Below are 144,179 nucleotides of genomic sequence, written 5' to 3'. Positions count from 1 at the left end.
AAATTTGTCCAGTGAAGCCTTTCAACATGGGCAATGAACTCACTCAGCAGACTTTCAATCTCACTTTTCAACTGGCTCCCTTGATGAGTTACACCGTTATTTAACTGTTCTGAACTTTGATTTCTCCAGTTACCGAATGAGAATATTAACACTAACATGCCTCGGTAAGATTTTATGAGGATTAACTAAATGTGATTGTAAACCATTTGGGCAACATAAAGAATTGGATAAAATAATTAATATTCATAATTTTGAGACTGAATAGGATTTCAGAGGGTAATGGTGTGTGAGAAGCTGCAATTGTATTGCATTTTTAAAGGGAATGTTTCAAACTCATGTTCAGTTTCTAATATCTTTTCCTTATAGTTGGTTAAAACATGAGAAAGTTGATCAACTAAAGTTTGATAACTAATTGGAGCTTCTTTCTTTCTTTATTTTTGGTGGTACTGGGGTTCCTGGAAACCCTTCTGCCTCCGGGTTACACTCCCAGACTTATTTTATATATTTTAAAAATTTGGAAACAGGGTCTCTTAAGCCAGCAAGGCTGGCTTCGAACCAGTGTGATCCTCCTGTCTCTGCCTCCCAAGCGTGGGGATTACAAGCGTGCGCCACCGCGCCTGGCGCAATTGGAGCTTTCTAAGAACACAATTATGAAGAGTAATGGTGGTCTAGTGCAAGCCTATAATCTTAGTACTGGGAGGCTGAGACAGGAAGATTTCAGGCTCAAGGCCACCCTCAGCAATTTAGTGAAATTTCGATAAACTGTTTTAAAAAAAAAATAGGGATAGTGGTGTAGCTCAGAGGTGGAATATGCCTGGGTTCAATGGTTAAATCCAGAGAGAGAGAGAGAGAGAGAGAGAAACAGACAGACAGACATAGATTATAAATATGGTGGTCTGTAGGCATAGGGTAGAATAACTAGAGTAACCCTGCTTGGCTTGTTGCTGGAGCCAGTTTGAATGTTACTGTGTAGAACCCAGGAAAGGCTTAGGAAGACAAACACCTTGGGCTCTTGTCATCCCAGTTACTCCTGTAGTGAAAGATGACATGCAGCGGGTTCTCTGAATGTTTATCAAATGTTTCAGCTTTTGTTGCTATAATTTCAAGTCTTCGAAGAATCTACTCTTTTGGAGAGCAGTGAGAACAACTATAGGATGCAGAATTTGGAGTTCAATCTGTTGAAAGGCCAGAAACACCTCCTTTAAGGATTACACCACAGAATCATAACTATGGTTTATCACTTCTAGGAAGTAGACGTGGTAAACAGAATGTGAACCTACTAAGTATGATTCTGTTTACATTAATAGGTAATATGCACAAAATCAGTAATATGAATATAGTGCTATCTTTTGATATAAGATTTTTGCCCTGAGGTGGGGGAACCCAAGTTTGAGGTTAACTTCAGAAATTTAGCAGGACCCTTAGTAACTTAACGAAACCCAATTAAAAAGTGGTGGGGGAGAGCTGGGTATGGTGGCGCATGCTTGTAATCCCTGCACTTGGGAGGCAGAAACAGGAGGAGCGCGCTGGTTCGGAGCCAGCCTCGCTGGCTTAAGAGACCCTGTTTCCAAATAAAAATATAAAATAGGTCTGGGAGTGTAGCCCGGAGGTAGAAGGGCTTCCAGTAACTCCTGTACCACAAAAAAGGGGGTGGGGATAGGGTTGGGAGTGAAGGTATAGGGTATAGAGGTAAAATGCTCCTAGGCTCAATCCCCAGTACTATAAAATAAAATAAGATAAAAATGTCAGATTTTTCAAACTTGTTTGTCTTGTGTGAAGGGGGATTTTTTTTTTTAAGTGGGGACTATAATACATTGTTGGTGGGATTGCAAATTAATGCAACCATTTTGGAAATTAGTATGAAGGTTCCTCAGAAGAATGGGAACAAATCTATCATATTATTCAGCAATACCACTTATGGGTATCTACCCCCAAAGAATGGAAACCAAGCTACCAAACTAATACATATGTATTTAGGCTCATAGCTGCACAATTCACAACTGCCAAACTGTTGAACCAGCCAGGACGTCCATCCACAGATGAATGGATTACAAAACTATGGGGTATATACACAATGGAATTTTACTCAGTCATAAAGAAGAACAAAATTATGTCATTTACAGGGAAATGGATGGAACTGGAAAACATTATACTGAGATTAGTCAGTCACAAAAAGTAAGAAATTGGATGCTCTTCCTAATATGTGGAAGCTAGGGAGAAAAAGGGTCACGGGAGGAACTCCAGATGAAGGTGGAGAAACTATAGATGAGCATATAGGGAGGCCTAACGGGGGTGATGAGAGGGGGAAGAGGGAAATTCTCTAATATACATGATGTACATTCACAAACATATCAATGTTAATCACTAAGCCAAACATGAGAAGGAGGGAGGGGGAGGCAAAAGGGTGGGAATTGGGGAAGGGCTACATATGTGCATGTGCCTCTATCATCTTGTACTCCATTAAGATGTATGCCTACAATGCACAAAGAAAAATTTAGAAAATGAGTTCAACTGTAGGGAAAATTTCCCCACCACGTTCAAGAATTATTGATTTTTCTTTCATACTATTTCTCAGATTCTTTCTCTCTTTTCCATTCCTACTGTCAACCCTGAAGGGCAAATCTCATTACTTAACTTACTAAAGCAATAGTTCTCAATCTTGAAGGTGCAATAAAATCTCTCTGGAAGCTTTAAAGAAATAATGACACCTGGATTGGAATTCCAGAGACTCTGCTGTGATTGTCCTGGGATGTGCCCTGGGTGTGGAGATACTGAAAGTGCCCTGGGTGACTCTCAAATGTGGTCAAGGAGTAGACACAGTGACCACGGGGCTTCTCTACCCAGAGCGTCCTACAAACCCCTCCCTTAGGTTTAATTTGAAAACCACTGGAGTCACTGAATCCTCCTCATCTTTGAAGCTCATCTCACCTCCATTTTTCTGTTCTTATTTCCTAATCTTAGAACAGAAATTTATCCTATGTAGTTTAGAACCAGGAGTTGAATAGATAATAAATATATAAAATCCCAGTGCAACTGGGATTAATAATGATTCTTAATAATTCTTCTCATTCAAAATTAAAAGTAACTCTCTATTGCTAAGTTCCCAAATTCTTTAACTTAGCATTTAATAGTTAAAAAAAAAATTATAGATGGCGTCTCACTATGCTGCCTGGGCTGACCTCAAACTCCTGGGTTCAAGCAATCCTCCTGCTTTAACCCAGCCAAGTAGCTGGATCTCCAGGAGCATACTACTGCACACAGCCTAGTATTGTTTAAGAATTTTAAGCCTTGACCTCTCCAGACTTAGCGGTCACTGCTTCCTCTTTCTACATCCTGCACCTTGCCAACTGCTTGCTCCACCCCATGCCCCCACCAGTAGGTCTCAGGCTAAGCCAACTCTTCTCCTCTGGCATTCCTGCTACTGAGAGTGCCTCAAATAAGCTTCACTTCCTTAAACACAAGCCATCCTTAATGTGCCAATCAATATGCCACTTTCTTTAATAAGATTTTTTGGTTTTAATGAAAGCAGGTGTAATTTCTCTTTATTTCAACTTTTTAACTCTTCTACATTCTCTGTTTTTCTCTGTTCATATATTTTTATTCTACTCTCCTCCTTTTTACCCTCTATTAAAGTCACCTTCAGGACAAAAATAAATACTGAAGAAAGCTGATTGTGAGTTAGACATTCTTGGATCCAGGCAAGGTTCTACCTCTATTACATGTGTAACTTCTTACAAATTGTTTTTTTTTCCCCTGGGATTTGTTTTCTTGTCTTTTATTTTGAGGAGATTGCACCCAGAGACATTCTACCTCCAAGTTATACTCTCAGCCCTTTTAAAAGTTTTTGTTTTGAAGCAGGGTCTCACTAGGTTGCTGACAGTCTCACTAAACTGCTGAAACTGTCTTGGATCTTGCAATTTTCCTGTCTCAGTCTCCCAAGTACTAGGATTCCAGGCATGTGCCACCATGCCTGGCTCAGAGATTTGTTTTTCTTATCTAAATGGGAAAATAATACCACCTTACTCATAGAGTTGTGGGACAAATTGAATGAGTTATTACATGAAATGTACCCAGAATTGTTCTCTGCACAAAGTGAGTTCCCTGTACATTGTTACCTGTTGTTATTAGCTTGCTTTATCTTCAAAGAGAGTAGGGTAATATCTTGTACATTTTATGCACTTAAAATATTTGTCAAATGTACTAAATTCTTTGGAGCTTGGAAAGATCCCAAATACTCAAACAGTAAATATTTGATAGCTTATAATCTTCAAGTCAGTTTTACTTGAAGGACCATGTGGGTCAAAGTGACCTGGTATTTTGTTTGAAAAAAAAAATGGAAAACATAACTTCTGACAGGTTTGGTATCTTGTGTTGAAAATCTTTAATCCCATGGTTAGTGCTACAAAGCCACCTCAGTGAAATGCCAGAACTGTCAATCATCATAATTGATTGCATGTTCAATTCCACAGACATTAAAACGTAGTTAAATATCCAAAAGCCATTGAAATTCTTTTGTCAAAACAAGCATGTGCAAAGAAACTAAACAGGGAAATTATGTATTCTGAGAGTAAAACATCTCAATATATATCCCATTTAATAAGATACACTTTATAGGTCTTTGGAGATAAGACTATAAATATGGTTGTCATATTTAACTGATAAATATTTTAGCACTAGCACATCTTAAGCTCATATGCATTTATATCTCAGATGTCATAAAACTGAAATGATCTTTTGTTTTTGAAGGCAAAAAATAAGAATGAACAGATGACCAAGGCACTAACATTAAGTGTACAAGCAGTTGCTGGGCTCCACCCCCTCTTACCTGGACTTTTGAAGTGTTTGAAGTGACTCTTTTGAAATTAATAATTAATCTTTTCAAGGCAATCTTTCTGCAGGTGGTGAGGGCAGTCAATGTTAGGGGGAAAAAGATAAGCATAGAGGACAAGTCCTGCCTGACCGAGGCCGAGTGTTTACAAGGGAATAACACACTCCAAAGATTGGCCTGCTCTGTACTTGCACCCTCAGTGTAAATGGGTCTTTGTCTTTAGCCATTTCCCAGAAAACCTTGTCAAGTATTAACTCTGGCAATGATGTTTTTATAAATGAAGCAGAACAGCGAAGGTTTGAAGTAAGAGCTGAGAGAGAGAGAGAGAGAGAGAGAGAGAGAGAGAGAGAGAGAGAGAGAATATGAATATGAACGAATTAGAAGCAAGCATGACTTTACAGAGCAATACAGAAGAGAGTTATCTTCTAAGAGTCACAGTGAAAATGCAACTTGGGAGTTTATGTCTTTTAGGTTTTTAAATTGTCCCTGTGGTTCTGACTATTCACATTCTGTCTGTTCAAGGAAGCTACAGATGATCTTACACTGAAATCAATAGGAAGTCCAGTTTCTGTCTCCTGAATGGTGTGCATTTCTTTGACACCGTGTGCCAGACACTGTGCTCTAAGATTTGCATGTAATTTTTAATGTGATTTCTATGAAGCAGATACCATTGTTATCTCCACTGTATGGGTGAAATCATTAAAACCTAGGAAGGTTGAACGCTTTGCTCAAGACCATAAAATGGAGTTAGGAATCCAGCTGCAGCTTTCTTTTTTCTTTTTCTTTTTCTTTTTTTGCGGGTTTGGGGATGAAACCCAGAGGCATTTGACCTCCGAGCTACACCCCCTGCCCAATTTTTTATACTTTATTTTGAAACAGGGTTCCACTGAGTTGCAGAGGCCTCACTAAGTCGCTGAGGCTGTCCGCGAACCCGATCCTCCCGTCTCAGCCTCCCAAATGCTGGGAATACAAAGTGCGCGCCACCACGCCCAGCTCAGCTGCAGCTTTCTTAACAGAGTCCAGTTTCATAACCACTAAGTTATGTTGCTTCAGAAGGAAAGACACAGCCATTGCTGTGGCAATCAGAATGTGCTCTCCCTGCAACTTTGGCATTTGGATTTTATCATATGATTCTAAGTGATATCCCCCTTAGAGGACAATAGAAGATAATGGTGCTAACCTAGCACAGGAGGGAAGGCACCAATTAAAAAATGCTGCAAAGAAACACCAGGAGTTTGAATTGACTGTAGAGTTAGTAGCAAAAGCCTCGATGCGTTCTGGCCCTGGGCCTGCATTGACCAACTGGCTGCATGAGGAGCTGGTGGCTCAGGACAGGCATGCAGTGTGTACAGGAGCAGTCTTACAAGAGTGGCAAAGGTACAGCATGTAGAGAACAGAGCACTGAAGGCCAATGTGTTATAACAGGGAATGGCTTCCCAGATGCAAATCCCATTATGCTGCTCTAACTTTTTCTAAAGTAGTGACAAATATGCTAAGGATATTGTGCAGAAGCTGGCTTTCATAGATCCCTGATTTAGATCCCAATTATACAACCACCTGACTTTATGACTTTGGTCCAGGTGTTACATTTCTTTTAATCACTGTTTTCCCATTGGTAAGACAAGGTTAGTAATAGGAACTACTACAGAATTATTGTGAGAATTGCATATGATAGTCTATATGAAGTATTTGATATAGTTCCTAGCATAGTGAGCCCTCAATAGTATTTTTTTTTAATCTTTTTCTCTCCTCCATATATATTGTGGTACTGGGGATTGAACCCAGGGGTATTCTACTTCCAAGTTATACCTCTAGCCGTATTTTATTTTTTATTTCCATACAGGGTCTCACTAACTGGCTGAGGATCTTGCTAAGTTTCTGGGGTTGTCCTTGAACTTGTGATCCTCTTGTCTCAGCCTCCCAAGTACTGGGATTACAAGCTTGCACCACTATGACCAGCTGACATTTGATAGATCACAATTTTATATTTTCGTATTTTACAATATTTATTCAGCTAATGCATGTTGGTAGGATTGCAATTAGTGCAACCACTTTGGAAAACAGTATGGAGGATCTTCAGAAGAATTGGAACAAACCATATTATCCAGCAATACTACTTGGGGTATCTACCCAAAAGAAAGGAAAACCAAATGACCAAACTAATGTATGTGCATCTATGTTCATAGCTGCACAATTCACAACTGCCAAACTATGGAACCAGCCAAGATGTCCATCAACAGATGAATGGATTACAAAATTATGGGATATGTACACAATGAAATTTTACGCAGGCATAAGAACAAAATTATGTCATTTACAGGGAAATGGATGGAACTGGAGGACATTATGCTAAATGAGTTTAGTAACAAAAAGCAAGAAATCAGGTGCTCTTGCTAATATGTGGAAGCTAGGAAGAAAAAGGGTCATAGGAGAAACTCTAGACGAAGAAGGAGAAACTAGAGATGAGTAAATAGGGAGGCCTAGCTGGAGGTGATGGGAGGCAGAAGAGAGAAATTCCCTAGTATACTTGATGTACATTCACAAACATATCAATGTTAATCACTAAGCCAAACATGAGAAGGACAGAGAGGAGAGGAAATGGGGTGGGAATTAAAGAAGGGCTAAATGAGTGATGTGTGCATGTATGCTTCTACCATCTTGTATTCCATTACAATGTATGACTACAATGTACCAATAATATATACATATATGTATAATTGCACTACAGTGCATCAGTAATATATGTGTGTGCATGCGTGCGTGCGTGCGTGCGTGCGTGTGTGTGTGTGTGTGTGTGTGTGTGTGTGTTCAGCTTCCACTGGCTGGATTCTGGGATTTTGCCCAAATGGTAACGAGCATTCAACATGAGCTGGAGGTCTGATGGAGAGAAGGTCTTTCAGTTTCCTTAGAGTAACAAGACAGTTCTTAATGTTTCTGAGGACTAAATTGCAATTTCTGAGATAACATACTGCAAAGTTTCTTTTTTGTATGTATTACTGGGAATTGAACCCAGGGACATTCTACCTCTGAGCTATACCACCAGCCTGATTTTTTATTCTTTATTTTGAAACAGGCTCTCACTAAGTTGTGGAGGGCCTCACCAAGTAGCTTAAGTTGCTCACAAACTTGGAATCCTCCTGTCTCAGCCTCCCAAGTACTGGGATTACAAGCATGTGCCACCACGCCTGACTTATGTTTCTTCGATTGTATGCATTCCAGTATTCCAGTATCTGCTTCATAGGAAGATGCAACAAATTAAATTTACACATTAAGTATTCATACTAAATCTACTGTATAGACATCACTTTTGTTGCTTCACATTTCATCCCTTTGGCCAAATTCTGATCTTTGCCACAGCTGCAGGGAAGGATGTTAGGTAATATTAGCTACATGCTGTGAGCATCCTGCCTCAGACCTTCCTATAGTTTTACATTTTCGACTAGAGAGCCTTTCAAAACCAAAGCTCCTGCTCAGACCACAGATAAGCCCAGTTAAGGAACATAATAGATGTTAGAGCCCCAAGTGAACTGGTGGGTGTCCATCCTTCTGGCATGATTATGGAATACATTCTTCATACTTTTCAGAGGTCTAGATGAGTTTAGCTTCCATTGTATCTGATGCACTTATTTTTCTTTTTTCTTACAGTACTGGAGATTGAACCCAGGGCCTTGTACTTGCTGGGCAGGTGTCCTACCACTGAGCTACATTCCCAGCTCCTAATGCATTTTTATATCAATTTTTTCTTCTTACCTCTTTTGATCTTGCTCCTTCCTTTATTTTTGAAGCCACTCCCTATGAAGATAGCCTGCTTTCAAGTCTATGTCTCAGTGTCTCCATTGAAAAAGCCCATACAAATGAAAACAGGCTTATTACTTAGGTGAATTTGTAGTCTAAAATCAGTTAAACTGAACAAAAATAAAGAGGTATATTAGGAAATATGTTTCATTTGGTACGACTATGAGATGAAGATCATCAGTGGACACACCATTCAGACCAATTCGCATCATACAGATGTGTGCTAGTAGCAAAAGTTTTTCATAAAAAGGCTCAATTAAGAACATTACAGCCTCTAGAAAAATCCTTTAAGAGAACACATCCTTTCAGAGTTGTTTGGCATCTGCATGTTTGTATAAAAACAGAAACATGTTTTAAATACTTGAGAAAAAATTGAAAACCACATCTTTCTTCCCAATGAAAAGCTTTTAACTTATAACTAAACTGATGCTAAAAGTACTTAAAGTCATGGGGACACTTTCACTTAGTTTAAATTAATAAGACCAACATAATGGTCCCATTCTTCTTTGACTGGTTTATGAAAGCTCCTTGTGTTAGAATGTCAATGAAGTCTGCAAATGTGATATAAAAGCTATCATCTTGATGGTGACATAAGCTGTGAGCTGATTAGAAGAAAAGTACACAGTGCAAAGTATCATTCTTATCATTTTATAATCATCATAAAACAGACGACAATGACTATCACTAGTAAAGGTGTTCACACCACTGCATATGAAACTAACGAATATATAATCCAAAACATGAATGGCAGTTAAAGATAGGGCAAATACACCTGCTCTGGATTAAGAGAATAGTAAGATGCCAGGATCCTTTCTGGAAAATGGACTATATATTTGTATTCCCAGATTTGAAGTTTTTAATAAACATGATTATGTTTCAGTTCTAAGTTAACATTGGTGAGCTAAAGATCTTCATTTTAGATCAATTTACTGATTTTCTTGGAGCTATATGACAGTTCATAGACAGCATTTTAGAATATCTATGAAGGCCCCTACAAATCTTAGAAAAACAATCACTCCAGAAATAACAATCAGTCCTTTTGATATTCCAAGTTGATGGGAATATCATTAAAGCAAAATAAAAAAATACCCTAGAGAACTTGATGTCACGTAATTTCTACTAAAATGGAATAAGAAACTGGTCACAGCAAAAAGTGATTGAAGGCTTTTGAGGTAAATTAGAAGAGAAGCTCTCTCCTGAGTGTCATAGGAAATCTGGTCGGTGTCATGACGTTGTCATTCCTGTTTAAAGTTGCTGGAGAACTGTTCATTCCCCATATTTGTAGCTATTTGAGATTGTGCTCAAGTGTTGCTTATGAAATGTAGATGTCTTAGGTAGTAAAATTGACAGAAAATTGCTATGTGGCAAATGATCTGAGAATTATTAAATGCCATAGTTCTATTCACTCAAAGTGTCTCTGCTGTAAGTAAATGACATTCTATGGATTATATCTCTTAAATGAGCAGGCTAACTTGTTCTGTAGGTATGACAAGCATTGTTCACGAATATTTCTGGCCCTCTGTTCTCCTGGGAGCATAGGAGGAGTGCATGTTTTTGCTCCATTGAAGTCAGGGAAATATGTCACATGTTCTGACCAAGAAAATAAGAGTGAAGTTACTGGTGTCAACTTTGAGCTAAAGCAAGAAGAACATGTGCATGGTTCTCTTTGATTTCTTTCCCATTCTACTAATACATGAAGGTTCCTGTGGGATTGCAGATTCATAAGAAGGTAAAGTCTTTGTGCCCCGGGACTCTGATTGACTACTGTATGTCAGATTACCTTGTTGGTTCATATGGAACATGTATATGAAAAACTGAATGCTTCCGTGTTAAGACACTAAAAGACTGGTGCTTTTTGCTGTTACATGTAAGCTGGCCTATTCTGCCATACAAGATCTGTTTTAAAAGGCACTATTTATGTGCATCTACAACCTGAAGAATATAATGCTAAGTGAGATTAGTCAGTCACAAAAAGTAGAAAATCGGATGCTTTTCCTGATATGCAGAAGCTAGGGAGAAAACAGATCATAGGAGAAACTCTAGTTGAAAAAGGAGAAACCTTAGATGAGTAAATAAGATGACCTAATTGAGAGGGATGGGAGGGGAATTCCCTAATGCACATGATGTACATTCACAAACATATCAAAGTCAATCATTAAGCTAAACATGAGAAAGGGAGGAGGAGGGAAAGTGGTGGGAAGTGGGGAAGGGCTGAATGAGTGATGTGTGCATGTGTGCCTCTACTATCTTGTACTCCATTAAGATGTATGACCACAATGCACCAGTAAACAAAAACAACAACCTGGAAATGAAAATAGCTCTGAAATATAGAAAACATTTATATAACTGCTAACCAACTGTAACTGTACTGTATTAAGAAAAAAGGCTAAATCACTGGTTGTTTCAGTGATGGCAACCTCATAGATACTCAGAAGATGTTTCTTGAGTTAGGATATGAGAAAGCATGTGTGTGAGAAAGGATGTTTTTGACCACACAAAAGCTTATAACAGAGAGAAAGGATGTATGAGGGAAAGAAATCATGATCAGATAAACAAAGCATAGTGGGATAAAAGTGTTATACACAGACAGAAAGTGAGTAGGTTTAGGCCAGAAAAAAGCAAATGCACTGAGCCAGCCCAAAGTTTGAGGAAATATAAAATTGCTTGTACAAGTTTCTAAGAGGTTCTAAGAATTGAGGCTGCATTTTCACAGTATAAAAAATTGATCAAGCTGGGCGTGGTGGGAATGTAGCCCAGAGATAGAAGGGTTTCCAGGAACCCCAGTACCACAAAATAAATAATAAATAAATAAATAAATAAAATAAAACTCGGTCAGGGAGTGTAGCCCAGAGGTATAAGGGTTTCCAGTACCACCAAAAAAAAAGTCAAAATTCATATTATCTTTGTATGCCTGACAGTTTTTTAATGTCATTGATTTATTAGTGTTAAAATGTAGGCAGAGTGTGTGTTGTTTTGTTGCAGACAGTTGTGTGTCATATTTAATCATATGTCTTGTCTCAAACAGGTTAGTAGTAATACTTTTATGATTATAGTAACTTTTTTCAGAAACTTTTATAAAATCTAAAATAATATGAAAACATTTGAAATGCTTGTATTTCTCCTTTCTCACTTAAAATATTCTAGTGTTTGTATTCCCTACAAACTCCATGAGGGCAGGAAAGATGCAGGTCTTACCAGGGAATTCCTAGTGCCTTGCTTGCATAATGCCTTGTGTAGAGTTGCTGCTAAATATGTTTTGAATCATCCGAAGGTAAGTGTATCAAGTTTCTAAGTGCCTTTATGACATGGTGTTTGTCTGGTCTTATTCCCATTAGACTTTGATATGGCCTACCTTCTAGCCAAGCAGGTCTGCATATTACTCTATCCCATCTTTGTTTAGTGTTTTCTCTTTCTCTTCAATATGTTACATCTCTGCCCAATACTAATAGCTAACTTTTATGGCTAAGCACTCTATATGTTATCCTATTTTCTAAAGTAAAACAAATTACAAAGCAATGAGGCCAGCACTATAATTTTTATTAACACCTTATATAGGAGAAAAAGGCTTAGGAATGCTTAGAAAGGGGAGCTATCTTACTTCTCTGAGCCACACAGCTCCCCAGCCACATGGGTGCTAATGTCTGCCTCATTAAAGAAACACTTTTTTTTTTTTGTACTGGGTATTGAACCCAGGGGCATTCTACCTCCAAGCTACATCCCCAGACCTTTTCATTTTCTGTCTTGAAGCAGGGTTTCACTAAATTGCAGAGGCTGGCTTTGAAACTGCAATCTTTCTCTTAGCCTCTGAATTACTGAGATTACAGGCATGCAAACCATCACTCCTAACCACCTGACTATGCTACTAACCTCTGGTGTTCATTGTTGTAAACCTCAATTCAAATCCACTTCCTCCATAAAGCTTTCTTTTATTACACTGACTTTCACTAATCTCTCCTTTGTTCCAAACACCTGCTAGCACTTAAAGTCAGCCCCACATTGCTCACCCTCAGCTGTCCTATATATAGATCATGTGTATTAATTTTATCTGTACCACTAGACCTTAAAATCTTGAATAGGAATTGAGCACTATTTGTTTTTTATTATCACACTGTATCTAGCACAGGGGACATGATCAAGAAAAACCTTCCAGTTAATGAATTGATAAAAGAATAAAGTAACATTAGAAATGCAATATTTACCCTGGAATTCTCATTTAGAATTTTCTCTTATGGCTGGAGTCTGACAAAGAAAGGTTTAGTTGTTCTTTTGACATTCTTCATTAAAAAGAAAAAATAAAGTTTATTTCCTGCCATTCTGAAACTTACAGCCATATCTTTAGGTTTGGAATTGTTAGAAATAATTAGGATACAATATGCTGCCTTTTGAAGATGAGGCAAAAACTGTTATTTCCAGTTATTAGAAATGTTAGGAACAAAAGAATCATCTGACAACTTGTGACTGGTGCAGTCAGAGAAGCCGGAGATGGGGATGTTTATTTTTACACACTGGAAAGGAAAAAGCAAGGATCAGCTCCTGAGTCTGACACCTCGGATGAGCTCAGTGGTTTTGCATCTATCACATGAACATAATGCCTCTCTTCACGCCCCCACGGAATTCGGCAGAGGCACAGAAGAAAGTTAGGAGCATAAACTGGATCTAAGCCTCAAAACTAAATCCAACCACATAAACAACTCTGGACAAGTGAAGAAGTGCCAAAATGTCCTTGTGAATTTCCTTGGAAATTAAAAGTAAACAGGAACAATTATGTATTCAGACGATGGAAAGGTAATGAAATAGAAACTGATATAAGTAAATGATTCATGATTCCCAAACACCTAAAACCACTATAAAAATAAGTTTAGCTTGTGTAAGAGGAAAAACTAAACAAATGGAGCCCTCGGTTAGGTTTGATATTCTTTAAATATATTATAAAATATTCCACAATGTCAACTCAAATCAGGAATTCAATTTAGACTGACTCAGGAGCAAATAACAGTTATTACCCAAAAACTCTTTTTGTGGCTTATGCAAGACAAATACACTATTTAAGTTCACTCCCAGCGAAAATATATCCACCCTAACTGTTGATACTCTTGGCTGATGCTTCAAATAATGCCCAAATTAAGTGATAGTATAATTTTGTTATGTATATGTGGTTTTTTTTCCAGTACTGGGGATGGTACCCAGGGGCATTCTACCTCTGAATCACACCCCTAGCCCTATTTTTTATTCTTTATTTTGAAACAGGGTCTCACTGAGTTGCAAAGGACCTCACTAAGTAGCTGAGGCTGGCCATGTGAACTACAATCCTCCTGTATCACATACCCAAATGCTGGGATTACAATTGTGTGCCACCACGCCTGGTTTATATGTATGTTTATACTGAGAAAAAATATTCTTTATTACAAATTGAAATAAAAATGGAAACTTACTAAGTCTCTTACAGAGTTTGCATAAAAATACAACATGCCTATAATCCCAGTACTTGGGAAGCTGAGATAGGAGGATTACAGGTTTGAGGAGAACCTCAACATTATAGCAAGACCCTCAGCAACCTAGCAAGACTCTGTTTCAAAACAAAAAATAAAAAGAGCTGGTGATGTAGTTCAGAAGAATGCCCCTGGATTCAGTCCTCAATTACACTTACACACACACACACACACACACACACACACACACACACACACACACGTGAAGCATGGTGGTGTATACCTGTCTTCTCAGTACTTGGGAGTCTAAGATAGGATCACAGGTTCCAGGTCAGCATGGGCAACTCAGGCTTTAGCAATCTGTATCACTGTTTCAAAATAAAAAGTAATAGAGTTGTATATTGAAAATAAAAGGCCAAGTACCAAATAAATAAATAAATAAATAAAAAATAAATACAATTAAAATAACCCCATTAAAAAGAAAAAGAAAATGCAAAAACAGAAATTGGTAAACCAGAAGAGATGCATGGTTCATTTTGTACAATACTATTTTGATAACAATAATCCAAAGCTCATACCATAGAAAAACAACACAAGCTTTCTTTTGTAATTTACAGCTACCCAGTAGCTCATTGAAATATTTTGGGGATTATTGTATTACTCTCATTATTATCTTTAAAGAACACAGTTCATATACATATAGTACCTGCTTATTATAATTTTAATTTTTAAGATATAAGAATAGGGGTGGTTATTTGCCCTGAGGGATTTTTCTGAAATCTGTTTGCAAATACTGTGTTGCAGCTGGGAAAAAGTCACACTCAGGTCTGTGTGTAGTCTCAGAGCCAGATGTTTTCTATGCAGCAAGAATGACCTAGCACTATTATTCCCACCTTGAACCCTGAGGTGTCAGAGCCCTGGTGACTTTGACTCTCTCTGGCCAGGCTTGGTGCATGTGTTCACTTAGGACTGGGTGAGGGAGTAGCAGAGGTACATAAATGGGTCACCCGTTTCCCTGCACATAGTCCCCTCTGCCCCATATGTCAAAGCAGCACTACCTCCTCCTAGTAATCAGGCTCAATTACCTTTGGTATGTTGCACAGGGTTCCATGACTGATCAGGCACTCTGTGAACATCTGAATGGTTGCCCCTGCTAAAGTGCTCATCTGTGATGGCAAATTATCAGTCCTTCCTGGAAGAAAGATACCTGATGGCCAAAAGCAAGGAAGAGTGACATCCTAGGGGCTTAGTACAGAGGGCAGGCGGGACATGAAGAGAATATTGCAGCTAAGTAGGCCTGGGTAAGTGTGAGTCCATGTTAGGACCCTGTGTAGCTTCCAACACTGGTATCTTTGTCTATATGCTCATTGTATCATTTATGAGTGGCTGATAACTAATTCTAGCTGAAGTTATTTTGTCTACTTAATTCTTTACTGTTCCTCCATGATGGATGATTTCTAGTAGATGTTTATCTGCTACAAAGAAAACTTTAAACTTTGAGTCTATCCAATATGTTCAAGCATATATCTTCTAGAGATCTCCTTGTCTTTGATCTTCTAGTACTTTTCCTTCTGGGTCCTGATCAGCTAAACAGACCACTGCCCACTGTCCAGAAATCTATATTTATTTTCTTTCTTCAAGTCATTTGTCCTTTAACAGAACGCATATTTGAACCACTTTCAACTCCATCGATTAGGAACATTTATTCAGAATTGTTCAAGATCCCATTTCTGAATATTGTTTAATGTAGTAGCTATTAAAAACATCTGTAAGTTGAAGGCTTTATTTCTCCCTCATTAGTTATTTATACAGGACCTGCGTGTGATCATGTGAGTGAGGTGGGGAAGGGGCGCTGGTACCACCTGGTATCTGACATGAGGCCGGGCCGCCCGCTCTTGCGGCTCACTCTTGCTCTCTGCTGCTGTGTATCCATCATAGTTTGTCAATTCTTTTCATCATGGACCACTGCTGGGGCTGCTCAACTTCAGAACCTGTTAGAGTTGACCACACGTAGCCCACAGTGGTGTTCAATGCATGGTCACTCAGTGTCCTGAGATCAAACATTCTGTCTGTACTAGGACCTGGTAACATGCCGGAAGCTGTTTCTTACAAGACCTATAATTATCCACTCTAGACGACATGGACTTGCTCCAGAACCCAGGGTCCCACATTGTGGTTCTATAGAAGCTTATAAAATCCACAAACCATTTTTTCTCCTGCTGACACACTTTCTATACCATTGGGACTGTTAAATTATTTGATCCAAGCAAGGTGACCACTTGTACTGCAGCCTGCCCTAATGCTGGACCCTTTCATGCTCTAGGTTCCACTCAAATCTGGAAATCTATTTTCCATTATATAGGCCAAAGAAATACTCCTTAGCATGAAATGTGTTGCCTCCAGAGATAGAAGAGACTCACTAGGCTTTGTGTTTTCTTATTTATAGTTGAGGATACCAAATGCATCAATTTGTGTTTTATGTTAGTGTATATTCCTATAATTCTGACTATCAGACCCTTGGAAACTTTATGAAAATGAAACATCCTTGAATTTTTAAAGAATTCGTTGCCCATGTACTTGAGTGCAGGTGTCTTACCAAGGCCTCCAAAACTTTCGCCATTTCTTGCTCCTCTGCATAATAAACATGAAGGGTTATCAATTTAATGGAGCAATGTCACTTATTTTGTGGAATGTCTCTAGATCATCTGAATCACATTGAATAATACTCCGTCAAAGGGCAGGGAATTATAGCCTTAGAACAAAACTGAGCATGAGCATTTTTGTCCATTTTATATAAACGTAATTATATCTTATCATTTTCAATGGTGAAAAGGACTTATTTATCTCTGCTAGCAATGAAACCATGTTTGGCTTTGTACATGTAATCATTGCTATTTCATGGTTGAATTTCTGCTTCTGTACAGATATTACCCCTAATCTCTCCAGCTTCTGCAGGAACTGAACTGGATGGCATCCACACTGTTAAACCACTGAGATTTAATGATGGTGTAGTCTCCATCAACCTGCAGGATGTGCATGGGTTTTGATCCATGATCTTGGCTGAGAACTGGGGACAGTTTTAGAAGCTTTCCCAGCTGTGTTAGCATTTATTCTACTTGGACAAGAAACCCGATTTTGTGTTCTGGGCACACATAGGGAAATGACTACCTGGTGTGTCTGTGGATACTCTGTTCCCACTGAATGTTAAATTTTACAGAAGATGCCATTAATAACCTGGGACCACTCTAATCAGGGTGCCATGATATGGTTTCATTGTTCAGGTATCAATGCCAATTCAGGCAGTGATCCTTAAAATACTGGACGATGGCCTTTTACCAGTGAATAGTCATCTGAACAAATGGATGTCATATCTCTGTGAAAGAACTGGTTTTTTTAATCATATAGACTTTCTCAGGGAATGAGTCAAGCTGTCTGCTCTTTATTGTTGGTAGCTATTAAGCAGTACTCCTATCATTGTCAACTTATTCTCTAGCTTGAGATAGGTAGTTTACTATCCTCCCAAGTCCTTGTAGGTTAAGTTCCTCACCAACTAATCATTGTGATAATTGTGGCTTATGGATTCTAGCTGTGAAATGCTACCACTTGGCCCCTATTGCTCCTTTGACCATTGATAAATCAGGTTTGGTGACCATGTCCCATGGTCTGCAGAGGCTACTACTGAACTTCTTACTGAGGCTGGTGCCCCCCTCACCAGTGACTTCTTGGTGGCCTTGGTGAATGCTGGGTCCTCAGGGTCTTCTCATGGAGCATGATCCTTGTTGGATTGTCATTCCAGCATTCTTCCTTCTCCTTATTTCTTCATTTTGTGGTACTAGGAATTGAACCTAGGGGCATTTCGCCTCTGAACTACACTCTCAGCCTTATTTTACTAAATCTTAAAACAGGGCTTCACTAAGTTGATGAAGGCCTTGCTAAGTTGCTGAGGCTGGTCTCAAACTTATGACTCTCTTGTCTCAGCCTCCCAAGTACTGGGATGAAAGTGTGTGCCACCATGTCTGGCTCAGAATGTCTACTTCTTAGAACCTTTTAGTTACATCTTCTACCATCTGCCACACCAATTCAGACATGGTAACTATGCTCAACATGGGCCACTGTTTTCTCTAAGCTTCTAAAAAAAATCTCCCTAGCAGTGATCTTGCCCTATTTCTTAGGGTTCTTGACAAGATATTAAACCCACATTATGAGAAAATGTCCCCAGGTGAATGAACTAATTTTTCTTTCAGTATTACTCTTAGTCTTTCTTGACTGAGAGCTCTCAAAATTAAGTGCCAGGATACTACCTTAGCTCCTGCCAGTTTATGCTTTGCTAGTTCTTATTTCTTTGGTATACAATGTCTTTTCTGCCTTATTTTGCCCTTACCTGGTTATGCTGGGATTTTCCCTGAGGATTATAATGAAGAAGAAAGGGCCTAAGATGGGGGGATATCATTAGCATCAGGCTGCCATGGTTTGAAAAACCAACCATATACTATGTATGATTGTGTAATTTTATTATGCAAGGAAAAATGAGTATTATTTTTCCTCCTACCTGAATTTGGGATGTATTTCTGCCTGAAACAAAACTGGCAGCCAGAAGAGACAGTGATCACAACTATCAGGGACACTTGTCTCTTGCAGATGAGGAGCCTCTGGAATATTTCTGCGTGGCAATAGTGCTTTTGTTAATAGGGACAGGATCACCTTTGCAAACGCCATGGTTTCAGGGTGGTCAACAGAATCCAAAACCTAGAATCTACCTAGAATCCAGAATCTACCTAGCTGTTTTATCCCTTATCAAAGTGTTTTTAGTCTTTATGATCTGAGCCCGAGCCTTAGCATACAGACCTGCCTTGGATGGCCATTGAAATGATTCTAGAGCTTCATGACCCTAACTTTGGATCCTGTGCTGGCTCCACCTCTGTGTTTTTTCCCATTATATAAGACAAGAGCCTCTTTACAATCTACCAAAAGGTGCTTTGCCCTCTTTAGCACTAAACTCTTGCTTAACTGACTTAAATTTCTCATTACCCACTGAAGTGCAACTTAGTAATAACCAGTCAACTCAGCTATCCTTATATACTTGTTTATGCCAGAGATTTCAAATTCCTGAATCTTTATGCTAGTAAAATTGCTGTTCTTTTTCGCTGAACCATTTTCCCAGGTCAACACTGGTAACAATTTTGAACAATCAGACTTCCTCCTTATGTCAGCATCTATTAACCTCCTTCTACCCACATAAGAAGGGATCTCCTTCAAAAACTCATTTTTACCACGTTGTATCAGATCACTTTTGGTAGCATCAGTGTCGGCTTGGGTCATCTGGGAAGAAGACATTAATATGGAACTAGATGAACATGTACCAGATTTATTGAAGGAAATTTCCACAGATGACAAAGGGGGAAGGAAGAATATACCATCTATATGTGATACCTATAAAGAGATGAGGTAGAAGAAGCATGGGATGGGAAGGGCTTTGGACTGCAGTGTAGCTCTGAGGAGGCTTTGGATAGGCTATGGCTGGCATCAGAGAGAAGATTATCTATTAGAGACATCCCACTCCAAGCAGGAACAGAGCAGCTCTAGAACCACTGCTGTGCTCTGCCACTGGCCCTGAGCAGTCTGGGTGTAGTGTGATCTCAGTGTGACCACTGCAGGAGGTTTCATGATGCAGCACCAGAGGCCTTGGGAGAAATCTCTCCCTACAGCAGAGTCCTCTGCAAGGGTATCAGGCTTCAGTGGCCGCCACAGTTGTGTTTCAGGTAGGGATGCACCCTAAATTCAGGTAGGAAGAAAAATAATACTTATTTTTCCCCTTACATAATAAAATTGCCCAATCACACATACTATGTGGTTGGTTTTTTAAAACCATGGCAGTCTAATGCAAATGGAATCTACCCATCTTAGGCCCTTTCTTCTTAATTATAACTATTAGCTCAGAACTCTTTGTTTCATTGTTGTAGTTTGAATTATTTATTGCTAAATGCATTACCTTGCTTTCCCCTATATTAAAATGTATCTAACCACTTTTGTACAAAGTGTTCTCACTTAAATGGTCTCTTCACAGAGTGTTCCTACCACTAAGAATTTGTATAATGGGGGCACAACTATAATTTTCCATTTATAAGGAATATATGTATTTTTTTTTACAAATATTGCTTCAATTTGATCCCTACATGTCTAAAAAACTTAGCTACTGATTTGTTTGAAACAAGTTAGAGAAGAGTTTCTTGACAATGCTCCTTTGAGTCAGCCCTTGAGTCCATCCTCTCTATCCTAGAGAGACTAACTAAGGACACAGAAGCCTGGGGACCCTGTAAGCACCACCACCTCCTACAGGTGGAGTTTTCTACACAGGAGGCCATGGCTTATAAAGCCAATTTTGCAAGTGAAAACTGTCTTGCTGCCTCAGACTTACCTATCTGTACCAAAGAAAAATGAAAGGCAATGAAGACTGGTAACTTGTGAATTACACTAATGCCTGGGATGACTGATCACTAAAGTCCAGGTGGTTACTAAAAGTAAAGAAGAGCACATGCCTGGTGGCACACACCTGGTATCCTAGTACATGGGAGATTGAGCTAGGAATATCACAGGCTCAAGGCTCCCATGCAGTAACTTAGACCCTGTTTAAAAAAAAATTAAAAAATAGATGGTGTGTAGCTTAGTGGTAGAAGGTCCCTGGGTTCAATACTCAATACCCCCACCCCCAGTACCCCCTAACACTAAAATAACTGTTCTCTTTGTATTCTTTCATTTGTAGCATAGCTCTGTGCAGCAAGAAACAACTTCCCATCAGACTCTAGTTTTCTGTCCTTGCTAGCAATAAAACAGTATATTTCTCTCCTGTCTGACTTAGTGACTAGAATGTTGTTGGCAATTGAGTTTCCTAGTGAATTTCAAGTTATTTCATGAAACTTAAACTTTGGGTGAAAAGAAGCTAATTTTCTGATGAAAATCTCCAATCTTGTACACATAGTACAAAACTCTTTAGGTTTTAGATGTAACAATCTATTATTTATAAATCTAAATATAAATCAGTTGATATGTTTTTAAAATTGGATAGAATAAGAGAGAAGGAAAAATCTTTTTACAAATTTTACTTGTGGAAATTATATCCTTTTCAAATATAAATTTTATTTTATAATATAAGATTATAATTTATTGCTGATAAAATAACAAGGAATTATTTAACACATTACTAATAATAAATCTTAAGTATACAATAAAAAATTAGATTTAAACTTTAATTTCTTCTGAAGGATTTGGTCATAATCCAGTATATATCCTTCAACCTGTAAATTGTTAACTACAGCTGTTAGAATAAACCTAACTGTTAGAATAAACCTAAACTAGATCTTGTTAGGAACTGAAAACAGAAACCTTTAAAGAATCATGCTAAAGAAAATAAAAATAAAATAGTGTTTAAGTTCTTCTGCATGCTTTTAATATAAAACTGGGTAGCTATAATCTACGGGTATATTACTTGTAAAGATCATTTTCTTCCCCATTTGGTTTGTGGATACACAATAGGTAGCTTGTGAGTGTCAACACTCAGATTTTCTGGGCATCTTCAAATCTTCACCGCATCTACCCATGGCTCTGCTTCTCACTGAGAGACTAGTTATTAATTTGAATACGTGTCCTAGTACAAGAGACACCTCACATTTTGTTCTGGATGGTGGATCTGTATATACAGATATGTATATACCCATGTGCACACTCACACAGTTGATTATCATGATTAATGAACAATGATTTTGAATTTGCTTCTCAAACACTCATTAATTTTACTGTATAACCTATATACTAAACCCAGCACAATAGCAGCTATCTTTAAACACAGATATACCATGGGGAAAGAAATGGACAGAAATAGCGCATGAGTACATCTAGACCTTCTTAGTACACCAAAATTTGCAGGTTCCGGTTCCTACATTTTTCCCATCCATTTTTAGATCTAATTTACCAGTGTCTCTTTCTGTGCTCATTTATTTTTGCAGTTACTACTTTTCTCTCACTGTATTTATATTAACTAGATTTTGGCCCAATATAGTCTTTGTTAGGTGTCTTGAAATAGGGTTACTTAGATCAAAATTCAATCTCCCGATTCATAAGGACAAGATGACATTTAAGTTCCTAAAGGTTTATTTATGCAAATATCAAATATCAGGAGTGACTATGAGTCACTATGAAATCTCCTAAAGCTCCTTTTAGCTATAGTTAACAATTTACAGGTTGAAGGATATATACTGGATTATGACCAAATCCTTCAGAAGAGAAGAAGATGGGATGCTGGCCGTCCATTATTTAGCATTTATTCATATGATATCTCTAAAACTTTTGGCATAGTTTTCATGTCCCAAATGTTTTTAACATCTGTATGACCGTCTTTTCTTAAGGCTGAAGATTCAGTATTCATTAATCTCTCAAACCCCACTTGGCCTTCAGAAGCAGCTGAATGCTTTCTTTGAGTAGTGCACAAAATGTAATCTCAAAATAAATCACATGAAGTGTAAGGTAATGGTTTTTATTTCTAGGAAATGCATGAGTTTCTGGGATGCTTAGGGAGTTAAATTTAATGTGGTGAAATATTTTATGTGGCTTTGCATTATCTTTCACCTAAATCTGTCATGCAAAAAGCAAAAAGAGTTGAGGATCTCAGCAACAATGGCAGATTGGATTTAGAAAGGAATGGATTGATGTTCGTTCTTATGACACATTGACCTAAAGCAGATTTCCATATTTTCTGTTGTTTATAAATGCATAATCCACGATGATAGACATATTAAAACTCTTTTGGAAAATGAAGATGACATTCATTAGGTTAATATTTGTAGATAAATCAAATTGGGGAAAGCCTATATTTTTTTCTTTTGGGTTACATTTATTATAATTTCTGATTAAACCAAATGGATTAACTCTGCTGCATAGAAGAAGGCTATGGCCATCAGCATGAACTAAACAGTTACTTTCCAGGTTTTCAAGAGAAATACAATGTGGTGAGCTGAGCCCAGCCAAAGTGCTAATATGGAAACAGGACAGATAGTTTAATAAGTGAAATATTGTTTTGAGTGAAACAAATGCAAAATATTACACTCTAAAATAGGCACTGTTTATTATTCATTTGATGAATGATAGGTGATATTACAAATATTCTTAACTAAGCATATCTTGAGTATCTATTTGGTGTCCATATTTTTTATTTTGGTCCTGAGAGTTGAACCCAGGGACATTATAACCCTGAATAACCTCAGTCAGTTTTTTTTTTTTTTTTTTTTTTTTTTTTAAATCCTGGGGATGGAACCCAGGGGCATTCTACCTATGAGCCACACTCCCGGCCCAATTTTTTTTTTTTATTTTGAAACAGTGTCTCTCTGACTTGCAAAGGGCCTCAATAAATAGTAGCTTTGGCTGTCCATGAACCATGATTCTGTCTCAGCCTCACAAATGCTGGGATTATAAGCATGCATCATCATACCTGGCTCATCTTTTTAAAAGTTAGAACAAAGTCTCAAAAAGTTTCTGTGGCTTGCCTCGAACTTGTGATTCTCCTGTCTTAGGATCCCAAGTACTAGGATTATGGGCATGTGCCACCACACCCGGAATGTGTCCATTACTAAAGGAAAATATATGCACACAAATTTTTATGGCCAAATTATGTTATTATGAGCTATAAAAGTTTGACCAAAATGTTTAGTTGGGGTTCTCTTATGTCAGTTATTAACTAAAATAAACATCAACTAGAAGCTTAGATATTTTCTTATTTTAATACAATTTTTTTTGGTACTAGGGATGGAGTCCAGGGGCATTCTACCTCTGAGCTACAACCACAGCCCTATTTTATAATTATTTACTTTAAAACAGGATCTCACTGAGTTGCAAAGGTTCTCACTAGGTAGCTGAGGCTATCTGAGCATTATGATCCTCCTGTCTCAGCCTCCCAAATGCTGGGATTACAAGCATGCACCACCATGCCTGGCTTACAATGTTTTTTTTAACATAAGATTTATTTAACAGCATTTGATCTGCTGCAGAAAACACACTTAATTTTCATTAACATTAAATCTTTTTTACTGTGTAATAAAAGCTTTCTTTGGTGTCATCTGGTAAGAAAAATCAGAAAACTTGCAATAAAACTTCACTAGTTTAAAAAATATCCAAAGGCAATATTAAAGGTACATCTTCCGTAAGACAGAGCCACTCCAATAATACTGAGAGGATAAAGAAAATTTGTTTTTAAGCACTCAATTGTTGATTTAAATGAGAGTTCAAGTCAAAACTTTTTATTATTCAAATGATATTCAACCCTTAGCTTGCTATTACTTGCAAAAATATTTCTAAAATTTTATGGATATTAAATATTATGCTTGACTTAGCATATTTGAAAACTAGCTCCTTTCAAGAATATATAAACAGAATTTTTATGGTCTTTAGCAAAGGGCATTTGCAATTATTCTTAAAGTGGTGGAGACACTTAAGGAACCTGTAAAGCCTCAAAGAGAAGCTCAAGCAGTGCTGTTTTCAAGTATGATGTAATTATCCCCATAGGATGGTTTAGAACTTATGAATAACTCTACAATTAGATAATAACATCCATTCTTATATTAGGATATATGCTTTCATAATCAAAAAGGTTTTTTGCAAATTCATGGTTGCCTTGTATGCATAATTTCAGTCTCAAGAGCTTAACAATGAATATTTACCTATTTGAAAAGATATACAAAAGAATTAATAAGATTCAATAATAAAACTGACTTAATAACAGTTGAAGTTTAAATAATGACTTTGATTGTTAAAGAATGGTACTGGTGGTCCAAATAATAAAATCCTCAGGAAGCAAAGTTCTGATGGTTTGGGATTCTTTGCTGGCATCGTTAAACCATGTCGACAATATGCCTCATTTTTAAAGTTTCTGAATGTACTGATGTAGTAATTTCTGGATGAATGATATTTGCACATGTAATCCATATTTTCCTTTGTTCTTAGATCAAAGGCACATAGACTAAAAATTCAAATAGTATACAAGGGTTATTATGAAACACTAGCAGCTCCATACCATCCTTCCCAGAAGCCACTTTTCACTGCAATTGTGGCAGTGATTTCCAAGGTGCTGAGTAATACTCTTGCGGTGTATTATCACTTTATTTTTTATGTCAGGGGTAACCTATTGACTTCCTATTATTGGGAAGTCTCATTTAAGCTACTGCTTGATTTTCAATGTCAGGCGTAACCTATTTACTTCTGATTATTGCAAATGTGGTTTTTGCTTACTTTGTTCCCCACTACTTTGGCAAATAGGCTTATCCTTCCCTCTACCATTAAATGTACACAAGGACTTTGATTGTATTCATTGTTTACATCATTATACAAACACATTAACAGCTGACTTGTTGAGTGAACTAGCACTTTTCCTGTCTGGCACAAATTTAAATTTCCTAAAATGTGAAAAACTGTCCAGTGTTGCTTGGTTTCCTATGCATATATCACCTTATTAACCTCAAAAGTGTGTGTGTGTGTGTGTGTGTGTGTGTGTGTGTGTGTGTGTGTGTGTGTATTAAGTTATTTTTTAGTTTAGTATTCCAGAAATATTTTCCTGAATCTCAGACCTACTACTCTGGTTGTGTTCTTGGGTTGGTCTCTCGGCTGTTATTCTGGGATCATTTCACTCTGCTGGGACTCATCATCTTTTCTTCCCTATGCTCTCTCCTGTAGGAACTTCTTTAGAAAAAATAGATGGGGGGGGGTGTAAATGTTTTCAGAATTGTCTCATGTGAAAGTGTCTTTATTATTTATTTTAGTGAGTTTATCTTGGTGTAGAATTTGTCATTAAAAAAGAAATCTTAAAGTATTTCTTTCTTGGCTTTCAATGTCCCCAGTTTCAAAAGTTTTTGAGAAGAATCTGAAAATATTTTGATTCTTCTTCCTATTTATTTATTTTGGTAATACTGGGGGTAGAACCCAGGGGCTTCCTATCTCCGGGCTATACGCCCAGACCTATTTTATATTTTTTTGGAAAGAGGGTCTCACTAAGTAGCTGAGGCTGGCTTCAAATCTGTGTGATCCTCCTGTCTCAGCCTCCCAAGCATGGGGATTGCAAGCATGTGTCACCATGCCTGGCTTCTTCCATTTTAGGTCTTGCTTTCTCGACTTCTCTCCCTCTCTCTCTCTCTCTCTCTCTCTCTCTCTCTCTCTCTCTCTCTCTCTCTCTGGAAGCTTGTTGGTCTTACCTGTTCCTAGTATTCTAAAGTCTTGAAATGAGGTGCTCTGATACTGGTATATTTATCACTTCACTACAATGGACATCTAATAGGTCTCAACCACAGACTTATGTTCCTGTATATTTAGAAACTGTTTTTGAATTATTTCAGTAATAATTTTTTCTCTTCTTTTTTAGTAACATTTCTGGAGCATGGCATTTTTTAACATTGGACATTTTAATTCTCTCACTTTCTTATTTTTGTTCTCTTTAAGATTATTTTTGATACTCTGATAGTTTTCATTTGCTATGTGAAACTAATGTTGTCTTCATATTCTCAGCACTGATAATTGGTGTCTAGGAGGCGTTTTAGTTTATTATTTGTTATGTTTAAAATTTGAAACAACTTCATCAAGTCTATATTCATCAGTTGATGTCCCTCTAAGTCAGGTGGTCTGGAAATTATTGCCACTTTTTCTTTTTTAATATTTTCTTCTATATTTTGGGGAGGGGTAGAGGAGGTAAAAGGTTACATTGTTTTAATCTTATCTTCTATCATACTGTTTTTTTTACTCAGAATTAAACCCAAGAAATTTTATTTCTTTGCTATATCCCCAGGCCTATTTTAATTTAATTTATTTTATTTTTCAGGTCTGGGGATGGAACCCAGGGGCATTCATCCTCCAAGCTAGACCCCCTGTCCTATTTTTAATTCTTTATTTTGAAAGAGGGTCTCACTAAGTTACGGAGGGCCTCACTAAGTTCGCTGTCCGGGAACCTTGATCCTCTGGCTTCAGCCTCCTAAATGCTGGTATTACAAGCATGTGCCACTATGCCCAGCTAGCCCTATTTTATTTTGAAACAGGGTCTTATTAACTTGCTGAGGGCCTCACTAAGTTTTTGAGGCTGGCCATGAACTTGTAATCTTCCTGTCTCAGTCTCCCAAGAACTCATATTGCAGCCATGTGCCACCATGCCTGGCTTATTGAACTTATATAAGAGCTTTTTTCATTCTCTGAATGTTCCTCTTAGTATAGCATCCTGTTTTTTTTTTTTTTGCCACAGGTGAAAATATTTTTATTATTTCTCCAGAGATGCTCATAATATGTATTATTTTAAAGTTATCCCCACTAGGTAACTAGGTAGAGTCTTTTTTTTTTCCCTCTGATTTTTCTGGTTCCTCCCCCGCCCTACTCTTCACGTTTCAGGCTTTCCTCAGATATCTGGTTTTGGAAGACCAAAATAAAGTTGACTAGAACCTCTGAGACATGAATGGATCTCTTCATCTGTGAACCTCACTACAGGATAATGTAGCTGAATGCTTTTGGTTCTGTAACAATTATCCTGTAGTGCTCAGATTTTCTGGAGATGATGTCTCCAGTCCTCTGCCTAGGAGGTGAAGACCTGTTCATCTTCTAGACACCAACTAGAAAAGAAAAACTAAAGATATCAGTCATTAATGGACACATTTAATTCCCCTTTGTTCATCATGTTACCTCTGCCCTGAACTCCACAAGGTACTCCCAAGTCTAAAGTCTTCTCTGTTTTATTTCTTCGAGAGAAAATGCTCCCAAGAGTGTGCAAGCAGGGGGAGATGTAGTCATTTGGCTGCCTAAGACTGGGGAGAGAATCTAGGGATTTAATTGCTTCTTAAAATCCTTTTTCCTCCTCATACTTAAAATGGTAACTGATGCTACCATATGCTCAGTCTTTGTGAGATTCTGTGTTATAAATCTAATGAGGTTTCAGCTTTCCTTGTTACTTGTCTAAGATTCAGTTTTCTGGGGTCTGTTGAGTCCTTTGCCAATTGAACATCTGCTTTCCAGCTTCTAAAATCTTGTTGTCATTGCTTCTTCTTTTATTGTCCCTGTGCCTTGGGGTTTATACTTTGGGAGAGAAATTAGTTTACTATTGTTTTAGTGAAAATTCTGGGGGAAACAAAATTAGATATACATATGCAATCCATGGCAGATTGTTTTCTCCAAAGATGATCAAAACAACATCTCTTTTCTTTTCCACCCTTTTTTCAATATGACTTTGACACTCCTTCCTTCAAGAGGCAGGCCCTTATTTTCCTTGTCTTGAATCCTGATGGGCTTTTGACTACAGAGGAAGGGGTGCATGGCCTTTGAGGCTAGATTGTAAAAGGCCATACAATTTCCGTTGGTTCTCTAGGCATCCAGCTATCATAATGTGGCTGAAATATAGTGAGCAAGGTGGAGCATGGAATAAGCTTTGGTGGTAGAGAGAAAGGATTAACTTTTTGGACATAAGTCACCAAACCTCTTATTCAGTTCTAGCCTATGATGCATCGGATGCTGAGGTGGTATAGGAACTTTCCCCTCAATTAGAAAATTTTATACATACCTATATAATTCAACTTGGAGAGATTCACTTTACTCCAGCCCCTCTATGAATCTCTTGCGATGAAAAGTAACGAGAATTCCTATAAGACCCTTGTCTTTGCGTATGTTTTGGTGGGAAAGCAAGGCACAAACACACATCAACAATGAACGACATTTAACAAACATAAAAGCATGGAGCTGTCTTAAAGTAATACATAATATACTGTCAAATCACTTACTAAGATTCTGAACACTATTTTGCACTATTCTACCTACTTCATAAATACTTAAAAGTCCCAGGTTTCCTTCTAATGTCTTTTTTTTTATGAAACTGCTGGGATATCTTAATTCTTAAAATAGTTTTTCAGGTTTTCTAAACAGCCTTGTTTAGAGATCCCTTGAAGCTGAATTTTCAGAGCAATAATTTTTTTTCCATATTCTCCCTTTATATTGTAAGCTATTTTATCATTTCCCCCATAGAATTCTTGATTTTCTTTATAAGTTATTTGGTAGAATCAGGGCTCCTTAGGGAAAGGGTGATTTCTTTTACATATGGAAAAAACCAAAATGTCCAGATTGACTTTGGATAAGTCATCAGTAGTGTTTTTGAGAGGAGGATGTGCCATGTTGTGCTGAATCTCATCTTCATTCCCAAATCACCCAGTGCTCGCATAGACTGGACAAATCTATATATTTACAAATTAAAAAAAAACACAGTCACACGAATCTTTTGCAGGAAACGCAGCAAGGAGATCTTTTTTCCGTCCACACAGAAGTGCTCTGAGACTTTGGGAAAATCATGCAAGCACTTGATTTACTGTAAAGTTCGAGTTTCAAAATTCTACCTTACTGTTCTCTGAAGAACATTTCTCAGTGGCTCCGGAGATGCTTACATCTGGCACTGCTGTGTTTAGGTAGCAAAACAGGTTAGGAATACATCCTTTGGCTTTACTTCAGACCTAGTGTTGAAAAAGTCTTTCTGGACTAAGTATTTTTTAAGTTAGGAAAATTAAAAAGAATAAAAATATATATGAGCCACAGAGATACCTTGGCTAACAATATTAGTAAAGCATTACTCTCTCTCTCTCTGTGTGTGTGTGTGTGTGTGTGTGTGTGTGTGTGTGTGTGTGTTGTGTGTGGTTCTGGGGATTAGACCCAGGGGCATCTTACTTCTTTGCTACATTACCAGCTCTTTTTATTACTATTTTCTTAATCAAGATTTCTCAAAGTTTTTGAGAATTTCACTAAGTTGCTAAGAAACTGGCTTTGAATCTGCTATCTCCCTGTCTCAGCCTCCAAGTACTAAGATGACAGGCCTGAGCCATCACACCTGGCTGCCCCGGATTTTTTTAATCAGTCGGTCTGGGTTGAAGCCTAAAAGAGTTTGCTATCCTGATAACTTCCCAGAAAAAGCTGATGCTGTGAGTTTAGGGATCCACACTGAGAAACACTGAATTGACAAATTAAAGCACTAAGGGCACCACTCAGTAAACAGTAATAGACAAAGTTTTGTTGCTTTCAGTAGCATCTGAGGCTTCCTTGTGTTGTGACTTCGTTCTGCTGTGCTCTGTTCCTTGAGTGAGCAGCTGGGGTCTTAGCATTGTCTGGAATCTGTGGCTGAGCACACCTCCATCTTACCAAAAGCAGACATTCAGTGATTCTACTAGTAATTTATATAATTTATATTCTCATTTTGTAACATGATGAGGCAGAAGTTGATATTCTAGGAATATGCCAATCTTGGATTTGATGGTCAAATTCAACACTTGAATTTGATTTGTCTGCAGTTGTTGACTATTTTAAAAAGAAAGGCATACTCAATTTGAATATTGGACCATGAATCTAGGTCTATGAAAATATCACTTGCTTTAATTTGTCAATAATCCTAGGTCTGTCTATTGGTCCTGCATCCCTGGGGGATGGCAGAAATCTAGTCTCAGTCATTTTTAGGTTCTACCAACCTCCAGGTTTATGCCCAGGTTTCTATTATTGTAACGTTTCTCTAGACATTGCTCAGCAATAACCGCCTGAATTTCACTTTGATATGCCACTGGCCATAATGGTTTTATTAATTAAACCATTTTTTGAATGCCTATGACATGCCAGGCAATGCCTAGTTTTTGAAAGTTAGACTTTTTTTGGTGGTACTGGGATTCCTGGAAACCCTTCCACCTCCGGGCTACACTACCAGACCTATTTTACTTTTTTTTTATTCGGAAACAGGGTCTCGTAAGCCAGTGCGGCTGGCTTCAAACCAGCACGATCCTCCTGTCTCTGCCTCCCAAGCGCGGGGATTACAAGCGTGCGCCACCACGCCTGGCTGAAAGTTAGACTTTTATTATATAATAGCTGACAGACATAAAAGAATATATGATATGTATTATTGTATTATGATTTGAAACATAATAAATTAGTATCCACAAATAATTCCCAGATTAAGAGCTAGGACTTGCTATTACTATTGAATCTATGTTTCTTCTCTATTTAATCTACTTATTTCTTTTCATTTTTTTATGGAAGTAGTTTTATCATCTGTGTTACTTTGTGAAGTATTGTTTTATTTTCATAATTACCTATTTTTTGTGTAAATATAAAAACACAAAAAGTTCATCTATTCTATTGATAAACTTTTAAGTAGGGCTATTTTGACCAAATTTTATTAAGGATATCATGTACATATCTTCCTGTGTTCACCTTCCAGGTTCTTTCTACTAATTTTTTTTATCCTAAATAAGCAGTGCTTTAGTGCTGTTAACAAAACAGTAACATTAGAGTACTCTTTTCACATCTTTTTCCCCCTTAAATCTAAAAGGTTTTATAAATTGTGTTCTATGGCAAACTATTTCTGCTACCTGCATTTTAAAAATGTGTTCTATGATCAGATAATATTGAAAAATACTCCTTTGGAAGCCACAAAAACTTGCATATCAATGGCTCTGCAAAATATATTATAATAAAAAATTTATACTATTTTATACTTTTTATTTGGAAACAGGGTCTCTTAAGCCAGAGAGGCTGGCTCCGAACCAGCGCGATCCTCCTGTCTCTGCCTCTCAAGCGCGGGGATTACAAGCGTGTGCCACTATGCCCAGCAAAAAAATGTATACTTTTATTGAACCCAATCCCAAGCCTTTGGACAATAGAGTGCTTATCACTTGTTATGTCCACAAATATCTCTTGCGGTTACTATTCCATCAATCTCGTTTTGAAATATTCTGATCCTTCAAGATATACTGCATCATCACTATGTAGAGTTCTTTTGTGTCTCTTTGATGCACCAATGAAATTTGATATGTCTAATTGATGATTTGATATTTTATTCACATCCTGACATTGGCAGGAGATTTCCATGGAGCACTAGAAAAATTCTAGAAGAAGTAGAAATAATTACCTATAGTCAGGAATTCTGTCTTTATGTGGGATGATTGTGGTTGGCTGCCACTCACTACCTTGTCCCTGGTTGTTTATTAGTCTTTGTAGCCTAATCATTGGCTCTAATCCTAGATCCCAGAAGTGTTCAAGATCCCTGAAAACAGAGTAGGGATAACCGTTGTCCAACGTATTGACTAAGTTTAAGGTTGAACTCTGCCTTCCTCTTCCTAGGAGCGAAGATGCCAAGGCTTCCCAGGACTTCCACTTGTCATCTGCTCACAGAGGTGAGGCTGCCTACCCTGCCGGCTTCACACTCTCAGCTCAGCCTAGAGACTTTGGGACTCAGACATTCTAGAAAATCCACAGTTGCTCTGCTTTCATGGACATTACAAATAACAGTTCTTTATTATTTTACTGTCTTCTACCTCTAGTAGACTACTGTTTGAATTTTCCTTTATTTTAACTAATCAGATTGTTGACTATTTTGATGGTATGCCCAACACTGAAATATTATTTAAATGGTCTCTTGGAATTTGTCTCTGGGATTTACTTTTTATGTCCTTGCAAGAAAGCAGTGGGGAAAGTAAAGCTTTATCTCTGAATTTCTGGGAACTGAAATTCCAAGACAATACAGTTCATCTCAGGCTCAACATTCAAGGTTGATTAGCTAAGGGATTGAATGCCAGGAACCAGGGTTCTTTTTGTTGTTTGTTTGTTTGTTTGTTTGTTTTTCTTCTACCATATGGCCCTAGAGTTTACAGTATGAAAACCTCTATTCCATCTAGCCAGCTAAGACAGCTTTGTAACCTTATCCTATTTGCTAAACTCTTAAGCTGTTCAAACTGGCCACATTTTTAGACTTTGTGAGCTTTACAGGATGATACTTCTTTCTGACAGATGTTACTTCTCTAGATCACTGACTCTTCAAATAAAACATGGATGTAGTTTTTTTGGGAAAAATAAGTATGTTCAAAGTATATATCATATGCCTTAAAGAACATGATGCAAATCACTTTTCCTGAGCATGTTGGCAGCATTCATACAAGCAGACATTTCTCATGATTATGTCTAGTATTAGTATGGATTGGTCTTTCCTGGCACCTATTGAGAATAATAATAATTCTCTTCCTCCTCCTCCTCCTCCTCCTCCTCCTCCTCCTCCTCCTCCTCCTCCTCTCCATCTCCTTCTTTTTCTTCTTTTAAATTGCAGATGGAGCCTAGAGATCCTGTACCTTGGAACTATACATTTTTAGGGGTTTTTTTTGGTATTGAGGATTGAACCTTGGGACATTCTACCTCTAAGCTATACCTCCAGCCATATTTCTTTTTTTTTTTTTAATTTGGACACAGGGTGTCACTAAGTTTCTGGGGCTGAGGCTGGCTATGAACCTGTGATCCTGTCTTAGCCTCCCAAGTACTATTATTATAAGGGTATGCCATCATGCCTGGCTCCAGGCTCCTTCTCCTCCTCCTCCTCCTCCTCCTCCTCCTCCTCCTCCTCCTCCTCCTCCTCCCTCTCCTCTTTCTTTCTTTCTCTTTCTTTCTTTCTTTCTTTCTTTCTTTCTTTCTTTCTTTCTTTCTTCCTTCCTTCCTTCCTTCCTTCCTTCCTTTCTTTCTTTCTTTCTTTCTTTCTGTGTGTGGTACTGGGGTTCCTGGAAACCCTTCTACCTCCGGGCTACAAACCTGTGCGATCCTCCTGTCTCCACCTCCCAAGCGTGGGCATTACAAGTGTGCGCCACCACGCCCGGCATCCAGGCTTCTTTTAATAAGGGCATTAATCTCATTCATGAGAGCAGAGTGCTCTTGACCTAGTTCTTTCTCTAATATTTCCATACTGGACACTAAGTCTCAGCATAGGAATTTGGAGGGCACACAAACATTCAACCCTAGGGAGGCTTACATGCAGTGTCCTCAGAGAAGTTCTGCCTGTTTGTCACGTTTGTCACCTTGAGTCATCCAGCTGCCATGCTCCTCCATATCATGTTTTTTGATTGTGTTTCATGGCACTTATCATCATCAAGTTTATCTTATTTTTTTTGCTATTTGTTGACTCATTTTTTTACTTCCTTGAAAGCAATGATCTTGTCTTTTTGTCTAGTTCCACAGTCTTTTTTTTTGGGGGGGGGGTCCAGGGATGGAACCCCGGAGGGGCATTTGACCTCCGAGCATTTGACCTCCGAGCTACACCCCCTGCCCTAGTAGGAGTTTAGTAAACATGGTTACCTGAAAAAATAGGTGCCCCTCCAATAGCTTCATTTCTCTCTTTTTTTTTTCAATACTAGGGATGGAACCCAGGGACATTCTAACTCTGAGCTACACCCCCAGCCCTATTTTTTAGTCTTTATTTGAAAAAGTGTGTCACTGAGCAAAGGGCCTCACTAATTGGTAGCTGAGGCTGTCATTGAACCGCGATCCTCCTGTCTCAGCCCCCCAAATGCTGGGATTACAAGTGTGCACCACCATGCCGGGCTTCAATAGCTTCATTTCCACTGGTCCTTTTTTTTTTTTATAGCCTGTAAACATATGTTGCTTTCTGCTATTAAATGCAACAAAAGTTTACAAAAGATGGAAAAAATAATTGCTTGATTCTGATAGCAATGATCTATCTCAGGGATTGATACATTATTGCTGCCTGAAAGCTGCTTGTTTCTATAAATAATTACTGGGAAGAGTGATGTCCATTTATGTATGCATTTTCTATGGCCACTTCTTGCCCTACAATGGCACAACTGTATGCTTCTGAAAGAGTCGGTAGGCTCATAGTCCTAAAATATTTGTTGTTAGGCCTTTGTAGAAATTGTTGACCTATCTTCTACACTGCCTTCTCTAGAGTAGCAGTGGGCCATAGCTTCTTGAATTCTTTCAGATATCATTTTCTTTTTATCCTCCTTTAATTTCATTTTTTCTTTCGCATTATGCTATACTGTGTTTTATCAGGTCAGAAATTATGTCCTAGTTTTTCAGTCTTTATATTTTGGGCTACTATTCTCTAACTGAATTTTTGCCTCTTCTTAAAGCTTTCTAGTCCTTGGCTTCCATGATACTCTTCTCTTTTCTAGTTTTTCTTTGATTATACATTTGCAGTTTGTATGTGGGGTACAGGGGGTTGAGCCCAGGGCTCTACCCCCGGCCCTACTGATTTCTTTCTTTCTTTTTTTTTTTTTTGAAACAGAGTCTTGCTAAGTTGCTGAGAGTCTTGCTAAGTTACTGAGGCTGCCTTCAAACTTGAGATCATTCTGTTTCAGCCTCCCAAATACTGGGATTATAGTATGTGCCAACACACCTGGCTTAACTTTGCTTTTTCTTAAAGGGTGTTTTTTTTCCCCTGAGCCTGTCCCTTAAGAATTTATATAGCCCAGCATATTATCCTCAGCCAAACGTTCTCAGTCTACATGATTTTCCCATCTTAACTCATTCTATCTGAAGTGTTTCAATCTTGCTGCTCAAGTTCAGGACTTTCATTTCTACACTTGGTCTTGTCAATAGCTCCCTGCCTGATCTTCCAACATCCAGCCCTACCTCATCAAAGCCACCTTTGGCACAGCTACCAGAGTGTCAGCTTGAGACAGTAACTTCCAAACTCTGTTGGGCATCAGACTTACTCAGAAAGCTAGTTAAAATTCAGTTGCTAGGCTCACTGCTGAAGTGCAGACCTTGTAAGTCTTATGTGGGACCTGAGAATTTGCACTTCTGGGTTCCAGGATGAGTCTAATACTGCTGTTCTAGACTACCTGATGAAACACACTGATTTAAAAAAGGTTTAAATCACCCACCCTGCCTTAAAAGTATGCATGGGTTTCCCCACACCTACAGGATTAAATCTCAGCATCCCGGTATGTCCTGTATCATCTCTAAAATCACAAGCATTCTTCTTGGCAGGACTGTCCCTCCCATTCTCTGACTCACTTGACTCTTTTGTAACCTCAGTGTGCAGATCTCAGTGAGTACCTCACGTTTCAGTGATCTTGCTCAGGCCTATAAATTCTGTGACCTTCCTCCTCTTCTTTTTCCTTCTCAACCTTTAAAGAAATATCTTAAGTGTTCTACTTTCTAAGAGTTGTTGGGATGCATTTATTTTACTATACAGTTTCTTTGTTCATTCTATATCCACAATAGGATTTTTATTGATAATTATTTGTATTTATTTTCTCTTCCCTAAACTGTGAGCCCATAGCAGAAGCAGAGTGCCTAGAGTTCCCTCTTTTTCTCTCCCTCTCTCTTCTTCTCTTTCATTACAAAATGAAAGTTCATTTTAACTTATCAATTTAGAAACATATTTCATGGCAGGAATGAAAGTACAGGGAAATTACTGCTCCCTTACATAACCAATCACACTGCAAATCGGCCCCATTTTTCTAGAAAGCAATTTGGCAGAACCTATGAGGAACAAGAAAAAGTACTCTTCATATTCTTGGGCCTACTTATTCCACTTCTGGGAATGTCCTGTAAGAAAATATTTCAAAGTATGTACAGAGTTGCATGTCACATATTTTTATAATAGCAAAGCAATGAAAAACACTGAGTATTTAAGGGAGTAATTAAGTAAAATGCATCTAACTGTTGAAATATTGCATATTTAAATGATGATTTGAAGCTCATATTATTTTTGATGAAAGTTGAGTAGAAAATAAGGACTCCAAATGTTAACATAAAGTATGATTCTAACTATATTATGGCATTTTTTAAAAGGATCTAGAAGGAGATTCACTTAAGTAATAAGTTTGGATGAAAATTATATAATACAGCTTTATAATGGGGTTACATTTTAGCATAAAAATTTCTAAATTTTAAATATCCATGTTATGTTATGCAGCATTCTTTTCAAAATTAAAAAGTCATGTCAATAGTGGTTGCATAGACTATGCTTAATTGAACCTTCCATAAACAGCTTCTAAAAAAAAATCTTTCCCTCTCTAAATCACTGTAGTATGCAATGTTAGGAAATAAAAAACAAGAGCCTTACTGGGCACTGTGGTACATGCTTGTAATTCTAATACTTGGGAGGCTGATACAGGAGGATCTCAGGTTCCAGGCCAGCAAGAGGCATCTCAGCAAAACCCTTTTTCAAACTACAACAGGCAAGGAGTATATCTCAGAGGGAGAATATTCCTGGATTCAACTTCTAGTACCAAAAATAAATAGAAAAATAAATAAACAAATATAAAAATCCTTAACATTGAATAATAAATGAATATAATGTAACCTCCTTGCATGCAACAATCAAATGTAAGATGACTTTTATAAAAACTGGACGATGAATATAATATGAAGATACCAAGTTTCAAACCAAAGCAAGCATCAGATGGATTAATGCAAACATTATGGCCCAGATTATTATGGATTCAACATAGTATGGTGGCTAGAATTCTTACTTTAGCACCATATTCTGGATTTAAATTAATCTTTTTCTCATATTAAGTGACTTGATGCAAGATTTTAGCTTCTTGGAGTCTCTTCTCATCTGTAAAGTTAGGATGGGAATATTTGCTTTTAGTAGGCCCTGTTGATTAGTCATCCTACCATTGTTTCTGCTTGCCTTCCTACACACACACACGCACACACACACACACACACACACACCCCTAAGATGTTCCAATTGTTGTTTTGCTTATTTTCTCAGCCTCTCTATATCCTATTAGTAACATCAGACTCACCCAACCCAGTACCAGTCACTTGGACACAGATAAATAACCACCAAATATCTTCTAGGAAAGGCCCTCTCCCAAGTCAACTTTATGGCCAGTAATGATGATTGTCTTTGCTAGGTGTGGTTGTTCCTGAGTGTGATGTCTGCAATAGTGTTGGTCCTTGTGCCATGAGGGGAGAAATCATGGATCCACAGAAGATGGCAGAGTGGAGAGAGGAACAGTCTGTCCTTGGTGACATCACCACCCTTGAAGATTTTTTTTATATGAAATAATACAGTTCATTGTTAAAGTCGGTTTGAGTAGATCATTCCAGTGCTTGCAGTTCAAAGCACAATGTTTTATGTTAAGTAGGATAACGAGTTTAGCACTTAACAAAGTGCACTGCAGTGGGCAAGGGTGGGAGCATTCTTTAGAATGCTTCCTTAGTCTGGTGCCAATAATGTCATCTTGGACAAAGCATCTAAATTCTCAGTACTTCAGTGTCTTTATCTGTAACATCAGGGTAATAATAGTACCCGCCTCATAGGGATTGTATAAGAAATGTATAAAATATACATGGCATCCATGAAAATGTCTGACAACTATAAAAATCTCTATATTATGAATTAAATATTAGTAATAGCAAAATAAGAGCTCAATAAATGGTAGATACTACTGCTTCAGTTTGATGGCCATGACAGGAGCTTAGAGATCAATCATCTGGCCATTTCATAAACAAGCAGTAGTGACAGGTTTCATGTTCTATGATTAGATATCCTAAATTTTAATTTAGAACACTTTTTCTCCTGTACTATATTGTTGTTATTTTCAGTAATATTTTAATAGTATTTATCGATTTTAATCATCATAAGTATTATTCTTTGATATAAGATACAGATTCAGCTGATAGGCATTGTGAACACCTCCGCATTTAGTTTGGTAATTTGATCTCTTTCATTAGACACATCATCTCGCTGATATATTTACACAATTTATATTCTTTTACTAAGAGAAATTAGGTATGAACTTCAAGCAAGCTAGATGTGCAGTACATTTTGAGTGCTACTTCTAAAACTTACTTTAATTGTTTATGATTTATTTCTTACACCTCTCATTTACTAAAGTATTTACAGATTATGTATTTTTAAAAAGGAACAAAACTAGCCAGCTTTGGCACATGCCTGTAATTTCAGTACTTGCAGAGTTGAGACAGAAGGATGGCAGGTTTGAAATCAGCATGAGAAATTTGGTGAGATGGTGTTTCAAAGTAAAAAAACAATATAGGTCTGTAACTAGAAGGTAGAACTCCACTGAGTTCAATTTCCAGTACAACATACAAAAAATGAACAAAACCATTATAATATTTTTATGTGGCAACTTTTGGTGCTCTTTGAAAATATGTATAAAGCTTGAGATAGTTGGATTAACAATTAATGTTCAATCCTTTCTCTCCAAGAAAGGAAAAACCTGTTGCATAAGTGTTTGGTAGAATCAGAGTATCCAGGATATACTCTAGATAGGTCTTAACCAGCCTATAGCTATAATGTCTAAAAGTCAACCATCCCTTATTTGTAGTATATGAAAGACTGCACAATAAAGTTGTAAAAAGGATTCACAAATAAATGTATAATCCAATCATTACACCTGCATGTATTAAGTGACTTTATATATTGGGCAGACAGAAAAAGTTATTGGTTTTATAACAATAATGACAGGTCACAATAAAATGATATAAAAACAATAAAATAAACTGTTAGAGGATAATTTGGTGGTGTGGTTGGTAACTTTAGTTGAGAAAAATCAGGTAAGGCTGATGATACCTTTGATCTGAGACCTGAATGATTGATAAGGGATCATTCTATGGCTTTCTGGGGGACTCTAATAATCTGAAGACACTGTGTTCAAAAGTTTGAAAGCAGATTTTAATTTGGCATGATCAAGCCAGACAATACAAAGCAGAAAAAAAGGTCAAAATGCTTGAGACATTATAAACATAGAGGGAAACAGGAGACAACATGTTTGGTGAGGCTCACCAGGGCCAGGTCATATATATCTGAGTAGAACATACAAAGGACTTTGGATTTGCTTTAAGAGCAATTAGAAAGCACTGAAATCTTACTCATGTGCTAAAGTAACACATGAAAAGTAGTGGGTATTACTATGTCAAAAATGTTCTAATATTCTGCATGGATTAGCTCATTTAATACTTAACCCTTTGAAAAATCCAAAGCCATACAGCTACTAAGTGCAAAAGCCTGAATTGACAGTAGGGCAGCCTAGCCTCCTAATCCTTGTGGACTCTGTTTAACTCAGAGCTTCCTTTTCAGGAGAAACAGAATTTGTTTCTTATCCTCAAGGTAAACACAAACATACTTCCACTGTGATTTAATTCAGTTCATCCTGATAATAACTCATTGATATCTTGATAGATCCGTAGTAATGATTAAAGTTCTAGGGCACAGAAATGCAAAAAAGGTATGGCTTTTCCACTAAGGAAATCACAGTGTAGCAAAGGAGACAAGCAAGTGCATAAATATTTATAGTAGAAGCAGACCTCTCTGTACTTACCACCAGGAATCCCAATATCTAGTCATCCTCTCTTTTGGAAGCCTGCTTGCATTAATTTGGACCATGTGACTAATTTTACCCATAGATTTTGAGCATGACTTTTGGCCTCTTCACACCATCCTACTTTTTCTCCTCTTTTGAGAAAATTCACTGTCAAATAAAAGTCATGTTGATGTGACAGAGCCACCACTTGACAGCATCCTGCCTAAGAATAGAGCCATTTTATGGAGACCATTCACCTTCGGAAGTTACCAGCTGCATGCCAGCTAGCGTAAGCTTTCTTGGGTTGCACTGAAGAGATATTAAGGTCTATGTCTTATTGCATCAAAAGACTGTAAGATTTTTACATTAAAAAGAAAATCTTATCTTTGGAAATTTGAGAAACTCTGTTGTGCTTTCCAGACTTTTACTTATTTCATTGATATATGTTGTCTATTTCTGGGGAAATCTGAAATTAATAAACTAGAATTCCATTGTTTTACTTTTAATATAAAGCAATATTACATTGTCTATATGGTTTATAATATAAAATTCACACACTCAGACAGGAATATTATCACTAGGATTCCTGACGAAGCTCCTAGACCATCATGTCTTGTCTCAGGTCCTAATAATTTTGAAAAATTACAATGCTTTATGTGATTATATGGGCAGGGTTGGTAAAAGGATTAGGAGAAATGTACCAGTGCTGCAGGGTCTTCTAAATAGGCATTTCCAGGTAAAACCAGGATACACTAAACTTTCACATTATTTTTACAGAAGTTCTTCACTTGACATCTCAGGATTCTATGCTTAATTTTGCTCATGAAAATACCTGTTGTAAATCATATTGAAAATGCATAATTCATTTTTGCCTATATGAGGGCTTTGATCTTTTTAAGGAAATTAGTTTAAAATGACAGGAAACAAAAATTATAATCTCAGTAAAACACTAAATTTTGAATGTCTTAAGTGCCCATTTAAAGACATAGACTGGCAATGTGGATTAAGCTCTAACCCAACTATATGCTGCTTAAAGAAACTCACCTTAAAGCCAAAGATATCTATATGCCAAAGGTGAAAAGATAGAAAAAATATACCATGGAAATGGAAACTAAAAACAAGCAAGAGTAGCAATACTCATATCTAATAAAAACGGACTTTAAGTTAAAACACAGAAGAAACAAAGTGGGGCACTTCTTATAAATAAGAGGAACATCCAATAAGAAGATATAACATCTATGCCCCAAATGTGAATGAACACACTTTTGTAAAAAAATCTCTTTGGGATATCATGTCTCAAATAGATTTAAATACAATAATATCGGGCGACTTCAACACGCCACTCCCATCAGTTGATTGGTCTTTCAGGCAAAAGATTAGTAAAGACTCTGTCAACATAAAGAACACTATAAACTAAGTGGACATGATAGACATATACAAAATATTTTAACCTACAAGAGCTGAATGTACATTCTTCTCAGCTGTGCCTACAACCTCATCCTAAATAGAACACAGCAAATTCAAAATATGCAATACAATTCTCTGCATCTTTATAGATCACAACAGTGCAAAAGTACAAATCAAGAATAGCAAGACAAAAATAAATTACATAAATACATTAAGACTGAATGAAGCTCCAGGTGTGGTGGCGCACGCTTGTAATGCCGGTGCTTGGGAGGCAGAGACAGGAGGATCACACAGATTCAAAGCCAGCCTTGCTGGCTTAAGAGACCCTGTTTCCAAATAAAATATAAAAAGGTCTCGTAGTGTATCCCGGAGGTAGAAGGGTTTTCAGGAAGCCCAGTACCACCACCAATAAAAAAAAAAAAAAGGACTGAATGATACACTCTTGAATGAGGATGACTGGATCAGAGAATATGGAGAAGAAATAAAATATTTCTAGAATTAAATGAAAATAGAGACATAATGTACCAAAATATATAGATACTTTAAAGGCAGTTTGTGTGTGTGTGTGTGTGTGTGGTACTGGGGGTGGAAATCAGGAGCTTTTCTACCTCTGGGCTATACTCCCAGACCTGTTTTATACTTTATTTGGAAACAAGGTCTCACTAAGTTGCTGAGAGCCTCACTAAGTAGCTGAGGCTGGCTTCAAACCTGTGTGATCCTCCTGTCTCAGCCTCCCAAGTGCTGGGATCATAAGCGCGCATCACCATGCTCACCTGAAGGCAATTTTAAGTGGAAAATTTATAGTACAGAGTGCCAACATAAGAAAACCAGAAAAAAACACATAAAAGCCAGTAGATGGTAGGAAATAAATAAAATAAGAGCAGACATCAATGAAATAGAGAACAAAAACAACATCAAAACAATACAAGAATCAACAAAACAAAAAGCTGGTTCTTTGAATATATTAACAAGATCGACAAACTTCTAGCCAACCTAATCAAAAGAGAGAATAAACTCAAATTGTTAAAATAAGAAATGTAAAATAAGGCATCACCGCAGACAGTGAGGAAATTTAGAAGATCATCAGAAACTATTTTGAAAATTTATATTCCAATAAACTGGAAAACATAGAAGAAATTGAAAGATTTCTAGACACATACAACCTACCTAATTTGAACCATAAAGATATAGCAAACCTAAACCAACTAATAAAAGGCAAAGAGATATAAATAGCAATAAAAGCTTTTCATCAAAAAAAGCCCAGGTCCAGATGGATTCCCAGCTGAACTCTAAAAAACCTTTACAGAAGAACTAAACCAAATACTTCCCAAGTTATTCCATAAAATCAAAAAAGATGGAACTCTTCCAAACTCCTTTTATGAGGGCAGTAATATTTTAGTACCAAACCTAATAAAGTAAAATTTCAAGAAGAGAAAATTACAGATCAATATATTTGATGAACATAGATGTAAAAAATACTAGCCATGCACGTACAAAACTACATAAAAATTTTTTTACAATATGACCAAGTTTGTTTTATCCCAGGAATGCAAGGTTGGTTCAACAAATGCAAATCAATACATGTTATTCACCACAAAATATAACTGAGAACAAAAATCACATGGTCATCTCAATAGATGCTGAAAAAGCACTTGACAAAATTCAGCACTCATTTATGTTAAAAACACTGCAGAAAATTGGAATAGAAAAAACCCCCCTCAATATTATTAAGGCAAGATAAGATAAATCCAAAGCCAAAATCATATTGAATGGAGAAAAACTGCAATAATTTTTTTAAATCAGAAAAAAGATACATGTTATCACCCTCTTTTTCACTATAATACTCAAAGCTCTTGCCAGAGCAATAAGACAAGGGAAGGCTATCAAATAAATTTAAATAGAAAAAAAAGAATTAAAATGATCTCTATTTGCAGAGTACATGATCCTATATTTAGAATACTGAATACCCCCCAAAAAACTCTACCAAAAGGCTACTAGAGCTGATTAACAAATTCAGCAAAATAATGGAATACAAAATCACCCCCCCCAAATATCAGTAGCTTTTCTATATGCTAACCATCAATCCACTGTGAAATAAATCCAGAAAACAATTCCATTCACAATAGCCTCAAAACCAATAAAATACATAAAAATAAACCTAGCCAAAAGATAAAGGACCTCTACAATGGGAATGGATCCACCATATAATCCAGTTATAAAAACAGAGAACTACAGTAATATATTCATGTTCCTGTTTATTGCAGCACAATTCACAATACCTAGGTGTCCATCAACAGATGAATGGATTACAAAACTATAGGAAATACACACAATGGAATTCTACTCAGAAATAAAGAACAAAATTATATTATTTGCAAGAAAACGGAGGGACTTGGAGAACATTGTGTTAAGTGAGATTAGCCGTTCGTAGAAAGTGAAGGGTCATAGGTTTTTTCTAATATGTATAAGCTAAAGACTAATAGGGATACCAAAGTGCCTCTAGATAATGGAGGAGAAACCTCAATGAAGCCAGGGAGGTGGTCCAAAAGAAGGGGAGGGAGAAGAGTGAGGTTCATTAAAAGAATTACTACCATCAGCTATGTGTACATATGTGAAATAGCAATGCCAATGTCAGTACTTTGTGTGGGAAAGGGCGAAGATGGGGAGGCAGCGAGGAAGCACACCAAGTGCTGTATGCATGGATCTCACTGTCAACATAATTTATATTATGATATGAGACTATAATGCACCAATAAAATTGTATAAAAAAGAAATTAGTTAATATACATAGAAAATTACTTTGCTGAAAGTGTTTTGTTAAACTTAAATATCAGAAGATAATGATGTTTTTATATTATTATTTCAGTGAAAACTTAAGGAATGTTTAAAATAAAATGTTTTCATAACAAGTTGTGTGGAGGATATGTAACTGCTTAATGGAAAAATCTAAAATAAGCAACTAGCAGAAGCACTCTTCCTTCCCCCTTTTCCCCCTTCCCTCCTTCCTTTCTTGGTATTTGGAATGGAAACCATGGGTGTTCTACCTCTGAGCCTTATCCACAGCCCTATTTTATTTTTTTATTTTTTATTTTTTATTTATTTATTTTTATTTATTTATTTATTTATTTTTTATTGGTGCACTGTATTTATACATCATATTGGGATACAAACTTTTGTAGACATACATGCACACATCGCCCAGTCAGCCCCCACCCAATCCCCACCCCATTCTCTCCCCATCCCTCCCTCCCATGCTTGGCTTAGTGGTTGACATCTAGTATTATAGCAATTTATCCAAAATTAAAAATGATAATCTCACATAACAGTTTCATTTGTCTGATACCAAGCTTTTGATGACTTAAAGATAACATTTCAATATTTCTTTTTACTTTCTTTCATACCAGAGAATATTTTTTCCTATTTTTTTTAGGTGAAACTATCATATATTTATATATTTATTTTTCAGAAAAAAATCTATCCTAATATGGAATATGGACTCTAGATACCCAAAACGATTTTGATAAAGAACAAAGCTAGAAGATATATATTTTCTGATTTCAAACCATATAAAGCTACAATAATTGAAACAGTGTAGTACTATTCTAAAGGCAGATATATAAACCATTGGAGTTAAATAAAAGCCTAGAGCTAAATTCTTCCCTATATTGTCAAGTTATTTTTGACAAGGTTTCCATGAACATTTGGTGGTGGAAATAATAATCTTTTAACTAAATATTGTTGAAACATAATAATTACACGGAAAAGAATAAAGTTGGACCCTTACCTAATCCCATATACAAATATTAACTCAAAATAGATAAAAGACCTAAATATAAATCTTAAGACTATAAACTTTTAGGAGAAAATCTGGGTCATAAAACCTCACAACATTGAAATTGGCAGTGATTTCTTGGTTATGATTTCAATGGCACAGGCAACAGAAGAGTATACAAATTCCCTAAAAAATAAAAATATTGTATATCCAAAGACAATGTAAACAGAGTTAACAGTTACTAATAGAATGGGATAAAATATTTCCAAATGCTATATCTGAAGGTATATTAATATTCCAACTAGAAATCCTAAAAATTAACAACAATAAAGGCAAACAATACCATTTAGAGATAGGTAAAAGACTAACATAAGTAATGAATCTCCACAGATAACCAATCTTAGTTGACTGTTTGATGGAAACTCTTGTTTCTCTGGTTCTGGTGTGTGTTACCTATTTCTTCTTTGTAGTTAATCTCTTTGAGTATTTTCTCTAGTGCTGGTTTTGAAGACATAAATTCCTTCAGTTTCTGTTTGTCATGGAAGCTTCTTATTTCCCCATCTAATTTGACAGAAAGTTTTGCTGGGTAGGAAATTTTTTGGCTGGAAGTTGTTTTCTTTCAGAGTTTGGAATATGTTACTCCAAGCCCTTCTGGCTCTCATGACTTGGTTTGGGAAGTCTGGAGTGATTCTAATTGGTTTGCCTCTGAATGTCACTTGGCCCTTTGTTTTTGTTGCCTTTAAGATTCTCTGCTTGGCTTCCACATTGGTCATTTTGACAATTATGTGGCGTGGGGATCCTCTTCTCTGATCCTGTCTAAAGGGAGTTCTATAAGTTTCCTGGATCTGTGTATCGACCTCTTGCTCTATGTTTGGAAATTTTTCTGCTATTACTTCCTTGAAGAGATTGTTGATCTCTTTGGTTTCACTTTCTTTTCCCTCCTCTATTCCAATTATTCTTAGGTTAGCTCTCTTAAAATGGGCCCATATTTCTTCAATATCAGATTCCTGCTGTCGGATGTTTTTTCCTAGATTAGAAACTATGCGTTCATTTTTGGAATGATCATTTTCTAAGAGTGAGATTCTGTTCTCCATGTGGTCTAATTAGTTGTTTGTGCTTTGAATTGAAGCCTTTACTTCATTAATTGCATCCTTTATCTCTTTTTGGCGCTCTCTGAATTCTTTTCGAAGCACCTCTATTATTTCTACAGTTATTTTCCTGATTTGATCTTCTAGAAATCTCTGATTTTCTGTTTTATCGGGTTCTGATGTTGTGGGGTTGTGGGCATTCATTGCTCCATTGTTATTCCTCTTTCCCATGATTTCAGAAGTTTGTGCCTTCTCTGGGTTTTTCCCTTGTGTCACTATGACTTCACTTAAGGTGCTCTGGATCTCGAGTCAGTAGTATCTCAGACCCCACTACTCCTTTACTGGGTTGTATCACAGCGTCTCCGACCCAGGGAGTCGATAGAGGCTGCTTTAGACTGTGTGGGGTGCCAGGTTGCACGTTCTCCTATGGTGTGATATCTCTGCCACCGCCCCTCCCCCACTGGGTCAAGACCCAGGGAGTACAGTACTGGGATTTTTCCTCTGTGGCCCGCAATTTGACTCACTGTTCTTGAGTATGCAGATGTAGCTGTACTGGATTCGGTGAATTCTCTGCTGCTGCCGCTGGTGGCAATATGGCACCGCTGCTACGCCCTCGGCCGTGAGGCTGGTGTATTTCTTCTTGGTTTTGATTTCCACTCTGAATCCCTGCAGCGTGTGCTGAGCTCAGCCACTGGGAGCTTTAGATTTTACCTGCGGCGAGAAATCCCACCTGGCTGTTCCGCAGCGGCTCACCTCGGCTTGCTGTAGCCGTCTGGTGAACTCGCCGGTTCCGCCGGCAGTATGGCGCTGCTGCCGTGTCCTCGGGCGTGAGGCCGGTGTATCTCCTCTGTGGCTCTGAGCTCTGTTCTCAGTCCGCTTTCTCTCTGGAGCCTGGTGATTTTTTTGTTTCTCTGGTGTTGGTGTTTTCTGGCTATGAAAGACGCTGATTTTGTGGTAATGGAGATTGGTTGTTAGCGGGGCTCTTAAACCCCGCTTTTCTCGGTCGCCATCTTCCTGGAACTTATTTTTTTATTTTAAAACAAGATCTACCTAAGTTTTTGAGGTTGGTTTGAACTTGCAATCCTCCTGTCTTAGCCTGCATCACTGCATCCAGCTCAAAGGTGCACGTGTGTGTGTGTGTGTGTGTGTGTGTGTGTGTGTGTGTGTGTGTTTTACTGGGGATTCAACCCAAGGGTATTCTACCTCTGAGTTGTACTCCAAACTCTCTCTTTTATTTGTTGTTTTGAAACAGGTTCTCACTAGGTTGCTTGGACTTTCCTTGACCCTGTTATCCTCCTGTCTCAACCTCCCAAGTACTGGGATTGCAGGCCTATACCCTTGCACCCTGCTCAAAGGCACTATTTTTAAGAATGCTATTTCTCTGAAAGTCCATTATACTATCAGCATGAAAGTTTTCCTACTACTTGTCTTTCTCACTCTTGACATGGAAATCAGTCAGCACTAAGTAGCTGCTGATTTCATTTTGTAGAATTTTCTTTGTTAACATCTCCAGATATTGTTTAAACCTTTCCATTGGCAAAACTAATTAAGCACTGTCAGTTTGCCTTTGCTTTGACTTTGATTATTTAAATTTAAACTGCCTTTAGGGAGAAAAAAAAGGAAGCATATTACTCACCATTTCACATCTGTTGCAGCTTAAAAGACTAAGTTGCCAAGAATTTTATGAAGCATCACTTAGTAATGACTCGGGAAATTATTAGTCAATACATCGTGTGCTCACAGTGAAGGGCACCCTGTATTGTCCATCTTGATGTGATATTTTCTTGGTATTTCTTTAGGATAAACAGTCAAAAAATATTTGTAATTTCTTTGGGGATAGATACTAATAATTGATGATAATACACTTAAGAGAATTCTTTCCAATTCTGGTCAAAGTGCTCAAACATAGAGATGGTTTCAAAAAAATGGGTCTTGATATTGATAATAAATCAAAACATAAATATAGGCCTTCTTCTTCTATTCCACCAAATAACTGTAATTTCCAAAGCTTCTTGATTTTTCTGTATGCCAGTTTTCTCCTTTAAAAATGAAAAGAATATTGGGTAGGGGCTAATTGAGTGATGTGTACATATATGCCTCTACCATCTTGTACTCCATTAAGATGTATGACTACAATGCACAAATAAAAAATTTTAAAAATGAAGAGGATAACATAATGTATACTTGGTAAATGCATAATGCATAATGTATACTTGGGAAAGATTTTTATTTTGCTATAATTTTTAAAATTAGAAGTGCAAGTAAAGATTCCATTATTTTTCAGAATTTCAAGGTACATTCATTGATTATTAACATTTCATTATAAAGAGGCCACAGAACTGATGACTTTATCTTGTACATTAAGGTATTTGGCTTAAAACTGATACTTCAAGAAGTTTGTGTCTTTTAACATTCTCTTTGAAGGATTCCCATGATTGCATTACCTCTCCTACTTACTTTAGACTCCTCTAAAAATTGTGATGCATCTTCTTTCTCCGTGTTTTGATTCCTGATAGTTTCCAATATGTTGTTCTATAGACAGTTCAAATAATTATTCTTATTTACAAGACCTTTATTATTATATTTTTAGACAGTTACTATATTACTCTACCTGTGTGGTACACAGCATGTCAAAGTCATACTCATCACCTTTATCTTATATCTAGCTCAGGTTTAATCTCTTCAGGAAGACTACAAATCATATTCTGGTTTTCCACGAAGGGGGAGCATATGATATTTAGTTTGTGCATTCCAATTGTTTGGTCATCATTTATAAATTTGTTCTATGACAGAATTAATGTTTTCAGAGTTAATAATTATTATACTATAATATATATATATATATATATATATATATATATATATATATAATACACACACGTCTGTATTTTAAGGTAATAACACATGTGATTGTGGGGTGGCAAGTCTGAAATCTTCATGGCATATTAGGAGGATGGAAACTCTTATGCTGTAGTCTTGAGTCCAAAGACTGGAAACTCAGGCAGAACTTCTGTGTTCTTCAGGCAGTATGGAGGTAGATTCTTTCATGTCCAAGTACCTAGGTCTTTTTGCTTCAAGCTTTCAACTGATTGAATGAGGTCACTTGCATTATAAAAGTAATATGATTTAAATGTTGATCACACCTGGGTTTCCTCCATAATTTGGCTACTATCAGTTGTGCTGCTAAACATACACATACATGTATTACTATAATATTTTGATTGCTGTTCCTTTTGAAAGATACTAGGGAGTGGTATAGCTGGATCACATGGTAGATCCATTTCCAGTTTTCTGAGGAATCTCCACAATGATTTCCATAACCACTGGACTAATTTTCACTTCCACCAAAAGTGTACAGGAGTTCCTATTTTCTCACATTCTCACCAGCATTTATTGTTGTTTCACTTCTTGATGATCACTAATCTAATTGGGGGTAGACAGAATCTTGGTAATTTTAATTTGCATCTCTCTGTTTGTTAATGATGTTGAACATTTTTTCATGTTTGCATTGAAATATATATATATATACACATATATATATATACATTATACATATACATATGCACATACATATAGTTCTCCTTTTGTGAAGTATCTATTTATTCAATTGCCCATTTCTTGAGTTATTAGTTTTTTTAGTGTTAAATATTTTAAGTAATTTGTATATTCTAGATATTAGTCTTCTATCAGAGGAATAGCTAAAAAAGTTCTTCTCCTATTCTGTAGGCTTTCTTTTTAGACTCTTGATGGTTTCCTTTGATGAGGAAAAAAAAAACCCTTAATGCTATCCCATTCATTAGTTCTCTTATTTTCCAAGCTTTGGGGTCTTGTTGAAGATTTTTCTACCTGTACCTCTATGTTGGAATATTGGTTCTATATTTTCCTCTAGTAACTTCAAAGTCTGTGGTCTTATTTCTAGGTATTTGATAAATATTGAGTTGACTCTGTTATACAGGGTGAGAGATAAGGATTTAATTCTATTTTTTCTTTTCTTTTTTTTAACAAATGGATTACCAGTTTTCTCACCACCATTTGTTGAAAAGGCTGTCTTTTCTCCCACATATGTGTTTGGCACCTTTGTTGAAAATCAATTGGCTATAAGTGTTTTAATTTGTTTTTGTTTCTTCTATTCTGTTCCATTAGTCTTTGTGTCTTTTTTTTGTGCCAATACTATACTGTTTTTATTACTATAGCTCTGTAATGTAATTTGAAGTCAGATATTGTGGTGGCTCCTACATGGTTCTTATTTCTGAGAATTGCTTTGGCAATTCTGGTCTTTTGTTTATCATTTTAAAAAGTTTTGAGTGACATTTTTAGCTGTGAAAAGAATGACATTGGTATTTTGATAGGAGTTGCATTGATACTGTAGATCACTTTTGGTAGAATGTCCATTTTGATAATAATTATTTAGCCTATTCAAGAGTGTGGGAGATCTTCCTATCTTTCAAGCTACACCCCCTGCCCAATTTTTTATTCTTTACTTTGAAACCGGATCCCACTGAGTTGCAGAGGGCCTCACTAAGTAGCTGAGGCTGTCTGTGAACCATGATCCTCTGGTCTCAGCCTCCTGAATGCCGGGATTACAAGCGTGCACCACCACGCCTGGCTCTTCCCATCTTTTAAGATAGTCAAATTATGGACCCAACCTACGTGCCCATCAACAGATAAATGGATTACAAATTATGGGATATATGATGAAATTGTACTCAGGAATAAAGAATAAAATTTTTGTTTTCAAAAAATGGATGGACCCGGAGAACGTTATGTTAAGTGAGATTAGCCAGTCACATAAAGTGAAGAGTTATGTTTTCTCTAATATATATATAGAAAGTAGGTAGTAATTGGGATACCAGAGGAATTTTAGATAATGGGAGAGAACCCTTAGTAAAACAAAGGAGGTGGTCTTTGGGAGGCTGGAGGGTGGAAAAAGAATCAATGAAGAAAACAATTCCAATGATATTATGTATATAGGTGATGGCATGAGTGCCAGATTTAATATCTTGTTTGGGGAAGGGGAGGAATGTAATTTTGGTACAGAACTTGTAGTTACCTAAATAGAAACATATAACTGAATTTATGTATAAAAGTGTCTGAAAGCTGTAAAATGGAAAGTACAGTGAAATGACAAAGTGAGATCTACTTTATGATTCTGAATCTAAAATATTCGTAATGATTTTAGTAAGTCACATCATCTCTTCTCTCTGGGCCCATTTTCCCACCTATAAATGAAAACTCTATGGTCTTTCGAACTTTAAAAATTCTCAGCTAAAAACCTAAAACTTTGCCGGGCGTGGTGGTGCACGCTGGTAATCCCAACGCTTGGGAGGCAGAGACTGGAGGATCTCACAGGTTCGAAGCCAGCCGCGCTGGTTTAAGAGACCCTGTTTCAAAACAAAAAACAAAAAACAAAAAACAACAAACAAACAAACAAACAAACAAACAAAAAACCCCTCTAAAACTTTAAGTGAGACTATATATCCCTAATTCAGACTTCTGAGTTTTAAATTATCTAAGAAATGAAAGATGCTAATACTATCTTCTTTATTAGGTCAGTGTATGAAGTGGGTAGGATTATTAATATAAAGTGCTTAATATGTAGGAAGGACTCAATAAATATTAGCTATTGTTATCGTGGAGAGCATTTTGATGAAGATTACTATTATTATTTTAAAACTAGAAAGGCAAACCTCAATTGTCTTTCTTGTTGCCTTAATGATCACTCTTTCTTTTGTACCCGTCAGGTTTTCACAGAGCCCTTACAATTTTCTTGTACACAATTTGAACAAGAAAAACCCTTTGGACTCCTTCCATTCTCAATAGTATAGTTTTTAGCCAGGCTGTTGATGCATGCCTGAACTCCAGTACTTGGGAAACTTGAGACAGTAGGATTAAAGGTTTGAGGCCAATGTGTGGTAACTTAGCAAAACCCTTTCTCAAAATAAAAAGATAAAAAGGTTTGAGAGTACAGCTACAGATTAGAGATAGAGCATTCCTGAGTCCCGTTCTCATAACACACACACACACACACACACACACACACACACACACACACACACACACAATTGTGTAGTTTGTTTAAGCTATTACACTGTAAGCTTAAAGAAAATTTCAACAGAAAAATTTTAAAACATCAAAACACAGATATAGCCGGGCGTGGTGGCGCACGCTTGTAATCCCCGCACTTGGGAGGCCGAGACAGGAGGATCATGCAGGTTCGAAGTCAGCCGCGTGTGCTGGCTTAGGAGACCCTGTTTCCAAATAAAAATGTATAAATAGGTCTGGGAGTGTAGCCCAGAGGTAGAAGGGCTTCCAGAAACCCCAGTACCACCAAAACAAAACAAAACAAAAAAACACAGATATAAAACTTTTTAAATACATATTGGTTTTCCCCTGTATACTTTTAATGGTGTTGTTATCAAATCTTTAAATTTCTCATTAAAGCAATTTCAGTATTTTCAAAATTGTAATGTAGACACAAATTTGTAGGCCATAGCTGAGTAATGATAAGAAAATATATGTACACAGACATATACACTCAGACAAAATATTTTTCTCCAATTTTCTGTTTGAGCCTCCAACTTTTGGGACACTTGTCTTTAGAAATCTTTGAGATTAAGAACGAAAATCATCAAATACAGCTATTTTGGCCAATAAATTTATTTACAATGAATATGCAATTTCCCTACCTTTCCTTTTTCTTTCTCTTTCTTTCTTTCTTCCTTCCTTCCTTCCTTCTTCCTTCCTTCCTTTCTCCTCCTCCTCCTCCTCCTCCTCCTCCTCCTCCTCCCTTCCTCCTCTTCCTCCTCCTCCTCCTTCCTTTCTGCCTTCCTTCCTTCCCTCTCTCGTTCCTCTTGCTCTTTCTTTTTCTTTCTTTCTTTCTTTCTTTCTTTCTTTCTTTCTTTCTTTCTTTCTTTCTCTTTTTTTTTTTTTTGCAGTGCTTGAATCAAACTCAGGGTTTTGTGTATACTAAACAAGTGCTTTATCCCTATGGCATGTCCCTAGGCCCCAGGGAACTATTTGTGCTTTCATAAAGGATAAGTGATTAAAATGAAGACTTTTATTTATTAGATAGGTTTTCACTTGTGTATATTTCTAGTAGGCTAATGCACCTATTTTAAACTTTTTGTTGCATAATGTTCCTCCTCTATTTGGATCTTTCCTTGAGTAGGGGAGTTTGAGACAGTTCAAAAGAAATAAAAGAAAGGCCAGATCTTCACCTGTCAGCTCTGCCCAGTCTCATGATAAGTCCTCTTACAGATTATCTTTGCATCAACTGAGGCAGATCTGAGAAAATCTTGTTCTCAGTTTCTGCAAATTTTTTTCTCATTCCATGGAAAGAAAGGTTGAGTTATATATTGATAATGAAACTTTTTAGTGTACAGGTTTAATCCATAATCTCTTTATTACTTCATACTTCTATGTTGTCTATATGAAACACAAAAACATTTTAATGGCTAACTTAAGTATTTTAAAGGAAACAGATAATCAGACAGTATACTGTTAACATATGCAAACCCTATTAATTTGTTAAATCACTGATGAACATCAACCAGTTTTTATATATTATCCAAAATGAACACGCATACAAATGTCTGAAAAAATTTAGTTTTATGCAAAGGTATATATTTATCTTTTTTGTATTTTTCAATTACTGGTATTAACTTTTGTGTACTCAGGTGCAACTGAAAAGATTGTTGGTGAACAATAAGCTATAGTGTTTTAAATACTGTCTGAAAATATATATCTATTAATGTATCAATTTATTTGTACTATAGAAACCACCAGACAAGTTTAATAAGGTCAACAATGTTTGCTTAAAGCTTCTTAAGTAGAGAGCTTGCTACTCATATCCATCTGCAGTGACTCATTTTAAAATGTTTCTTTGAAAGTATAGCATATTTTCCTTTCACAATTCATTCTTCATATTTATTTCTATGCCATATATTTTCAAAAGCATAGTTGTATAGTTTTATTATAGACTTTAAAATAGAAATGGGCTTCAGTTGCTCAGCATGCACGTATAAAAGATTGCAACCATTTACCTTTTGAATACTCAAAAATTTAAATAAGAATTAAATATAGGAACTTCATACTAAAATACTTTTACCCATACAATGAAATTCTACAGCCAATAAATAGCAAAATTGCATACATATCTCTTTGATCACATATTGTTTATATACACACAATAATTCATCCACTCTGACTCACCCTTTCTGATATTTTTTGAAAAAAAATTGGGGGGGGCATGGTAAGTACTGGGTACTGAACCCTCAGGTCTATTTTTATACTTTATTTTGAAATAGGGTCTCACTAAGTTGCAGAGGGCCTCACTCAACAGCTGAGGCTGGCTACAAACCTGTGCCATGATCCTCCTGACTCAGCCTCCCAAGTACTGAGATTACAAGCATGCACCACCACACCCAGCTGAAAAGTGTTTTTAAAAAGAACAACAAAAAAAAAAAACTAGGCACAGTGGTGCACACCTTTAAATAAGATTCAGGTTGGTATTAGCATCTAAGTGGATTTCTAACCAGGAGTTCATCAGACTCGGTATTATAAAGTTGCTTGAGAATTGTAGGATTCTAAGTAGAAGGACATTTCTTAAGCATCTTGAATGAATCCCAGTATTCCAGTACTTGAAAGATTGAGACTGGAGGATTGCAGATTCAAAGCCAGGATACTATTACTTAGTGAGATCCTACTTCAAAAGAAAAAAAAAATAGTTTGAGGGTAGAGGTCAGAGGTAGAATTCCCCTGGATTCTATCCCCATCACCATGTACGCCCCCCCCCACACACACCCAAAGGAAAAAAAGGAAAAAAAGGGAAGAAACTATCTATGTCGACTCAGTAGTGACTATTCTATGATTTATGAATTGTATAAAAGCAATATTTCATATTTGTCGGGGCTCACTTGGCTGGACCGAGATGGCACCCAGGCTTGTTGCCAGCGTGGACTCAAGATGGCACCTAGGCTTGCAGCCAAGTCACGAGGCTCACGAGGCTGGCGGTGCCCTGAGCCTGCGCAGTGAGCCCTATCAGGTGTCCTACGGATGATCAGTGATGCAGCGCCTCATGCTACCACCAGCCCGCCTATGAGAGGGTTAGAAATGCACATGCCCTAGCTGTGGGAAGCTTGGGGTTAGTGGAGTGATGAGGGAGGGGTTATGAGACTGATATATATTTGCCTGCTGTGCGCATTGAGAGAGCATTAGAGAGAGAGCATTAAAGAGGAAGCATCATCAGCAAGTCGGCGTTGGTGTGTTTCTTCCCTAGGCTCTGCTGGTCAGAGCCTTAGGGACGCGATACTTATTCTTCATCAATTTCAAACACTGTTTTTTTCTTCTTTTTTAATTTTTATTTTGCCTATTTAGCATATTCTCCTCCCCAAATACCTGTCCTACTTCCGAGCACTGTTCCTGTTGTCGTCCAGGGTGGCTGTTATGGGAAAATTGTATCCCAAGGAGGAGTGCTAACCACCTGCTTCATCCTACTGAAGTACTGCTTAAATTATCCCAGCATATTTATTGGATTTTTAAAATTTGTTTTAAAATACTATAATGTAAAAAAAATTTACATGAAAATAAAATGTAAGAATATTGGCTTTGTGAATAACAGAGCCGGGTTCCCAAAATACAAAAGGCATTTTGGGTATGGTGGTACACACCTGTAATCCCAGCTACTCAGGAGTCTGATGTAGGAGTATCACACATTTAAGTCCAGGTTGGACAATTTAGTGAGATCATGTCTCCAAACAAAATAAAAAACCTGAGGATGTAGCTCAGTGAAACATCACTTGCCTGGCATGCGTGAGGTTCTGCATTCAATCTTCAGTACCTTACCCTCAAAAAAAAAATTCAAAGAGTAGAATTTTATTATTTGTCAAACTAGTAAATCTAGCATATATTTGGCCATTAAAAGAATTCTAGATCTATTTATTGTAGATTATATAACATTGGCAAGTTATTTGGAAAAAACACAAAAAAGAGTTATTTATAATATATAGAATAGCTCAGAGAATTGGAATGAAGACAAATGACCCATTTGAAAATATTTGCTTGCTGGGCGTGGTGGCGCACGCTTGTAATCCCTGTGCTTGGGAGGCGGAGACAGGAGGATCACGCAGGTTCAAAGCCAGCAGTGCTGGTTTAGGAGACCCTGTTTCCTAATAAAAATATAAAATAGGTCTGGAAGTGTAGCCCGGAGGGAGAAGGACTTCCAGGAACCCCAGTACCACCCCCCCAAAAAAAAAGAAATAAAAAAAAGAAAATATTTGCTAAATATCCTTTGCATAATAATTGGTCAATAGATGTTTCTTTGTATCTTCTTAAAGATATTTGGGCTATTTTCAGCAATATGCTTTCAAGATTCTGTCAAGAGCATGTGCTTTTAAATAAGATGCACATGGGTATTAGCATCCAACTGGATTTCCAAACAGTAGTTCACCAGAATCGATATCATGAATTTGCTTGAGAATTTTAGGATTCTAAGTTGAAGAAGATTTTTTGAACATCTTGAATGAAACATAACATGGGACTTTTAGGGTACTATAACCAGAGATAATTCAAATGAATAAAGATGACTTTTCATTAGATTGTCTATGAGCAGATTGCTGAGCCATCTTTTTCTGCATATTAGCAAATTATACTTTTTGTGTTGAATGAAATAAGATTGGTGTAGGGGATTAATAATGACTTTTTAAATTAATATTTTGTGGTACTTGAATTGAATCCAAGGTCTTACACATACTCTACCACTGAGCTATATCCCCAGTCATTTAAATTATTTTGAGCCGAGCGTGGTGGTGCATGCTTGTAATCCCAGCATTCGGGAGGCTGAGACCAGAGGATCACAGTTCAGGGACAGCCTCAGCTCTTTAGTGAGGCCCTCCGCAATTCAGTGAGACCCAGTTTCAAAATAAATAATAAAAAATAGGACAGGGGGCGTAGCTCAGAGGTCGAATGCACCTGGGTTCCATCCCCAGACCTGAAAAAAATCTTCAAAAAACAAAAAACTATTTTGAGGCAGGGTCATACTAAATTGTTCAGGCTGGCCTTGAACTTGTACCTCTTGTCTCAGTTTCTTTAGTTGCTGTGATTACAACTGTGTATCTCACTTGCCTGGCTGCTTGGCTGATGTCTGCCTACCTGCCTGTCATTCTTTCCTTCCTTCTTTCCTTCCTTCCTTCCTTCTCTCCCTCCCTCCCTCCCTTCTTCCTTCCTTTCTTCCCTCCTTCCTTCCCTCCTTGTTCTGGGAATTAAAGTGTTTTTTAGTGCATACTTTTTAAAGTTCTTTGTATATTCTAGATATTAGTCCTCTATCTGGAAATGATTCAGCCTCTTTATTATTTATTTTGAAACAGGATCTTTCTAAGTTTCTGAGGGTCTCACTAGGTTTGTGAGACTGGCCTTGAACCTGGAATCTTCCTTTTTTAGGCTCTCAAATACTAGGATTACAGGAATGTGCCACCACACCTAGGCTGGCTGATGATTTCTTAAATACAAAGAGTAGAACACATTCTATAGCTGCCTATCATTTTCTTTCTGAGCACATTAACTTTTAATCTTTCTATTTTTAAAAAAAATAAGACACTTGGATAAATTTATATGGCTCCTTGACTCACCAGGAAAATAGAACTTTGGTAGCAGTAACATGCATTCTTTCTCTTTGATGGTTTTCTTTAATTTTTGCTGGGATCATAAGCAGTGACAATGAGCTAAGGCTTGCTGTCTGACACACACAGAAGCCAGTAATAGTATTGGAAATTTGCAAAAAGAAAGAGTTTTATCAAAGGCTGACTGACAAGGACATAGGAAGAAGCTCAGATCTGTCTACTTTTTAAAAGAAACATGTATTTTTACGTTAAACTGCAATTATATATCATATTACAGTTCAGAATGATAGAAACATACATGCACATAGAATTTGGTGTTTCCCTAGATCCTACCCAGCTCCTTCTACCTTCCTGTACATATTATTGAGATTGACATTGCTAACTTCAAATATGCACATAGCATTATTATAACCATTTCCTTCCCATCTCCTTTCCACAATCCCATTTCACTATTTTACAAGGCTGCTTTTCTTCTTTATCTGTAGTCCCCTTTGTTTCAAAATTTGTAGCTTTCAACTTTTTTTATTATTTATTTTAAAACAGGATTTTATTAAGTTCCTGAGAGTCTCACTAGGTTTGTGAGGCTGGCCTCAAACCTGGGATCTTCTTGTTTCAGCCTCTCAAGTACTAGGATTAAAGGCCTGTGCCACAATGCCTATCCTGAGATAAAATATATGACCCTTCACTTTCTCACTTAGCATAATAGTCTCTTGTTTCATCAATTTTCCTGCAAATAAAATATTTTTCTTCTTTATGGCTGAGTAAAATTTCATTGAGTATATACACCACACTTTTGTAATCTAGTCATCTGTTGATAGACACTTAGGCTGATTTCATAATTTGGCTATTGTGATCTGTGCTGCTCTAAACATGGATATACATATATCACTATAACATTCTGACTTCAATTCCTTAGAAAAGATACTCAGAAGTGTCATAGCTGGATCATATAGTAGTTATCTTTACAGTTTTCCAAGGAACTTTTGCACTGATTTTCTTAGTGGCTGTACTAATTTGCAATTCTACCAACAATGTGTAAGAGTTCCTGTTTCCCCATATTCTCACTAGCATTCTATTATTGGATATATTTTTTATCATTGGCGTTCTAACTGGAATTAAATTGAATTTCAGAGTGGTTTTGATTTATATTTTCCTGATTGCTAATGGGGTTGAATAATTTTTATATATTTATTGGCCATTTGTATTTCTTCATTTGTGAAGTGTCTATTCAGTTCAATTGCTGATTTAAATGGGGTTATTTGGGTTTATTAGTGTTAAGTTTTTAAAGTACTTTATATATTCTAGATACTAGGGTTTTATTAGAGGAGTAGTGGCAAAAATTTTATCTCATTCTGTAGGCTCTCTCTTTAGACTGTTGATGTTTAGACCTTTGCTGCACAGGGCTTTTTAATTTATTTCCATCTCATTTATTAACTCTTATTTTTAAGTTCCTAAGCTTTGGGGATCTTACTGAGGAGGTTTCTACCAGTGCTTATATGTTGGAATGTTGGTCATATGCCCTCTTCTAGTAATCACAAAACATCTGTTTTCAACTAATATCAGATAATTCCCAGCTTCCTCTTACCCTGGGCTCCTCTATAGTCCTCATGTACTGACTCTGCACCTTTATATGATACATCTTTTTAAAGTGTCAGCTCAAGCACCATATACCATCAAGTGTTCTCAGTCTTCCATCTTTCATAATCATCTTCTCATCTTAGCTCCACATTCCAATTAATGGCAATGCAATCTACTCACTTAGCTTATCTTAGAGTCATTGCTTTTTCCTAGTGCTTATTCATATCCTTCATCAAATTCTTTTCAAATCATATAACTTTTATTTAAGGAATACCTCTCAAACTCATCTCAAATTCTTTTCAAATCATATAACTTTTAAGGAATACCTCTCAAACCCATATCCACCATCATTCACTTATTTTTATTCATTTGTTCCAAGTAAGTTGAAAGTTTACTATATCTCAGATCTAAGATGAGATATTCATTACCTCTAACTGAAAAATTCTTCCATCTTTTTAGATAATTTTTCCTTTCTTCTCTTCTCACCTCAACCTATTCATCCTGCTTGAAACAAAGGAGAGCCAACAGAATGGGAGAAGATTTTTGCCACCTACTCCTCCAATAAGGACCAATATCTAGAATATACAGAGAATACAAGAAACTCAGCACTAAGAAAACAAATAACCCAATCAAAAATGGGCAATTGAACTAAATAGATACTTCATGGAAGAAGAAATTCAAATGACCAATACATGCATAAAAGAATGCTCAACATCTTTAGCAATCAGAGAGATGCAAATAAAAACTACCCTGTGATTTTACCTAACTCCAACTAGAATGACAATCATATAAACCACAAACAACAACAAATGCTGGTCAGGATATGGAGAAGTGGAAACTAATACATTGCTGTTAAGATTGCAAATTATGAGACCATTTTGGAAAACAGTATGGAGGATCCTCAGAAGAAGGGGAATGAGCTTACCATATAATCCAGCAATACCACTTCTGGGTATCTACCCAAAAGAATGGAAACCAAACTACCAAACTAATGCATGTGTATCTATGTTGATAGCTGCACAATTCACAATGCACAACCCAAACAATGAAACCAGTCAAAATGTTCATCAACAGATGAATGAATTACAAATCTATGGGATATGTACACAATGGAATTTTACTCAGCCATAAAGAAAAACACAATTACATCAGGTACAGGGAATTGAATGGAACTGGATAACATTATGCTAACTGAGATTAGTCAATCACAAAAAATAAGAAATCAGATGTTCTCCCTAATATGAAAAGCTAGGGAGAAAATGGGTCATAGGAGAAACTCTTGATTAAGAAGATAAGGTGACCTAACTGAGGGTGATGGAAGGGGAGAAGAGAGAAATTCTCTAATGTTCATGATGTACATGAACAAAGATATCAAAGTCAATCACTGAGCCAAACATGAGAAGGAGGGAGGGGGAGAGAATGGGTCAGGAATTGGATAAGGATAATTGAGTGATGTGTGCATGTATGCCTCCACCATCATGTACTTCATTAAGATGTATGACTACAATACACAAATAAAAAATTAAAAAAAAACTTTCAGTGTTTCCTCATCATCTGCAACCTATATTCCAAAACCTTCATTTTACCTACCTAGCTTTTTAAAAGAGTTCTATAAAATTATTTATTTATTTATTTATTTATTTATTTATTTATTTTTGCGGTTTTGGGGATGGAACCCAGGGGCATTCGACCTCTGAGCTACACCCCATGCCTTATTTTTTATTCTTTATTTTGAAACTGGGTCTCACCGAGTTGGAGAGGGCCCCACTCAGTAGCTGAGGCTGTCCACAAACCGTGATCCTCTGGTCTCAGCCTCCCCAATGCTGGGATTACAAGCATGTGCCACCACACCCAGCTAGATATCTATAAAATTATTTCTAAAAGACTTCTATCTCTTTCTAAACTCTTTTCTTCAATTATGAAACTCTACCTGAATATATGGGGAAATTTGATCTCTCCATCCATGTTTTATCATCAAACCCTCACTGGATTCTGAGTCCCTCTATATTTGGGGCTACATACCCTTCATTTTAATATCAACATATTAAAATTCATGGTTTATTTAAACAAATAAAATTTATACTTTATTAGTTAGGAGCCCACCAAGCAGCCTTTTCCCCCATTTATTGATTTAAATGAGTGTTACTTTATAATTTGTACAGTGTTCTGCAAATAATGTTTGCTTCCAAAAAGTCTAATTAAATTTCCAATTTAATAAACATTAGCAACTGCTCATTTTCTACTTCTACTTTAGCTAATAGAATTTGGTTGCATAGCATTAGTACTGATTAGGATCCTGTACACAAACATACAGAGGGTAAAATACATTTGTATATATGTATAACTATTGAAAACCTAGTTGAGACTTTGTGCTCCTTGAGTTCAGAAGCATGTTCATAAATCAAATCCACACTGAGATTCCATCTAACTCCATTTAGAATGACAATCATCAAGAGGTCAAACAGCAATAAATGCCGGCGAGAATATGTGGAAGGAGGAACTCTTATATACTGTTGGTAGGATTGCAAATTAACAGAGCTGCTATGGAGATTAGTGTGAAGATTCCTCAGAAAACTTGGAATGGATCCATAATATGATCCAGCTATACCACTCCTCAATATCTTTGCAAAAGGACTAAAATCAGAATATTATAGTAATACCTGCTTATCATTGTTTATAGCAGCACAATTTACACTATCCAAATTATGAAACCAACCTAAGTGTCCATCAACAGATGAAGAATGGATTGCAAAATTATGGTATAGACACCATCAATTCTACTCAGCAATAAAGGAGAATGAAATTATGTCATTTGTAGGAAAACGAATGGACTTAGCATTACGTTAAGTAAGATTAGCCAGTCACAGAAAGTGAAGGATCATATGTTTCGTTTCATATTTGGAATCTAGGGAGTAATCTGACTATAAGAGGGACTCCAGATAATGGAGAAGAAACCCCAGTGGATCCAGGGAAGTGGTCTAGGGAGGGTAGGCAGGGAGAATCAATAAAGGAAACACTTTGAGACATTCTGTACATATGTGAGAATACCAATGCTGACCTCAATATCATGTATAGGGAAAGGGAGTGGGAAAGGAGCTGAAGGAAGCTCACCAAGTGCTGTGTACATGTATGTCATCATCACTGTGATATAAAACTACAATGCACCAATAAAAGTATATATAAAAGTAAGTAGAGCTTTGTGAAAATAAAGTTAAGTTTTTCTGGCTTCTACACATTTTACAGCCTTCTCTATTGATGAATATTATAAAATTGTTGTTCTTCCTATTTTTATTACACTGAATGTTCTTTCTTTAATGTAATGAACTTATAGAGGGTTTAAAAAAAAACTACAGTCTTCGTTAAGTAACTATTTTCTTAGTTTTTCCTATATTTCTCACACCCAGTTTACATGCTTCATCAAGTCTATGTATGTAATTAATTATATAATATTTATGTGTAACATACCTATCATTTTATTCTCTTATTCTAAAGAAAATTTAAGGATATTTAAATAGACTGTTTTCTGAGGCTATGTACAGGCCTGCGTGTGTGTGTGTGTGTGTGTGTGTGTGTGTGTGTGTGTGTGTGTGTTGCTGGGTTTTAGAATTCACTACCCCAAGTATGGCCCCTATGCTTTTGAAGTAGACCTCACATGTAAAAAGCTACTCTCCCTTCCCTTTGGTCTTCTTGCCTTAACCAGATTATAACATTTTGGAAGGATTTTCTGACCTCCCAATGAAGCAGGTCATAAGAACTTTCTGTGAGAAGTGCCCTTCTGATGCCCAGAGGAAAAGAACATCCTTAAATTTGAAGATGAAGAGGCACAAAGAAGGATCTGAACCAACAAGCTTGTTAATCCATCACACTTCTCCACACCTCTCCACTAGTATACAATATACACAGGTTTACTCATCTCTTTGGGTATTTGTTTTCTTATGAAGGCTTCTGTCACATAAAACTAACATGAACAAATTCATATATTTTTCTCTTGCTGATATTGTTGTTCTTATAGAACTCTGAGTCATAAACCTATGGAAAGTAAAGTAAAGGTTCATTTTCTTCCCCTCCGGAAGTATCCATAAAATTCACATCTATTTTGCTTTTATTTCAGTGTTATTTCATAGACCTTCTAGATTGAGACAAAAATATCTGACAAATATGTTAAATCACATTTATGTGCCTAATTTCTCTTCCTTTCAGAATGGATAAAGGGTAACTAGTCAATGAGCCAAAAGCTTTTCTCATGGATTAGGATAAAAAATTAACAGAAGCCCTCCAAGGGTGGATGTACTGTTTCTTCCCTGGTTTTAATGAAAAAAAAAAAAAAAAAGTATAAGAACATCATTAGCAAGTCTCCGTGTTTGATAGCTTCTTAGTATATTTACCCAGTCCTTAAGGGAAAAGATTAGCAGTAATTAAGATTTATTTACTCTCTTTTATTTTAGATATTCATTTTATCCTTAACTGATGAGGCTAGATCTAGATACTTATGAATAACCATTAGCTGAAAAATAAACCAAGGTTAAGCAGATGGCTCTCAACTTCCAAAGCACAAAGTTACTGCTAAATATGACTTGACACATATTCCTCAAAATCCTGCTGTTTCAGTTGGTAAATAGTTAGTCAAGAGTCCTCAGTTTTTCTGGTAGAAAAGGTTTGATTTTTATATTTGGGATTGAACCAATCTCTGCTAGTAAAATTATAATCAAAAGTCCTTGGGGGCTGACGCTTTGAGTTTTAACTATCTTTTTTTTATTTCATAGAAGACTTAGCATTATAGATGGACTAAATATTTGATTTCTGCAAAGAAAGGACTTAAAAGTGACAACTGGTAGAAAAGTAGAGGTGTAGGGAGCTTAGCCTGATATGATATTTGTTGAGAAAGACTGGCATTTCTATTTAGATTATTTACGTGAAGTGGCTTTGCATGAGGCCTAATGAAAATAATGAGGAATTATTTACTAAGTTTTTCTCACTGTTGAACCACCCCTTGTCACTACTATCAGTTCTTAATTAATGGTTATTGATTGTTTAATTAAGGCCTGGCCATTTTTTAAGGAATCAAATACAAATGTATTCCTGTAGTATTTATGTTCCTCATTATAGAACACACTCTCTCTCTCTCTCTCTCTCTCTCTCTCTCTCTCTCTCTCTGACACACACACACACACACACACACACACACACACACACACAGTATCACAATATTAGCAATGCCTGATAATTTCTCAGTTTTGTTCTGAGAATTAATCACAGGAAGATTGCTTTAGAGAAAGTAACTAAGGCCATTTAAGAGGACAGATGTATCCATAGCACATGGCATTTTCAGAACTGTAATTTCTCTCAGCTATATTCACTTTTAAACTAAGATTGGAAGAAAAGTCTTGAAGCTGGTTATTCTCTACTGTCTGCTTTCCCTACCATGTTTGGTGTTAAACAAGGTGACTGTACATAAGATTCTTTTCTGTTTAGTTTCTTGAGGCAAGTGTGTGAAGCTTGTGGTGAGAGAATTTTTTAGATGGACTTACTAACTTTCAGCTCTTAATCAGGTTAAGTGTACTCCAAAAGCCACCATTTAAATCAACTGTTGTATTTCATTCTTTGATCTAGTTAAGATGCTATCCACATATTTAGAGTGACTTGTTTTGCAATGGAATGAAATGTAGAAATGCCTAGAAAAGTATTGTGTGTGAATAAGAAGGTAACCCTGGCCAAGAAAGCTTTCTAAATCTTTATAACAGAACATTTATTTCATGGAAATAACAAGAGCTCCTACTTGCTGAAAGCTCTTTATGTATTGGCTCTTTCATATGGCTTATGTTACTTAATCCTCTGAACAGCAAAAGGAATATGAAATTTCTAATATTGTCACATTTAAAGATGACAGAACTAAAGCCAAGAGAGGTTAGATAGCATTCCAAACATATGATTTTCAACTAAAAAGATTCAAACTCAAATTTGACTCTCTAGCTTGCATTTTAAATGCTATTAAACATATTAAATATTAAACATATTATTTTATACTAGATCTAGACAATTAAATATCAACTTCTAAAAAATGCTGAAATGGGATACTAGGTATCAATTTTTATACAATAAAACCAAGGTTGATCAACTTTAATAAAAATACATATGTGCTGTAGTATCCTGGAAAATTACAAGAATTGTGTCAGGCCTATAGATGATAAACATAGTCATCTTTGTATAGCACCAGTTATATTGTTTCATATGGAAAATTAATTGCACACTTTTTTCTTCCCTGCAGGATTAAACTCTTTTTTTTTCTTTTTTTGAAATCCATTTGTGAAGGACTGCTTTGGAGGCTGGAATATTAAACTGTCATCTCACAACCAAAAAAGGACACGACTGAAATGAAAATGGAACTCACCCCAAATAACTGAGAGTTTTTTTGGCATTGTTTAATATTTGGTGGGAAATAAGTGAGCTGTGATATAACAGAGCAGAAAGCTCCTCACTGTCATGATTTGACTACTGCTCTTAATCCCCGAATTAAATAGAACAGACAAAACATTGCATACAGCCCACAGTGAAGTAATAGTCTTGCAACACCATTTTTGGAATTAAATACACTATCTTTAAACCTACTCTCTCTTTTCTAAATCTCTAAGCAGTTTATTCACAGGACAGTCATTCTGGGCACTAGGTACTTACTCTGTGAAAATTAGAGAGTAAAAATGTTATTAAGGTCTATTTTATTTGGGAGAGTAATGTTTCAAAAGACAGAATTTGGAGTAATGTTTCTAAAGTTGGAATTTAGGGAGTTGTAGATAAATACTATCTATTTGGAACACACTTAGCCACCTGCTCTAAAGAGATTTTCCCCCTACTCCTTTGCAGCTTTTATTGGATTTTTTTAGAGTAAAAGAATTGCTTCTCAATAGGAGTCTCTCTAGCCTTTCCTGCTGTGCTTTCTTTTTTTTTCTTTTTAGTTTGCATTTCAAGAGATATTTGCATGAAAACAAGTGGTCTTCATTTGAAGCTTTATCAGTTTTGACTTCTGATGAATTGACCTCCAGTCATAGTTAGTGATGGGGAGAGCTTCAAAAGGCAGCAATTCTCTATTCTACATCTCAGGGCCCTTTTCCTTTATCTACTAAATCCCTTGCCTGATCTCAGTGGCAAGCCTTCCTTTCACTGAACCTAGGCAGGCCTTAGCTCCCTTTCCCCCTTTTTTGACCTTTGGTTAATAGGCTCATAATCCTGCTGCAGTTGTGAGCTTTTCACTTTCAAGTATTAGGCTACAGTCCCTTTGCTGGATGTTCCAAAGTGGCTACTTCCAAATGTGCCTTCCTGAAAAACCACAGGCTCCCCAATGTGGTGAAAGTTTCATGATTCTTCTACATAATGGTCCCTGTGAATTCCTAATCATTCTTGAAGAATTGGCTTCTTTCTTGGGAAGCTTCCCTGACCTTCTAATCTGGGCAGATGTCTTTGCCTTGCACTGCGATAGCTTCCTGTGTCTTTACCATCATAAAGCCCACTACTTTGTACAATGGCTTATTCAAATATCTGTAAACTCCATAGAAGAAGGATCCCACTAAGTTTATTTATATTCACTGTCTTTTCACATAGCACCTCACACTTAGAAAGAGCTCACTCAGTAAATATTTACTCAATGAATGATTGAATACTGACCAGCTACAGTGGAGATTCCTTGTCAGGTTTCACTGGGGGTGACCACTAAAGGTGTAAACTGGGAGCCAACCTCAGGCAAGTAGTAATTTGCCTTTCTGAAGCTGTTCAGCCCATGAGTTTTACCTATTCCACAAGTGATGAGGGATATGTAGGGTGAAGAGGTGATCCAAGAATTGCAGAAGAATAAATATCATGAACAAAGACACAGAGGTCAGAAATTGAGGAAGAATGGATAAAGGGTCTGAGGTGACAAATCAGCTCAAACCATTTTAGTCTTCCCTGCCAATCCTGGTCCATTGTCATTTCAATTTTTACTTATAGCCCAATGCTTTTGATATTCTCCAGAAAGCTATGTCCTTTAAGTAATTCCCAGGGAATTCGGTTCTCTTATGGAAAGAACTTACTTTGTCGTGTAGTCATTTGGTGCACATCTCACCACTCAACTGTAAACATTTTCAGAAATTCTGCTCTTACTCATCCCTGCATCTTCCACCCAACGAAGAAACTGAGCATGCTGTAAGTACACACTATCATCTTCATAATCATCATTACTACTACCACCATCATGATCAACACCATCTTATGCTTTGATTTTAAGATAATTTTTATCCGCGATGCATGGTTGCAATTCACAAAGAGGGCTCTTCTTCAGATTTTATCTATCAAACATCCTGTTCTGCAACTCTTTGGCTTTATGGACTAAAACATCTGGCTACTGATAATTTATCGATGGGTTTGAGGAATTATGTATAAAGTTCAGATACTGAGGAAATGAAAGTGGTGTTTTCCATGATGTTTTAATCTATTACAAAATAGTCAAAATATTCACAGTTGAATTTTAAACTACAAAAGAAAAACATTGTTTGAATTTGAATTTGAAAGTAAAAATCTAACCATGGAAATAGAATTGTGTTTCTTTTGTTTACAATTTTTGTTGACTGGAGAGAGTCAGGGTAATCTTTGAGGAACATTTCTTTTGTTTGTGTTGTTTTTAATACTTTTATTGGTGTATTATAGTTTCACATCATAATGTAGTTCATAGCATTAGTGATACACATTAGTGACAGCACTTGGTGGCCTTTCCCCAGGCTCCCTCGCCACTACCTGCCCTCACCCACACAAAAATATTTAGATTGGTATTGGTATTCACATATATGTACAGGATGTCAATAGAAGTGTTTCTGTCATTAATTCTCCCTCTGCCCCCACCTCCCCAAGACCATCTCCCTCATTCCACTGCAGTTTCTCTTCCATTATCTAAAGTCCCTCTGGTATCTCAATTTCTCTCTAGCTTCTGCATATGAAGAAAAAAAAAACATTAACTTTCACTTAATGTGACTGGCTAATTTCAATATAATGTCTCCAGGTCCATCCATTTTATTATAAATGATGCAATTTTGTTCTTCTTTATTGCTGAATAGAATTCTATTGTATGTATATCCCATAATTTTGTAATCCATTCATATATTGATGGGCAAGTGGGTTGGTTCCATAATTTGGCCATCTTAGAAACTAGAAAGATCTCTCATACCCTTGGATAGGCAGAATAAATATTATTAAAATAGACATTCTACCAAAAGTGATTTGCAGAGTCAGTGCAACCCTGTCAAAATTCCAATGTCATTCTAGAGCTGGAAAAATAAGTCCTAGCTTTCATATGGAAAAACAAAAGACCCAGAATAGCAAAAGCAATTCTCAGTAATAAAAACCACGTAAGAAGCATCACAAATCCTGACTTTAAATTATACTACAGGGCAATAGTAATAAAAACAGCATGATATTGGCACAAAAACAGACATATAGACCAATGAAACAGAATAGAAGATGTAGAAACAAATCCACACATTTATAGCCAACCGGTCTTTGGCAAAGATGCCAAAAACATACATGAGAGAAAAGATAGCCTTTTTAACAAATGGTGTTTCAGGAACATCTTAATGAATAGTTTCCCATTGAGATGATACATCTAGACTATGGCTTTGGCTATATATTGGCAAGAAGCTTACACTGCTTCTACAACATGAAATGACTGAGAAACCAGGGTTTTCTGCATCTTATTACTAAACTATATAATTTTGGATAAATCAGTTAATTTATAGACTTATTCCCATAAATATTTAGCAAAGCAGTTCAATCAGATGATTTTTTAAATTCCTTCTGGCTTCAGATTTCTAGATTTCTTTGATATTTTAGAAAAGTGAAAGGTGATTGGCATATGAGTTCTCTGTTCATATTATTCTTGGAGTTGGTCTTACCACAGTGAGACCAATTAGTGGCTGTGTTTTCTATCATGTACAAAGCATAGCCTGGCTTCACTTGGGAGGCTGAGAAAGACTGTTTAAGGCCATGTCTGCAACTTAGAGAGGCCCTCAGTAACTTAGGCCCATTTTCAAAATTAAAAAGAAATAGGGCTGAGAACATAGCTCAGAGATAGAATACCTGGGGTTCAATTTCTAGTACATAAAATTATTTTTAAAAGGGGGAGAGGAGAGAAAACTTATAGTCATTATTTCCCTTTAAACTTTTGTTTTGTTCTATAAGGAAAGGTTTTTTAAAGTTCTATATGTTGTATCTTTAGTACAGAAATAATGTGGTAACAGGTGAGAGATAGGAAATTCATGTGAGCTCTTTCTTCTTTCAAGAGGCAGTAAAAGTAGGGTGCAATGGCAGATACCTATAATCCTAGTACTTGGGAGGCTGAGGTAAAAGGATCTCAGGTTTGAGGCTAATGTATGGTAACGTGGTTAGACCTTGTTTCAAAATTAAAAAAATAAAAATAAAAAAGACTGGGGATGTAGCTCAGTGGTAGAATATTCCTGGGTGGAATACCATTACCATATACAAAATGACAATAGATTGAAGTGAAATTTTCAACATACATAAAATAACTCAACTTAGACTAATTTTTAAGATATTTCATTAGTGGTAATATAATTTTAGTAGAAGATTATAAAAAAGTTAAAATTTGTTTGGATTTCTAATTCATAATTTTTCTATTTATTTCTAATACTATTGAATCATATTTAATTAAGGAATTTGGAAGAAATAGAAAATATCTTTGCTCTGAAAATTTTAAGACATACCTCAAGATAACTGAGGATACCAGAGAAACTTATGGAAATAAAAATGAGAGTCAACTGAAAATCTTCTGCTTAGAGAAAAATATCTAAGCACCAAGAGAGAAGCAAGTGATGAGAGAAATTAAAAGAGAAATTATAGGAGGGATTAGTTTGCTGTTAATTTTTTTCTAAAAATTTTAAACTGGATAGATTGAACCTTTTCTTGGAAAACTAGTTTATTGTATGGTTTTTAAAATATAGCATAATATTTTGAATGATTTTAAGCTTCTGTGGTATTGAAATTTGACTTCAGATATATTGAATTTAAAATAGATTTATTTAATTCCATCTATAATTGTTAAGACTGAAATAATGTTAGCATTTTTTAATGCTTGAGATTAACTAATTCTCACTTTGAATTCATATGCACATATTTTTATAGGAATAGTTTTTTCAATTCATATATTTCTTCACTTTCAAATTTTAAAACAAAAAGATCTTATTCAGGAAATTTTATCTGCTAGTTTTTTCTCTAAATTTAGTTGCTTATTAATATCCATCTAAAACTGTTCAGCTAATCACTAGTAAGACTTGGATATATCATTCTTCAAAGTTGAATTCCATGATTACATAATCATTGTCTTGCTCTATAAATACCTAAAGCAAAATTAGTCAAAGTATATAAGTTATTATCTAATTTTTAATTTAAAGCATACTTTCCCTATATAATGCTTTATTTTGTCAATAAAGTTAAATGTATAAAAGAATCAGATGAACAACTTTGGCACCAAATAGAGTTCTTGTTCTTGACTTGAGCTTAAATCCCATCATTTTATGTTGTATGAAGACCACTCAGTTTTGTGTCTGGCCCTGTAGGCATTTGACTTAACCTCTTACTTACCCAAGCATCTTGGAATACCCCTAGGTCACACTTTAGGAAATGGGAGAGAAAAGAACCCATGGTATGCTAGCAAGAAGTTATATAATACAGAAAAGCCAGGTACGATGAAGTAAGAAAGTTAAAAAAAAAAAAAAAAAACTTGAGCAAGAACTCTAACAACTTCTTGAGCAAGAGCTGTTTGAGGAAAGATGCCTTTAAGATATGGAAGGCACAGACTTCAAACCATTTTCTGCCGGGTCAAAAGAGTTGATCACAACTGGGAAAAGGCATTTTCATTTTCAACCGCAAATTGCTCTTCATTCCTGCAAAACAACATGGAAAGTGAAACTGGAAGCCAGCCAGGCACTTTGGTGGTTTTGCTCTGGGTGTGAATTTGTTCGCATAGCTCTAAGTTCAGGACATAATGTTATGTTCTGAAAATGCCACAGTGTATTGTCTGAAAATGTAAAGTCACTCAGAGGACAATTAATTTCACAAAAGTAATTTTGTTGCCAAAATGCAACCAAATATTATATATGCATATGTGCATGCCATGTGCACACACACACACACACACACACACACACACATGCGCGCACACACACACACTCACCATAAATACATATGGGCCCAGGAATTTGGATCTATTTAAAGAAGTGAAAATATATCACCTTTAAAAGCCACAAAACAACAACGTTGACTCCTTTCACTTTATTTAGAGGCAGAACTTCTCTGAATCCCTGATTTGCCTCTAGAAGAGTCAAGATGCTCTTGGTGAATTCTTGACCACTGGATGGGAGGCCCCTATGTTTGCATCAAGGTCTGCATTTCTGAGTTCAGAGTATAACACAGACTATTTTGTCAAATAGAGTTGAAGCAAAAGGCAGTCTTGGGCTTTCAATGCCAGCTGTAATATCTTTGAGGCCTACAGATAATAGATATTTAACATGGTTAACAGTGGGAAAATCTGCCCTTTCTGGACTTTCAGAGAGTGGAGTAGGTGGAGAAAAATGCCAAGTGCAAAACAACAGAGCTTAAAACCCTAGCACAAAGCAAAGCCACTCCTTCATAGCACCGTTGCACTGTTCCATACCTACAGGTTTGTTCTTCTTAGCTGAGCTGAAAATTATTCTTCTGACAATTTCCATAATTTTTCATAGCTTTCAGGATAACTGCATATAGCAACCATTAAGATATATGCTAAGTAATTGGGGCATCATTTCACGATTGGGACAGTACATATTATAATCCAAGAAATGTGGAAAGTTGGAAATTCTCTGGGCTTCTCGGAGTGTTCCTGCTTAAGAACACTTTAGGGATTCTCTGGGCTCTGACCTATCTTCAGTCCTTGAAGAAACAGATGAAGCCTTATGGCTCTGAGTCAGGAGACTGGCTGAACTCACCTTTGGACTGCCAACTCCACATCTCAGCTAGTGCCCTGGCCAGCGCTGAGTGATAGGTGTTTCTTCTCAACCCTTAGAAAGACAAAATCTTAGAGGAAAAAATTGACATTCACATTTTAAAGTGCATTTCTCACAATACTTCGTGTTGAAGTCTTGCAGAAAGAATCAGTCTCATTCCCATTTTAAAAGCGAATACACTCGGGGCTCTTTGGACACTTGAGCATTTCTCCAGGCACATCCTCAGGCCATCTGCTCTGGTCATACCTGTGTGCAGCAGGTGTTCCTGACCTGAGCTAATGGAGGTTATAAATGGGCTCTGGGAGGGCACTCTCCTGAATGATGGAGGACTGCAGGACACTGAGAAAATATTCTAAGTGGATCTTACCAAGAATACCTTTAAGAAGTACAAGAACAACAACAAAAAAAGCACACACAGTGATCTATTTTCTTAATGTAAGTTCAGTGTATTTATTCTGAAGTAATTCATAAACCCTGTCAATTCACAAAATGCCTGTTGATACTTTCTGTGTTTGAATGTCACTGGCTCTTAGATAAAATGTCATAAAGCACTAATGTTACATTTCCTCACTTTTGTACTTTGATGGTCCCTTTTCTGGGATGTAACCTAAAAAATCCCGCAGAGCCTCATACAGTTTAGTAATACATTCAAGACTAAGAAAATAATGAATCAGTTGTTCTTAATTCATTCATCAACCAACCAGAGTGCTGTTCTTTTTAGCAGGCAGTGTTACTGTGTACATCTTTCACATATCTCCTTTATTTGCAAAAAAATCAAAGGAGTTTCGTGTTTAGGAGGCATTGAGGCTTCAGTTTAGTGGATCTGTTTGGTTGATCCAGGACAAATTCTTATTGCAACTAATTCACCATTACACATTCCAAAAGCTAGCACCATGTGTAATTTAGATGGATTCCTTTTATATCTTGGGGCCAGTAAATGGATGCTAAAGGTACATCTAAAAATGTCCAGGCTCTCTCAGCTGGGCAATTTCCTGGAGATAGTAAATATAAGTTTCTGAGAATGATGGTTTGCAGAGAATCTAGGGGAAATTTTGACATTATGGTCTTATCCAGTGTTTTTAAAACTTTAGTGTACAACAAAATAACCTGGAAGGATTATTAAGAAAGATTACTAGACCTCAAATCCTCAGTACCTGATTCAGGAAGTGAGGTCTAAAGAATCTGTATTTCTACGACATCCTTGGGTGGCACTGATGCTGCACTCTGGGAATCATTGGTCTGCACTGCAGAGATCCCTCTAGTGTCATTGTAGACCTAGAAGAGTTAAAAGAAATGAGGGGTAGAATTAAACAAGACTGAGAGGGGCAGAGATGCTCTTGGTTGATTGGTAGGCCACACACAGAAATAGAGAGACTACAAAATCTAGAGACCTCTTTCTGTGCTACTGGTATTTATCTCTGCTTAGCTCCATAAAAAGAAAAACAAATTGACATTTATGTGATGGCAAACTGTAAGGCACCCGCTGCCAGCAAGTGCAGTTCTGACTACCCACTGTTATTTTTAAATGTTTCAGGCACCCTGGGAGTGAGTGCAAAAAACAGACTCATGATCTAAACAATCTGACGAAAAGAATTCCAGATAGTACACTTCATATGAGAAGACATTCCTTTTTCAAAAGCAGATTAGAAAACACAGTGCAATGGACCAGCAATTGTTTGATAGAAAACACACACACACACACACACACACACACACACACACACACACACAGCTTTTTCATGAATATTTCAGAACTAAATATCCTTACCACTCTTCACCAGCATAGTTGAAATGTGGATTATTTTATTTTACTTGGAACATTTCTTACTCATCAAGGAAAGGTAAGAGACACTGAGCATGTGAGTTTTATAAAAACAAAAGGGTACTTTGTTCAAAACATGTAAACAATTTGTGCCCACCCCTATGGACTTTTGGTAACCGAGGATGATGGTCTTTTTGCCCAAGGTAAGGTGCATAGATAAGCATGTTGAGTGCATTTTCTGGGTACCGCAAGTCCAAAAGGAGAATTCTGATTTACAGTCAACAGTTTCAACAAGTGACCCTTGGCAGAAGGGGTCTGCTTTTTCAGCTGGCGCTGTTGTTGAAGTTCAGAGGAATTGCTCATCTGTCTCTATTTCAGGCATCTGGCAAATGGAAAACTGCTTCAGCATTCTCCATTCCACTAAATGCTTGCAGATGACTTCCATATTCTGGAGCATCTGCTGGTTATCTCATTTCGGGTTATTTTCCCTGCTGTGTTTTGAAAGATTCCCTCTCCAGCTTTCTTTCTGTGGGCCTACTATTGTTGTTGTCGTCATGTTGGGGAAGATCAACAGATGTGCCTGGTGTTACCTCAGGAGAGAGGCCAAACCTGTGGATCATCTGAAAACAGAAATGATGGTTTTGTTAAAAGGAAACAAAAACATAAATAATCAAGTTAAAAGCGCAGCTGAATCACAATTGTAAAATCTATTCAGGAAATGATTCATGAGCCCAAAATAAACAATCATCAATAATTTTATGATCTTTTTTTGAAAGTTCTTCTAAACAATACAGTACTCAAAGAACTTCTATATATATGGTTTCTAAGTGTGATACAAGTCTATAATACATGTTATCTAAAAATTATTATTTTAAGTGAATGCTCTAATTTCTAACCTGGCTGATGCTTGCCAGGCACAGTATTTTACTCTCTATATTGCGAAATACCCAAATAGCCAAATATTTGGGTTAACCCTTAGGGAAATTTTCTTCATTTCCATAAAAGACAGACACATATAATTCATAATATATTTATCTCAGCTTCATCATTTGCCTTTTAGAGTACATGGATGGTGTTCTGCATATATTAAGGCCTTCCTTACTTCAAGTTAATCAGATATATGGGCACTTACACATGAATTTGAATATTAATGTATTTATTTAAAAGCAGAGTGACTAGTGCCATTAAAATTGTGATCTTGAATTGATTAATGCCCAGTGAAAATTTCTTTGCTACAAACTGCTAATTGGGTAGCAAGGATGGCTGTCCTAATTGCAATCATTTCCTTTAAAAAAGCAAAGCACAATGGGCATGTGATTAGCTAGTAGTCTTTTTTTAATTTAAAAATCTTAAAATACATAAAAGATAAAAAATAATAAAAACCCATCATAATATACAATGTTAAAACAAATCCCTTAGTTATATTGGCTTCATTTACTTTTCTTCCCTAATCCCCTCATTGCTTTTTAAAGAAACAAAATATTATGGATTTGGCCAAAGTCTTCTATACCCACTACTGCCATTCTGTTACTTACTCTCCCCTCCCACAGACAAATTTCATCATGAGGTTGGTTGATGTGCTTTGTTCCTGTTTCATTTCTTGGGCTTTTACGTTCATATTCTATGTATTTATCCATGGTAATATTCTTGACCAACCCTGAAAAGCAAAAGCAAGAAAAAAACATTCCTATACATGCAAAATATCTTATATCTGCTCTTTTACAAGGGGTTAGACATATATTTTCTATTACTAAAGGCATGGAAATCCTAAATCCTAAAAAGTCATAGCTTTTCTCATCTTTACAATCCTTAAGGAATGACTGAGGACCAGAGGAACATCTGTCTAGCCTTTCTTGTAACTGCTCATTGGATGTAAGATTAATTTAGAGGGTTGGACTGTTGCTTGGACACAGACCAGAGGACAAAGGATAAAGGCCAGCCACATTCAAGAGAGTTGTCAGGGAAACAAAACCATCATGTTCTTTGTTTGTGAAAATTAGACAAAATGAATTTTAGAAGCAGCTTGAGAAAATACTTCTGCAGTCTTCAGAAGCAGGAAGAATCTGACATTACCTTTTCCTTAGAGAAATACTGATTTCTGCTCTTTGCATCAGAATATGCCTCCTTTGATAGTAATATTTGTATAAGAGTGAACTCAAAGTATAAATTTAGGTCAAATGTCCTTGCCATGTTTGGGGGGAAAACAGATTGTCTTATTTTTCAGCTTCCAGATGTTTTCTATAGCTTATATATAGTTTAACAAAAAAGACCCTCTGTGTTTTTTATTGCTCTGTGTCTTACTCATTGCTGTAATTTCTAGAGTATTTTTAAGGAATTGAGACTTTGCCAAATATGATAAACATTGTTTAGCTCATTGAGTAGAACTCCTCCTACAGAGGCTATGAATTACCTGGTTAGTTTTTGATCCTACTACATGGCCAGGGGACTTTCAGCATCTCAAAAGCTCTTTTGGTAGTAATCCTATCCTAAAAGTTGGATGAATTATATGTGAAAATTTTTAAAGGAGGTTTATAGAAGTAGAGTAGGAAAATTGCTAATATATCATGAGACTGAACACAAAATTCAACAACCATTGTATTCCCATATAAATATCTAACATGCTGTTTTTGAAAACTAAAAGGGGGAGAGCACCTTTTGATTTTTTTTATAGATAAAGCTTATCATTAAAGGGCTTGTATGTTCCACTTATTTGTGTTTGTAGTAAAAATATTCCTTTACATTTTTATTTATTTATAAAAATTTATTTGTTTTAAATGGATATATGATTGTATTTATCCTGTATAATGTGATAGCTTAAAGCACATCTACATTGTGGAATGATTAAGTCTAGCTAATAGGCATATGCATTACCTCACATATTCATCAACTTTGTAGTGAGAACACTCATGTCTACTTTCTTAGCATTCCTCAGACACAGTGGATAGTCCTTACTGGAATCACCATACTATGCAATAGAGCTCTTGATCTTATTTCTTCTAACTATAATTTTGTATCCCATGACCAACGTCTTCCCAATTCTTTAAACACAATCATTCCAGCCTCTGGCAACCACCATTCTATGTTTTATTTTATCCAAGCTCATCCATGCTATCACAAGTGATAATATTTTATCTTTTTATTACTGAATAATATCCCATGGCATATGTGCAACATATACATATCTATATATTTCTATATATCTATATTCATCCAATTTTGAATACTTAGGTTGATTACACATCTTGGCTGCCTTGAATAGTGCTGTAATATACATAGGGTACAGGTACTACTCTGACATACTGATTTGATTTACTTTAGATATAACTAGTAGTGTTATTGCTAGGGTAGTATGGTAGTTCTATTCTTAATTTTTTGAGGAAGTACCATACTTTTCTCTATAATGACTACTAATTTATATTCCCAGTAACAGTATACAAGGGCTCCCATTTCTCTGAAGATTTGAAAACACTGATCTTTCATCTTTTTTATAATAGCCATTCTTAGAGGAGTTAGGTAATATCTCATTATGGTTTGATTTTCATTTACCTGATGATTAGTGCTTTTAAGCCCTTTTTTTACATATATCTCTTGGCTATTCTTTTTTTTTTTTTTTTTTTTTTTTTTTTTTTTTTTGCGGGTCTGGGGATGAAACCCAGGGGCATTCGATCTCTGAGCTACAGCCCCTGCCCTATTTTTTATTCTTTATTTTGAAACCGGGTCTCACTGAGTCGCAGAGGGCCTCACTATGTAGCTGAGGCTGTCCGCAAACTGCGATTTTCTGGTTTCAGCCTTCCAAATGAATGCTGGGATTACAAGTGTGCACCACCATGCCCAGCTATTTGCATCTTTTTAAAAGAAATGTCTATTTGTGTATACTGTCCATTTTAAAAATGGGTTGTTTATCTTATCTTTTGGAGAAATTACCCCCAAAAGTCGAATGCTACCGTCGCGCATGCTTAGGAACACTGGACAACATGCAGAGTGGAAAAAAAGCTTGGGAAAGATTTGAAATGGTGGAGGCAGTGGTAATGGCAGCAGCCAGTACTCAGGGGAGGCAGAGACATGATGCATTACACCTGGAACTTTTGAAGAAATAACCCCAGAGGCAGAATGCTATCACCACACACTCTCAAGAATGTGGGACAACCTGCTGGGTGAAGAGGGTGCTCGGATCGAAGCATGCCGAGGGGTGAGGCTGGTGATGGGGACAGCAAAGCTGGGATTGGAGCCTGCCATGAGGTAGGGCCGGTGCTGTGGCCAGCAAGGCCAGGATGGGAGCCTGCAGTGAGGCAAGGCTGGTGCTGGGGCCTCTGAGGCCGGGATCGGAAACTGCCAAGGGGTTAGGTCATTGCTAGGACCAGCGAGGCCAGGATCAGAGCCTTCCATGAGGCAAGGCCAGTCCTGGGACCTCCGAGGCTGGGATTTGAGCCTGCAGAGGGGTTAGGTCAGTGCCAGGGCCAGCGAGGCTGGGATCGGAGTCTGATGTGAGGCAAGGCCGGTGCTGGGACCTCCAAGGCCAGGATCGGAGCTTGGCGAGGGGTTAGGCCAGTACTGGGGCCAGCGAGGCCGGGATCGGAGCCTGCTGTGAGGCAAGGCCGCTACTGAGGCCTCCGAGGCCAAGATAGGAGCCTATTGAGGGGTTAGGCCGGTGCTGGGTCCAGTGCAGCTGGGATTGGAGCCTGCCATGAGGCAAGGCCAGTGTTGGAACCTCCGAGGCCAGGATTGGAGCCTGCTGAGGGGTTAGGCCTGTGCTGGGGCCAGTGAGGCCTGGATCGGAGCCTGCTATGAGGCAAGGCCGGTGCTGGGGTCTCCGAGGCATAGATTGGAGCCTGCCAAGAGGTAAGGCCGGTGCTGGGGCCAGCAAGGCTGGGATAGGAGCCTGCTGTGAGGCAAGGCCAGTGCTGGGGCCTCCGAAGCAGGGATCGGAGCTTGCTGAGGGGTTAGGCTGGTGCTGGGGCAAGTGAGGCCGGGATTGGAACCTGCCGTGAGGCAAGGCCGGTGCTGGGGCCTCCAAGGCCAGGATCAGAGCCTGCCAAAGGGTTAGGCCAGTGCCGGGGTCAATAAGGCTGGGACTGGAGCCTTCCTTGAGGCAAGGCTGGTGCTGGGGCCTCCAAGGCCGGGATCAGAGCCTGCTGAGGGGTTAGGCTGGTGCTGGGGCCAGTGAGGCCGGGATTGGAGCCTGCCGCGAGGGAAGGCTGGTGCTGGGGCAAGGCTGGTGCTGGGGTCTCCAAGGCCTATATTGGAGCCTGCCAAGAGGTAAGGCCGCTACCGGAGCCAGCAAGGCCAGGATCGGAGTCTGCCATGAGGGAAGGCTGGTGCTGGGGCCAGGGAAGCTGGGATTGAAGCATGCCGTGAGGCAGGACTGGTGCTGGGGTCTCCGAGGCCTAGATTGGAGCCTGCCAAGGGGTAAGGCCACTGTCGGGGCCAGCAAGGCTGGGATCTAAGCCTGCCATGAGGCAAGGGCGGTGCTGGGACTTCCGAGGCTGGGATCGGTGCCTGCCGAAGGGTTAGGCTGATACCGGGGTCAGCAAGGCTGGGATTGGAGCCTGCCTTGAGGCAAGGCTGGTGCTGGGGCCTCCGAGGTTGGGATCGGAGCTTGCTGAGGGTTTAGGCCAGTGCTGGGGCCAGCAAGGCCGGGATTGGAGCCTGCCATGAGGCAGGGCTGGTGCTGGGGTCTCCGAGGCCTGGATTGGAGCCTGTTAAGAGGTAAGGCTGGTGCCAGGGCCAGCAAGGCCGGGATCGGAGCCTGCCATGAGGCAAGGCTGGTGCTGGGGTCTCCAAGGCCAGGATTGGAGCCTGCCAAAGGGTTAGGCTGGTGCCGGGGCCAGCAAGGCTGGGATTGGTGCCTGTTGTGAGGCAAGGCCGGTGCTGGGGCCTCCGAGGCCAGGATTGGAGCCTGCCAAGTGGTTAGGCCGGTGCTGGTGCTAGCGAGACCGGGATTGGAACCTGCAGTGAGGCAAGGCCGGTGCTGGGACCTCTGAGGCCAGGATCGGAGCCTGCCAAAGGGTTAGGTCGGTGCCGGGGTCAGCAAGCCCAGGATTGGAGACTGCCTCACGACAAGGCTGGTGCTGGGGCCTCCGAGGCCAGGATCGAAGCCTGCCGAGGGGTTTGGCTGGAGTCGGGACCAGCAAGGCTGGGATTGGAGCCTGCCATGAGGCAAGGCTGGTGCTGAGGTCTCCAAGGCCTGGATTGGAGCCCAACGAGGGATAAGGCTGATGCCGAGGCCTGTGAGGTTGGGACTAGAGACTGCCGTAAGGCAGGGCTGGAGCTTAGGTCTCCGAGGCCAGGATAGAAGACTGCTGAGAGTTTAGGCTAGTGCCAGGGTCAGCGAGGCTGGGATTGGAGCCTGCCTTGAGGCAAGGCCAGTTTTGGGGCCTCTGAGGACGGGATCGGAGCCTGCCGAGGGGTTAGGCTGGTACGAGCCTCAGCAAGGCCAGAATCGGCATCTCCCATGAGGCAAGGCTGGTGCTGGAGCCAGCGAGGTTGGGATCATAGTCCTCTAGGTGGCCAGGCCACTACTGGGGCCGTCAAGAGTCGGATCGGAACTTGCAATGAGGCATGCACAGAGAAATATCACAGAAAATAAAAACCAGATACTTCCCCTAATTAGCAATAGCTAGGAGAAAAGGGGTAACAAGAGGAGGTCAAAGTATATTTCAAAAGGGTCCTATAGCAAAGCAATTAAGGTGACCAATCAGAGGGTATCGGATGGGGGAGGATGGAACCTCTTTTTTTAATTTTTATTTTTTTTAATTAATTAATTTATTTATTTATTTTATTGGTGCACTGTATTCATACATCATAGTGGGATACATACTTTCGTAGACATACATGCACACAATGCCCAGTCAGCCCCCACCCGATCCCCACCCCATTCTCTCCCTATCCCTCCCTCCCATGCTTGGCTTAGTGGTTGACATCTAGTATTATATCAATTTATCCAAAATCAAAAATGATAATCTCACATAACAGTTTCAGTTGTCTGATACCCAGCTTTTGATGACTTAAAGATAACTTTTCAATATTTCTTTTTGCTTTCTTTCTTACCAGAGAATATTTTTTTCTATTTTTTTAGGTGAAATTATCATATATTTATATATTTATTTTTCAGAAAAAAAATCTATCCTAATATGGAATATGGACTCTAGGTACCCAAAACGATCTTGAAAAAGAACAAAGCTAGAAGATATATATTTTCTGATTTCAAACCATATAAAGCTACAATAATTGAAACAGTGTAGTACTATTCTAAAGGCAGATATATAAACCATTGGAGTTAAATAAAAGCCTAGAGCTAAATTCTTCCCTATATTGTCAAGTTATTTTTGACAAGGTTTCCACGAACATTTGGTGGTGGAAATAATAATCTTTTAACTAAATATTGTTGAAAAATAATAATTACATGGAAAAGAATAAAATTGGACCCTTACCTAATCCCATATACAAATATTAACTCAAAATAGATAAAAGACCTAAATATAAATCTTAAGACTATAAACTTTTAGGAGAAAATCTGGGTCATAAAACCTCACAACATTGAAATTGGCAGTGATTTCTTGGTTATGATTTCAATGGCACAGGCAACAGAAGAGTATACAAACTCCCTAAAAAATAAAAAAAAGTATTGTATATTCAAAGACAATGTAAACAGAGTTAACAGTTACTAATAGAATGGGATAAAATATTTCCAAATGCTATATCTGAAGGTATATTAATATTCCAACTAGACATCCTAAAAATTAACAACAATAAAGGCAAACAATACAATGTAGAGATAGGTAAAAGACTAACATAAATAATGAATCTCCACAGATAACCAATCTTAGTTGTCTGTTGGATGGAAAATCTTGTTTCTCTAGTTCTGATGTGTGTTACCTATTTCTTCTTTGTAGTTAATCTCTTTGAGTATTTTCTTTAGTGCTGGTTTTGAAGACATAAATTCCTTCAGTTTCTGTTTGTCATGGAAGCTTCTTATTTCTCCATCTAATTTGATAGAAAGTTTTGCTGGGTAGGAAATTTTTGGCTGGAAGTTGTTTTCTTTCAGAATTGGGAATATGTTACTCCAAGCCCTTCTGGCTCTCATAACTTGGTTTGGGAAGTCTGGAGTGATTCTAATTGGTTTGCCTCTGAATGTCACTTGGCCCTTTGCTTTTGTTGCCTTTAAGATTCTCTGCTTGGCTTCCACATTGGTCATTTTGACAATTATGTGGCGTGGGGATCCTCTTCTCCAATCCTGTCTAAAGGGAGTTCTATAAGTTTCCTGGACCTGTGTATCGACCTCTTGCTCTATGTCTGGAAAATTTTCTGATATTACTTCCTTGAAGAGTTTGTTGATCCCTTTGGTTTCATTTTCTTTTCCCTCCTCTATTCCAATTATTCTTAGGTTAGCTCTCTTAAAATGGGCCCATATTTCTTCAATATCAGATTCCTGCTGTCGGATATTTTTTTCCTAGATTAGAAACTATGCGTTCATTTTTGGAATGATCACCTTCTAAGAGCAAGATTCTGTTCTCCATGTGTTCTAATCGGTTGTTTGTGCTTTGAATTGAGGCCTTTACTTCATTAATTGCATCCTTTATATCTTTTTGGCTCTCTCTGAGTTCTTTTCGAATCACCTCTATTATTTCTACAGTTATTTTCCTGATTTGATCTTCTAGAAATCTTTGATTTTCTGTTTTATCGGGTTCTGATGTTGTGGGGTTGTGTGCATTCATTGCTCCAGTATTATTCCTCTTTCCCATGATTTTGGATGTTTGTGCCTTCTCTGGGTTCTTCCCTTGGGTCACTATGACTTCACTTAAGGTGTTCTGGATCTCGAGTCAGTAGTATCTCAGACCCCACTACTCCTTTACTGGGTTGTATCACAGAGTCTCCGACCCAGAGAGTCGATAGAGGCTGCTTTAGACTGTGGGGGGTGCCAGGTTGCACGTTCTCCTATGGTGTGATATCTCTGCCACCGCCTCTCTCCCACTGGGTCAAGTCCCAGGGAGTACAGTACTGGGATTTCTCCTCTGTGGCCCGCAATTTGACTCACTGTTGTTGAGTACGCAGATGTAGCTGTACTGAATTTGATGAATTCGCTGCTGCTGCCGCCGGTGGCAATATGGTGCCGCTGCTATGCCCTCAGCTGTGGGGCTGTAGTTTTTCTTCTTGGTTTTGATTTCCACTCTGAATCCCTGCAGCGTGTGCTGAGCTCGGCCACTGGGAGCTTTAGGTGATCTCTGCGCAGAGAAATCCTGCCTAGCTGTTCCGCAGTGGCTCACCTCAGCTTGCTGTAGCCGTCCGTGAATTCGCAGGTGCCGCCGGCAGTATGGCGCTGCTGCCGCGTCCTCGGGCTTGAGGATCTCCTCTGTGGCTCTGTTCTCAGTCCGCTTTCCTTCTGGAGCCTGGTGATTTTTTTTTTCCTCTGGTGATGGTGATTTCTGGCTATGAAAGGCGCTGATTTTGTGGCAATGGAGATTTGTTGTTAGCGGGGCTCTTAAGCCCCGCTTTTCTCAGTCGCCATCTTCCCGGAAGTGTCAGGATGGAACCTCTTTAAAACTCAGGAGGTACATAAACAAATGTACCAAAGATAATCACCAATCAAGCATGGAATCGAGGGAGGGGGAGGGAATCGGATGGGGATTGAATGAGGGCTAATTGGATAATGTTTGCTTGTATATCCTCTCAAGTCTTGTATTCCAATGTGATGTATGATTACAATGCACCAATAAAAAAAAAAAACTTTATTCCAATGAAAGTCACAATAAAAAATAAAACTATCTTTGGTATGTCAGATTCTAAAGTTTTTATTCTAATAATTATCTAAGTGAAAATATATTGACTTTATTTCAAATTTCCTGCTAAAATGTTTTTATACTGATGCATAGGATCAGAAAACAAAACTCTTTAAACTTTCCTGTAACAAAATTTCCTATCATCAAAAATTGCATCTTCATTTATACCTTTGAAAAAAGATAAAAATAAAAAATGAAAATGGGTTGTTTTCTTGTTATTGAGTTTGATTTTCTTATTGGATATTAATCCTTTATCAGATGTACAGTTTGCAAATATATTTTCCAATTCTGTGTGTTGTCCTTTTTACTTTGTTATTTCCTTTGCTGTGCAGAAGCTTTTTAATTTGATGTAATCCCATTTATCTGTTTACATTTGTTGCTCATGTTTATATTTGCTGCCTATGCTTTTGAAGTCAAATGTAAAAACATTTTGCCAAGACCAATGGCATGGAGCTTTCCCTGTATTTAAGTTTTGTGGCTTCATAGTTTGTGTTCTTACATTGAACCCTTAACCCATTTTGAGTGGATTTTTGCATATACTGTGAGAAAAGGTTTTAATTTCATTCTTTTGCACGTGGATCTTATTTTCCTGTCAACATGTGTTGAAGAGACCAACCTTTTTCTGTTGTGTGTTCTTGGCACCTTTGTGAAAAATCAGTTGACTGTAAATGGATTCATTTATTTCTAAGGTCTCTGTTGTGTCCATTGGTCTATGTGTGCATTTGTATGCCAGCACAATGATATTTGGTTACTAAAGCTCTGTAAGAATAATGCTTTATATTTTATCTATAGCCATACATTGTATTCTCACAACCTAAATAGCAAGAAAACACTTTCTAAACAGGCAAAATGTACAGAAACACTTAATTTTTTTAATTTTTACTTTTTGGTGATACTGGGGTTTCTGTAAACCCTTCTACTTCCAGACTACACTCCCAGACACCTATTTTTTATATTTTTATTTGGAAATAGGGTCTTCTAAGCCAGCGCAGCTGGATTTTAACCTGTGCAATCCTCCTGTCTCCACCTCCTAAGCATGGAGATTACAATCGTGCACCACCATGCCTGGCTACAAAAACAATTTAAATTCGAAAAAGGATAATATGGGAGTTTCATGACAATTCTAGGTCTACACATTATTTTTACTAGCATATTCCAACTCTTTTAGCTAGTAGAATATTTAAGTATGAAGATATGAAATACTTTGAATATTAAGCAAGGAGATACAGTAAGGAAAAAAAGTTTTGAGAGAACAGAGTAGATAGACTAGAGTAATGAAGTTGTAAAAGGAATGGGGGGAAGGAGCAAAGAAACACAAATAAAACAACTAAACAAGATACAAAAGCTAAAAATTGTACATCAATGACAAAAAACAAAAACCAACCAAAAGATAAAAAATAAGAAAGAAAAAATAAGGGACAAAAATAAAATAAAATGAATAGCGATAATGTAAGACAACAAAGCAAAACAAACACACAAAAACCCAATTAAAGAAAAAAACAAAAGTCCTACTAATTTTCGAATATATAGCTGGGCCCATATATTATCTGTATATCTGTTCACTGTGCTGGATTCTGGAGTATATTCTAATGTCTCTTATTTGCTCTGTACCCTGTCATCAGCTTTGAACCCACTCTCTGAGTGTTTGCGCCCCTCTCTCACCTTGACAGCTTTGTCAGGGCATTAGGTTTCACTTGTTATTGAGGTCTGATAAGTCCAGAGTTCTGTGTATTTCCAGCCTGTGGTTCACCCCCTCGGGCCTCTGCACTCTTCACTCTGGGCTTAGGCCTGCACTATCCTACCTGCAGAGGTGAAAGGCATCCAGTGTAGTTTTGGAGTGATGCCCTCTGACCTTGTGCAGGTATGGCAACTTGAGCACTTTTCCTGTGTCTCTGGAGTTTCTAACTGGACTAACCCACTGGGTCCTGCAGCTTCTCTGGGCAGTCTTCCATTAAGTACTGAGTAACACAAGCAGTTACCTGGTTATGCTGCAGGGTTTCTGGTCGGCTTGTGTGCCCTCAAGCCTCTGCGCTCTCTCCCCTTGGATCAGGCATTTATTGTAGTCTTGGAGCAACTACCTGTGACCCTGTGCAGGTACCACACCTTGAGCACCTTTCCTGTGTCTCTGGAGGGTCTAACTGGATTAGCCCACCGGGTCCTGTCACTTCTCTGGGCAGTCTTCCACTGAGTACTGAGTGACGCAAGTGGTTACCTGGCTGTCCTGCTTTGAGTACTCTGGAGGGCTCACTGGATATTGTTCTTCATCCCTGAAGCATGTTGCCGGGTGCCACTCACCACTTAAGATGTTGGAACTCTGTAGCCACTTTCAAGCTCTTGGATTATTTTTGTGGATTTCTTGGGGCTGCCTCATGGGGTGTTGGCCAGAGCTGAGACTCGCGGTTTGGGCCCATGGCCTGCGATGGCACTGATGGCTGGGTCATGTCCCAAGCAGGTGGGGCTTTTTGCAGTGCATTTCACAGTTCAGAGTACTGGATTCCTTCCGCCAAGGTTCCTGATTCTGTTTTGGTTCATGAGCTGTATTTCTTTTGTTTGTCAAGATGCTGCCTTCTCAGTAGTTGAACTTTATTTGTTTTAGCTACAGAGATGTGCTGCATCCTGCAATCACCATTTTCTGAATTCACTAAGGCTAAGTGTACTTTAAAACATTACATGAAGGTGTGATATTACTGAAAAAATATTTTTACAAGATTATAAACTTTGGTCTCAAACTTTTGTGAATAGTTTATGGTTGAGAATTTCAATATATTGCTGTTTGGCCCTGAGGTTTTATTTATATAAGCCCTCCCTTTTCTTGACTCAATAAAGAACCACCTTTTATTTTATTTGTATTCTCATCATAGCTGTATGACATAATAAATGTTATGCACACAAATATCTGAAATTGACCTTTTTAGAAAACTTTAATAGAGATGCTGCTGTCATTGGAGTTTTGTTTATATATTTCAAAATAAAACTGAGTAAGAATCCCAAACTCTAAAACTGTAGTTCCTCAGGGGATACTCTGCCAGAGTGGACTATTGACTCCTGGCATTTTGATGTTGAGGAAGGTATGATTAGGCCATGAGAATTTCTACTATTTTTTAATATGCCTGGAATTTCAGTTTTCTTTATAAGTGAAGCTCTCTTGGATATAACATTTTGCATAGACACTCTTTTATTCCAAATATAACTTAGAGCAGAAATTTTCCTCACTGATTTTAATTCATGTTAAATTTGGGTAATTGAAAGAATTGTAGATTGAGATTCTAAGGACAAACATATTTTGAAGTTGTAGCTAATCTTAAGTGTGTCTCATGCATTGTATAGATATTTTGTACATCTCTTCTATTATCTTCTGCATTATTACAATATATTTTTACATTAAATTTAGTTTTAATGATAGCTATTCTAAGGCATCAGCCTGTCTCCTATAGACACAGGAGCTACCTTATTTTCCATACAATTATTGTTTTCGTTGTACTTGGAATTGAACCCCAGTGCATAGTACTTCTTGCACTATACTCCCAGCCTCATTTTCTATTTCACTTTTTGAAAGAGAGTCTCAATAAGTTGGTGAGGCTGGCCTTGAACTTGCGATCCTCCTGTCTTAGCCTCTAAGTATTAGGATTATAGATGGGTGCCACTATGTTCGGCTCTTTGGTGTGTGTGTGTGTGTGTGTGTGTGTGTGTGTGTGTGTGTGTGTGTGTGAGTGTGCATGTGTGTGATGTTAGGGATTGAAACCAGGGGCATTCTACCGCCAAGATACACCCAGGCCTATTTTATTGTTTTTCTTTGAAAACAGGATCTTGCTAAGTTCCTCAGGGTCTCACTAAATTGATGAGGCTAGCTTTCTACCTATAATCCTCCGGTGTCAGCCTCCCAAGTATTGTCATTAAATGCATGCACCACTGCACCTGGCCTGTTCTCTAGTATTTTGAGTGAATCACTCAGCATTCAGGTGGGGAAAGCTCAACCTAGTATACATAGAAGAATCAGTGAGAGCTTCAAAAGAAACATTCTAGTTTTCCACTCTAGTCAAATTAAATCATAATTAATAAGTGGAGTCATGCCTGTGCATTGTATGTAAAAAATTCCAAGCAACTCTTTAGATGTTAGATGATTGCAAAATGCAGCCAGGTTTGAGAACTCCTGTCTTAGCATTTTGTTATTTGTATCATTGTGTTATTTGTATATCTTATACTATCCTACCTTACATATGAAATCACCTTATGATATATTTACATGATTGATTTTCCCTCTAGAAAAATAAACAAAAGAGTAGCTTGACTTGGAATCAAGCTACTCTACTTTGTATTTTCTTTAATGTGTAGGTCTCAGTAAATGTTTGAGTCAACAAAGGTATCATAATGCAGGCCATATTGGCCCATTTTCAAGTGAATTTATATTGGTAGTAATCAATACATGTTGTTTCAATCAATGGATGATTGTAGGTTTTTGTTTTTTCCTTTACTGAGGATGGAACCCAGGGCCTGGTACATGCTAGGCAAGTGCTTTGCCATTGTACCAATGAATAAAAGTGAAAAAGAACAGATCTTTGCTTCTGTGTTTGCCACAGACCTCATGAGGATTATTACTAGTAAACTTTATTATCTGTATATGTACATATTTGTCTAAAATATCTTCACCCTTGGGTTGAAATTTAAGTCTCCTAAAAGAAACAAATAATGGTGATCGTTTAGTACAGTTACTGCTCTTTATAATTCCTCAAAATGCTGAATATCAAGGATTATTGATTGCATGCAACTGCATGACTAGAAGTGACATAAATAAATCTGATTGATGCATATTTTAAAAGATTTTAAAATTTTGCATTTATTTTAACTTGCTAATTATCTTTTACTTCCCCCAACCTTAAAAATTAATGAATAAATTTCTCCTTTATCCTGACTTGGGTAAAAGTATTTTTCTATACTAATAACTGTCCAGAAAACTAAAAGTCACATGGATACAGTTATTTATAGTGCTAAATAATTCTAACATTACTACTTCTAATTCTCTACTAAATTTTATTTATCTAAGTAATGTAGGTAGCCAGACTAAGGAAGGAACTGGATGTGACTTCCTCTGATATCCAACTTATCAAGAATTCAGAAGACTGGTGCGGGGTGATGCTATATATGTATATATTTACAGAGCCTTGCTCTTGCAGGAGCTCAAAGAGCTTTAAATCATGATCCTGCTAATCTTCACAATACCTCTTCTAGGAAGTAACATGACATTTTAATGTAAGAAAATCCAGGTGCAGTGTAGAAAATGCCAACCTGCCTCACTGAAGGGAATTTTTTTAAAAGATTTGAAATCTCTTAGTATTTTTTTTACAGAATTTAGACATTTCACTGCTAGGTTTGGTGCCTGACAAATGTGAGATATTCTAAATGGTATTTTCAACCCAAAAGACACTTGTTTTTCTTCTAGTAAAAATTCGGCTATACATATATTCTCTTTATTTTCTTCAAATTATTGTATGCAAATGGTTTTGGATATAGGTGTTATGTGACAGAGCTTTGAAATTTTAAAGATTTAATTTCAGCTGCTTTAACAAAGATGCAGCACTTCAGTGTGTAAAGCCAGTATATGTTATAATAAGGAAAATCATCATGAAAAAATGATTTGAGAAAGTACCTCAAGCCACTTTTTTATTCAAGTATCTTATTTCTTTGCTTTCAGTTAATCATATTACAATTAATTATCACCATCACTGTATGGATGCTCTTTTCAAAATGCGTGAACACTTTCAAGATGCTCTGTAAGCCAGAGTGGTGACAAAGATTTTCATTATGACCTATCTTAATGTAGGTATGCTGCCACCTGCAAACCCACATTCAGAGACATCATTTACTTTAGATATGGTCACTGTTATCAGAAACATCAACAAGTTGATTTCTTCCATGCATTCACCTGAGCTCTTCTTCCTCTTTCCAGTGCACACACATTTTTTCTTTTCATCTACCTGAACTGAATTCTATTCAACTTTCCAGATTTGGATGAAGAACCACCTATATTATAATCAACAGCTATACAGCAACTGTTATTGTAGTTCTTTTTCACTACAGTAGATGCTGGCTTCTTGAGAAAGGAAATAATATACTGTTTATATTTGGATGTCATTACCAGCATAGTAACTGCCACATACTAGAAATGCTAAAAACATACCCATTGAAGAAATAAATTTTTCTTACAATGTGTACTTTTAGCTAAGGTTTCCGGTGATTGTTACCAATATTAGCTCTGTAATTTTTATATTAATGATAATACTTAAATAACTGAAGGAAAATATTTAGACATAGTCATGACAGTAAAACTTATATAGTAGACGTTAATGCCAGCTAAGCAATATAGAAGTGTTGAACATAAGAAATCAAACCACAGAATGCAAGTGATGTTCATTAAGATAAACCACATTCTAGACTCTTTATAATTAAAAGATAATGCCTAAGGCCTTGATGACTCATCTTTTAAAATTTTTTTTTATTGGTACATTGTAGTCATACATCTTAATGGGATACAAAAAGGTAGAGATATATATGCACATATCACTCAATTAGCCCTTACCCAATTCTTGCCCCATTTCCTCCCCTACCCTATTTCTCATGCTTTGCTTAGTGATTGACTTTGATATGTTTGTTAAAGTATACCATGTACATTAGAAAATTTCCCTCTTCCCCTCTCATCCCTCAGGTCACCTTATTTGCTCATCTATAGAATTTCCTTCTTCATCTAGAGTTCCTCCTATGACTTATTTCTCCCTCACTTTTGCGTATTAGGGAGAGCATTCAATTTTTTTATTTTTTGTGATTGACTAATCTCACTTAGCATAATGTCCTCCAGTTCCATCCATTTCCCTGAAAAGAATGTAATTGTGTTCTTTATGGCTGAGTAAAATACCATTGTGTATATATCCCACAGTTTTATAATTCATTCATCTGTTGATGACTTCTTGGCTGATTCCATAGTTTGGCAATGGTGAATTATGCAGCTATGAACATATATATGCATGCATTAGTTTGGTAGTTTGGTTTTCTTTCTTTTGGGTAGACACCCAGAAGTGATATTGCTGTATCATATGGTAAGTACATTCCCATTTGTTTGAGTGAGGATACTCCATACTGTTTGCCAAAGTGGTTGCACTAATTTGTAATCCCACCAACAATATAGTAGAGTTCCCACTTCTCCACATCTTTGCCAGCATTTGTTGTTTGTGTTTTGAATGATTGCTATAATAGTTGAAGTTAGGTGAAATCTCAGGGTAGGTTTTTTTTTTTTTTTTTACATCTCTGTGATTGCTAAAGATGTTGAGAATTTTTCATGTATTTATTGGCTATTAGTTTATTTTGATTTTTGTGGTACTGGAGGGTGGAAACCAGGGGCTTTCTACCTCCAGGCTATACCCCAGCCCTATTTTTATAATTTATTTGTAAACAGGGTCTCACTAAGTTGCTTAGATCCTCACTAAGTAGCTAAGGCTGGCTTTGAACATGTGCAATTCTCCTGTCTCAGCCTCCCAAGCGCTGGGATTACAAGCATGGGCCACCATGCACAGCTTATTGGTAATTTGAATTGCTTCCTTCATGAAGTGTCCATTTAATTCACTTTCCCGTTTTTGATTGGGTAATTTTTTTCTTAGTGCTGAGTTCCTTGAGTTATCTGGATTATCTAGATATTAGTTCTCTATTAGAGGAATAGCTGGCAAGAATGGTCTCCCATTTTGTTGGCTTTTGGTTGAGGTTCTTGATGGTTTCCTTTGTTGTACAGAAGCTCTTCAGTTTCATGCAATCCCACATATTGATTCACCTTTTAGTTTCTTGTGCCTATGGGGTCTTGTTGAGAAGGTTTTTATCTGAGCCTATGAGTTGCAGTGTTGGACCTATGTCCTCCTCAAGGAGCCTTAAAGTTTCTGGTCTAATTTCCAAATATTTGATCCATCTTGAATTGATACTTGTGTAGGGTGAGAAAGTGGGATTTATTTGCATTTTTCTCCATATGGTTAACCAGTTTTGCCAACACCCTTTGTTGAACAGGCTATTTTTTCTCCCAGTGTATGTTTTTGGCCTCTTTGTCACAAATTGATTGGCTATAAGTATGTGGATTTGTTTCTGAGTCTTCTATTCTGCTCCATGGGTCTATGTATCTGTTTTTGTTTCATCACCATGCTGTTTTGATTATTATGGCTTTGTAGTATAAAGTCAGGTTTAATGATTCCTTCTTCATGGTTTTGTTGATGAGAATTACTTTGGCTATTCTGAGTTTTTTGTTGTTCCAAATGAATTTAAGGACTGATTTTTCTATGTCTGTGAGGATTGATCTTAGCAATTTAATAATTATTGCATTGAATCTTTATATCATTTTTGGAAATATGACCATTTTGATGATATTTATTCTGCTTCTACCTGAACATGGAAAATCTTTCCACCTTCTAAGACCTTTTTCGATTTCTTTGTTCGATGTTTTATAAATTTATTTGAAGAGGTCTTTTACTTCCTTGGTTAAGTTTATTCCTAAGTTTTTTTTTTTTTAAATCCTGAGTGAAACTGTTTTCTGCATTTCTTTTTCAGTGGATATATGGTTGGTGTACAGAAAAGCTTCTGATTTTTTAAGATTGATTTTGCATCCAGACACTTTGCTGAATTTGTTGATCAGTCCTATAAGCCTTTTAGTTGAGTTTGTTGGGTCTTCTAAGTATAGTATCATGTCATTTGCAAATGGTGAAAGTTTGTGTTCTTTTCCTATTTGTATTCCTTTGATTTTCTTTTCTTGCCTTATTGCTCTTGCTAGAGTCTCAAGTACTATATTAAAGAGAAGTGGTGATAATGGACATCCTTATCTTGATACTCTTTTTATGGAAAATTTTCACAGTTTTTCCCCATTTATTGATTTTATTTTATTTGTGGCTCTGGGGATGGAACCCAGGGGAATTTGACCTCCGAGCTACACCCCCTGCCCAAGTTTTTATTCTTTATTTTGAAACATGGTCTCACTAAGTAGCTGAGGCTGTCCACGAACCGTGATCCTTGGGTCTCAGCCTCCCAAATGCTGGGATTACAAGCGTGAGCCACCACACCCGGCTTGTTTTTCCCCATTTAATATGATGTTGGCTGTGGGCCTATTGTAGATTGCCTTTATACTGTTAAGGTATATTCCTTCTATTCTTATTCTTTGCAGTGCTTTTTAGCATAAATGGATGTTGGATGTTGTCAAATGCTTTTTCAGTGTCTATTGAAATTATCATGTGATTTTTGTCTTTGGTTCTGTTTATATGATGAATTACATGGATTGATTTTCATATGTTGAACCAGCCTTGCATCTCTAGGATGAAACCTACCTGGTCATGGTGTATGATTTTTCTTGATGTGGTTTTAAATGCATGTATCTAGTATATTGTTTAGCAGATTTTATCCATGTTCCTCAAAGATGCAGTAGCTTTTCTCCCTTGAGCTGTCTTTATTTGGTTTTGGTATTAAAGTGGTGTTGGCCTCATAGAATGTATTTGGGAGAGTCCCTTTTTTTCTATTTCACAAGATAGATTTAGGAGTATTGGGATTAGCTCTTCTCTAAAGTTTTTATAAAAGTCACTTGGGAAACCATCTGGTCCTGGGCTTTTCTTTGATGGTAAGCTCTTTATTGCTGTTTCAATGTCTTTGATTGCTACTGGTTGGATTAAATTTTCTATATCTTCTTAACTCAGTTTTGGCAGGTTATATTTATCTAGAAAGTGGTCAATATTCTCCAGACTTTCCATTTTGATAGAGTATAGTTTTTCAAAGTAGTTTTTGGTAATCCTCTGAATTTCTACACTGTCAGTGGTAATATCTCCTTTTTTGTTTCTTATCTTCATAATTTGGGTTGATTCTCTTTTTTTGGTTAGGTTGGCTAGTGTTTTATCTATCTTGTTATTTTTTTGAGAAACAAGCTTTTAGTTTTGTTGATTTTTCTGTATTTTTTATTCCTTATTTCATTGATTTCTGCTCTGATTTTAATAATGTCCTGTCTTCTACTGGTTTTGGGGTTAGATTGTTCCTCTTTTTTCAGTGGCTTTGAGGTATGCCATTAGGTTATTTATTTGATGATTTTTGGGTTTTCTTATGTGAGTACTCAATGCTATGAATTTTCTTCTTAATACTGCCTTCAAATTGTCTCAGAGGTTCTGATATATTGCATCTCTATTTTTATTTGTTTCTAGAAACTTCTTGATTTTACTTACTTCTTTTATGACCCATTCTTCATTCAGGAGTGTGGTGTCAGTCTCCACATGTGGTTTCTCTGGGTCTTCTTATAGTTGATTTCTAGTTTCATTCCATTATGGTCTGAAATGGCACTAACAGTATGTCACATTTTTAAAATTTGCTAGTGCTCACTTTGTGGCCCAGGATGTGATCTACTTTGGAGAAGGTTCTGTGAATAGCTGAGAAAAATGTGAACTTTTCTGTAGTTGGGTGGAATATTCTATATGTGTCTAACAGGTCTATTTGATTAATGGTGTTCTTTAAGTCTGAGGCATCTTCACTGACCTTTTGTCTAGAAGATCAGTCTAATGGTGTGAAAGGGATGTTGAAGTCTCTCAGAATTATTGTATTGGGATTTGTGTGACTTACTGTCACAAAGTTTGTGTTATAAAAGTAGATGCACCTATGCTTGGGGCATAAATGTTGACCATCATTATTTCCTCTTGCTGGATTGCTCCTTTTACAAGTAAAAAATGACCTTCTTTGTCTCTTCTAATAAGCTTAGGTTTGAAGTCTAACTTGTCTGATATCATAGTTGCTTCTCCTGGTTGTCTTCAAGTTCCATTCACATGGATTACCTTGCTCCAGTCCTTTACCTTAAGTTTGTTACTATCTTTACTTGCAAGGCATGTTTCTTGTAGGCAGCAGATAGATGGTACTGGGACTGGAACCCAGGGGCATTCTACCTCCAAGCTACATCTCCAGTCCTATTTTTTAGTCTTTTTTAAAAATTTTGAAACAGGGAAGGGCCTCACTAAGTAGCTGAAGCTGTCCACACACTGCAGTCCTCTGGTCTCCACCTCCCAAATGCTGGGATTACAAGCATGCACCACCATGCCCAGCCCTTGACTATTCCATTTTCTGTTGCTAGTGATACTGTCAGACACCTAGTAAATTTTAAAGACAAAGAGATCAATTTTGTTCCACAACTCTGGAAGTTCAAGGTTTTAGGGCCACATTTGGTGATGTCCTTTTTGCTGACAGAGTTCAGAGGCAGTGCTGCATATCACATGGTCAGAGATAGGAAGCTGGTATATTTGTGTTTATGATCTTTCTCACCCCTTCTTCTTACAAACTCGTCAGTATTAAATCTTGTGGGCTGCCTCTTGATAATTTTTTCTAATCCTGGTCATCTCTCGAGGGCTCCCACATGTAAAATTATGCTTAGATCAAGTTTTCACCCTCTTAAAATCTCAATGGAGCTTAAACCCTAATTTTATTTACAGAGGAGACAAACTATATTTATCCTATAGCAATTATCATTTAGCTTCCAGTTTTGAAGTTCAAGTTTCATATCATTCTGATTTTAAACTTTTGAACATGTATTTAAATTCTTCTCCTTAATAATATTTGGCATCGTAAAATTGGAGATATATTTTAACTAATAATTCTCTTAATTCAACATCCTGATATTAATGGGCCTTTTCTATCTGAAGTCTAATGTTCTTAAATTTTGAGGGAGTTTTTTTATATATTTTTGTATTTTGGAACTATATCTTCATCTTTCTATATTTTTTGTTTCCCTTTCAGAACTCCATTGCTTATTTTACATTCTAAAATAATCCACTAATCTGCTTTTTCTTATAAATGTTTCTTGGATTTGGGGTATCAATTTTTAAATTTCAGATATACTATGAACATTCCAGAAACTCTTTCTTGTTCTTTGATTTTTTTTCTTGTTTTTAAGAAAAATGACAGTCTTTTGTGTACATAATATCTTCTTTTAGGATATTAGTGGTAAAGTTTTGAAATTTATTTTTGTAGTGTTTCTTTTTCTCTTTTAAATTATTATTCTTATTTTCTTACTGTCGCGTTTCATGTAGAGGATTTGAGCACACCTCTGCTAATCTCTGTCTCTCTGTTTATATTTAAACATAAAGAAACAAATGGCAAATCTTGAACATGTGGATGTAGTTTGTTCGAGGTAAGCATAAATTCTGCTTTTAAATTTTTAATTAATTAAATAAATTTATTTAAATAAAATTTAAGCTATTTAAATAAATTTTAAATTATTTAAATAAATAAATAAATTTCTGTTTTTAATTAATTTCTCTAATTTCTACTTTTGCTTCTTTTCTTTAATTGACCTGCTCAGTTTTCTGGAGAGATGCACCTCAGTCTCTTGCATTTGGTATGTGTCTGGCTGCCAATTGCAGGAGCAGCAAAGGCTGGAAGGAGGTGAGTCTCACTGTTCAATTATGTCTGGTGTAGTTATTCCCTCCTTTTTGATTTCAGATCTCATTCTTACATTCTGCTGGGCCTCTCCACTTTGTTTTATTTATTTATTTATTTATTTATTTATTTATTTATTTATTTATTTATTTTTGTCGGTCTGGGAATGGAACCCAGGGGCATTTGACCTCCAAGCTACAGCCCCTGCCCTTTTTTATTCTTTATTTTGAAACCGGGTCTCACTGAGTTGCAGAATGCCTCACTAAGTAGCTGAGGCTGTCCACGAACCGTGATCCTCCAGGTCTCAGCCTCCCAAATACAAGCATGCGCCACCATGCCCAGCTTGGGCCTTTCCAGTTTGGATGGAGGATGGTAACTGTGAGGACAAATAGTCCCCTGGGAGAAGAAGAAGAAAGTCTGTGTGTGTGTGTGTGTGTGTGTGTGTGTGTGTGTGTGTGTGTCGCTCTGCCCCTGAGTTTCGTTGTTCTCTGAAATTTGTTGAAATTTCTCATCTAGTCTTCATTATTTGTTCACTTTTTAAAAGATATTTAAAATCATTTTAAAGTTGTTTAAGAGGGTAAAATAAATGCCTATGTTCAATCTGCCAAGCTAAGTGGTAAGTATATATATCTCTGTCTCATGGATGCTGTGATTCTTTAGACCATGGTCATTATGTTCCTCATTTGCTTCTGTTTGTAAGAAGGTCAAAGAAACATTTTCCACTCACCTCTAAATGCTTTGTTTGTATATTCCCATGTACTTCTTACAAATGCTAGTCTGCAAACTAGACTCCTAACTTATAGTTTGCTATCTTTTTATAGCTTTAGTTCATATTTTGATCCTAATTTTCTCTTTCCCTGTGTTTCCTTTTTTATTTATTTTCTCCTGCAGCATTATATACTGCTTTGTAAAAAGTATCTTTTACCAAATTAGAGAAATATAAGTATATTTATAATGGAAAATAAATCAAGATATATAATGAAAAATAAAAACTTTCTACTGATTAAATGATTGAAAGCATTTGAATTGAGTACAAATCAACTTTCATCTTTTTAAAGCTTTCATCTTTAATCAATTAGTGAAAAATATGTCCTCCTTTCTCCTTTTCCCTCCTCCTCCTCCTCCTTTTCTTTTCTTCTCCTTTTCTCTTCTTTCTGTTTCTCTCCACTTCCTTTTTTTTTTTTTAACAAATGGCACAGAAGGGGGGTGTTTACTGTTTTGAAGAAACTTGAGAATAGAGATACAAAGCCATAGGTTTTACTTCTTTGGGCTTCTATTGAGATTTTGAAGATATCCTTTCATCCAAAGTATTCTAATTCTTTTATATGAAACTCAGAAGGCTATATAGCTATGCTATTTTAGAAACTCATCAAAATGTATAATCTACTTTTATTCTGGTTAAATGTCTGAATGAATAAGTAATGTGTTAGGTGGAAAGTTATTCCCTTATCTTTTAGAGCTCTGTGTGTGTGTGTGTGTGTGTGTGTGTGTGTGTGTGTGTGTGTTGTGTGTTCATTTTTTTGTGGTACTAGAGATTGAACCCAAGCAAGGACATTTTAGCTGTGAGCTGTACACCCAGCCCCTTCCCTTTTTTTTTTTTTTTCGGTACTGGGATGAAAACCAGGGGCCTTCTGCTTCTGAGCTACACTTCAACCCTATTTTTGTATTCTTTATTCTGAGACAGTGTCTCCATGAGTTGCGAAGGACCTCACTAAGTAGCTGAGGCCGTTTGCAAACTGCAATCCTCCTGTCTCAGCCTCCAGAATGCTGGGATTACAAGTATATGCTACCATGCCCTGCTACAACCGGCCTTTTTATTTCTGAAAAGGTCTTTCTTGGTTTTTGAGATTCTTACTACATTACTGAGGCTGTCCTCAAATCTGTGATCCTCCTGTCCCAGACTCTCAAGAACAAGGATTACAGATATGCACCACTATGTCTGGCTAATATATTGCTTCAGCAGTGCCAGCAAGTATCTAAAATTCAGCCCATGTTTAAGAATAAACACAAGATACCTCTTAAAATTGGAACTATAAGCCATTTTATACTACTCTTATGTTTTTAATCCTCCAGGGGGCTTATCAGGTTACCTAGAACAAAGTTCAAGCTGTACATGAAAGCCACAAGCCTGTCTACAAAAATAAACCCTTCCTCTCCTATGTCATCTACCTCTATTTTTCTTGTCCTATGTGCTTCAGCCATTCTGGCCTTCTACCTTTTCCTCAGATTCTACAGGTTGTTTTTGCCTTAGGTCCCTGTGTGCCAGTCCTTCTGTGTGATGGTCAGTCTCCTGGATATCCATGTGGTGGCCCCAGTTCAGTCACTCAGATCCCATCTGAAAGTCGATCCCCATCCAAATAGCCTCACTCTCCATTCTCAATCTCCACTTCACCATCTAATTTTAATTTCTTGGAAATAGTTATTATCTGACATTTTTATATTAGTCTCTTTTTTCCTTCCTTTATTCTTTTATGGTTGGCTTCTCTAGTTTTTAAGAAACAAAGATTTGGCTTGCCTATTTTGCTTTAGGTTTCTCCTTGTTTGCCACATGGCCTGGAATTTAGCCATTCGGTATATGTAAACAATGGATTTTAAAAAATGCAGAAATCTTAAAACAGAGAAATTGGTTAATTGATCAAGTGTAATTACTAGAGAAAATTGCTAAAAGTGTTATCACCAGAACACTATTAGAATTAACTGACATTTGTTTATCTAAGTTGATAGATGAGAAGAACCTAGGATTTTAAAACATGGAACAAAACAATGACTTTTGTGCTTTTTATAATATGCTGAATGAAAGCCATTCTGGCAACTTGCAAAATGTTAGAATCTTAGTTTCGTGGGCAAATGGAGTTAATGGATTTTAGAAGATTACAAATTATTTCACATGTCTTCATGTGAGATATGGAACTTGCTTCTTAGATTTTAAAAATCATGTAAAAACGATCCATCTGCCACACATTAAAATTAGACACCTTGGAAATAAAGTTGATTTTTTATCTGTTTCATGGAGTTTAGAAAGATTTCCTATAACAATTCACACAGTCCTACAACATTACACATAATTTCACCTTTCTTCATGTAGGTACCATGTAAAATATAATTTCACTGACATCATTGGAGAAAAATATGAGAAATATTTTGAAGTTCTAGTTTGGTTCTAATATCATCTGAACGAGGATGACGTGTATATTAGATAGAAATTTTAGTCATTTACTGCTTGGAAAATATTCCTAGAGGATTCTTGTGAATAATATTTTTGAAAGTCTATCTTAAGGACTTTATATAGGAAATTAAAAAATGCATATTACATTATTTTTTAGTAATTCACTTAGTTATTTAGGAAACTTGGGATTTGTTTTATGAATATTAACATTTAAATGGTAACCTGGATAAGAATAAGAAATTGAATCAGGGCATGGTGATGCATACCTATAATTCCAGCACTTGGGACTGAGACGGGAGGGTTGTAGGTTTGAGGATAACCTCCACAACTTAGTGAGACTCTCAAAAACCTAGTGAGACCCTGTTTCAAAAGGGTTGAAGGTGTAGCTCAGAGGTAGAATGTTCCTGGATTCAGTCCTCTGTACTACCATTAAAAAAGAAATATTTACTTTTCACTGTGCACAGGAATCAACTCAAGATGGATCAAAGACCTGGAAATCAGACCAGACACTGTGAAGCTATTAGAGGAGGGCATTTGTTCAACACTCCAACATATAAGCACAGGCAGTAACTTTCTTAACAAGGCCTCCAAAGCTCAGGAAAATTAAAACAAGAATTAATAAGTGGGATGGCATCAAACTACAAAGGTTTTGCTCATTAAAGGAAACTATCAAGAATCTAAAGAGAAAGCCTACAGAATGGGAGAATATCTTTACCATCTACCACTCTGATCGAGGGCGAATATTCAGAATATACAAAGATCTCAAAAATCTCTACACTAGCAAAACAAATAACCCAATTAAGAAATGGGCAACTGCCAGGCGTGGTGGCGCACGCTTATAATCCCCGCACTTGGGAGGCGGAGACAGGAGGATCGCGCAGGTTCGAAGCCAGCTGTACTGGCTTAAATTTAAATAAAAATATAAAAAATAGGTCTGGGAGTGCAGCCTGGAGGTAGAAGGGCTTCTAGGAACCCCAGTACCACCACCAAAAAAAAAAAAAAAAAAAGAAATGGGCAACTGAATTGAACAGACACTTCACAAAAGAATAGATACAAATGGCCAATAGATACATGAAAAGATGTTCAACATCATTAGCTATCAGGGAGATGCAAATCAAAACTACACTGAGACTCCATCTAATCCCAATCAGAGCGGCAAGCATAAAGAAGTCAAATAACAACAAATGCTGGAGAGGATATGGGAAAAGAGGAACTCTTTTACACTGTTGGTGGGAGTACAAACTAGTTCAGCCATGATGGAGATCAGTGTGGAGATTCCTTAGAAAACTGGGAATAGATCCACCATATGATATGGCTATACCACTCCTGGGTATCTTTCCAAAGGGGTTGAAATCAGAGAACTACAGTAACATATGCATACCCATGTTCATAGCAGCACAATTTGCAATAGCCAAAATATGGAACCAACCTAGGTCTCCATAAATAGATGAATGGATTGCACTATTATGGGAAATACACACAATGGAAGTCTACTCAGCTATAAAGAAGGACAAAATTATGTCATTTTCAAGGAGATGGAAAGACCTGGAGAACATTACCTTAAGTGAGATCACCCAAGCACAGAAAGAGAAGGGACATGTTTTCTCTAATATACTCAAGCTAGGGAGTATTATGGATACCAGAGGGACTCCAGATAATGGAGGGGAAACCTCAGCAAAGCCAGAAAGGAGGGATAGGGGAGGGAAAAGGCTGAGGTTAATTAATGAAAAAGTTACATTCTAATATGTGTATACATGTGAATATAACATTGTTAACTTGGATACTCAATATTGGGAGAAAAAAAAAAGGAAAAAAGGGGGAGGGAGGGCACCAAGTACTGTGTGAATATATGCCATCATCAACATTATCAACATTATGATGTGAGACTATAGTGCACCAATAAAATAAAATATAAAATAATAAGAAATTGGTTTATGTGTTCTACCTCCTTTTCCTTCAATCCACCCAGCACACATTTCACATGATGCCTCTATCTTTCTAACTAGTCATGATATGCTAGCTAGTTAGAAAACTTTGGAAATTATTTGTCTTAAAATATCTCTATCAAGAAAGTAAGCTAAATACTGAAAAAAATATAGGCTAAGTAACAAATAACTGTCAAGTATCTTTATTATAGTACTGGGGATTTGGGGATTGAATCCAAAGGCATTCTACCACTGAACTACATCCCTACCCACTTTTGTTTTCTGTTTTAAAACAGGGTATTGTTAAGTTGATGAGGCTGGCTTTGAACTTGTGATTCTCCTGTTTTAGAATAACAAGTACTAGGATTATAGGTGTGTACCACCATGTCCAGGAAATGTACATCTGTCAATTTCAGAATCTTATTTTGTCCAAGATTTATACCATATTGCTTACTAACATCAAGACAGTCTGTCTCCTCAAAGTGGAGGCTCATCCTGTCTCTACATTTCATGGCACTTCTTAAACTCATTAACTTCTAATTTGCTTTAGAAGTAGAGAGATAAAAAAGAGAATGGTGATACACTCCTGTATCCCAGTATTTGGGAGACTGAGACAGAAGGATAACAGATTTCAGGACAGCCTCAGAAGCTTAGTGAGACTCTTGGCAAGCTAGCAAGAACCAGTTTCAAAATTAAAAAATAAATAAACAATAAGGGCTAGGGTGTAGCATGGAAGTAGAATGCCCCCATATTTAATCCCTAGTATGTACACACACACACACACACACACACACACACACACACACACACACTTAAAATATATTAAATAAGAAAAATGGCGACTGAGGGACACAGCACTCCTCAGTAGCTGAAGCAAATAAAGTTCAAAAACTTAGGAAGCTGTGTCTTAATCAACAAAATAAATACATACCAGGAACCAAAACAAATCCTGGTACCTCGGGGGAACTCTGAACTTGAAGAAGAAGAAGAACATAGATTGGACACCAGACCAACTGCAGATACAATCGGACCGGAACGCTGATCAGCCGCCCGCAGCAAGATAATCTGGGACTGAAAACAGCGAGCAGCACCCACGTCAGAATTCTGTGTGCTCACCAGCGACTGGATCACAACATCATAGAAACTCCCACGAATCCTGAACCAAGGAAGACAGGTACCTGCGGGCGCCCAGGGAAGTGCGGACCCTAGCGTGCGCTGCACCCCAACCCCCCAGCAAGCCCAAGCCTCAGACCCGAGCACTCCCCTCTGCGCACCTTGTCTGTGCCCCGGTCCCCTGCTAGCAGTCAGTGCCTGTCCCACTCTCTCCACTAAAGTGGAGCCTGCCTGTGTGTCTAGCCCTCCCCCCCCCCCCGCCACCTTGCCAGAGACTGCCTTCCAGGCTGCGAAAGCCCTGGGTAAACCGGAAATCTCCTTGGGGCACCCCCAGTTTCTACATCCCGCGGGAGGCAGAGACCATTACTGGGGACCACACACTGGATCCTTGAACACCTATCCTGCACTCCTGGCCCACCGCTGGGTGTTCCCACCCTCCTGGTAGCCAGATGCTTAGTTCTAAGCGAGAACTCAGCTCAATACACCTTGGAAGAGCATACCAGCAGCAACAGACAGCTGCATCCACTCACTCCTGGGTCCAGTAAAAGCAGCAAACCCAGCCTGCACTCTTGGAATAGGCAGAGCTCTGGCAGCAAGCGTGGGCACCCAGGAACCAGCAACCATTTGCCCAGGGTAAATTTTGGGACCACACCGGCTAACCCAGCTGGAATTTCCAGAGACACAGGAAAATCCATCAGGCCACAATATCTGCACAGGACCTCAGGGGGAGGTTCTAATTATACCTTGTTCATGCTCCACCCATGTTGTAGGGAAGCACAGGCTGGAGTCTAGGGTGGTGAGTGCAGAGGTACTGACCACAGGTTAGAATTTCGCAGAACCTGTGAATTGTACAGAATCAAATAAAAGTGAAACCAGACATCCGGACACATAAACCTAAAGCAGCTAAAGGAGAGAAGGTGTCCAAACACCCAGAGTGACCTAAGAAGATAAAAAATAGAGTACAAAGAAAACTAAGAGACATTGGATGGTATTCTGAAAGTTACCAAAGCAATCAGATACGCACATATTATATAGACCAGACCCCATATGCGTAAATAAGGAGGACTGTTTATTTTACTTTTAATGTGGATGTTTTGTTTTATTTTGCTTTTACAGTGCTTTTGTTTTGGTATGGTTATTGCTGTTTTATTTTTTTTTTCTTTTAACCCACACTTCTCTTACTTTCACATGTTTTTATATATATATATATATTGGATAGTTTGCCTTATTTGTTTATTTCACACAGCTGCTAGTTCCTTTTATTTTATTCTTGTTCTTTTTTCCTCTTTCTTCCTCTTTCCTTCCTTTATTTTCATTCTCCTCCTTTGATTGGTTTTCCTCCCTTTTTCTTGGATTACATAATAGTCTTGGTATCTTGAGTGGATTTTTTTTTCTATTCTTTTTTATGTCTGTCTGCTCCTTCCATCACCCCTATTTACAAACCTTCCCACACTAACCCTACATACTTTTCTCCCCCAAAACTTTTCCACACAATATACCTCCTGGTCTAATACTCTAAGTATTTCTTACATCCATAATTACTCCACGAACAACAAGAGTCCTAGTAGTTAACTCTCTCTCATTCCTAGCAAGATTTCACCTTACCATACTTAAAGTCTTTCTCAACCTAAACATATCCTCTACCTAATCCGACTCCTTTACTAATCACCCCAGCTCCTCCCACATCACCCACCCTCAACACTGGAAAGACTCTGCTGACTAGCCGATACCCCAACTCCTAATATTAAGATTTGACTAAGCATAATACTCACGAACAATGGGTAGAAACCAGAAAAACAGGACAGAGAACGCAACAAATATGAGAACCAGGAATTATGAAGAGACAGCAGAAATCACGAAAACTGACCTACTAGAAATGCAAGAAGGGGAGTTCAGAATCTTGTTGTTCAATATGATGAAAGGATTTAAAACAAGCATAGAGGAGGTTAAAGGTGAATTAGAAACACTAAAAAAGAATCAGAAAGAGGTCTGGAATGAAATGAAGGAGGCAATAAGTGAAATGAAGACAGCAATTGAAAGAAACTCTGGAAGATTAGATGAAATGGAAAACAGAATATCAATATTAGAAGACAGTACATCCCAAACCGAAAACACAGTCAGCGATATACAGAAATCTTTACAGCAACAAAACCTAAACATCCAGCAACTATGGGATAATATGAAGCGCCCTAATTTACGGATAATAGGCATTGAGGAAGGGATAGAAGTACAGACCAAGGGCATCTGTAATATCTTCAAGGAAATAATCTCAGAGAATTTTCCAAATATGGAAAGAGACTTCGATCTTCAAGTCCAGGAGGCATACAGAACTCCACTGAGATAAAACCAAAGAAAGACCACTCCACGCCACATAATAACCAAAATGACCAATATAGAGGCTAAGGAAGGAATCTTAAAAGCAGCGAGAACAAAAGGACGGGTGACATATAGAGGCAAAACAATAAGAATCACCCCAGACTATACAACCCAGGTTAGGAATGCTAGGAGAGACTGGTACGACGTGATTCAGACCCTGGAAGAAAATAACTTCCAGCCCAAACTAATCTATCCAGCAAAACTACTATTCAAGGTCAATGGTGAATCCAAAGTCTTTCACGATAAACAGAATCTCAAAAATTTCATGAATTCAAAGCCAACACTAGAGAAAATTCTTAAAGAAATAAACCATAAGGAAGAAAAAAGAAGCAGACTTCAGAATCAGAGAAGAGAGGAAGTTAATAAGTGGGCCACTTAAGTAAAGAAGAAAGATCACACCACCCAAGAGTAGACAGAACACAAAATGGCAGAAAACAAAAATCATATTTCAATAATATCTCTTAATGTCAAAGGACTTAACTCACGAATCAAAAGACATAGACTGGCAATGTGGATTAGGAAACATAGTCCAAATATATGCTGTCTGCAAGAAACACACCTCACAGCCAAAGACATTCACAGGCTGAAGGTGAAAGGATGGAAAAAGATATACCATGCCACCAGTGACCAAAAAAGAGCAGGGGTAGCAACCCTAATATCCAACAAAACAGACTTTAAACTAAAACACATCAAAAGAGACAAATCAGGGCACCTCCTTTTACTAAAAGGAACAATATACCAAGAAGATATAATGATAGTAAATATTTATGCCCCAAATATGGGTGCAACCACATTTGTAAAACAAACCCTTCTGGACATAAGATCCCAAGTAGACCCAAATACAATAATTCTGGGAGACTTTAATACGCCTCTCACACCACTGGATCGATCTTCAAGGCAAAAGATGAGTAAAGACATTTTAGAACTAAAGGAAACCATAAACCAAATGGACCTAATAGACATTTTCAGAGTATTTCAACCAGGAACTACAGAATACACTTTCTTCTCAGCAGCCCATGGAACCTTCTCCAAAATTGATCACATCCTGGGACACAAAGAAAATACCAGCAAATTCAAAAAATGTAATATAATTCCATGCATCTTTTCAGACCACAACGGAATAAAAGTAGAAATCAACAACAGGAAACTCGAAAGAAAGTATTCAAATTCATGGAGAATGAATGATACACTATTGAATGACGAATGGGTAAGAGCAGAAATTAGGGAAGAAATAAAGAAATTTATGGAAACAAACGAAAACAGAGACACAACCTACCAAAACCTATGGGACACCAAGAAGGCAGTACTAAGAGGAAAGTTTATTGCATTGAGTGCCCACATAAAAAGGACGGAGAACCACCAAGTAAAGAACCTAATGACACAACTCAAGGATCTAGAAATTCTGCAACAGTCTATTCCCAAAGCCAGCAGAAGGCAAGAAATCATCAAAATTAGAGCAGAAATAAATGAAATAGAGAACAAAAAAACAATTCAGAGAATCAATAAAACAAAAAGTTGGTTCTTTGAAAAGATTAATAGAATTGATAAACCCCTGGACAACCTAACCAAAAGAAAAAGAGAATCAACTCAAATTATCAAAATTAGAAATGAAAAAGGAGATATCACCACAGATAGTGAAGAAATTCAAAATATTATCAGAAACTACTTTAAAAATTTATACTTCAATAGACTTGAAAACCTGGAAGAAATTGATAGATTTCTAAGCACAGTTAACCTTCCTACACTTAGCCAAGAGGACATAGCAAGCCTAAACCAACCAATAACAACCAAAGAAATAGAAATGGCAATAAAAATTCTTCCACCAAAGAAAAGCCCAGGCCCAGATGGGTTCCCAGCTGAATTCTACAAAACCTTCAGTGAACAACTAATACCAATACTGCATAACATGTTCCGGGAAATTGAAAGAGATGGAACTCTTCCAAATTCCTTCTATGAGGCCAGTATCACATTAATCCCCAAACCAAATAAAGATACCTCAAGAAAGGAAAACTACAGACCAATATCCTTAATGAACATAGATGCAAAAATTCTAAACAAAATACTAGCTATACGCATTCAAAACTATATCAAGAGAATAATACATCATGACCAAGTCGGTTTCATCCCAGAAAAACAAGGCTGGTTCAACATACGCAAATCAATACATGTTATTCACCACATAAATAGAACCAAGAACAAAAACCACATCATCATAGCAATAGATGCTGAAAAAGCATTTGACAATATCCAACACCCATTTATGTTAAAAACACTGCAAAAAATTGGGATAGAAGGAAAGTACTTCAACATCATTAAGGCAATATACTGCAAACCCAAAGCCAACATTATATTGAATGGGGAAAAACTGCAAGAATTTCCGCTACAGTCAGGAACAAGACAAGGATGCCCACTATCACCACTCCTTTTCAATATAGTCCTTGAGACTCTTGCTGCAGCAATCAGACAAGAGAAGGAAATCAAAGGAATTCACATAGGAAGAGAGGAATTAAAATTATCCTTATTCGCAGATGACATGATCCTTTATCTGAAAGACCCAAAGAACTCAACCAAAAGACTTCTGGACCTGATTGACAAATTCAGCAAAGTCGCAGGTTACAAAATCAACCTAAAGAAATCAGTGGCTTTTCTTTATGCCAACAACAAATCCACAATGAAAGAAATAAAAACAACAATTCCATTCACTATAACCTCAAAACCAATAAAATACCTAGGAATAAACCTAACCCAAGATGTAAAAGACCTCTACAACAAAAACTATAAAACATTAAAGAAAGAAATTGAAGAAGACCTTGGAAGATGGAAAGATCTCCCGTGCTCATGGATAGGCAGAATAAATATCATCAAAATGGCCATTCTGCCAAAACTGATCTATAGGTTCAATGCAATTCCCATTAAAATACCAGTGACATTCTTCAGAGACCTAGAAAAATCAATCATGAATTTCATATGGAGAAAGAAAAGACCTAGAATAGCCAAAGCAATTCTCAATAACAAGAAACACGCAGGAGGCATTACAATCCCAGACTTCAAACTATACTATAGAGCAATAGTAGTAAAAACAGCATGGTACTGGCACAAAAAGAGGTATACTGACCAGTGGATTAGAATAGAAGATACAGAAACAAACCCACACATCTTTAGTCAATTAATCTTTGACAAAGGGGCCAAACACATACGCTGGAGAAAAGACAGCCTTTTCAACAAGTGATGCTGGGAGAACTGGCTAACCATTTGTAAAAAGATGAATCTAAACCCCTATATCTCACCAAACACAGGAATCAACTCAAGATGGATCAAAGACTTAGAAATTAGACCTGAGACTGTGAAGCTAGTAGAGGAGAGCATAGGTTCAACACTACAACATATTGGCACAGGCAGTAACTTTCTCAACAAAACCTCCAAAGCTCAGGAAATTAAAGCAAGAATAAACAAGTGGGATAACATCAAACTAAAAAGTTTCTTCTCATCAAAGGAAACTATCAATAACCTAAAGAGGAAGCCTACAGAATGGGAAAGGATCTTTACCAGCCACCATTCTGATAGGGGGCTAATATCCAGAGTATACAAAGAGCTCAAAAGACTCTACACTAGCAAAACAAACAACCCAATCAAGAAATGGGCAAATGAACTAAATAGACACTTCACAAAAGAAGAGATACAAAGGGCTAATAGATACATGAAAAGATGTTCTTCATCACTGACCATCAGGGAGATGCAAATCAAAACTACACTGAGATTCCATCTAACCCCAGTCAGAGTAGCAAGCATAAAGAAATCAAATAACAACAAATGCTGGCGAGGATGTGGGGAAAGAGGAACCCTTTTACACTGTTGGTGGGAATGCAAACTAGTTCAACCACTATGGAGATCTGTGTGGAGATTCCTAAGAAAGGTGTGAATAGATCCACCATATGATCCAGCTATACCACTCCTGGGTATCTTTCCAAAGGGGTTGAATTCAGAGAAATACAGCAACATATGCATACCTATGTTCATAGCAGCACAATTTGTAATAGCCAAAATATGGAACCAACCCAGATCACCATCAACAGATGAATGGATAGCAAAACGGTGGGAAATACACACAATGGAATTCTATTCAGCCATAAAGAAGAACAAAATTATATCATTTGCAAGAAGATGGAAAGCCCTGGAGAACATTATGTTAAGTGAGATCAGCCAAGCACAGAAGAAGAAGATACATATGTTTCCTCTAATATGCCCAAACTAGGAAACACAAAGAATACCAGTGGGACTCCAGATATTGAAGGGGGAATACTAGCTAAGTTTGGATGGTAAGATAGGAGAGGAGGAAGGCCGGTCTTGATTAATAAGGGTTTACACTTGAACATGTGTAAAATTATGAATAAGATATGGTTAACCTGGACAACCATTGGCGGGAGGGGGGAATGGAAAATGGGGGCGGGGGGGGAGAGGGCACCAAATATAGTGTAAATGTATACTATTTATGTTCAATAAAAAAATTGTTATATAAAAATATATATATTAAATAAAAATTTAAAGAACTAGAAAGCAGAGACTTAACTGACCTGACCAGATATAAAAATGAGGCATATTACAGCAACTAGAACAGTTACATGGCCCTATACAATCTTTAAGAAAACAGGGAAATGTAGTGCTTATGAGACACAGTAAAAGAAAATGGGTTTAGTAAAAACGTAAAATCCTACCCTCATTTTTTAATCAAGCTGAAGTATAATATCCACTCCACCAAGTAGGCTACTTGACTCTCCAAGAGATTCCTGATTGGGGGAACATTGTTGATTGACAGTCCCAATTGTTATGCCTTTGAGCCAGCACCACAAACTGCCGTTTGGGTATTGTGGAGATGTAAGAACCAGGCCATATAGCTCAAGTAAGATCCCTCCAAGAGCATCTTGTGCCTGACCAAAACTTTCTCACGACTGTACTCTGTTCAGAGGCTGGTCATAACCAACTCTTTATTTCCTCTCTTTTTCACAAATGTTAGCCTATGGAATGGCATAAAGGCTCTTTTCTTCTCTCCTACTCAGAATTTTATCCTTCACAGAACCATCATAGTGAATCTCTCTACTATCTATCTCTGGCCTGATGTTGGCTTACTGGAGAACCTGAGCCGACACATACATAGTGGGATTGATTGATTCAGAAAATCAGGCAAGAAGATGAGTTTTGAGAATGGCTCACTTCCTAACTTGCTGACAAGGAAGACAGACCTGTCTGAAGTGACATGTGCAGCACAAATAATCTCTAGCATAAGATGTTAGGAAATCCCTATAGATTTCAGTAGTGATGCCCTGGAAAAATACCCTGGTATAGAGGAATGACTCTTCTGGTGCAGTGATTCAAGGATTTGAAAGACACGAGGAGAACAATTTCTTTAAGGATGTTAGAGCTCCCTGGTTACTAATAGGCTGCATTGACATCTTGCAAAAGGACAATGAGAAATGGAAGATAGGTGACAGATGTTGAATACTTTGAAAGTTTATGAAAAGTGCCTTCTCTCTTGCTGAGATAAAAAAAACAAGACAGTAGTGATTTGTTAGTCAGCTTAGGCTATCATAACAAAAATGGCATGGGCTGTATGGTTTAAACTTCTCTATCCAGATTTACAACTGGAAGTCCAGGATCAAGGTGCCAGGATGGCTGGTGTCTGGTGAGGGCTCTGTCCTTGGGTTGCAGATGGCTGCCTTCTCACTCTGCTCTCACTTGGCCTTTCCCTGAGCATGTTCAGAGATTAGATTTCAGATTAGACTGAAGGTTGTTTGTTGAAGGGGACAGAATAAAAGACAGGATAATCAAAATTTGTTTACTTAGTGATACTTTCTCAGGACATGTGATTTAACACCTTGCAAAGGCCACAAGAAATGTGGCAAACTGGGTGTTTGTTAGGTGGGTGGAAAATCAAAGGTTCATAATCAGGGAAGAAGAAATTCTGAAATTTTCCTGATGTATAGGAGAAAAAGAAATAAAAAGTCTCAAAGAGATTAACACATCGGGATGGATATATGGTATAAGGCCAGAAGATTCACCAGATGATTTCTCTCTGCCACAATGGCCATGAAAGATGTTCTGTTGAGAGGGGGCATTAGCATCAGTAAGACAGTCAGCATGAATTTTCTCTGCAGTCAAGGGCTGGTAGCAAATGAGAAGCTCATAGACTTGTACTCTTTATATCCATATGAATGATGAGATGCCAAACCAATAAATGCAATCAAGTCCTGTGTAAAGCCAGAAATCAGGAGGTTACAATTACTGTAACAACCGGAAAGGTCAGAGGATCAGTCAAGAAGATTTGGAGAGATGGGTAATAGAGTATGATGTTGATGACAGCAAAACACATGGACAACCCACAACCAGACCATAGTGAGAATGGAAAAGTATGAGGCTAAAGCCGGGTGTGGTGGCGCACACTTGCACACTTGTAATTCCCGTGCTTGGGAGGCTGAGACAGGAGGATGACACAGGTTCGAAGCAAGCCTCAGTTACTTAGTGAGGCTCTCAGTAACTTAGTGAGACCCTGTTTCCAAATAAAATATAAAATAGGTCTGGGAGTATAGCCCAGAGGTAGAAAGCCTCTAGGTTCCACCCTCAGTACCACCAAAATAAATAAGCAAATAAATAAATAAGTAAATAAATAAATAAATGAGGCTAAGGACAGTCACTTCAATAAACAGTCATAATTTTTTGCTCAGTCAACAGACATAAGCTTATTTTCAAATACAGCACCTCTTGACAGAGAGGTGACCAGATTCCCTAAGAGGAGAGATCTATTATGACAGTTACCCCAGTTGGTGTCCAAAAGGGCTCCACTATCTTTAGAGCCTTTGCACTGGGGACAGAGTTATAGCCAGATGTTTTAAGAATTATTGCATGCAGAATTTGGGTTGGTATTCATACCTGGAGACTCAAAGCTCATAGGAAGTAGCAGAGGCCAAGTAGTAGATGGAGCCCTGCCTAAAGGCAAGCTTACATTGGTGACTGGGTCCCTGGATAGATCCACCTGGTGCTTATTTTTATACTTTCTGACTGTATAATAGAGAATAATATTCTTCGTCATAATATAACACTTGTCTGTGTCTTAGACTTGTGCAAAAGAATGATTATACTGAGCAAAGCCAAGGCTAAGTGGAATCCTAGAAAAGTGCTTTCCCTTCATCTCTGACCAAGATATTAAATTAAAAAAAATTGAGTTCCAGCGAGGAGGCTGCACCCATGGCAGGGATGACAGTGGAGTTGGTGTTCCAAACTGTGGAGAAGCTGTAGGCCCAGCTGGCCGCTAACTCAAACCCCAAGAAACTATTGAAATATTTGAAGAAACTCTCCACCTTGCTTATTACAATAGATATTTTTGTGAAACAATGAGCCTGAGGAACAGGATTATCAATTCCTAAAAGTGCCCTCAGGATGCCCTTTAGAGGGAAGGGGCAATGGAAGAGGACTACCAAGCAAACTGGAGAGCCTTCAGCAGCCGACACTGCAGCCCTGAACACAGACAGAAGAAACACAGAAAGCTCTCAAATCTTTAAAGGTCTCAAGGAGTGTCTCAGAGTCATGAGAACAGAGATGAGAGAAAGAGGGGTCACAGTGTGTCACCCACATGCTCCTCAGACCCCAAGTCTTTTGACTATGGCCACATTCAGTTATTCTATCTTCTGCCAGTCTTCATCAGATGTATGTGGACCACTACCAGTCACCAGAGGACATGGAGCACATGGCTGCACCCAGAAGCCTAAGACCACAGGAAAAGCTAGGTATCAGTCAAGAGCACTACCTGGATGAACTCCAGAGGAAAGAAGTTGTGAGCCGAAACAAGGAGCACAGGCCTTTCCACAAGGAGAAGCACCCTGCGGATGCCAAGGGCAATGAGAAGGTCTTTGCTTTGGGCAGAGAGAAGCCACATAGAGCCCTCTCTCAGGGGACAGTGCCAAAAAGAAACTGCCTTCCAGTGCTGTAAAAAATAAAAGAGAGAAGGAAAGAGATGGCAGCAGCCTCAAGAAGAAACTGGTACCCACCTCAGAGGTGGCTATAGACAACCACTTTGGAAAGCCAAAGAACAAGGACTTCAAAAAAAGCAAACCAGAGAAAAGCAAGCAAAGTCCAGACAGCTTGGACATTGCAAGAGGTGCTGGAGACCTGATGCTCATGATAAAAGAAAAGGTTTCTAACAATGTAAGGGCTCAAAAAGGGAAAGCAAAAACTTGCGATTCTGATAGAAAGTCACAGGGTTTGTTCCAGAAGGAGGATGAGACATCCTGGATGATGAATTTGAGCAACCCACCATGTACTTTGAATCATATCTCAGCTATGACCAGTCCTGGAAAAAAAAAAAAGGAGATGATAAGTGTCAGCCACAGCACTTGGAGAAAAGGAACTTAAAAAAGTGATTCTAAAAGGACTAGTAAAAATGTAGACTCAGTTCAGAAATTACCCAAGATAAATGAAAAAGAGTCAGGTAAGCTTCAGGCAGCTAGAGCTGATTCAGCCAGGCCAAGAAAAATTTCCACTAATGCACTACCAGTGTTACCAGACCTCCCGTTGCCCCCAATTCAGGACAATTACCACCCACTTTCTTCCTTTGAATTGATGCTCTCCTCCCAGCCAAAGCAAAAAGCATTCTTTTCACTTCAGGAAAAAGAGGCTGAGTTTACTAGATGCAGAATGAATTTCAAGATGCAGGTGTATTCCAGTTCCAAATGTGCCTATCTCCCTAAAATGATTATCTTGTACCAGCAGTGCATCCACGTCCCTAAAAACAACATTGATTCAATCTTTAAGTTTGAGAAGTACCCTATTCTATTACTGAACTCATTTTGGAGAGATATATATAATCAGCTATGTTGCATAGAAGAATACAATCACATATGAATTGAAGAAACAGATCAATTATGGAAAGTTCATTGTCACTGAGACTTTAAAGATGAAAGACCAGAAGAGTATGAGCCCTGGAAAAAGATGTACCTGTGGTTTCAAGATGCCTGAAAGCAGATGCTATGGTTACTAACAAAGAATATTCAATCTGCAGCATGCCAATATGCCCAAAGGCTGACAAGCAAAGATGGCATTTGCCAACTTTGTGGACAACCTACCTCAAGATGTTCGACAGAGACAGCAGAAGCTTGGAACAGCTGTACCTGAAAAAATCAAGTTTAAGCCAGACCCATACATTGCAGGAAGCAGCCATGTTCTTTCCAGCAGCAACAGCTTTAACCCTAGCCCTGAGGAGCCAACCTATGATGGCCCCAGCACCAACAGTACCCACTTGGTATGGGTGGTCAGTGCATTGTTTCATATGACTCTAGGAAACCAGCTGTGAAAAAATTGGCCCAATTACGGCCAAGATGATTAAAATTTTCCAAAACAGATTCTCCTGGTTATAAGCGACGGACTTTTGGAATTTGGGGACAGGAATACAGGGACGATGTGAGCTAAGAAGTAGGACTTTCAAAGGAGCCCAGACTCTTTGTGGAGCCTTTTGGCCCCTGAATCCTGCACGTTGGCAGGTGTTGCCCTGCACCTGTGTGCACATCCCCTCAGCTGCCTGAGCATGCTTCAGAATCCTGAAGATGCACAGCCCCGCACCTGCCTGAGCACACTTCAGAATCCTGAAGATGATGTGAAGCCTCAGTCTCACTGAGGACTTCAAGGACAATTATAATTTTATCGCTAATTGATATCTTTGTAAACTATATGATATAGGTTTAATTAATAAATATTGCTCCCAGATTTTTATTTATATTAAAAACAATTACTACATTTTTCAGGTAATAGCAGGCTAGTGCATTAATTACAAACCTAAAACTATATAAAGTTTGTGGTTCTTATAATATCACCATTTCTTTTTCAAGATTCATCTAGTTTCTATAAGGGCATGATAGTCAAATTAAATGATATTACTTAGTTCAACTAGTTGTAGACCATCAAGTGTTCAACAAAGCACCACTCCATTTATAGCTACCATACCAAATTAATATTATTACCACAACAGATTAATAAGGCCTTAGGTATATGGAATTCAGTCATTAACTTGGGGAATATACTCTTATCTGTTTAAATTTTTAAAAAAGAAGGGTCAGAAATAGTTCAGGTTCATGTGGGGTATACAACAATATTCAATTAACAAATTTCCTCAAGTTTATTCCAGTTCTGTCCCGTGACACAATGCATTCTAAAGAGATCTGGATTCTCTGACATCCCTCACAATACTACATTGATCTACTCTATTGATGATATCATATTCGTTGAATTGGGTAAACAGAAGTGGCTAGTGACTTGCAGACTCAGGACAATAGGTAAACTCCAGAGGCTTGGGAGATGACTCCTATAAGACTCAGGGTTTAGGGATCTATAGTAGATTTAAATTGAATGCTAACTTGGCCTGGCATATATTATTGAATGTTCAGCAAAATTTTTCTAGAAAGAGCTAGGTAGTAAATATTTTAAAGCTTTGTAAGCTTTATGCTATAAGTTGTATGTACTCAGCTCTTTCATTGAAGTGTAAAAGCCACCATGGACAATTTGTAAACAAATATACATGGTCGTATTCCAATAAAATTTTATCTATCAAAACAAATAGTGGCCAGATTTGGCCCATGTGGTGTGAATTACTGACCCACATGTTGGATCATACTATCTTTCATAAAAAATTCTTATTTTTTTGTGTGTGGTACTAGGGATTGAACCCAGTGGCACATTCTACCTCTGAGCTACAACCCCAGCCCTGTTTTATTTTTTATTTTGAAACAGAATTTTGCCAAATTGCGGAGAGTCTCACAAAGTATCTTGAGTCTAGCTTCAAACCTGTGATCCTCCTGTCTAAGCCTCCCAAGTATTGAGAATGACACCAATGCTTGGTTCTTCATAACTTTTGAACATCTTTGTTTAGCAAATAGTTGTTGAGTACATTGTATTAATAAATCGATGCCTGACACACAAAAAAAGCGTCTGACCTACTAAACAAGAAATAAGTACAGAAAGAAAGAACAAGAGAAACAAGAAAAAAATAAGAAAAATAAAAGACAAAGAGATGATGGAGGAAAAGAAGGGAAAAAGGAAGAAAGGAAGAAAAAGAAAGAAAAACACTAAAAAGTAGTAAAACTACTAAAAACTAAAAGCAGTATGTGTGTGTGGGTGAGATCAAGAAATCAGATGATAGGACAAGCAACATTTGATATCATGTTCTGCAAATACTTTTCCAAGGTGACAAAGAGAAAGTTTCAGCTATGGAAAGATCTGAGGAAATATTCTAGTAATGGGACAAAGCAGCTGCATAGTCCCTGTGGTGTGATTGAGAAGAGAGAAGTGTAATACTGTGGAATATATTGATTGGAAGGGAGAGTGGAAAGAAGGGAGAGTGGAAGGGAGAGTGGAAGGGAGAGTGGAATATATTGAGTGGAAGGGAGAGTGGAAAGACTGGAAGGGGGAGTGGAAGGGAGAGTGGAAGGGAGAGTGGAAGGGAGAGTGGAAAGGATGTGTAAGGCTTCTAACACCTTTGCATTTTATTCTAAAAGTAATGGGAGGCTGCTAGAGAGTTTAAGTAGCACAATTACATTATCTGACTTATGCTTTTAAAAATATTTCTCTGATTCTGTTTGAAGAGTGGATACTGGGTACGAAACATATAGGAAGACTGTTTAGAAGATCACTGATACAATTCAGGAAATAATTGACGAAGTGCAGATAAGTGAGAAGGCAGAGGCTTTGGAGGAAAGCACATTGATAAAAGACATATTTCAAAGTAAAGCTGGTGAGACTTACTGAAGGATTGGATTAAATGAATATGGAAGAGAGTGGAATAAATTATTATTGCTTGGTTTTGTGCTTTTTACTAACTTGAAATGAATGGAAAACAAAGTAGAAGGAGACAGACTAATTAGAAATGAAAGAGGAGAAGATCCTTTATTGGGGTACAGGAAAGACAAGGAGAGAGTGTCATGGAATTCAAGAAAAAGAAACTTCAAGAAAGAGGTAAACAGAAAAATAATAATGAACATGAAATTGATTACTTATTGCCTAGTTTTTTTTTGAGGTACCAGGAATGGAATCCAGGGGCATTTTATGTCTGAGCTATACCGCCAGCCCTATTTTTTAGTCTTTTTTTAAATTTTTGAAACAGGGTCTTACTGAGTTGCCAAGGACCTAGCTAAGTAGCTGATGATGTCCGCGAACCGTAATCCTATGTTCTTCACCTCCCAAATGCTGGAATTACAATCGTGTGCCACCATGTCTGGTCACTTATTGACTGTCTTGAAAGGCTTTGACTTAATGTAACATTCTCCAGGTCCATTCATTTTCCTTCAAAAGACATAATTTGATCTTCTTTGTTGCTGAGTAGAATTCCATTGTGTGTATATATCCCACACTTTTGTAATTCATTCATTCGTCGATGGACACCTTGGTTAGTCCTATAATTTGGCTACTGTGAATTGTGCTACCATAAACATAGATAAGCATATATTACTATAATATTCTGATTTCAGTCCCTTTGAAAAGATAATCAGAAGTGGAATAGCTGGATCATATGGTAAATTAATTCCCAAATCTGAAAGGGGGTAGAGAGATAATCAGTGAAGGAATCACTTCCGTTGATATTATGTACATATGCAAGAACACCAATGTCAATTTTAATAGCCTGTATGGTAAAGACAGGGAATGGGGAGGGGGCCAAAGAAAAGCCCACCAATTGCTGTGTGCATGTATGTTATTATCTCTATGAACAACATTATGATGTGAGACTATAATACACCAATAAAAACATTAGAAAATAAAAAAGAAAGGCCATGGCTTACATATGATCTCTTTTTATTTTACTTTTTCCTTCTGGCTAATAAGAAAAAGAGAGACAGGGTAGCCAGTGACATTGAAGTGGAACTAGAGAAGGGAACAGAAAGAATCTCATTCTAGATGTAGGGTATCAAAACCTGAGGATTCATCAGAGCTGAAGCCTGTCAAAGCTGAAAGGAGGCTGAGACATCAGGAGGGGCATGGAGGGTGAGGTGCCAGAATCAGATACCAAAGCTGAGTTACAAGAGCCGAGAAGGCAGACTCTACAAAGACTTGAACAAGCACCAGCAAGTTGGGGAGAGATAGGAAGTGTCTGGAACTTCTTCTTAGATCAGAATCTCTCTCTCTTTCTCTCTTACATGTAATAGCCCAGGTATTGCAGCCCTGAGTAGTCAGGCTCTGATAAATAACAGGCTCTAGTCTCTTAATCTGCAGCCTCTCTTCTCCAGTCAGTGGGCGAAGGCTTTTGAGAGATTATACAGTCAAAAATCCTGACATGTTGTGGTAGATTCTTGGTGAAAACTGGCAATTTGGGAAGCAGAAGATGATTCCTTATGATTCCTGGTGTGTGTGCAAGCCATACAGTTGTGCAGGGCTCCATGCTTTAATAATCCTATGCTATCACCATCTGAGATTCTTAATAATTTTTTGAAGCAGGGGCCCACATGGTTAGGTTGCACTGGGCCCTGTAAATAATGCAGGGAATTTTGTTAGTAACCATTTTTTTTGCCACATATTTCACATATTTTTTCTGCTTATAGGATTAATTGGAGTGTGTGCTCTTTCTGCCACATGGTTGTGTTAATGTATTCCATCTGGCTAGAGGTTTCCAAATTAAAGGTTAACATTCAGGATAAAAAAAAAGGCAAATAATTTGAAGAGTGGTTTTAAGAATAAAAAATTGGGGGAGGGGTACTGGGGAATGAACTCAGGAACATCTACCTCTGAGCTACACCCTCAGCCCTATTTTTTATCCTTTATTTTGAAACAGGGTCTTACTAAGTTGCTTAGGGCCTCACTAAGTAGCTGAGGCTGGCCGTGAACCTGCGATACTCCTATCTGTCTCCCAAGTACTGGAATTACAAGCATGCACCACCATGCCTGGCTTAGAATAAGTTTTAAGCAGGGTGTCATCGTTAAAGTTCAGGTGTCTAGGTGGAAAAGTGGAAAGTGGAGACTTCCTTGGTGAACATTATGGTGGTGACTAGAACAGACAGGAGGTAGGATGAGGGAAGCATGGTAGTGCCTGGCCCACCAACCACCCAAATGCCAGCAAGTCATGGAAGAGAGATAGATCCTTAGCAAATCAATTATGGTAGTGTCCTGGGGGCACACAGCTACAAGAGAAATCTTCATAGTCCTTATGCCTCCACATTGATGCAAGAAGCCATAGTTTTCAGTGAATTTTATGTGGAGAAAATAAGGGAATGGAGGCAATCTTTTCCACTTGGTTTTAACCCTTGCAAAGCAAAGCTTTTGCATGGTGGTTTATACAGGCTGACCCATAAAAGATTTGACAGTTGATGTGTCTCTGAAGCATCCCCATCTTACTCAGTGGGGCCTCAGTATATTTGCCTTTACCTCAGTGTTCAAGGCCACAGGATATATTCTGCCATCTGGAGTAGCACCCGACTTCCATGTTTCAAAGGCAGTTGTAATGACTAGGGTTCCTGCTTTCTCAGTCAGCAGGTGTCAGTAATGGGAACCCATATCCTGTAGATGCTGGCCCAGTGTGTACATCTACAAGGGTGGAGGTAGGATGTTCTCCACTCTGATGCTGGGGCAGTCAGTTTTATTGTTGGTGTCTGGGGTTGGATCTCAGTACACTAAAATTGCGGTGAAGCAGAAAGTGATGTCATTTGGGCAAACATTTTTTTTATTTTAAGTAAATATCCAGAAAATCCCTATTCTTTCAGAAGAACATGTGTGTAACATGGAAAATAGCATTTAAGGTATTTACCCAAGGAAAACCTAGGAATTACTAGACATCTTGATTTTGGTGGGAGGTTTCAAAATCAGAACTGTTTGTCTTTTTTCCATAAGCATGTGGATCTCAAAGCTAATCTTGCAAGGGAGGAATGGATATATGTATATCCTAGTAACTGCCTAAGTAAGTGAGTGCCCTGTACCAGAGATTTGAGGGAAGACAAAGCAGACCACCATGTTATAATACCATCTGAGTTTTAGATATAGCCATGGTCCATGAGGTCAAATAGAATCCCATTCAGTTAAAGTTGTCCCAGGGTGACATGAAACCATTTGAAAATCTATTCAAACTATATGGAAAGTATTTTTAGGAGTGTATTCCTTTTGGTTCTTATAGATTTACATGTCTTAACTATCCTTCTAATTAATACAATCATTTCATGTATCCCTGGGATCCTGAGGCTTAGGTGTTAAAATTCATTGAGAGCATGCACCCTCTCACATGGTTATCTCATTGTGCTGTCGTTGTCCCACAAAAACAAAGATGTTTGATTTTAAAATAACTGCAGAAACAAAGGGAGACCCCCTTCCACTTGTGTCTTTAGAGTACAGAGCTATATATATTCAGAGGTGCTGGACTCCTGGCCCCAAAAAGCCCGTATCACCATAGGCTTGTCCTGTGATTACTCTCAGATGCAGGGGCAGCTTCTGAATGTAGCTCATCCAAGGGCACATCTGCCATTGGGTCAAAGCCGAGGGGAGCGGTGGCTGGCATTCCTCTTGATCTTTGATCTTCTGTCAGTGCGAATGGCAGTGCACAAAGAAGGGAGGGAATGGATTATTCAGGTGGTGATGTCATGGATCTCCAGTAGGGAGGTGACAAGGACAAGGAAATTGCAGAAAACTCTTGGTGGATAGGCACCATGGCCCTCTGAGTCCAGTTCCATGGAGACCCTTGTATGGAGATATGTCCTTCTGAAGGTAGGTGCTATTAGTAGAGACCTGTGTTTATCATGGCTTATCATGGGATGTATTTTCAGAATCACTGGGGGTTTCTCCTTATCCCTGGAAATCAAGTTATAGACTGCTGTGGGACTCAGGGCAGGGCCTTGCTAGATTCTTGATGAACATGAAGTCACAGGAATTTCTTCAGGTTGGGTTGTGGTGTCTGTGCTGGGCACTCACACAGGAAGTACCTTCTCTCCCCATAGTAGGCATGGAAGCCCCTCTAGTGTCACCTCAGGAAAGGGATGGGCAGCTGCAGGAAGTTTATACACATCCATGTTTAGCTTCTGGATTTTTTTTCACTGCTGAAAACTGAGTGTATTCATTAAGTTGGGGCATGAGATCCAAACCATTGAAACCCAGTCATGAGATAAAAATTTCCTCTGCTTACCAACCTCACTCCCCAACTGTTAGCTATCATCAAAGAGTGTGTTGCCATGCAATTTCAGCACCAGGATTTTTTATGCAGCCCCTTTGGAAACCTCTGCCTTTGGTAAAAAAGGAGATCTGTTCATCATTCATTTTCTATGCACAAGTGGATCTTTAAATGCCATAGTAAAATGTTTTCTTATTTAAGTAAAATAATTAAGACCACTGGGGCTAGTAATACATTTATGGCTCAACCTATAAATTATTTCTTATTTGCTAAGATAGTATGAAGTACTTTTGTGGGAGGTATACATATTTTTTGGAAATAAGTATTTTCACACTGCAGGAAAAACTCTTTTCCATGAATTATAAGAATTTTGTTTAAAACTGTATTACATGATCTATTCAGCATGCAATGAAAAGTTTAGGCAAAGACTGGAGTGTGTAACTTTTGCCGTGAGAGACTAAGATATGCTTTATATTTAATTTATACCTACTTGGAGAAATGGGTGAGTAATCCTAATTCTCTGTGGGAGAAAAGTCACAGTCTAATTTGCAAAAATCTATGGGTCCAGTGTAATCCCATGGGTATTCAGAAGAGAGATATAGGAGATGTCAGAGTGAAATAGATAGAAGATTGCCAGATAGAAGGTTGCCATGGATACAGTGGTGACTTTGTTCCTGAGCCTTTGCCTACTGGGGATCTCAGGACAGGTGAGTGGCAAGCTCCCCCTCCTTTTCTGTATTTGTTGGAGAATCTGTACTACAGCTGATGTCCAGGCTGCCCTTCCAGTCCCCATTACCTGGAGGAGGAACAGGTCTTCTTAAGCAGGAATTTCCATTTAGCCAGACCTTTCATTATGTAGATGTGGTGTTTCTTTCTGTATTTGGAGAACTGGGCTGGCTACATGTTTGTTGAAAAAGCTTTTGGACTAGAAATTCATCATAAAACACTTTTGAGAATGCTGAAAGATCCATAACTATTTCTTTTGTGTATTAATTTCTAATCACTGATGGAATGAATTGCCACAAACTACTTGGGGGATGAAAACAATAGTTTTATTCTCTTAAAGTTTCAAAGACTGGAAGTTCAAAGTATGTTTCAATGAGTTAATGCCAAGGTATCAACAGAGTTGATTCTTCTAGAATTTCTAGGGGATAATCTGTTTATTTTGCATTTTCCAGCCTCTAAGATACCATCTGTATCCCTCATAATTTAAGATCCTTTTCTTCCATGTTAAGAGTCAGCAGTATAGCATCTTTAAATTTATTTTTGTTTTTCTGTTTCTGTTATCTTCTATCTCTCTCACCTCTATCTATCTTCTGAATACCCATGTGATTACACTGGACTCATTCAGATAATCCAGAGGAATCTTTCCATCTCAAGATTTTTTGTGTGTGTGGTACTGGGGTTCCTGGAGGCCCTTCTACCTCTGGGCTACACTCCCAGACCTATTTTTACATTTTTTTTTATTTGGAAACAGGGTCTCCTAAGCCAGCATGTGCGGCTGGCTTCGAACCTGCGCAATCCTCCCGTCTCTGCCTCCCAAGCGTGGGGATTACAAGCGTGTGCCACCACGCCCAGCATCTCATTATCTTTAATTTGATCACATGTACAAAGTTTCTTTTGTCAAGTAAGGAGACATTCATGGTTCCAGGGATTAGGATTCCAGGGATAGTGACATTTTTGGTGGAAATGAATATTATTCAGCCTATTGCAATACAACATGAATATTGAACCATAGTATTGGTGGCCTTATTTATGGTATGCTTTATGCAAAGACTTTTATGAATTACTTCCAGAAAAGTCCTTATTTTCGGCAGAGATCTTTTGTAAAACCATTTCAGTATAAAACTGTCCTATTTTGCAACTGCCAAGCTAACAAGCAGTTTATAGTTTAATCGCAGGCTGTTTTGCAAACATGATTTTAAATAGCCAATTACTTTGGATATATTCGATATTTTTCTGTTCAGTGTTATGGCAATAAATTAATTTAATAGCCATATAGTTGTCATGTGCCATTTCTAAAGAGTTCTACTTTAGCCCAGTACTCATTACAATTTCCTAATAAACACTATAAAATGGCTCTCTTCTGAAATATTGTCAAATTATAATGGAGAATTTACGTACGCAGAATCCATGTAATCAGGCATAAGGATTGAGAGCATCTCTCTACCTCTTTCTGTCTGTATCTATGTCTTGGATTCCTTACACTGATGGAGTCCATCTGACATGTTGTGTGTAACTCAATGGAGAGATCCATTTATGTGGAACTGATGTCTTCAGTCAAGAGTCAACAAGGACTCAAAGCCCATCAGTAGTATGTGTGTGAACTTGGAAGTGGATCAGACTCCAGCTGACCTGGGAAACAGTTGTATCATTAGATAACTCCTCAATGTTAGCTCATGAGAAGCTCTAAGACAGAAATACTGACAGACAGACACACACACACACACATACTATGTTTATATATTTAATATATATGTATATATATTTGATACTGGGGATTGAGTCCAGGGCATTGACCTCCTAGCTACACTCCTAGATCTTTATTATTTTATTTGAAACAGAGACTTGTTAAGTTCCTGAGGCTGGAATTATATATAGTTAAAAAATGGCACATATTAGAAAAGACTATATAGTCTCTGAGGGAAAAGTTAAAAGTCTTCTCCAGAGGTTATGGAGGTTGTCAGTCAGGTGAAGAGTTTTTTGACTGTAGCTGAAACTTTCCATAAAGACATTATGTTAAAGTAGGAGTGGGAAGTAGAAAGAAAAGAGGTCCATAGAGGATAACATCTACTCTCTTAGATCAGAGAATGTCTTAAAACTATGGTAGAAGGCTTGGTGATGTGTAAACAGGTGTTTTAAGTTGTGGGAAGCTATATGGCCACAAGGATTACATTCCTAAAGCTATTTCAGAATACAGGAAAGTTCTGTCTCTATGTTTTAGGTATGAAACCTTTTATAGATAATAATAGAAACCAGAAGTATGAATAAGTCACACTAAAGTGATTGTCCTGTGATTCTTTTTTAAAATTTTTTGGTACTAGGGATTGAGCCCAGGGCCATTCTACTTCTGAGGTATGCCTTGAGTCTATTTTATTTTGACAAAGAGTTTTGCTGAGTTGCTGAGGGTCTTGTTAAGTTGCCGAGGCTGGCCTTGACCTTGCTACCTACCCTCCTGTTTTAGCCTCCCAAGTCCTGGGATTACAGATGTGCACCACCCTGTCTGGATCCATGGTAAATATTTTAGTAGTCACTTGGATTTTAGGGGGAAAATACAATATCTTGGAGTTCCATAATTAATACAAGTTAGTAGAGGAGGAGGAGGAGGAGGTGGAGGAGGAGGAAGAGATCATTTTTAGCATAAAAATAAGCAAAACCCAAGGGGCTATAGAAGCATAAATCATTGGTGCACATACTTAATTATTTCAAGGCACTATCCTAGAAATTACTCTGAAAGTGACCCCAACTAGTAGCTGATCATTAAGCTCCTTCTTAATGTTGTGCAATAAATAAATGAAAAGGTGAACTGGCAGTATTAACTATTTCAAAGTTGTTTCACTGATGCCTTTTGTCTTGTGGCTTGTGATCATATAATAGCCAAATTTAAAAAAAATAAGAATTCAGTTTTATTTGGTGAGCCATATTAAATCTAGAGTTTCTGGTCCCTTAAATTTCATAATTGTTTGATTCCATGGGTCTCAAATTCGATGGATTTTGAAATGTAGATCAGTGGTGTTCTTATATAGCATGTATAAGTACCTGGACTTAATCTCCAGTATTACACACACAAGCACACACACGTAAACACAAAAAAAAAGAAAAAGAAAAAGAAAAAAGAATGATAAAAGAAGGAAATACAGAAAGGAAGAAAGAGAGAGAGAAATCAAACTGTTTAGTAGAGTGGAACTGTTTAAAGTGTGAACACAAATTCCTTGCATTTTCACATTAAGGAGTATGCTGGGGAAAACAACAAATGGATGTCCTTAATTTCTACCTCTTTAGATTCTATTTCAACAAGCCTGTGGTGGGGGCCAAGAATTTATATTTTAATTAGCATACCTCCCTTCTTGAAGTCATGTTGGGACAAAACTCTGTGATGCATAATTCCAGGTCTTTTTGATTGATGATTTCTGAAAAAAGGCAAGTGCATGAAGATAATCATCAGAAAAAAAAAAAAAACCCTGCAGAGCAGAGAAGAGAGTAACTCTAGGGGCTTGCCTTTGAAATTAATTCATAAAGAGAACTCCATTGCTAGTACTCTAGATCTCACAGGGAAGACCAGTGGTAAATCGGGATTCGCTTTTCCAAATATTTGTACCCTAAAGTTCTAAGAGTGACATTTGACCTTGGGAACAAAACAGACATAGCTGTTGGCATGGTGTGAAGAATCAACTCTAGGGAGGGCGCAGGCCACCCTGAGTTCCCAGGCTACAAGAGGGAGTTTTCTAGATGGGTGAGAAGTTTTTTGAAGTTCTGGTATTCATGAAGTTGCTGCTGGCAGTTACTGAAGTTTCTAAGTACTTATTGTCAAGCACAGACCAACATGGTCTTTAATAATTCTTATGTTAGAATATATGGTAGAAGATGAGGAGAAGTATACTTAGTAACATGACCATGTTTAGTTGCTATATGAGCAAATTGGGCTTTTAATCTCTGTCTGACTTCAAAACCCCGTGAGCTATATCACTACTCTCTTCGCCTCCCCTAATGGTAACATGCTAGAATAGATAAGATTCTTCTAAAGGGAATTATCTTTTCACAGGTGATGCTAAATTAAGGTTGATTATACCACTTTTGTCATCAGAACATTCAGAAAGTCTTTATACAGGAGATTCCTGATTGTTTACTGCTTGTATCTTGACATCCTTCAGAGTCAAACCTAGCACAAAGGTCAGTTTATTACAATAAAAAGATTGTCCAGTTCCAAAGGTAGAGTCCTTTCAAGGATATTACTAAGAAGAGTGTGGTAGGAGTCCCTATTGAGCCTGAATTGCATGAATGTTAAGACTCTTGTTGTAGATGTCTACCAAAGACAAAATTTGATGAGAAAGCAAACCTCCTGAGAAATAATTGCTACAAGGGAGAAGGGAATTTGGTCCATAGTTGATTCTAGTAATATCGTAGATGCTGGGGGGAAAAAGCTGTTTTTAATATTAAATGGTATCTATCAATTAGTTTATCATTTGGCCCAAAAGAGCTTAGGTTGAGGGCTAGAAAATACAAGGAAACCCTTGCAAATGGTCACTCATCAAAAGGCCTGAAATCACTACAGCTCTAGACCCATGCAATGGAGTGTGCTTTATGGACTCCTGGGCTTCTTCCCAACCTGTTAAAGAACAGGGACCCCAAGGCTGCCCCTGCTGTCATCTAGCACATAGGCGGCCTCCATAATGTCCATAGCTCTGGGCAATGCATCGTGTTTAGCAAAGCAGCCACAGAATGCACATTCACCCATCATTATCAGCATTTGTGTCTGAAACAGAAGAGAAGGGCCTTTGGGAGATTTTTACAAACTTGAAGCCTGAATAGCAAACATCATGACAGGAGAGAGGGAGGGAGGGAGGGAGGGAGGGAGAGAGGGAGAGAGAGAGAGAGAGAGAGAGAGAGAGAGAGAGAGAGAGAGAGAGAGAGAGAGAGATTGCATTTCTGTGCTTTGATCCATATAAAATACTTCCAGAAATAAGTGAGGAGACTTTGAGGGACTCTGGGTAATCTTAATAGTGAGTAAAAGAAAAGCACCAAAGAGATTGCTTATTACAGTTGATGTTGTGTTATTATATCATTATATATCCTGATATGCCTTGGCTCCTGATGTTCATGCCCTTGTGTAAATCCAACATATTAAATCAGTGCTGACCATGTGACCAACCAAACACCATAGAGTGTGACTTTAGAGGCTAGGATGCAAGAGGCACCTGGTTGTTCTGTCTAGGAGAAACCAGCCTCCTTGTGCTAAGGACATTTAAGCAGCCTGAGGAATGGATGGTGTAAATGAGGCCTCCTCCCAAGGTCAGCACTTAGCCACACGAATTAGGTCTCACAGCCAGAGATAGGTCTTCAGTGGTGACCATATCCTGGCACATGTTTGATTGCATCCTCAGGAGAGACTGAGACAAATCTTCTCATAAAACCCTCTTCCCAATTACTGACCTGCAGAAACAATGCTAACAGCAAAAATACTAATGATCATGAATAAATGCATGAATCACTAAGTTATAGAATCATGCTATACTGAAATAAATAGCCAATTCAAATAGGAATCCCAGTTTTACTCCTAGGCTAGAAATGCCAGAGGTGAGAATTTAGGTCAGACTTGATCTAATACGTGCTCAAGCAATGTGGATCTTTTCTTACAAGAGAGATGAACATTGACGAAGTCAGAGAAAGATACATCTGTGTTCCACATTGTTGAGTGCACAGAGAAATTAGGTGGGATAGAATTGTCACATCTAGGTCAGGGAAGTCTTTTATTTTTTACTTAAAAATCTTGAAAATAATTCAGGATACGCTGATAATATGAAGCAGAAGAATAGTAGAATAATATGAATTTTCCAAAATATTATTTCATCTGGAGATTGAGAGTTGAATGATACAGAGGCAAAAAGACATTGAAATGAAAATACTATTTGAATAATTTAATAATTGTGGAGAGTAAATCTGAGTGACCTAATAAATAAATACATTTAGAGAAAATACACTGAATATATTCTTATATATACTTCACTTTATCTGAAGACTAAATAATATTAAATTATGCATATTAATGTAGAAGATTTTTAGTTATTCATTAATAAAATATCAAATATATGTTATAGAAATTTGGCATGCATAAATTAACAATATTTAATTCAACAAATATAATAAATTTTAAATACTCAATGTTAGCTACATAGGGGCAAGTATTAAATTAAATCACTTAAATTATTTTTTCTCCTCTGAATTCAATGTATGAGTTTTAATAAAATATCAAAAAGTATTCCTTCTTATAATATTTTCAGTGATTTTGTTGTTTCTTAATTTCCACTTGAAAACTGTAAGGAGCTATTGTCTGAGGAAGAATTTTACTTTTCTCCCTAAGAATAGGTACTGAATTAAATAAAAGACCTGGCCAGATGATCCTATTTGCTGGGATTGAGGAAGGAGGGATTAGTTTTATTTTTAATCTTTGCTCAGCTGCATCTCATAATCTTCCTTCTTATCTGTCTCTTACTTTACTGTTTATCTTGATAATTCTCATCTCTGTGGGAAAAAGTCTCAATATTTGTGATTAACAGTTGCCTGTTCTACAGCTCTGAATCAAAACAAATATTCCACACATCAAAAAATGTGCTTATATCACCTTTACAAAGTCTTCATCTCTTTGACTACAAATTTTAGTTTTACTGATGTGTTAAAGTGGAAATTTTTGGAAATGGAAATGTGTAAGGAATTTCTGAAAAAAATGGCATATTTAAGGATGGATCAGTTATAATTAGTTCTGTTAATGGCATTAAAAACATGAAGGGTATGGCCCATTAATGGTTATGAAATTAATTTAGAGTTATGGTAAGCACTTTAAAAAGAGAAATTAAGCTGGGCATGGTGGTGCACGCTTCTAATTCCAGCATTTGGAAGGCTGAGACAGAAGAATTGGTTTGTGGATAGCCTCAGCTACTTAGTGATGCCCTTTGTAACACAACGAGACCCTGTTTCAAAATAAAGATTAAAAAATAGGGCTGAGGGTGTATTTCAAAGGTAGAATGCCCCTAGGTTCCATCCCTAGTACCACACAAAACAACAACAACAACAACAACGACAACAACAACAACAACAGGAATTAGAATAGCATATAAAAATATAATACATAGTAGAGTACTATTATATAAATTTTATATATTTTGGCCCCAGTGCAAAATAGTCTTTTATCATGAACCATATTTAACATTTTTTAGAGCAACTGACATTGGAGGATACAAATCCCAAAGTTTAGAAAATTGTCCCAGTTTAATAATTTGCTGAATATTTTTTCAAATGAGAAATAGTAAGTAATGAAAAATGGGAACAGATTATGTAAATTGCCACAAGCGATTATTTTAAACTATTCTAAGTTGTTTTATAAACTTCAATTATATAAAAAAGAAAAGTTTATATTTCCAGCATTAGTACCAAAAACGACATGATTATTGACCTTAGGATAACAGTATCAAAACTTCTTGTGTATTTAATTTTCTCCATCTAAAAACAAAAAACAAAACCCCCAATAAAATTAGTAAAACTTCAAAAACTTAGTACAGAAAATGACATAAAATGACTGAAATGACTTGTGACTAAAACATATTTATCCTTGATAAGAAGTTCCCCAGAGCATTGCTTTCATTTAAGTATGCTTTTTACTAACAAGTTAACTATAGAGCTTCCCAATACAAAGCAAACTATTTTATGTGACACAAAGCCATTACAAGCTATGATCCAGAATAATACCTATGAAGTCAAAGTATGAAAGAGGAATAGGGAAGAGACCATTGAAAAGTTTGGGAGAGTAGTGTTTTTCAGATTTCAATCTAATAATCTTCCTCTCTGTTCTGCCATATTGGTATTAATTACTATATCTATAATCTTGCATATCAGCATCTAGCTATTGGAAATTACATGCTTTGTGGACTGCCCTCCATTCCATACCCTTATATATTCATATTCTTAGGCATCTACCCTTAAACAAGAGAGAAATAGGTGATACTATTTCAAACTTTCAAATTATAGTAGAATAGATTGTGGAAGAAACGAATTGGCTTACCTTTAAAACCATCTGGCTGTCATGATGACTGAGAAAATGTTTGAGTAGCAACTTGCTAATTAGTTTCCAGATAACCAGGGCTTCCTTACACATTTACAATGCACATGTCAATTTAATTAATTCAAACTAATTCAGCAAATATTTATTGGTTCTCAAGTAGCAAGCTGTACTGTTATTTATTGTCATGATTTCTGCTTTCAAGGTGGTTATAATCAAGAAAAAGAGATACACAAGTACATAGCTCTGAAACAAAGGCAGTATAATCCAGGTATGATGGTGCATGCTTGTTATCCCGGTACTTGGGAGGCTGAGACAGGAGGATCGAGGTTCGAGTACAGCCTCAGATACTTAATGAGGCCCTCTGCAACTTAGTAAGACCTTGTTTCAAAATAAAAAAAAATAAAAGAATAAAAAGTACAGCTGGGGGTGTAGTTCTGAGGTAGAATGACCCTGGGTTCTATCCGCAGTTCTACACATACACATACACACACACACAAAAAAAAAAAAAAAAAAAAGAAAGAAATCAAGGCAGTATATGCTAAGTGTCTTGGAAGATACTACCTACCAACTAAGTACTTTAGAAATTATTTCATCAGAATTTCAAAGCATGATTTTTGACAGAAAATAATAGTTTATATCTCAAAGAGGTTATTGTAAAAATTAAATATAATAATTCAAAGATAGCAATTGAGACAGTCTCAATCAATATTAACTATCATTATTTTCACTTTCATAGCCGCTGCTATTTTTGTCTTTGAATATACCTTATGTAGATAAGGATGAAGGAGGCTTCCAGGTTCAAGGACAGCCTTAGCAATTAATGAGATTGTTAGCAACACAGTGAGACAGACCCTGTATCCAAATAAAAAAAATAAAAAGGAAGTCTTGGGATATAGCTTGGAGGTAGAATGCTCTTGTATTCAATCACCAATACCATAAATAAATATATTAATAAATAAATAATTATAAATTAATAAATTCATTTGCACAGCTATCTGCATTTGTCTTGAAATCCCTGGATCAGAGAACTTAAAAATCAAATATGTTGATTTCTTATCAAAACATGAGTATGGCATGGTAGATTTATAACAGTTCCAATAAACTAGTGGTATCTGGTTGTTGCTATCACTACCTTTTTCTGCATTTCACAAGTAACTCTTTCTTCAGGATCCTTAGGATTTCTAAGAGGAGAAATATATCTGGGTGGAAATTCCTTCCGTGGTTCCCCTAGAGATTTCCTAGTCAACATTACCCTTACTCTCTCCACACACTGAGGAATTTCATTGTAAACTTCCCTAGCATGTAAACCCAGTGATTTCAGAGCCTTAGAAAAGGGCCAGTTGATAAAACAATGTTCACATCACACATTATCAGAGTACTATCAGCTTGTCTATAATACCTAGCCAATGGGATTTTGGAGACCACTCTTTTATTCTTACAATTCTTATAACTATAATTGAAAATATGTCTTTTTTTTACCTTAGTTAAACTCTTGGGGGTGAACTTATCAGTTAATTACACATTGACATGCTTCATGTTCTGTTACTATTATGCATTTGGCCATCTAAATTTTGCTCCTCCTTTTGTGGGCCATAATGGTCTCCTTTTATGCTTCACAGGGACTAAAGAACTAGATATCCCTTCATCCAGCTGTTAGACCCTTATAGAACTATTATTTCTGTATCTCTGCTCCACACAAAATGTAGCAGAGTTGATTCTCAATCTAGCTTTCTGAACAACTAGATAAAGTCTGTATGTTATTATTATTGTTGTTTTATGATATTGGGGGTTGAACTGAGAGGCATTAAACCACTAAGCTATAATCCCAGCTCTTTTTAATTTTTATTTTTAAACAGGGTCTCACTAAGTTACTGTGTGCTGGCCTCTAGCCTGTGATCCTTCTGTTTTAGCCCCAAGTGCTGAGATAACAGGCATGTACAATTGCACCAGATCAGTAGATTGTGTTTACGTTTACTTTTCTGTACTTGTTACCCACTTAAATTCTGTGCAAGATAACATATTTGCCTAATAAGTTCATAAAAATATCCCAAGGACTTTCTCTCCATTATTTATTCTGGTAATGCCAAAGCTGGACATTGTCTTTCAATCAATGACCTTCTTTGTGGATATTCTAAATATTTCATGTAAGTCTAAAAAACTAATTCAGATTTTTTTCATTCAAGGGCAAAAAGAAGATGTAACGTGGATCTTATGGTTGCATTTAGATCTCTCTAATGGGAGACAGTAGGCTTTGATTCAGAGAGGATAGCACTGGAGCTCAGGGCTGAGGCTGGTTCCAAACTTGCCACTCCTTAACTGTATGACTTTAGACAACTCTTTTAATCTCTTACAACCCAATTTTCTCATCTGGAAAATAAACAGTGACATCCCACAAACCCCGAAACTGTCTGGGAGCTCTCTATATAATTATACAAATCTAATATATTGTGACCAGAAAGATAAAATTAACTAGAAGATTGTAATTGACCAAATATCTGGGCCACAGAAAAGAAAAGACTGAGATGAGTGTGGCAGCATATGCCTATAATGCCTGTACTTGGGAGGCTGAAACAGCAGGATTGCAGATTTGACGTGAGCCTCAGCAAATTAGTGATGCCATCTCCAACTTAGTGAAAGCCTGTTTCAAAATAAAAAATCAAATAGAGCTGGTATATAATTCAGAGGTAGAATTCCCGGAGTTCAGTTCCCCATACCATGTGTGTGCAAACACAATATACAACACACACACACACACACACACACACACACACACACACACCACAGGCAGGCGGGGAGAGGGGGGAGGGAGGGAAGAAGGGAGGGAGGGAGGGAGGGAGGGAGGGAGAGAGAGAGAGAGAGAGAGAGAGAGAGAGAGAGAGAGAAGAGAGAAGAGAGAAGAGAGAAGAGAGAAGAGAGAAGAGAGAAGAGAGAAGAGAGAAGATGGGGAACTTGAGTTCATGCAACTGGCCTAAGTGTTGTGTGTGGTAGAAATCTTAACGTTACAGTGCCTAGAGTCAGGCAAGGGGGATTGAGTAACTCTCATGCAAGATACTGACAAGCACTCTTCATTTTAGGGAATTATCTAGGCAATTGAACCACAATTCATTTTATCTTTTAAGGCAATACTTGATGTTCTATGATAACTGGCTCAATCTAAATTGATTTCAGAGAAAAAAGAATTTTACTGGATATCTGAACATCACAGTTTGCAGGCAAAAGGCTTGCCAAGTTCATAAGAATGTGTGGGTGTATCTGTTTAAAAACATGTGATTAGACCACAAAACTCTTCTTTCCAGATCTGCCTTTCCTGGAAACAAATAAGCCAACCCCAATCCCTGGCTGATAATAGTATTTTATAAAACAGGTGAAAGAACTGAAAAGACAGATTAGAAAAAGGTGCTAATCAAATTTACAGTGGCATGATTTTATAAGAAATAGCAAAGAAATAGATGGTTGGTGTCTGGGATTGTTAGGCTCTGTTAGGTAATTTTTATCTTTGATTAATGATGCTGCCAGACAACATTTTCTCATCTAATACCGAACATTAGAAACCCATATCTTTACAAAGACTCCTCCCATTCAGATTGCAAGCTGATTGTAATCTCATTTCTGAGGCAGCCACAGATTTTCTCAGTTCAGGTTTTGATATTTTTAAAATGTTCAGTAGTGGACAAAAAAGTTTATAAATACAATTGTTCTTGATTCCTTATTACAGTGCTAACCTCATTTCTTACAGAAACAAGCAGAGGATGTTTTTTTAAAAATATGTGGGCATTTATTGAACAGTTCACATCCTGAGATGGGGGAATGCACAAGGGGCTAATGCATTTGGCCTTTACTCTTTTATGTATCTATAGAACATTATAAACTTTTTCTCAGAAAGAAAGAAATAAGAACAGACTGATGTTTTAGAAAGGCATCTAGAGCCGGGAGTGGTGGCACACGCTTGTAATCCCGGCCCTTGGGAGGCGGAGACAGGAGGATCTGGCAGGTTCGAAGGCAGCCAAGTTGGCTTAAGAGACCCTGTTTCCAAATAAAAATATAAAATAGGTCTGGGAGTGTAGCCCAGAGGTAGAAGGGCTTCCAGGAACCCCAGTACCACTAAAAAACAAACAAAACAAACAAACAAACAAATAAACAAAGGCATCTAGAATGAGAAAGAAGAATGGGGAAGTGATTTAACAGTTAACTCCAGTGATCCAAGAGAAGGGCCATCAGAATTAATGCTAGGTCAACTAAAATGGGGATCTGGCAGTGTTTAGGATGTGGCAGCTGGTTGAGTATGTGGAGGGAGAGGAGAGCTAATCCCAAATACTAGTCTGGGTGCTGGGAGGAATGGAGCGTTGGGTACCAAACCCAGGCAAATGAAAGAAGAATCCATTTTTTACCCGATCATTTTGTTATTTTCATATTCTTTATATCTTGAAACAGTTCAAGCCTAGAGAAAGTTTGCAAGAATATAAAAATACTCATACGTACTCATACGATACTTTTTAGTAGATTCACCAGTTGTCTACATGTCATCACATGTTTCTGTGCTCTGGAACGCTTTCTTTACCTTTGTGTCTCTCTCCCCTCTCACTCCAGACACTTCAGCCTGAATATTTTGGCATATCTATTCTACATACTCAAAATAAAATTATCATTCTTGGAAAAATTAAAGTCAGTATAAATTATCTAATGTAAATTTTTACACATTTTCTGAGTATTACCAATAATATAGTTTATAGTATTTGTTTTCTTTTTCCTGGAAGGACATCCAGTTTGGGATTCTGGTCTAGAGCTATACTGGTTTAATTATACATTTGGAAATCACTCCCTAGCTGGGAAATGATATCATTAAGCCAGTCACATAGGTGAGATAACTGAAAAGTGTAAGAAGATCAAAGACAGAAGCTTTAGATATGTTTAGATTAATCCTTTTTATTTTCATAACTAAAAAAACTATTCAGTATTTTCTATATCTTAGCTAACAAAAAGTGTTTTACGTGATCTGCTCAAGACAAGTTAGGAAGATAGTAAAAGAAACTGGGACTTGATATTCCACTTTGTAAGCATGTGGCCTTTCTGCTATGACAAAATGACAAAAGATGTGTGTAGTGTCTTAGTTTTAGAGGACACTTTAGTGTGCTCAAGAATTCAATGGTTGTCATAATAATTCCTGCCACACATGTTCTTCTTCAGTAAGACTTGTCATCCCCTCCAGAAAAGGGTGGAGGAGTTGTGTCATATCATCAAAATATAGACATCTTCCCTTCCTTGTTCATGGAGATATATAATCAACACGATATGATAAATAAATATTTACTTACAATGTCACATTATTACAATAAAGATTTAAGGCAGCTAGAAGTCTTTGGTGGATTTATGCTTAGAGGTCTGAGAATGTACCCTTATGGCACTAAACCTATTTTTCTATTCTTGGGATGGCTATCTTTCCACATATCTTTTTTCTTTTACTATTCCATCTGTTCCCTTTCAGCAATCTCTTTTCTCAAGAGTTATTATACCTTCTATATTGCAAAAAAGTTTTTAACATGTCTCATGGGTTGTCTCAAGTGCTCATTTCAAATCATATGTATTACAGTGTTACAGGGTCCTCTGATCAGAGTCTTATTCAGGAAGGTGATAAGCACATTTTCAAAGCAGAAAGTTGTTGCTTCAGTCAGCATCTTCACTGCTGTTACTCAAAATACCTGATAACTTCTTTATTGTCATTGATTATACGTCAATGTCAATGATTCAAGACATTGATTAGCAATAAATTTTATGATATATTGTCTAATTGATATCAATTTATAGGAAGGAAGATTATTTGCTCACATTTCTGGAGGTTTCAGAGGTCTGAGTTCATGATAGGCCAGGTCACATCTAAAGAACTCGAGTATGGTGGTGGGAATCAGAAAATGAGAGCAGGGAAGGGAACCAGAGACAGACAGACAGACAGACAGACAGACACACACACACACACACACACTCACACATTCACACAACACTCACTCACACACACACACAAACACACAAACACACACACACATACACATAGTCCCCAAGGCCACACTCCCAGTGGCCTACCTCTTCAAGATCTGACTGCCTACCTTACCAATCAATAAATACAGTATGACAGCAATGAATTTACCCACTGATGAGATTAAAATCATCATGATTCAATTATTTCCTCTGAATATTGTTGAATGGCCAATGAGGTTTTCCAGGACACATTCTAAATCTAAATCACAACAGTCATGAAGCAAATTTGTTTTTGGCTTTGAGTCTCTGGGAAATACTGAAGAAATCTGCAAGAGAGATTTGGGTGGAAGAGAGAAGGGTGAAAGTAACTTCTCTATGAAAGTCATTGATTAGCAATAGATTTTATGATATATTGTCTACTTGATATCAAACATTGTACTATACAAACATGTAATTCTTTTTAATATACAACCTTTAATTTTATCTTTCATTTTATTTTGTTGATTTATTATTATTGGTGTTAAAAAATCCTGATTTTTTTAATTCCAAAAAGAGTGTCAAAAATGGGATTCTATAAGATTATAAGCCAACTAGGTCTTCTTTTTTTTTCTTTATTTTTTCAAAATATTTATCTGTATCTAGTGAGAAACTGAAACACCGCCAAAGGAAAGGCAACTACAAGATGCCTGATACTTATCGCCAGAGCCTCAGCGTTCTCTCTGTAGTCACCCAGCTTTTGTGTTCTTGTGCATACATATTCAGGAATATTCTAGCCTCTCAATCATCATATCTGTATATAAGCAAATATATATCATTTTCCCCCATTTGGTAGCATATGATTCTGACTTTTGTGTATTTTTTTACATTTAATATTTTACAGTTTGTTTTATATCAGTATAAATGCATATGTAATAAATATACATATATTATTTTATAGTATTCCATTAGGTTCCTGTACCACAAGTCATTTAATTGGTTTCCTTCTGATGGATTTATTGGAGTATATGCTAACTGTTGAACAATGCTCTATAAATTGTGAAAATGCAATAGAACTTCAAAAGGCTTTATATGCATTACATAGAACACCAAAAGGTGGGGATGCCTGGCCATAAATGTCAAGTTTGCTCTTTATACTTTTTGTGATGGAGAGTCTATTTATTGAGGTGCTGTGTTTTGCTATGTTTCTTCACTTGTCTGGGTTTAATTCTATTTGCGTATGTATGCTTCTAGTCATTTGTCCTTTTTCTGCATCTCCTGGTATGTGGACATGCTTTAGAATTGGTGTGGAATAGTGGAAAGTACAGTGAGCAGAACTGTGACTCAGTTCTGGTTTTGCCACTCACCAGATCTCTGGCATTTTTTTCTTTACAACTAAAGGTATAAATTTCCCATTGGTTTACCTCCGTATTCTCTATAGCTCCTTTTCTATGTTTTTGCACATTCATTCTTTTATTTACCCATTTATTAGTCATCACCTAATAAATTTTATTGAGAATTACCTACCCGGTCTTTTGAAAGCATTACTAGGAGTGGAGTATGAGATATTGTAAAAATAAATGAAATATTTCTGAGTTTTGACAATATAGTGGGAAACACAGACAGAAACAAATAACTACATTGCATATAATTATACTTAATAAATAAGAGTTTTGAGCTCCTCTTTCCTAATTTAAAAGGTAAACATTTAAAGTATATTCCTCTTTTTTAAAAAAATTAATTGTAATTGAACTATTTTATCTGGATCATTTGCTCTCAAGAGGAACAAGCAAAATAATTTCTGATTATATTATTTCAAAAGAAAAGTGCTAGGAATTTTGTTTAGCAGACAACTTACTATTTTAATCGTCTTTTTCCGTTTTATTCCTACAAAGTAATTCATGTGCCTGGTCATTTTGGGAAGCAGATGCATGTCTCATCTCTATTAGTAAGGGAGTCATAGACGGGCCATGGAGAAGAGATGTCGTCTGTCATTGATGAAAGCCAGGGTGAGAAAATAAGACCTGGAGTTCACTTAGGCTCCTAACTGCATAGGAGTAGGGGCAAGAAGCCAGAGTCATAAAGAGAAAAATACCACCTTTATGGGAGCAGTAAAATGCAATGCCTCCTTGGAGTCCTGCTCCATTTCAAAATAATATGGAGGATTTGTTCAGAGCTATTGGCATGCTTCTTTCCTATCCACTCTCTGCTACTGGTCTATATGGATTCAAACAGTTACTTAATTTTAAATAATTAACATTTGTATTTGCAAAACAATGTAATAATTTATAGGAAGGTTTTCATAATAAAAATGTGAGTAGGATGGTTTTAATAGCCCATTGGCTGAAATGTTGTTAAATTGCAACTCAATACTTTTGTGGTGATCATTATGGTTTAGTTTTTTATTTTTTCCTAAGAAAAAGGAAGCACCAAGAAAATGCCCTGTCATGTTTCAAGGCTGTATATAATTCTGTCGGCAAAGTGACTAATCAAATTAAAAGTGGGATTTTGTCAATTCGTATATCTGGTTGCAATAAATTAAAATTTGCATGCTTTACTTTAAAGTATTTAAATTATAACTTTTAATATACAGAACCAAGTTCTATGAATATATAAAATTTCTAAGTCTTAGTTTTCTTTTCTGTACAGTGAAACTAATGAGTATATATCTGATAGGAATTTTATGAGAAATAAATGCAATGATGAGTTTTAAGTCTTAGCTTCATGCTTAGCATGTGGTTAGTGCTCAATTCTTACACTACATTTTTAGATAATCTTTAAAGTCTACTGAATGTGAGTAATAAAACTGATTCCAGGATAAAAATATAGAAAAGGATAAAAATAATAAATAGTCATAACTTTCAAGTTTCGCATTATTATGTTGAAAATGGCTGAAGAAATTCAGTGGTTAATTACTAGGAAATTAATGCTCCATTTTCTGTGCTCACAGTGGGGATTATGTGCATGTTGAAAAATTCCCACATTTTATTTTAAACTGAATTACATATATTCTATTAAATTTTATAAAATATTGTTGGAGGTACTATTAAGTGGGTGGGTGCCTTTTAAATATTGATTTTAAACATGATTCTATAAAAGCCAACCCTCATGTGCACAGGTCTGTTTGCCCAAATGGCTCCATCACTCTCTCATTGTGGGGCAAATGATGTCCTTGAGGTGCTCACTAGAAACTCAGACTCAGAGAGCAGCCTTGTTCAATAGCTCCCCAGAGCTTAAGCTACAAAAACTTCAGCACAAATTGTCCTCTGGAAGTGGCTCCCTTTAAAAAAATATTCATAAAAACAAATAACAAATGTGTATAATTATGGGATAAAATATGATGTTTTGATGCATATATACATTGAGCAATGATCAAATCTGGCTAATTACCATATCCATCACCTCAAGTATCTGTCATTTCTTTGTGGTGAGAACATTTAAAATCTTTTTTATTTTTACTATTTAGAAATATAGATGATTATTAATTTGATGAACCTTTTCCTGAGTTTTGAACTTTGCTCAGTTGCCTTTCTTTAACTCGCTAGTTCCAGTCTTTTTTTTTTCTTTCTTTCTTTCTTTCTTTCTTGTTTTTCCTCCCTCCCTCCTGCAGAGAAACGAGCAGTATGAAACTTCTCCCCGGAGACCCTCCACCTCACACAGCCATATGGGTTTAATGTATAATGCATGAGAAACAGCATGAGCTGCAGATGATTCAAAAGAGAAGCCTGGGAGGCTGGGCTCAGGAGGCACTCTTTAATAATAATTAGGAAATCAAACAGCATCTTATGGTGGTTCTAGTCACTTCCTTGTGATGGAATAACCCTGGCTCTAATAGTGCTGGAGAGCAATACATTTCTATAATGCAACCTTCTCAACACAATTATTGTACAATGTGTTTATTCATTAGTAGTGGGTCCACAGTCTTCAGAATTTTCTACTTAGATTTGGTGAAAATATATCTATGGACACTTAATCTGTATCACTGAGGGCTCAAGAAGAAACAAAATATTGTGGATTGTGATCTGGATGTTAATTTTCAATATCTTATATTAAGACACTCTTTGGTGAAAGGCAAAACAGGATGAAATTTCAGCATGGCCTTTCTGCTTGTGACTTCAGTTTCTAAGAGATGTCCTTTCTCTTTTCTCCTAGCATAGCACAGAAATACTATTTGAAATTAAAATTTGCATGCTTTTTACTCTGTTACCATATGCAAAACATTTGCATGTAATCAATATCTTTTAAGCCCTAAAATTATTATAATTCAGAAATACATATTAGATACTTTGTATGTATGCCTTTGTTTTTATTTCTGCTAGGATAATTCTGTAATTCTTTGGAAAACCTTGCAGGGGATCCATTCTTGTTTTGGGGGTGCAGTACTGGGACTTAGGGGTTTCTACCTCTGAGCTATACCCCAAATCTTGTGTATTTTTTTTGAAACAGAATTTTGCTAAATTACTGTGTCCTGGTCTTGAACCTGTGATTCTCCTTTCTTAGCCTTCCAAGTACTGAGATCACAGTCATTCTCTATTGCAACAGGCATATCTTTATTTGAAAATGTGGGTTTAGAAAATTGCTAAGATGAGCAAAGGTAAGACTGATGTATCTCATCTCTCAGTAGTGTTATCAATGGCATTTGGGTATTGTAGATTTGAAAATATGTGCAGAATTATTTTATAAGGTTCTAGGGCAATACCATTTGCTACAATTATAGAAATATTTTTATAATGAAAGAAGAATGAACATTTGAAAAATCAGTTTCTTTAAACTAGAAAGGCATTTAGATGCCACAGAATTATTGATTTTCATCTCATTTTGAGCCTAGATAGCCTGATCTTATTTTGCATGTGTGAAAATTAAAGAGCAGGTCACCAGCTACACACTTAGTATGCTACACATTGCATCAGGTAGACATTCAGCCTCTGCTTAGACATATCCAGTGTGTGTGTGTGTGTGTGTGTGTGTGTGTGTGTGTTTTACTGGAGATGAACCTAAGGGCTTTCTATCTCTGAGCTACAATTTAGCCCTTTTTAATTTGTTTTTATTTGGAAACAGTGTCTTACTAACTTAGCAGATGCTGAACTTGAACTGGGGATCCTCCTGTCTCAGCCTCCCAAGATTACAGCCTCCTAAGATTACAGGTCTATGACACCTTGCCTGGCTAGAGTGAGCTTTCTTGTTTTTTGGCCTCTATTCCTATACTGAATAACTTAAATTGTTATGCAAATTACCATTTGCAATTTTTTTACATCATTTGTCTTTCATCATTCCTTGCTCAACTTGTCAGAAGCAAGTCAGTTAAATGATATATTATTTAAACTGAAATGCAATAAATTAATTTCTTTAGCAATTAATTTTTGCTAAGCAAAATGATATTTTGATGCTACAAAGGAAAGCAATAGGAAATAACAGATGTTGGTGGTATTAGAAAAGCTGGCTCTCTATGCAGATAGATTTCATGTGAAAAGTGATTGTTAAAAGTATTTGGAAATACTAGGTAGTCTGAGACAGAGGATTACAAGTTCGGCACCAGCTTGAGCAATTTAATGAGACCTGATCTCAAAATAAAAAATTAAAAAGGGTGGGGATATAGCTCAGTGATAGAGCATCCCTGGGTTCAGTCCCCAGTACCATCAAAAATAAATAAATAATGGAAAAATTCAGAAAAATACTTTGTGATTTAGGAACAGAAAAGGTTTTTAAACTGCAAAGTGTAAGAAAAGGTAATTATATTTTCATTACAATTAAGGATCTGTTTAATGAAGAACTGCACAAAGATAATACACAAATCAAAGAGTAAATGAAGGGGAAAATGTAAGATGCAGACAGAAATCCCAATAAAAGTGGGCAAGAGATTTGAATAGCAGCTTGCATAAAAGAACCTTAAGAACTGAGAAAACAAAGAGATACTCAAATTTATTTGTAATGTTGAAAATTTAAATTCAAAGAATAATGGGCTTTTATTTTACACCTGTATTCCTGGCAATAAGTAGAAATCTTAGTAATGTGGACTATTGACAGGATTATGGAGATAAGAGAATTTGTGTTGATTGCTGGTGGGAGATGAAATTGATGTGGCCATTCCGAAAGACAAAATGAACTGACTTACCTTTTATCTAACCTATTTTTTTTCCTTAATAAATATCTTAAAGAAAGTCTCAAGCAGACCCACTAAGGAACAAATACAGGATCCATTGCAACATTATTTATAGTGGTCGGGTGGATCTAACTATCATCAGTGGAGCAGGTCATAGGATGTGGTAGGTGCACACCACGAATACTATGCAGTGATTAAGAAGATAAATTATGTTTATATAGCAGATATATTAAAAACATAGAGCTCAGTGAAATGAAATAAGAATCTGAGTAATATGCTCCCAAATGATTTACCTAAATAAATTCATAAATAAAAATTCATTATTTGAATCAACTCAAAACAGTAATAACAAAAATATGTTCTTATAATAAGACATAGAAATAAAACAAAACACATTGAGTAGAATGGAATAGTTGCCCAGAGAGTGAGTAGTGAACAAGAGGGAGGTGAGGGAATAAAAAGATCCAAGTAAATAAAGCAAATGGGGCCTTTTTTATGACCCAATGTTAATAACATTTCATGAAGTATGAAGTCTGATTAACCCAACTCTGCACCAAGGGTCAAAGGAAAAAGAAATCTCATAACAATGACCTTGAAGGAGCCCAGAGGGCCTTCTGAATCATGCAAGAGATCATATATATATGTTCAGTATCAGTGACATTTTTTTCATAATCTGAATATTTGACGTTAGAATACAAAATGTAAATATAGAAAACATTTGAAATTTTTCAAAACCATGTGAACTATTCAAATATTCTGGTTAATGGTGAAGTTTTTTCTTAAACAGGTATATTTAGAAAGAACAAAGCTTAAAAGCTTGCATATACACTGCTGAATATATATTCTTGCCACTTTCCTACTGCAATATTCCTTCCTTCCTTCCTTCCTTCCTTCCTTCCTTCCTTCCTTCCTTCCTTCCTTCCTTCCTTCCTTCCTTCCTTCCTTCCTTTTTCTTTTTGGTAGTACTGGGGTTCCTGGAAGCCCTTCTACCTCGGGGGGCTATACTCCCAGACCTATTTTATACTTTTTATATGGAAACAGGGTCTCTTGAGCCAGCGTGACTGGCTTTGAACCTGCGCGATCCTCCTGTCTCCGCCTCTACAATTTCATTTAAAAATAACACCTAATTTGATTTTAAGCAGAAATTCTGAAATATTAAGCTACTTCATTTTTGCTTTTTAATTAAATGGTGATTTGGATACCAAAGGAAAATTGGGTCCAATATTAACTAGCTTTGCTGAAACATGAACTCTGTCTATTCATTTTATTTTTGTTGCATTTTTAATTTCTCTTTTTATTTTCTTCTTCCATGCTCATGTAAGTTAATTCCTTAGGATTTTCATTGTTTGTGAAATCTGATTTCTAAAGTCCTAATCACAAGCTGAAAGACATAGTTTTCTTTTTAGCTCTTCTAGTGAATTTGTAACATTTTAAATCTCAGCATTTAACCCACAGTTGCTCTTGATAAGCATTCTAGCTAAAGAACTATAATTTATTCAGAGGTGATAGAAAGCTACCACTTTTCTATCATTCTATTCCAATACTAAGGTTTAACTTAGGTTAAGCATTGGAAAACTTCTCCAAGAAGGGACATATTACATCTATAGTCCAATCAGAATATAGGCATCCCTCAAAACTGTGCATTTCTTCTTAATAGAGTAGACAGAATAATCTTGCTTTCAGAAGCGATGAGTGAAAGAATGTTTAGAATGTTAACCCTCACTGGGTTACTTTGGTAAAAAATAAATGACATATTTATACTTCACTTTTCTAATTTTGCCATTTATCTGATTTGTATCATGGTGCTACTAGCGAGGCTAACTACTCTTTTTCAATGTTCTAAACACCAATTTTCTTGGGGGATCATCTTAAAAAATGAAAATCTTTGGTGACCGTTATTTGTTGCTGAGCATTTGCATTTACCTCTGGAACCATTTTCTTTACCTTGGTTTTGCATTTCTAAAATGTATCTGGTGAAGACATATTTTCTTAGTTGTCTTTATCTGAGTGACTTCATATCACTGTCCCTCTTAAAGGATATTTCAAGCTGTAGAATTATGGGTTGGCAAGTTTGTTATTTCAAGACTTTAAAGGTGCTT

General features: G+C 37.2%; 1 pseudogene across 1 annotated transcript; it reads left to right on the top strand.

Annotated features, from left to right (window-relative positions):
* Positions 1–112,601: 112,601 nt before the first annotated feature.
* On the top strand, positions 112,602–114,516 carry LOC308271449 (elongin-A-like; annotated as a pseudogene). Its single transcript has one exon. The product of its transcript is annotated as an elongin-A-like (transcript).
* Positions 114,517–144,179: the final 29,663 nt, after the last annotated feature.

Source organism: Muscardinus avellanarius, assembly GCF_963383645.1.
Source record: "Muscardinus avellanarius genome assembly, chromosome: 1".
Classification (NCBI taxonomy): Eukaryota; Metazoa; Chordata; class Mammalia; order Rodentia; family Gliridae; genus Muscardinus; species Muscardinus avellanarius.
The sequence above is the reverse complement of the archived record's forward strand: the minus strand, read 5'-3'. Positions and strand labels throughout refer to the sequence as shown.